Here is a 144,179-nt window from a genome sequence, read left to right as displayed (position 1 = left end):
GCAATAACTTGAGACTTGGTTTAACTTCAGTTAACCTCAATGTCCATACAGTTGCTGCACATCTGTATCCAGAAGCTGTGTTTGTGTAAGACCACAATTTGAAACCGAATTAACTTTGCAGTTAATCTCAATATCTGACCTAATTTTGATGCATGTATCCATTCAGGAACTTTATAGTTTGTTTTATGGTTTGAAAGAACAGGACTTTTGCCAGATTAAATCCCAAATTTAAACTAATCACCCTGCCATAAAGGGGGGTGAATCAAAAGTCAAATTGCAATTATTACACTTAGGAGGTGTAGCAATTTTCTTTTCCCTTTGCATTTTGGTTCCAAGACTAACTTAACTTCACTTCCAGATTCTTCAAGATAATCCTTGGGTCTCAAACATAAACATTGCATGGTAATGTTGCATCACTCTTTTTGGTCATGATTTCTAATCATCTTTAATCAACTTGTTTATATTGTACATAGTCCATTAGTCTTCATTATTCTTTAATTCTGCTTGGTAGTTTAGTTGGATTGTTTTAGCATAGTAAAGAGTTTGTTGATTGAAATATGTTTGACCTTGAGTTGACTTATTTTTGTTAATAAATTCTTGTATTTTAAGAAATTGTGTGAATTAATTCCATATATGTGCAGAGTTTATGCTGTTCAATAATGCCAGAGCTCGTCTCACACCTTTCTATTCTGTCCTAATACCATCGCCTTAATGGGGCTGGTATTCACAGGACAATCCTTAACAGACCGGAATATTATTTGGTAAAATATTAAAATATTAATATTAATATATTAATATTAAATATTAAATAGTATTCTCAGATTCATATTTCCAATAAGAGTATGAGAACAATTACGAGTAGGTATTGGACAATTCTGACTGGTGAAAAGCTTGATCTTAGTATTTCCTTTTGTGTCCATTTTGTTTATGTAATTCTTCAGTGTTTTGCTTTTGTTGACATGCTAATATAGAAGACAAAGTGCAATACAAAGTTTTGGATGAAGGTGGTCTAAAGCTCACTGCCAATAGACTTTAGAGCAGTGGAGACATGTTCTCTGGAATTAGGAATCATGCCACTCTGTCTGGCAATTCAATACACAAGTTCAGGTTCACTAGTTACCAAGATAACAGGACTTTTCTGGCTCCATTGTGTCAAGTGAAAAGCTTGATGCATAGGTGTAGGGTTTTGTTTCACAACTCGGGCTCGGCCCCTTAGTTCCAATGAAGGGAACTTTCAGTGCTTCAGCATGCAAAGACGTTTTGGACAGTTTCATGCTCCCAACTTTGTGGTAACACCGTGGGAATGGTCAAACATTATGTTTTACCAGGATGATTACATACTGTGATAGTCAAAAGAATCTATTCATCTAATTTCTATACCCACTTTTCTGTATGTTGCGAGGGAGCATGTCCCTATCTACAGCAGTCTACAGGCTGAGTACACCCTGGATAGTTTGCCATCACAGGGCAACACACAGGACAAACAAACATGCACACTCCTATTCACACCTAAGGGTGATTTAGAGAGATGAAATTTTCAAACAGTCATGTTTTTGGACTGTGGGAGGAAGCCTGAGTACCTCGAGAGAACCCATGCTTGCACAAGGAGAAAACGCATCTCCATGAAGGAAGAAAGGAAGACCCCAGGCCGGGAGTCCAACCCAGGACCTTCTTGCTGCAAGACAACAGTGCTACCAAGTGCACCCCAGAAGAATCTAAATTATCCAATTGACGACTCCTATTCCTGTTTGGTTAATTCTGATGATTTGAGAAAATATGGTGAGGAGTTATTTAGTGCATGTGACTCAATGTGACTCTTCTGAGCTGCTATGTTAATCCTAACCTGAGACTGTAAAGGAAGTTATTCCCCAAAAAAAGTTATGAAACTTTCTATTTGAGAAAAGTGAATGAGAATAATTAAGTAGTGAATGAGACTGAGCTCAGGGTAAGTTGTGCAGAAAAGGTCAATGGATGTAAATGAGTCAGTATAAACTTTTCAATAAGCCTTTATCTGACATATTTGTGAGTGAGTGAGTGAGTGAGTGAGTGAGTGAGTGAGTGAGTGAGTGAGTGAGTGAGTGAGTGAGTGAGTGAGTGAGAAGACATGCAGCAATCCACCGTAGAACTCATGTTGTTATGTGATGGACATGAGATATTTTACCTCAGCAGGTATTTAACAATCAGCACCACAAACAAAGAATTTCACAGCGCAGTGAAATGTCACACATTGAGCATCCTGTAATCCCTTGATCAATATAATCTGAGAACCAAATCCTTACCGTTTGAAAGTTGAAGCTCAAATTTAGGCTCATCAGGCCAGCCACTGTTTTTCCAATCTGTTATTGTCTAATCTTGGTGAGCCCCTGGGATTTTTAGCCTCAGTTTCCAGATCTCAGATGACAGGAGCTATAACCCGTTTTCTCCAAGATTCGAAATTAAATTGTTCAGAGACGGTTTTCTGTAAACTGGATATTTTCTCTTTTTCAGACAGTTCTGTTTAAACTTGAAAGAGGGTTTGCATTAAAATCCTAGTGGATTAGTAGTTTCCGAAATGCTTAAACTAGAAAATCATGCACCCAAAACCATGCTACATTGAAAGTCACCTACATCCCCTTTCTTCCTCATGCTCACTTTGAAACTCAGGAAGTCATCGTTACCACATCTATGTAGATGTCTAAAAGCATTGACTTGGTGCCATGTCATTGACTGATTTATTATTTGTGTTAACAAACAGTTGAACATGTGTAAGTGACCAGTTAGTGTGTATATAAATATTCACTCAGTTTTAACACAGTTTATAGAACGGTTATTTTAATAGAGATGTCCATGGTATAACTCAATCAGCAAAAAGGTCAGTGGGTGGTTGCTCAGACTGCTAAATGTATGCCAATTTAACTGCCAATGGTGATTTGAGGAAACTGTTTTAAAGACATTTTTGAGTGTGTCTGCAACTAGGCCTGTCCAGACACAACTGGCTTACTTAGTAAGGATGTTAGTGTCATCCTTCATGAATATTCTTTGAAGAAGAAAGTGGGGTACATACTGTAACTTTTTAGTGTCTTTACATTTAAGGTTATAGCTCCAGCATTGTACAAAGAAGGTGGTAGAGCTGGTTGGTTCCTAAATCCCCCAAATTAATGATTCGACTCTTTACACTGAATTGAGGACTTATTATATAAATTCTAATGCTGGCAGCTTCTAAGTATGCAAGGCAAATTAGCAGACCCACGGAAAGACAGCAGAGTAACCATAAACATGGGAGATTCAGATGGTGTGGTTGAATGTTTTTCTGGCTGGAGTTAGTGGACTAACCAGAAACTCATCAGAGTTAGCAGAGTAACTGGAAACTTATCAGAGGCATTGGGGATTCAGATGATTCAGTTTAGCTGACTTGAGTTCGCAGACTCACCAGAATCACTGCTGTTTCAGATTATTCTGTTCACTGACTTCTCCCTTATTCACTGAAGGCGTAGCAGAGGTGAGGACTCCAGTCATGTGACTTGTAATCTTAGACTCGAGTCACAATTTCATAACTTTAGACGTGGTTTGATAAAATCACAAAAAACATGGGACCTGACTTGGCCTTCCACACCAATGACTCATGAGTTCAACTGGACTTAAACTATTTCACTCAAAAATCATACATATTTAAACATATTATTAGTGTTTTTCTAGGTATTATTTTAGGTATGTTTTCAGGCAAAATGATCTGAGCAGTAGACTAAAGAATTTTCACAAGATGTGTTGAAAGTTTCAATGGAGCTTTCCATTTTATGAAAAAGACACTAGGGGAAGGCGTTTAGCTCAAGTTTGCAGCATGTATGTGGTAGCTGTGTTAGATCAGTCAGATCATGGTCAGACCATAAATAAACCACTGTAGAGTTCATTACCAAGATGACCTTCTCCAAACTGTCTCCGTACAGTTGATTTGGTTAGCACCCTAGTGCAATTGCTGTGTTCACATCTACACAAACGAACCACAAACAGGATCAACTGAAAGTCACCAGAGGTGTAATTCAGTCCTTTTCACGCAAACATCATGTGAGCTATATAGTTGTTTCATCCTAGACAAAAACTATGTCTAGATACAAATTTGTGTAAAGTAGCACACCAAATGTCCAGTGAACCTTGTCAAAAGCTCTGCATTTAATGAAATAATTAAACCACTTTTATTTTAGGTGTTATAATAATATATTAGATTGATTAGTTTTCTCATTTTATTTATTTATTATTTTAATAAACCCAGCCTGGTCAAATGTATAATATGAGGTGTTATTTTTTCAAGCGTTGTGGCTAATGCCGTGGGGATAATTTTAAGATCTGCATTTATAAGTGATATTGGACAGTAGCTAGATGGAAGTGTTGGATCTTTATCTGGTTTGAGGATAAGATTTATGTTAGCATGTTGTGCTAAAATAAAACATGGAGTGTATCAAGGTTTCCTGAATGTCTGTGACCACCTGTTGGAACCACTGTTGGGCCAGCAGTGGCCAAAATTCTTTGTAGAATTCTGCAGGGAATCCATCAGGTCCTGAAGCTTTGCCATTAGGCAGTCTACTTGCTACTAAAGGTAACTCCAGAGCCTTTTTCTGGTGCTCATTAAATTTAGGAAGATTGAGCTCATTTAAAAATGCATCTATGTCAGAGCTGGAAGGATCAATATTATTTTAGTATATATTTTCGTTTAAAAAAAAAAATCTGAAAATTTAAATTGCAGGTTCTGTATTTGGAATTGTAGTCTTGGCTCTTTTCTAAATTTACTTATTTCATTTAACACATTTTGTTCTTGGGATCTATGAGGGGTCAAAATAACAAAAATTAAATTGAAATGAACATGGTAAAATTGAGTGCTGTAAAAACCAACATGTGATTAATTTCACCTCTCTGAAAATTAGAATCCGTGAATTTGGAGGTCATTAAAATGATAACATGGTAAATGTTAATGTTATAAATATTAGGGTTATCAAATTTAACATTGCCTGTTTTCATATACTGCCTTGATTTTAGCGCCTCCATTTTTATTTCTTTAGTTTTATCGTTCAGTGTCATTTTGTTACTTCGGTAGATCGGAATATGGCAGTAGCCCCGGCACGACAGCGGAGTACTTGTAGTCCATAGCTCTTGCCTGCATTTTCAATGGTACGGCAGTGATATTGTTGGCCACGGGGTGGAGCCGCGGGGGAGTGAAGAGCGCCCAGGTTAAGTCTCCAGTGTCTCCGTCTCAGTCTTTCTTTAACACGATGAGCCGGTAATCAGGCGCCTTCTCCAGAAGAGGGAGGGAACACTGCTCGCTCAGCTGATAGCTGCCAAAGTAAGTTGGCGCTTAAATTAAGTGGAATCTTAATAAACCGAGTAGATATTTGAGTTCAACAAACCTAGATTCTCACCTAAAAATATCTTAAACATTTATTTGGGATCACAGAAAGCTTATTATTTACATTTTTATTCACAATTTTTGCCACCATCGCCTGAGCTAGACCAATCCGATTCCATCCGCAATGAATCATGGGAAATTGTGGGTGACAGACTACAAATCTCTGCTGTCGCGCTGGGGCTGCTGCCTTATTCTGTTCTATCGGAAGTAACAAAATTACACTGTGAACGCGATGAATGATAAAACTGAAGTGAAAAAATGGAGGCGTTAAAATCAAGGCAACATTAAATTTGATAACCTTAATATTCATAACATTAATATTCAAAATGTTATCATTTTAATGACCTCCAAATTCGCAGATTCTAATTTTCACAAAGGTGAAATTAATCACATTTGTTTTTACGGCATTCAATTAATTCTACCATGTTCCGTATTTCACACCTTTGATTCATTTCAAGTACATTTTTGTTACTTTGAGCCCTCATAGGGTGTAACATAAGTCGTTTCTAAGTCTTTTATTTTGTGGTCTAGTTCCACTTTAGCTGTTTTTTCATTTTTTCCTACATGATGAATAAAAAAAATTGCCATGCATGATAACCTTTGCTGCCTCCCAAAGACCGCCAGAAGAGATATTAGGTTGATCATTTATTTAAAAAAAGAAAAAAATCTATCCACTCTCTCTCAAAGTACCTGGTAAAATATTCATTTTTAAGTAATGATCGTCTGTATACTGCTTTAGTATGTTAACTGACTGCAAGTTATGAACTGCAGATGATCTGCTGAGCCTGTCTAACTCTGTGTTCAGAGTGAGTCTGAAATCTCCTCCCACCATAAGTGCTGTGCCAGTCTGAGTTGAAAGGGCAGAAAGAGGCTAAAAGTTGCAATCGTCCACATTTGGACCGTATACGCTAGTAATACACCAGTCTTTGTTATGTATATTTATGTTAATAATTAAATATCTCCCTTCTGGATTGAATATGCTGTCTTTGCATGTAAACTGTATCCTTTTATTAATTAAATTAGCTGCTTGGAATTATAGTTAACTTTTGGTGTACTTAGTATGTTCAGCTCACATTTGGATATGTGGGTTTCCTGAAGTAAGTCAATGTCTGCTTTAAGTTTTTCTAGTTGATCTTTCATTTAATGCTTTTTAATGTTATTTCCAATTCTATGTACATTCCAAGAAACAAATCGCTCATATCACTAAGAATGAGGTCTAAGCAAAGTTTGTGCTGTAAGTGTCTTCCTGTGTGTGTGTGTGTGTGTGTGTGTGTGTGTGTGTGGATGTGTGTGTGTGTGTGTGTGTGTGTGTGTGTGTGTGGAAGTAAAAGAAAACAGAAACAGGGGACCTGAGAAATGCACACATCAAAATTGCAGTCACGATATCACAGTCACAATAAGTTGCTCGTACACAACACAATTATTAAATGCCACTGAACTTTGGCAGTTATATATTCAGTCTTTACTACTTAAACTTACCTGCAGTTATATTCAGTAAAGCCCCAGCATAATCTCCCGGGCTCAAAACAGCTGTCCATTTACATTTACATTTTAGCCTGCCAACTGTAACTGCAGCATGAGCTCCCTCAGTGATGTGCACCTTTCTCACAGTAAAAAGAGCTCATTGGTGGTCCTGGATCCCCTTTGAAAACTGATTGTTCACACTGTAGTTCATACCATGCAGTTCACTACCACAGTTTTTGACTTGTTCTTTCTGTTTGAAGTATTCAAACTTTGCTACAATGGGTGTCGGCTGACGGATTTCGGGCTGATTCACTCCCGGACTATGTATTCTGGAAAAGGTGATGGTTTTTACGATGTTGCTTGGGATCTTGAGCTATTGCTGGAGGAAATCATGCAGAATGGCCTCTGGATTTTCTTCTTTGTGCTCAGGAATGCTGGAAAAAACAAGATTATCCCACATACTCCTCAACTGGACATTCAGAAGGGTTTCCTTCATCTTGTCACTGGAAAGCTACGTCATCCCTTCGGTGAGTTTTCATACACTTTCCTTCAGCATCTTATTCTCAGTGGGTAGCGACACCAAATGGTCCTAGCTATACTCAAGCAATTCTCTCAAGACTTGGAATTCCTTGTGCAGAACTTCTTTCAAGGCGAACCAAACTCCTGTTCTGCTTGTACAGAGATTGGATGGCCTCTAATAAAGAATCCCAGGCTTAATGCCCCTGGAGATCCCCCCACAGGGCACAACAAGGGACATGGTCAAATGCCTTCTCCGGATCCACAAAGCACTTGTGGGCTGGTTGTGCAAACTCCCATGAAGGACCCTGTAGAGAACGTAGAGCTGGTCTAATGTTCTAAGACTGGGGAGAAAACCACACTCGCCCGGACTCCAACACCCTGGCATAGGCTTTCCCAGCAATGCTGAATGTGAACCCCCTGTAGTTAGAGCACACCCTCAGATGAAAAAGTCCAACTCTGAGTCCTCAATCTGCTTCCGCCAGGGAAGGCATGACAGATTGAGGAGTTCCTCAAAGTACGCCCATCAATGTTCCCTGTCGAGGTCAGCAGCTCTCCATCCCCACTGTCAACAGTGTCAGCGAAGCACCGCTTCCCTCTGACAGCCAACTGACAGTTCTTCTCCATAGCCTCACCGAACTAGTCCCATGCCAGGTTTTTTGTCTGGGGCTACCATCCGGGCTTTGACAGGCTTGGCCTCATGGTACCCATCAGCTGCCTTAGGAGTCCCACACACCAGCTAGGCCCAATAGGACTCCTTCTTCAGCTTACTGCCAGTGCCCACCACCGTGTTCAGTGATTGCTACTGCAACAGGAACTGCAGACCTTACAGCCACAGCTACGGGTGGCCACATCGACAATAGAGATAAAAAAAGGTCTACTTGGTCTCTGTCTCTAGCCTCCCCTGGTATCTGGGAAAAGATCTCCCAGATGTGGGAGTTGAATATGTCGCTGACAGAGGGCTCCACCAGACGTTCCCAGCTGACCCTCAGAATACGCTTCGGCCTGCCAAGTCTCCCCAGCTTCCTCCTTTTCCAGCAGATTCAACTCACAGCTGATCTGTCCACAATCGGTAGACAGATCAGCCCCTCTCATGACACCCGAGTGTTCAAGACATGCGACTAAAGGTCAGAAGACATGACTACAAAGTCAATCATTGTCCTCCGGCCTAGAGTGTTCTGGTGCACTGATGAACACCCAATGGTGTCCGCCATGGACAATGCATGACTCACACCGACTGGCCCTGTAGGTCGAAGCAGCAGTCAGTGACCTCCCCCGTACCCAAATACGACCCTCTCATCTACTGGGGTGAACCCCAACACAAAACAACTGAGCTGGGGGGCAAGTAAACACACCACAGCTCGCCCCCTCTCACTCCAGAGTCCAGTCTCTCTCAAGGAGCTGGGTTCTAAAGCCCACGCTATGTGTGTAGGTGAGCCTTACTATTTCTAGCTGATTTCTCTTTATCTTCCGCATAAACCCGGGCTCCACCCCATCCCAGCTAGGTGACATTACAGGTCCCTAGAGCCAGTTTAAGAATCCAGGGGATCGGGTCGTCTAGATCGCCTTCAACCGCCACCCAATCTTCTGCATCGGTCCATTTTGTTTTCCACTCCAAGTGGTAGGCCCACTGAACCAAAGGTCTTGTATCTCACATTTGGGCTTGGCCCAGCCAGGTCCCGCAAGTACTTACCTGGTCACCAGGCGCTTGCCAACGAACCCCAACACCATGCCTGGCTCTAGGTTGGGGCCCCAGCTATGCCATACCGGGGGACTTCACGTGCCTTGTTGTAATTTTCCTCATGAAGACTTCTGAGCTGCTCTTTGTCTGACCCGTTACCCAGAACCTGCCATGGGAGACCCTACCAGGCACATATAAGCCCCAGACAACAGCCTCTGGGATCACCCAAGCAGTTTAGATTTTAACACCACACACAAAGCAAAACACGAGACAAACAATAATTAGACCAAGTTTTGTACAATGATGTCATGAGGATTCCAGCTGTGACTCCTCCTTCCAGGACTGTGACCCTAACCTGAAAGTATGCAAATGTGGTGCTTTCTGGGATTCAGAGTTTTATCAGTCTCTTGGCTGGGCCTAACAAATCGGATTCGATTTGATGTCTTTACTTGGGACTTGTTGCGTACTTGGTGCGAAGACAGCGACAATAAAACCCTTTGTCTAAGATGTGTGCCATTCAAACAGGACATAAATAAAATAGTCAGATCTGGATCAGGAGAAGAAAATACTCTGATGCCTGTTTTTTGTTTGTTTTAGAAACAAAGTTTGAGCAGATCTGCTTATACATGAAAAATGTATCTCCTGAGAACTTAAGAAAACAAAAGAAAACTATATTGATTTGCCAGTGAGACATCACATTATTCTTTTTAGTTATTTCCTAGTACACAATTTTCAAAGCAACACATTCAACAACATTTGATTAAGTGACTCAAGTGAACCAGATCCTTTTAGTAAGTAGCCTGAATCCATAAACTAAGCAGAATATACCACTTCTAGACCTCAGTCCAGAATGTTCCTGCTCTCTTTGCAATGTGACACTGTGGATTTATAAAGATCATTTCACAGGAGCAAATATATTTAACCAGTGTGAATCAGATTTTATTCTAAACAGCATTTTAATTCCATATCTGCTCAGGCGTTCCCATAAAGGAAATACAATTATTAGATCTTATCCATCGCCTTTAACATCCTCATTGGAAAAACGTGGTAACAAAAGAACCCAAAAATGAGACCACAAAGAAGATGGCTTACAATAAAGTTGCAAATTCACCATGTTGGCTCTTTATATCACTTATACAACAGATTCCCTTCAGGAAGCAGGGTTGTCCATTTTTAGCAAGCAAAGTCAGTCAATGCCTGTACCTAAGATGACACTTCCCACACGTCAGACATTGCTATGAATGTTTTAGAAGGAGCACTACAATATGGAAACAAAGACGATAAATACTCAACTGTCTGAAATGGGGATAAGGCCCTGAATATGTTTTGGTAACATAATCAGCACCATAGCAGCTTTGTGTATCTGTTTACATAGTGGCTGGTAACGCTCTCCCCTTTCGCAACAAACAAGAGAATGGTAGCATGGGGGGGTGAAGATATATTTTGCATGATATTTTAAGTAACTGTTCAAATTTCATTTCAGAATGGTAATCCACAAAACAAATAAGTAGCAGCATATTTTAAAAAGAGGGGCTTGGCTCGCTTCAATTTCCTACTGTGGTATTACGGCGTGTGTTTGTGCTTTGTGTCTATTTGAATTGATCTGCACAGCCTGGCAGAGTAGGGCTGAATGCTCAGACCAAGAATCCATAATTTCATATGATCTGATTGTTTTGCAGTATTACATTGATTTTCTTTTTTTCCATTCTCCCTCTCTTTGGTATTTAACAAACAAGTTGAGGCACCTGAGCTCAAGCAACCAGAGGAAGCAAAAAGAGGCCTTTTGCTAGGACTCAGGTGATAATGTGGAGACACAGACATGCTTGTTAGAGGAAGGGATATGCCACAAGGCACTAATGTCTGCAGCCAAACAAAATTCATTATTTAGGACTGAACACACTGCTTATCAGCAATTGGGCAAGTGTACTCAATGCCTATTCAGCATTTACCAGTGTTCACGGCTCACTGTAGATTAACAGATTAGATGCTGGTTGTGATGGAACTAAGACGTCTACACATGATACTGTAAGGGGGGTAAAGTAAGGCAGTCATTATGTAAAGCTCTTTGATAAATTGTTCAAGTCATTTTTCAGGGTTTGCTCCCAAAACATCCCCAAATTAGTGTGTGGTGCTGCAATGTCACAATGAACATACTCTAGTTCTTGTATTTCCAGGGGATATTATTCCCTGGTCCTTAAAAGCATTCAATCCAGCCAGGTAAATAAATCAATAAATTGTATACAATTTGTTGCAGGAGTCTGGTGTAGCTGCTCAGAGCAGCACTGCAACGGAAGGGCTCCTAGCCATTCGTTTTGATTCCAAACATTTGAAAGCTTTCACTTGCTACTTTTCAATCAAGCCAGTGCGAGTGCTTAACTGGTGGTAGTGTTTCTTTAGAACCAGTTCTCTGTGTTTCCACCACAACAGACTCAAATAGTGTAAACTAGATGTTTCTTAGCACTGGATCTGAGTTAGACAATGCGAAAGAAAATCACGATCCTGCTCACTTAGATTTATTTGTTGTTTTGTCTCAAGTTACATTCTGTATTTATTTCATCCTATGACTTGTGTTCTGTATTTTTACATATTCATGTTCTGACATACATATGCAATGTGTCTTTCCAAAAAGATGTATTACCAAATAATATGAAAACAACAAAGGTTATACCAATATTTAAACATGGAGATAAATATTGTATTAAGAACTATAGACCAGTTTCCCTTCTTCCCCAAAAATATTATAGAAATTATTTCTTAAACAATTTGATGTGTTTATTGACAAATATTGAATATTATGTGAACATCAGTATGACTTTAGAAAGACTAGAACCACTACCTATCCAGTAAAGGAGATGGTAGAGGAACTATCAAAGACAAATGAATATGAGGAACTCTCTGTTGGCATTTATATTATCTACGAAAAGCATTTGATACAACAGAATATATTATGTTACTGAAAAAATTGAGAGGTATGGCGTAAGAGGTGTGGCTAATTCTTGGCTAAAGAGTTATTTGCAAAATAGACTGCAATGTGTGGACAATAACCAGACTGTGTCACAATTTTGAAGTACCCCAGGGATATGTGATTGCTACAAAGCTCTTCCTACTTTATAATATCTGTAATGTCACTAACTTATTAATATATATTATTTTTGCAGACAATGTTAATATGTACCATTTAGGGAAAAAAAACTTTAAAGGTGCCCTTTTTTGAAAAGGAATTAGAAACCCTTAAATATTAGTTTAAGTCAATATATTATCACTTAACAAAACTGACTGATATAAATTTTTTGAGGATTGCTATAAATCAATAGCAATTCTTGATGAGTTTATATTAAATCATAAGGCTTTACATACAATTTACTGTTCACTCATACTTCCCTATGTATCATATTGCATGGCAGTGATGGGCTGCACATAGAAAACAAATTACATAGTTCTTTTGCAAAAATTAGCCATACATTTTATTAACAAGCCTGGATACTTTGAACATACTAATTCATTGTTTATAAAATCCAATATTATGAAACTTCATGATTTGATCTACTACAAAATAATGCAAATATATAGAGCAAAATTAAACTTACTCCCTGCATGTGTGCAAAGATTCATTATATTATTTGAATCCACTTATGATTTGCAAGAGGTTTGTAAATTTACAAAACAAGCCAGAAAAGAAATTAAACTGAGGTGTATTTCTGTTGTTGGAGTTAAATAATGCAATGATGCAAGCATGGATCTACAAAGGTGTAATTGTCATGTTTATGTTTAAATGCCTGACCCACATGCACAATTGCTCTCAGAAGACCAGAGGAAAAGTTTAAACAGTTTATTGTGTGAATATGAATGTGCAGGTATTCTTGATCCGGCAAGAGTCCTGAGGGAACAGGTCAGCAAAGCCACTAAGGGAGAGAGGTAAAGGTGAGCAAGAGAAATACAGGTCCTTCTCAAAATATTAGCATATTGTGATAAAGTTAATTATTTTCCATAATGTCATGATGAAAATTTAACATTCATATATTTTGGATTCATTGCACACTAACTGAAATATTTCAGGTCTTTTATTGTCTTAATACGGATAATTTTGGCATACAGCTCATGAAAACCCAAAATTCCTATCTCACAAAATTAGCATATCATTAAAAGGGTCTCTAAACGAGCTATGAACCTAATCATCTGAATCAACGAGTTAACTCTAAACACCTGCAAAAGATTCCTGAGGCCTTTAAAACTCCCAGCCTGGTTCATCACTCAAAACCCCAATCATGGGTAAGACTGCCAACCTGACTGCTGTCCAGAAGGCCACTATTGACACCCTCAAGCAAGAGGGTAAGACACAGAAAGAAATTTCTGAACGAATAGGCTGTTCCCAGAGTGCTGTATCAAGGCACCTCAGTGGGCAGAAAACGTTGCACAACGAGAAGAGGTGACCGGACCCTGAGGAAGATTGTGGAGAAGGGCCGATTTCAGACCTTGGGGGATCTGCGGAAGCAGTGGACTGAGTCTGGAGTAGAAACATCCAGAGCCACCGTGCACAGGTGTGTGCAGGAAATGGGCTACAGGTGCCGCATTCCCCAGGTCAAGCCACTTTTGAACCAGAAACAGCGGCAGAAGCGCCTGACCTGGGCTACAGAGAAGCAGCATTGGACTGTTGCTCAGTGGTCCAAAGTACTTTTTTCGGATGAAAGCAAATTCTGCATGTCATTCGGAAATCAAGGTGCCAGAGTCTGGAGGAAGACTGGGGAGAAGGAAATGCCAAAATGCCAGAAGTCCAGTGTCAAGTACCCACAGTCAGTGATGGTCTGGGGTGCCGTGTCAGCTGCTGGTTTTGGTCCACTGTGTTTTATCAATGGCAGGGTCAATGCAGCTAGCTATCAGGAGATTTTGGAGCACTTCATGCTTCCATCTGCTGAAAAGCTTTATGGAGATGAAGATTTCATTTTTCAGCACAACCTGGCACCTGCTCACAGTGCCAAAACCACTGGTAAATGGTTTACTGACCATGGTATCACTGTGCTCAATTGGCCTGCCAACTCTCCTGACCTGAACCCCATAGAGAATCTGTGGGATATTGTGAAGAGAACGTTGAGAGACTCCAGACCCAACACTCTGGATGAGCTAAAGGCCGCTATCGAAGCATCCTGGGCCTCCATAAGACCTCAGCAGTGCCACAGGCTGATGGCCTCCATGCCACGCCGCATTGAAGCAGTCATTTCTGCCAAAGGATTCCCGACCAAGTATTGAGTGCATAACTGTACATGATTATTTGAAGGTTGACGTTTTTTGTATTAAAAACACTTTTCTTTTATTGGTCGGATGAAATATGCTAATTTTGTGAGATAGGAATTTTGGGTTTTCATGAGCTGTATGCCAAAATCATCCGTATTAAGACAATAAAAGACCTGAAATATTTCAGTTAGTGTGCAATGAATCTAAAATATATGAATGTTAAATTTTAATCATTACATTATGGAAAATAATGAACTTTATCACAATATGCTAATATTTTGAGAAGGACCTGTAATACTGGGGTGAATTTTGGAGGAATTCAAGGAGGCTTACTGGTTGGAGTGGTAGATGAACACCAGGGAGAGTGAGTGGGAATCCAGGGGAGAGGTCTGTGTGGTGGTTTGTATGGAGGACTGGAGGGAGTGTAGAGAGCAGCCATAGAAGGAGGAGTTCAGGTAATGTGGAGCCTTGGGTTGCCATACTTGAAATGGAGATCAGAATTGTGCTTTTAGCTGCAGCCATTGTAGAGACTTGAGCTCCAGCATTGTACATTGAGGAAGAACTGACTTTAAAACTGGAGGTTACCTTGAGAGACGGAAGCACAAAAAAGTTTTAGCTTAAGAAACATCACAGAGATAAACACTGGATTTCAGAGGGCTTTGGTTACCACTTAGGTTAACACTGAAATGAAGAATGACTGGCAGCCAGCTCCTCATATATACCAGCGGATGGCTTGATAAGAAACACCGAGGAGGTGTGCTGGCTGCACCAGCCAGTGGGGACCTAAGGTTTCAAACACACAAAATTCCTGACAGTAATTCATTCATTGTTTATTTTCAAAAAATGATAAGTAGAAAATATCTGAACATCCATCTATCCATTTACTATACCCGTTTCTTCCGTATGGGTCACGGGGGAGCTGGTGCCTATCTCCAGCGCTGTAAAGGTGAGACGCGGGGTATACCCTGGACAGGTCGCCAGTCTGTCACAGGGTAAAAGAGAGACACAGAATAAACAACCATTTACACACCCATTTACACCTATGGGCTGTTTAGAGAGACCAAACTGAACAGTCATGTTTTTTGGACTGTGGGAGTAAGCCAGAGTACCTGCAAAGAACCCATGCATGCACGGGGGAGAAAATACAAACTCCATGCAGAAAGACCCCTGGCCCGTGGTCGAATCCAGTACCTTCTTGCTGCAAGTGTAGCACTACTTAATGTACTAAGGGACTAGACAGCATATGACATCAGAAGACTAAATTCATCTACTGTTGTCAGTAATCAATAAAAACAATGCAAAAGAATAACTGCTTTCAATACCATGTATTTTATAGAAGAGACATCATATTTAAGCTATATAAATATAGTCTATTGCTCTAAACTATATAGGTTTAGAGCAATAAACTTATATAGCGCCCTTATATAGTGAAGGCGCTATATAAGTTTGTTGCTCAAAACTTATATATCTCCAATTCACAACACATATAGTCTCAAAGCACTTTACAAAGTCAAATCAATCGAATCATACAGATTTCAAGTCAGGTACATACATTCCAATTAATCTTAACTATCAAACAGTGCAGTCGGATTCAGTTTATTATTCAATATAAGCACTGAGAAATATATACTAAAATTATGGCTGATTAATAAATGTATTAAAATTGTTGTCTGAATATTTCATGATACAGTTGCACCTGAGAAGCTCTCCAATAAGATCTCTTACAGCCCAGACAAACACTGCCTTATCAAGAAAACTGAACAGCAGGGAAAATGCATGTTGCATGATTTGATTTGAAGCGCAACAAGAATAAAACATATTTGCACTGTGCACTGAAACAAATGAGGTTTCACTCTATATCAGGAAAATCAATACAATAACAGGCTCTTTGTGCACGACGCACCCCAGGTGCATGCTTAATAAGTAACAGTCTCCCGTACTGTTACGCTGAAAATAGAGCCTGCAGAGTTAGAACCCCCTTCTTTTTTAACCCTGTACTCAAGCTTCTCATTTGGGATTTTGTCTGAAGAGTTGGGTGTTAAGCACTAAAGCCACAGTTCAGAAGAGGCTTATGTTAAAAGAGTCATCTTGAGAAACCCACCTGCCTTTAAAAAATAACTTTGATGCTATCATATCCCTTAACTCCCATAAAACCCCCTGTCCCAGTTCGCACAATCCATTTCCACCTGCAGTCAACTTGAATGTACCTGTCAGACTCGTGGAAATACTTATCTCAAGCTAGATGGGCAGGCAAACGCCTCAGAGCGAAAGTGTGGCTGGGCATGAGCACAGTGTGCCTAAAAAGACAGAGAGAAAGCGACATAGAGACAAAGTAAGAGAGCTGCTCTGAGGTAACAGAAAGTGTGTGAGTCAACGATAAAGAGAGAGATGGGGATAGAAAAAACGATTGGGTTGAAAAACTGTAATATCCTCTGAGCACTTTCCTATCAGTGTGGCGACAAAGCGGAGTGAAGCCCAGGTATTAGCCCTCTCCTTTCCTGTTTAACTTACTCTCCCTCTCATTCTCCTAGCACGTAACTCCACCACGAACTGCCGTCTATTTTAAGCCATTCCTTCAACATGCCGTGTCAAACAAGCCTGAAATCCCTGCTAATACTAGTTACCCCTGAAACACTGATCTCACTGCTTTCGTAAGACAAGTCACCCCCAATCCCTTCTTACTACACACACACAATTTCCAAAGGAAAAAAGTTCAGAAAGAAAAAAGTGTTTTGACATTGCCTTTACATTTTGAGCCTATTAAATCCTGGGATCTGTCTCTCTTCTACCTGTTTTTTTAGTCCTATAGATAAGCCAAATTAAAATGAACTCACTAGGGCTGGTTTTAAATGCTTTGTGTTATCCAAAGACCTGTGCTCCATCTCATTTGCGCTCATATCATGGGGCCCGTGATAGTCTTCAAACAAGGAAGGTGAAGAGCTTCAATTAAAACTAGCAGTGTTCCATGGGAAAAGGGCAGGGAAACAAGAAGGGTGAAGACTTCATAATTTATGATTTATTATACTACTATTGAAGAAATGGAAGAGCTACCCATTTCTTCCATAGTAGCCTGAATGATGGCCACTTTGAACAGCTGCAAAGCTTAGCATGAGACAAACAGTTACCTTGGAGTCAATTATGAAAGCCTTTTGATGCAAAGCTGCAATAATGCATGGCTGGGCAAATAAGGATTAAATAAAAGTTTTTTTCTTAGTAAATATATTTCTAATGGGCCTGCTGATATGAAATTTATAAAAGTTGTTTGTAAGAACCCTATTAATCCACACATACAAAGAGCACAGTACAACGTAGTCCATAGATTATGTGTACAGTACAGATTAAACAAGCTTTCCGGAATTTACTGAGTTCCTAGTAGAGCCTCTGTTGATAATGACTTCAAAACATTTCTGTATGAAGAAGCAGTCTCATGCATTGTTTAGGTGTGATTTTTACCCATTCTTCTACACAAACTTGCTTCAAATCTTCAAGGTTCTGAAGGTCTCTTCTATGCCGTATCTTCAGTTGTTCCATACATATCAATTGGATTCATGTCTGGATCAATGACTGGATCATTCAAGCAGATTTATTTTCTTTCTCAGAAACTAATTGTGTATTTTGGATTATTGCATGTCTTAGGAATTCACTCTAGTTTCAAAATCAACGTTAATTACTTTTTTTTTTTATTTAACACTTTTAACATTAACAAATATTGACCAAAGTGCCCCTACAGCCAAGGAAAATAATTATATATTTTCAAACAATAAATAAGTTGCAGTTTGATAAAAATATTGTTAGACAAAAATATTAAATAAAAAAAAGGACAAATGAGAAAATTACAATATTCTACATAAGCTCTATTGAGGCCCCATGCTCTGCTTAAAGCCAATGTAAAATAGATTCTGTGCAGAGTGCATATTTGAAGATAAACTATTACACGCTGATTTTAAACAAGAATGTCTCAGTAAATGTTACCAGTTATTAGTCATTCCTTGATGCGAAGTTTTCCATGCTAAAAAAAACAGCCCCACACCACATGCAACTACATCTTTAATCTCATATGACCAAACTATACTGCCCGAGTATTTCATTGGCTAGTCCAAATGTAAACATGAAGAAAGCTTCAGCATCCTTTTTCTTATGCAGTGGAGTCATGTGCATTGAGTATGCATTGAGTTCTTGGTGGTGCTTCACTTATTGTTTTCATGAAAAAAAAAACTTTTCTGCTAGTTACAGGTCTTTCTGAAGCACTTGGTGGGTGTTTTTGGCTCTTGAACAACTCTTGTTTTATTCTTTTGACTCCTGTGTCCGAAAGATTGTAAACATCTTCTGGTCGTTGTTGGTGTATGGTGAAATTATGGTCTTTATGGTCACTGAAACATTCAGAAGTTCTGGGAAATATTTCTGTAAAAACTCCATTGGTAGGTTTCGCAACAATACGGTGACAAAGACTTTCAGAGAGTGGTCAGAGGGATTTTAAGCCATTCTTCTTGCAGGATAGTGGCCAGGTCACTACGTGATACTAGTGGAGGAAAATGTTTCCTGACTCGCTCCTCCAAAACACCCCAAAGTGGCTCAATAATATTTAGATCTGGTGACTGTGCAGGCCATGGGAGATGTTCAACTTCACTTTCATGTTCATCAAACTAATCTTTCACCAGTCTTGCTGTGTGTATTGGTGCATTGTCATCCTGATACACGGCACCGCCTTCAGGATACAATGTTTGAACCATTGGATGCACATGGTCCTCAAGAATGGTTCGGTAGTCCGTGGCAGTGTCACGCCAATCTAGCACAAGTATTGGGCCAAGGGAATGCCATGATATGGCAGCCCAAACCATCACTGATCCACCCCCATGCTTCACTCTGGGCATGCAACAGTCTGGGTGGTACACTTCTTTGGGGCTTCTCCACATCGTAACTCTCCCGGATGTGGGGAAAACAGTAAAGGTGGACTCATCAGAGAACAATACATGTTTCACATTGTCCACAGCCCAAGATTTTCACTCCTTGCATCATTGAAACTGACATTTGGCATTGGCATGAGTGACCAAAGGTTTGGCTATAGCAGCCATGTATATTGACCCTGTGGAGATCCCGACGGACAGTTCTGGTGGAAACAGGAGAGTTGAGGTGCACATTTAATTCTGCCGTGATTTGGGCAGCTGTGGTTTTATGTTTTTTGGATACAATCCGGGTTAGCACCCGAACATCCCTTTCAGACAGCTTCCTCTTGCGTCCACAGTTAATCCTGTTGGATGTGGTTCGTCCTTCTTGGTGGTATGCTGATATTACCCTGGATACTGTGGTTCTTGATACATCACAAAGACTTGCTGTCTTGGTCACAGATGCGCCAGCAAGAACAATTTGTCCTCTTTTGAACTCTGGTATGTCACCCATAATGTGCGCATTTCAATATTTTGAGCAAAACTATGCTCTTACCCTGCTAATTGAACCATCACACTCTGCTCTTACTGGTGCAATGTGCAATCAATGAAGACTGGCTACCAGGCTGGTCCAATTTAGCCATGAAACCTCAGTCAGTCATTTTCTACCGCTTATTCCATAGTGGGTTGCGGAGGAGCTGGTGCCTATCTCCAGCAGTCTATGGGCAAGAGGTGGGGTACACCCTGGACAGGTTGCCAGTCCATTGCAGGGCAACACACAAACAACCATGCACACACTATCTTCAGCAGTCTATGGGCAAGAGGCACGGTGTAGAAAGAGCCCCAGCTGGGAATTGAACCTAGGACCTTCTTGCTGCAAGGCAACAGTGCTACCAACTGCGCCACTATGCAGCCCCCAGGCATGAAACCTCCCACCTCCAACCCCTGTATGCCCTTGTTCAATACTTATTTGCATAAACTCTGCACAGAATGTTATTATATAGCTGGTATCACACTTTAAGGAACTGACACAAAATACTTCTTCTCATGCTTGTTCCTAACATCAGGGAGAACCTGCTATGCAAGTCATGTAAATCAATCTGAGTTGTATTGCTCTAAACTTTGTGCAATACACCCCTGGCTTTCATTGCTTCCATAATGCACATTTACTTACAGTCTACACATACTCAGCGCTCACACAAAGTAACTCACTGGCATACATGCTCACATATAAGAAAATCTATTGAATGTATTTCTCTTTGCCAAGGCGTTTTTTTTTTTCCTGAGCCAAAGATAATACAATTCATTTTTCCCCCTATTTCCTTACAATACATCTTTCAGTTCTGCCTTTTTTCCGTGCATGAAATTCATTTTCTAATGGAAATATTTGTTTTGTAAATCAAATATGTATTATGCACAGAATGCAAAGCGCAAATTAAATTATGTTAATGAAATGAAAGAGATATGAAATGCATATTTCATGGACAAAACATAACCCTGCAGAACAGCCATTTCTTGATAAAATCTTTAAACACAATCTCATTCAGAGAAAGACATATTGCCATGGCAGATAGCACCTCATTAAAATGGTCTCCTTTAATATCAGTCCTTAGTATATATGGGATTGTAAATAACCACTGGGGAAGAGGAACCAATAATGAAATACTGTCTTTAATAGCTTGCCATTGATGTCAGCATAAAAAAATCTACTAGAGGAATATTGGAAATTGGGTGTGCACACACATAGTCAAAAGCTGTAAATGATTGCATATTTAAATAGAGCTGACTAAGGAAAAGATGATACAGATATTAGTAATAGGCAGAAAATTATGCTGACCTGACATAATTCCACAAAAAAAGCCCAGACTGTTTTAAATTTTATATTGGTTACACTTAATGAATAATAGATTCTGTAGCTGTTGTTGTGCAGTCCTGATGTTAATAAAATCCTAAGAATAGGAGCTCTGCTCTGCCCAGCCGACTAGCAAATGAACTCGATTGGCTTTTCAGCAGAAATAAATACAGCAAAAAATACAAAAGGAGGGGGTTGTGTGGTAAGTTAGAGGTGAAGGCAAAGAAAACAAGAGCAAACAGCGGATTGATAGCAGGGCAGTGAAAAAGATGGAATGTTCAGTAATTGAGAAAAGAAGATACAGAAAGACATTTGGACAGTAAGACAGAATTAAGGCTGCATTATGGATTTTGTTGAGGCATGGTGGCTGCTGGAAGTTGTGGGATCTTTAAAGTTCAGACAGTAGTATCCAGTTTATTTGTTTCATGTAAGAAAAACGGTTTTGGGGAATGTTTTGGGACAAAGAGCAATAGGATCAAAGACCACCACACATTGTACAGTATGTGATCATTGTGGCGAGAAGGAGGCATAGATACAAGCGACAGAGAGAGAGAACCTTCTGTGCGCCGGTCAACATATTTGGACTGTCAGAAATAAAAATAATAGAGGCATATCCTCTATCCACAAATGCCATTTTTGAAGATTGATTTGCAGCAGGTCACAAATAGAAGCCATGCAATATCTGCCATGGAAAAAAAAAACCTTTTAACGCAGCATGTTCTTGCATCTTGATAATCGTAGTGCACCATCACTTTTTTGCACAACACCATTGTGTGGATTCACTGGAGGAGCGCTTCTACAGTCGTATTCAATAAATTTGAATAATTGCTCCAATGAAGTTTGTTTGTCAGATTAAAAGTACCTTTAAAAAATAAAAACCTTTAAGCAGGTATTAAAAAAACTTTTCATTAAACCCACATTTTTGTATCAAAAATGTGATTTTTATTAGTCTGATGTTAAATATTCTAATCCTAAATGTCGAGTTTTTATAACTGTAAGAGGAAAATTAACATAATTAACAGAAATAAAGGCTTGAAAGCATCAGTCTGTGTGTAATTGATCTACATATGTTTCACTTAATGAATTGCAGCAGGAGTGCAGACACGGGCCAATCTGATTCAAAGCCATTTCTCATGAGCAATCTTTGGTATTTTAGTTAATTTTTTTATGCAATTAAACCAAAATGGAAAACACTATGACTGAACTTAAATATTGTGACATGTTTTTAAATTAACAAAACTAAACATAATCAGCCTCCAGAGAACATGAAACTATTATGGAGCCTTTAAGGGAAAACTATTTGAAACCTGTCTTATGTATCTGGTGCGCCACTGAAAGTTATTCTTATTTTGTATTTCCTTCAGTGTTCCTTCTGGGATTCCAGAAACACTGGCCTGTCTGCCTGTCTGTCCCGAGCGGTTCAGGAGGAAGTGCAGTGGCTGCAGCCGTTTGGCCCTGTGCTTCACACTGCATGAAGGCAAAGTGGAGTAGGAGGAGGGAGGGGCAAGGTGGGGGCTTGTGCGTGCAGTGGGTTGGTGCAGGTCCATGGCATTCAAATAACTGCAAGTCAAATATCGAAACACTTTTAGGGAGAATTGATGGCAGAGAGGCTCATTTTAATTTTTAAATATTGATGAATGAGGGAAAAAAAAATTGGCTTGAGAAGAGAGGACCCTTTTCTCATCAAGGACAAAAGGGCAGGTGTTTGAGCACCTCTAGTGGTCTATCTGCCCACGTGCCTGAATGTGTCCAAATTCTCAATAGTGATGACCAGTAGCACACGCAAAATTCTCATTTAAATGGGGCTGTCCGCACCACTTTTGCACCCATCATCAGTTGCGCACGCAATCTTAGTAGATCACCCGCAAGAGTAGTAATCAGGCCTCTTTACTTTGTTTGTGATCATCCTATGACCTTTCATGTACTTTGTGTCCTCCCTTGCAGATATAATTTCCAGTCCATGGTTCCATTCAGGACCTCAATCTACTGCCCCCTTGTCTTCATAGTTCTTTGAAAAACGCATTATGGAAATCCCTCCTTTTATCTCCTCGCCGCTCCTCTGGCTGCTTTACTGAACTCGCTGTCGGAATTCCTCCACCAAAAACACTCACATGCCTGTCCACCCACGACACTCCGCAGTCGTCTCCCTCTGGAAACAAACATAAGATCATTACCAATCTGTACCTCTCACCATCACCTCATCCCCTACTCACCTTCCTCCTGGAACTCCCCCATCTCCACTAACAGGATCTGTTTCTCCTCTTCCTCATCATCATTTCTCATACTCTCCAAAATCTTTTTAACACTTACTTCTTTCATCAGTGCCTTCCTGGATCCCGTTCCATAACCCTTACAAAACATACCCTTGTCTATCAATATACTATGTAAAAACTTCCTCAGTTGTCTGTAGTTGTTGCCTGCACACGGGTCTAACAGAATACCAACATGACAAACTGTAAGTTCATTTAGAAAATGACTTTGTTCATTTTGGTAATTCCTCAGTAGGTACTTAACCATCTTTATCCTACGTTTGTGTTTTCTGCCCATCACAGCACTGGATGTGTGAATACTTGGATGACCTTTTAATGTACACACTTCAATTTTTACATTAAATCCCTAAATGTCTCCCGTTCCATTTGGGTTAAACTACTGATGCTGCACTGTCTATATTAAAAACAAAGTTAGAGCCAGTGCCCTTTAAACCATCATGTCAGAACTACTGCAAAAACTGGGTCTAATTATGACCATTCTGAATGTCCAGTGAGAGAAACTGTAACAAAATGAGTAAAGGTGCTAAAAGAGAAACAGGCCATGGCAGTTGTCTGCATAGCATATGTGTGTATCAAAACCAATTTCACATAGAATCAAAAACAAGGCATTAATGCAGAGATGAGCTTGGGTTGGGAACCCAAAAGAGGTTGATCCTGATGCTCAAAATGGATATCTGTCAACAGCAATATACTCTGATACTGGAACTCATTTCTTGGGCCATACATATTGTAGCTGTTTTTGATTATGGTGTTTGTTGGTGACATAATTTTGAGAGGTCACATATACAACTCAAGCAATGTCAACCATCCCACTGCAGTTTTGGTGTGTACCTATAGCTGGATTTATATTTACAATTAATCTCACCTTTATCAGAAAGGACAGAAAGATCAAGTTACGCTCCTATTCACATCCTTATCAGCTGCAGAGCTGCTCGGTCCTCTCTGCCATCCTAAAACATGTCTGCTGTAATATCAAGTTTAGGTACCTGTCTATAAATCTGGAGTAAACACTGCTCTCTGATTGCTTTTGGTGCTTTGAGGTACACTACAGAAAGATGGGGGTTTGTACTAATTTTCTTGAAAACCTTGCTGGCGTCTAACTGGACAGTTTGTCTGTGAAACAGAAAAGTTTTAAGTAAAAAAGTCTGACAAGCCACTACTTTCTGAACAAAAAACATTAGTCCTAGGAGTCTTCCAGATGTGAATGGTCATTTATTCAATGTTTCTGTAAAGAATGGAGGTAATGGATGTTTTTGGACTAAACACTGAGGAGGAGCTTTACAAACTGCATGTTTTTTTTTTATCCTGCCAACAGGATACCATAAATGGTGAAACAACCAACTAGACGCCAGAATGGTTTCCTCACTTATTGAACTGACTCCACAACATTGACAGCAATGGAGGACACCAGCTGCATGTTTGCGGTTTGTCAAGGATGTAATGCTCACAGTGCTTAAAGTAATGCACCAGTAGTGACTACTCAAAGTGTATAAACCCCTGATAAAGTACCAAGAATTGTGATGTACAAAAATGAGACCATAATAAATCACTTCACTGTTCCACATAAAATGAGATTTAAGCTGTACAATTCAACTAAAGAACATATTATTTAGTTTGAAGGAAAAAAGGCACAATAACCTGGTTGCATAAATGTGCACATCCTTAAACCTGGAACACCTTTTTGATTCCATTTCAGACTTCAGTTTTCTATGTTAGGAGTCTATCAACATCCAGGATCCTGACTTATCATCAGTTGACCACTCTGGCTTCCAAACATTATTAAAATACATCAGATTGTAAGAACATACTGTATCATGTCCACAGCCCTTTGTGAAATTAGTCCTGGACTCTGGCTAGGCCATTCCAAAACTTTTATTTTCCTCCCCTGAAGTCAGCCTTTCTTGCACACACCTGAGAGTTTGGAATTACAATGGACTGGTATTTGAAATTGTTCATATTTTCATCAAACTTGATAAAACCTCAGTTCTATCTGAAGAAAAGCCCAGAGCATGATGCAGGCACCACTGTGTTTCCCTACTGTTATGGTGATGTTTGGTGGGGTTTTTTGTGCCAAAAATGCAATGTGGTATTGTGGCCAAAAGCTAAGATTTGGCTTCGTCAGACCAAAACACATTCAGCCACCAGGAGTTAGGACATTTTAGAAAGGCCCGTATGACTGATTTGGAATCAAACCCTACACATTAGTCAAAACACATGGAATACACATGAGATGATTGTTAAATGTAGAACATCAAACAGTACTTGCCAGAAGTTTCTACAGCTCATTCAGTGTTACTGCAGCCTCTATTGTTCACTTCTCTTGACTGATACCTTTGCACAATAAGTTCCTTGTGATCCTTTGTACCCTCTGCAAACTTTAGCAAAGGGAGGCAAAGAAGCAAATGTTTGGAAAATCAGGACAGCTGGACTTTATTTCTGTTTCATCACATTCACTACAATTGATTTCAGGTTTGAATTCAAGAGGACAAAATCCTGAAGATAAAGAAAAGGGTTTTTCAATATTACTTTGCTGGTTACACACTTACATAAGTGGGTAATAGCACTTTTTTTATTTATGTTTTTTTCCCTTCTAAGAGATTTCTGTGTTTTTCATTTAATTATAAAGAATACATGTTACATTGTGTGTGGAAAAGGTTTTGTAGTGATGTATCATGGTCTCATTTTCACATAACTTTAAGTAAAAATAATGCATTGGCTGGAACATAGAAGGCAGCAAATAAACAGTCTGAACTTAATGTTAGTTTTGATCTTTTTAAGGGATGTTCCATGAATTTATCATTAGTAATAGTTCCCTTACATGTAGTAGAAAGATATATGACTTTGAGCCTTTTGGAAAGTAAATATGTCCTCGGAGAGGTGGACGCTGACAGCTACTACACTGTTTTACCTGCCTTTAGCTAAAACAAAAAATGGTCATATCAATGGGATAAAATGCCATATCAGCAGATATTAACAGTCTACAATTTCACAAAAGATTGTGGTGGTGTTTGGTACCTTTTTCTCAGCCAAACAGCAACCAGCTGTTTATTTTGTGTTGAGCCTACCAACTGTATCAATCATCCAGATCAGCTGCACCCTACCAGCACTGGCTTGCTGCTCTAATAACGGAGTAAGCTTTTGCATTTAGCATCAGTAGGCTGCATTAATATTCTGTAATAGATCAGTGATGTTAGTGTTTCTGTAATTAAATGTAAATTTGAAACAGAGAAATTAGATCTAGGAGTATGGGCACAACTTTGAGTCATAAATATTTTGTGCTTGTAAATCAGACTGTAGCTGCAAGTAAAAATATGTAAACAATCGCTGGGAATTTCAACTTTGTGCATGTGTAGATAGGAATGTGTGTGTAAAACAGATTTGTACTTGTAAAAAATAATTATACAAGTTGCAAATTTTCTTTGGTAAAGTTTACAGATACAAAGTTAAAACTACATATAAACTCAAAAACTACATATAAACTCTGTGCTCCGTGTGAGTTTCAACTTGAAAGTACAAATTTTGAGAGTACCTTTCTTTCAGGCGATTGGTCATTGTCATGTCAATCATAAATTTAACAATCCAATCAGAGAACAGATGGGTTTGGCTGTAGTGGAGGCATTTTACTGAACGGCAGCTCTTGGATGGATACTACATTTAAAGATGGAGGACGATGCCAGCGCAACTGTGGCCCTTTCCCAATACTCGCACTTCCACCCTTGTGTCCCTGAATTGCACATTCCCGTTAATGGGTTCGAGGGCGTAGTGTGTCCCAATTCTCCAGAGTGGTCCTTAGCCCTGCCCCCGTTGTGCCCTCAATCCAAATCTTGGCTAAGTGCGCATTTAAGCGGACTCCGCCGAAATATATTACCCACAATTCACTACTGCAGGTAACGTTTTGAGTAAAAACCAATCAAAACCATCAATGTAATCCACCATCAAATCATAATAATAATAAGAACTGTGTAAACTTTAGACATCAATCCAACATTTTTACTGGTTTTCCAGGCTCAACATTGTAAGACGCCAGCGGCTTCAGGGTGATTCTGGGCAATCAGTAGCCCATAGCATTGAAATTACTTTTCGAACAAACACTGGCGCTATGGCGAGAGTCTGATGAATAGGCCTCCTTCGCTTCCTGCACTTTCTTCTTCTCAAATCTAAAATATATTTTTAGCAGCAAGACTGCAAAAAAAAAACAATGGGTCCCCGTTAGTAGGTAGACAGGAAAAAGGTGCGGAGAGAGAGGGTAAGACATGCGACAAATGTTGCCGAGGCCTGGACTTGAACCCGGGACGGCTGCGTCGACGACTGAAACCTCCGTATAGTAAAAGTACACAGTTCATAGAGGGGAGTAGGGTGCAGTGTGGGTATTGGGACAGGGCCTCTGGCTGAGGTAAGCATTACTTCATGGTTTAGCAGAACAACAACTATTGTTGTCGAGATCAAATATTTTTTAAACTCACGTATTCTAGAATTGCGCCGCTCAAGGAGGCAGCAGGTTGGAGTAGCTCTGTTACTTTTGATTCTGATTTATACTTTTTTGGGAACTATTCCTCTTGTGGTTGATACAGTTGATTTTTTTTTTTGGATGACTGTCCACTCCAGTGTGGGATGCTGTGCAGCTTGGAGGATTTTTCTTAATTTTCTATTTTTGGACATTTGTTATGATGCATTGCCATGGCAACAGGGTTGTTTCTTACAACTGGGAGCAGCTGATTAATATCTCAAAAGCTCAAATAATACTTCAGCTACAACCCCAAATCCCTGATGAGTTGAAAAGGAGACGCAGAGCAGGAGCTAAGAGAAGAGAGAGAAGGAGGAAGTTCAAACCATCTCTTCTGTCGATTTTGATCGGCAATGTGAGATCGTTGGGAAACAAGTTGGATGAACTCCAAGCCCAAAAAGGACCCAGCCAGAGTACCGGGCATGCAGTATCATGTGTTTTACTGGGACATGGCTGCAGGATCATATCCCCGACTCCAGCGTCTCTCTGCCGGGCTTTTTAACCATACGAGCAGACAGAGATTTAAAGAGGAGCGGCAAATGTAAAGGAGGTGGACTGGCAGTACTTGTGAACAACAGATGATGTAATCCAGGACATGTTACTGTGAAGTGTCATCTCTGCAGTCCAGATATTGAACTGTTGGCAGTAAGTTTTCGTCCATATTATTTACCCAGAGAGTTCACCAGTGTTATTTTGGTAACAGTTTACGTTCCACCTTCCACTGTTGCTGACATTGCATGTGATGCCATCAGCTCAGTTGTTGCTAAGCTACAGACACAAAACCCCAATGCTTTTGTGGCAATTTCTGGTGATTTTAACCATGCTTCACTCTCTGCTACACTTCCAACGTTTCAACAATTTGTCAGCTGCTCTACCAGAGAAAACAAAACATTGGATTTGTTTTATGCAAATGTCAAGGACTCATACATCTCTACAGCACGACCTCCTCTAGGCAAATCAGATCACAATCTTGTTTTTCTCTGCTCGAAATATAAGCCCCTTGTTCAGAGACAATCTGTAATAAAGAGGACTGTGAGAAAATGGTCACAGGAAGCTGAAGAAGCTCTGCAAGGTTGCTTTGAGGCTACAGACTGGGACACACTGTGCCAGCCACATGGAGAGGACATTAATGCCATGACTGAGTGTGTAACCGACTATATAAACTTCTGTGTGGATAACATCATCCCCACCAGAACCGTGAGATGCTTCCCGATTAACAAACCTTGGATCACCAGTGACTTGAAGGACCTGCTTAACAAGAAAAAAAGAGCCTTCAGAGAGGGAGACAGAGAATTATTGAGGATTATACAGAAGCAACTTAAAGTCAAGATAAGAGACAGCAAGGAGGTGTACAAGAAGAAGCTGGAGAGGAAGCTCCAGCAAAACAATATCAGAGATGTGTGGACAGGGATGAAGAAGATCATAGGCTTCAAGCAGAAAGAAAATCAGACCGATGGAGGTCTGGACGGAGCCAATGAACTGAACACATTCTTCAATAGGTTCAGTTCAGAAACCAGCTTCGCATCCTCCTCTCCTGCTCACAGCCAAACAGACTTTCCATCTTCCTTTGACCCACAGGACCCACAGCTGTCCAGTAACACCTCACATTTTTTATCTTCCACCTCAGCCCTTGACCCTTCTGCTTCTACATGTTTGCCTTCAACCATATCAGAAGATGCTGATGCTTCCTTTGCTTCCCCCTTCCACCTGTGTGTCTCAAGAGGTCAGGTGAAGAGACAACTGGAGAGACTGAATAGGAATAAGGCTGCAGGTCCAGATCATGTCAGCCCTACAGTCCAGAAGGCCTGTGCAGAGCAGCTCTGTGGGATTCTGCAGCACCTCTTCAACCTTAGCCTGGCCCAGAAGAAGGTTCCGGTGTTGTGGAAGACCTCCTGTCTTGTTCCGGTACCAAAGAAAACTCACCCATCAGTCCTCAATGACTATAGACCTGTTGCCCTGACATCCCACATCCTGAAGGTCCTAGAGAGACTCCTGTTGGCCCACCTGAGTAAGCAAACAGTAAACCATCAGGAACCCCTTCAGTTTGCTTATCGCTGTGGAGTTGGAGTTGAAGATGCCATCATACACCTGCTTCAACAAACCCACTGTCATCTGGACAAAGCCAGCAGCACTGTGAGGATCATGTTCTTTGATTTCTCCAGTGCATTTAATACAATCCAACCTGATTTGCTTTGTCAGAAACACCAGAAGACTCAGGTGGAGGCCTCAACAATCTCCTGGATCAAAGACTACCTGACAAACAGACCACAGTTTGTGAGACTGAAGGGTTGTGAGTCTAACCAGGTAGTCAGCAGCACAGGAGCACCACAGAGTGAAAAGGAATGGTGAGAGTACAGTCCCCTACTCTCACCATTCCTTTTCACTCTGTACACCTCAGACTTCCAGTACAAGACAGACTCTGGTCATCTGCAGAAATACTTGGATGATTCTGCAGTCGTGGGGTGGATCAGAGATGGACAAGAAGCTGAGTACAGGAAGGTGGTGGACCGCTTTCTGGCATGGTGTGGAAAAAATCATCTCATTTTGAACGTGACTAAAACAAAGGAGATGATTGTAGATTTTAAGAGAAACAGGAATAAGTCAAAAACTATTTCCATCATGGGAGAAGAAGTGGAGGTGGTGGAGGAGTATAAATACCTCGGTGTTCACCTGGACAACAGACTAGAGTGGAGATGCAACTGTGAAGCCATCTACAAGAAGGGACAGAGCAGACTGTACTTCTTGAGGAAGCTTAGGTCCTTTAGTGTTTGCAGCAAGATGCTGCATATCTTCTATAAGTCTGTTGTGGAAAGTGTGATCTCTTCTACCATCATCTCCTGGGGAAGCAGCATCAGAGCCAGGGACTTAAAAAAACTCAACAAGCTGATAAAAAAGGCTGGCTCTGTTCTGGGGACTCCTCTGGAACCTCTGGAGATCATTGTGGAAAGAAGGATTCTTCATAAAATGAAGAACATTATGGAGGACCCTGAGCATCCTCTTCATGAGACTGTCCTACAACAACAGAGTGTCTTCAGTCAGAGGCTTCTTCAGATCTGCTGTAAGACGGAGCGCTACAGGAGATCCTTCCTGCCCACAGCCATCAGCATCTACAACGGCTCTTTGAGGAAACCTTCATAATATGAGCTATAACAACATTTAATTTCCCTTTGGGATTAATAAAGTATTTTTGAATTGAATTGAATTGAATTATATGGTTACTATACTTTGTCAGTCTGCTTAAAAATCACCACCGTGGACAATAATGTCTTCTGGTATAAAATAATCTTGTAAAGATGTCATTTTGGTAACAGTTATAATTGATGCTCTGACTTTACGTCAACCCTGGTACTTTAAAGAGTGACACTTTGGAGTACTCTGTCATACCGAGACACACCTATAGAAACTGGAAACAGTACGCAAAGTCTATTGATATTTTGTTTGTCTTATGTCAAATGTGTTTTGACACTTTTTAGTTAAGTTAATTCAGTATTATGTTATTTATCTTAAAGTATGCTATGCTAAAATTGTGGATCATCTGTGTTGTCATGGGAACATTCAAGCTGTTGACAATTAGCCCCAGTCATCATCATCATTTTAATATTTATAAAGACCTTCACAAAGGTAAATATAACAGATAAACATAGAAATTAAAAACCGCAATTTTATTTTAAAAAAAACATAAGCAATAACAAAAAAGGTTAACAATATAAACAATACAATCTGCAATAAATGGTCAATGTTGTAGGTTAAAAAGATGAGTTTTTAAAAGCGATTTAAAATTATTTAAAGTTCCAGCAGACCCCACAGAAAGAAGGAGACTGTTCCAGAACCTAGGAGCTGTAGCTGAAAAAGCTCAGTCTCCCCTGGTCACAAGCCGAGTCCAGGGAACATCTAAGAGCTGTTGGTCTTAAACCTTAGAGATCTACTGGCGATGTTTAGATGTAAAAGCTTGTTGAGGCAAAGAGGTACCAGACCATTCTGATATTTAAAAACTAAAAGCTAAATCTTAAAAACAATTCTAAAAGAAACAAAGAGGTACTTCTAGAGAGAACCTTCTTAAATAGCATAGTGTGTGATACAGCCTTAGGGAAATCTGCAAATCATTTATTAATTGCCTGCTTGTTTTACTTAACATGAAACTGTAAATCAAGAGGACCTTGGTCTATTGCCCTCCAGCATGGAGAATCTAAGTCATTGCTGTGACTCTTTGGTGAGTTCATGTTTTTTTCATTATTGAAGAAAAATAGCATGCATTTTTTTAATATAGCGAGATGGCAGAGTTTAGGGCATATTTAAAATATATTTTAATGCTATTAAGTTTGTCAACTGCATTTAATAGTTATTCAACATAAAATGATCTTCATAATATTGTTATTTGGTGTTATTTATTTTTATGTAATGGGATGATTTATTGTGCTTAAAGTGCATTTCATATCAGTAACTCAAGAATTAAATAAATAACACCTTTAAAATAGGCTGGAGCAGTCTTGACAGCAACAGCCCATGGACCTGGATCATATTGAGTTCCTCTGTGTGAATGCATTGACCCTAAAGCAATTTCCTATAAAGGATTAATAAAGTTCTATTCTATTCTATTTTCTTTCTGCAGATATCAGAATCAGAATCAGAAAAGCTTTATTGCAAAGTACGTTTTTGGACATACAAGGAATTTGTTTTGGCGTAGTCGGTGCAAGACAAAACAAATTAAACAGTATAAACATATCTACAATATAATATAAATATATGTGCACAGTTTTAAGTGAATGAGAGTAAATATAGAGCAGTATTGGGTGCGAGAGCAATACAACAGTGCAGATGATCAGTGTGCAAGTATGGCAGTGCAAGTAAAGCAGGAGTCCAAGTTGAGCGTTAATGTAACGCATAGAGTTGCAGGTTACAGGTGTCCTGTCAGCAAAAAAGGGGGGGTGTGGAGGAAAGGGAGAGCGTCAGGGTGGTTTCCGGGCTTTGTTAACAAGGCTGATGGCAGATGGTAAAAAACTGTTCTTGTGGCGTGAGGTTTTGGTCCGGATGGACCACAGCCTCCTGCCAGAGGGGAGAGTTTCAAAGAGTCTGTGACCGGGGTGGGAGGGATCAGCCAGAATCTTCCCTGCCCGCTTCAGGGTTCTGGAGGTGTACAGTTCCTGGAGCGACAGTAGACTGCAGCCAATCACCTTCTCAGCAGACCGAATGACACGCTGCAGCCAATCACCTTCTCAGCAGACCGAATGACACGCTGCAGCCTGCCCTTATCCTTGGCTGTAGCAGCGGCATACCAGATGGTGATGGAGGAGGTGAGGATGGACTCAATGATGGCTGTGTAGAAGTGCACCATCATAGTCTTTGGCAGGTTGAATTTCTTCAGCTGCCGCAGGAAGAACATCCTCTGCTGGGCTTTCTTGATGAGGGAGCTGATGTTTGGCTCCCACTTGAGATCCTGGGAGATGATGGTTCCCAGGAAGCGGAAAGATTCCACAGTGTCAATTGTGGAGTCACAGAGGGTGATGGGGGCAGGTGGGGCTGGGTTCTGCCTGAAGTCCACAACCATCTCCACTGTCTTTAGAGCGTTGAGCTCAAGGTTGTTCTGGCTGCACCAGTCCAACAGATGGTCCACCTCCCACCAGTACGCGGACTTGTCACCATCAGAGATGAGTCCGATCAGGGTGATGTCGTCCGCAAACTTCAGAAGCTCGACAGACTGGTGACTGGAGGTGCAGCTGTTGGTGTACAGGGAGAAGAGCAGAGGAGAGAGAACACAGCCTTGGGGGGAACCGGTGCTGATGGTCAGGGAGTCAGAGACATGCTTCCCCAGCCTCACGCGCTGCTTCCTGTCAGACAGGAAGTCAGTGATCCACCTGCAGGTGGAGTCGGGCACACTCAGCTGGGAGAGCTTCTCCTGGAGCAGAGCTGGGATGATGGTGTTGAAGGCAGAGCTGAAATCCAAAAACAGGATCCTGGCGTAGGTTCCTGTGGAGTCCAGGTGCCGGAGGATGAAGTGAAGGGCTAGGTTGACTGCATCATCTACAGACCTGTTGGCTCTGCAGGCAAACTGCAGGGGGTCCAGGAGGGGGTCAGTGATGTCTTTTAGGTGTGAGAGCACAAGGCGCTCAAAGGACTTCATCACCACGGAGGTCAGGGCGACGGGTCTGAAGCCATTAAGCCCTGTGGTCCTTGGCCTCTTGGGAACAGGGACGATGGTGGAACACTTGAAGCAGGCTGGCACATGACATGTCTCCAGTGAGATGTTAAAAATGTCTGTGAAGACTGGAGACAGCTGATCAGCGCAGTGCTTCAGGCTGGCTGGTGAGACAGAATCCGGTCCAGCAGCTTTCCGGGGGTTTTATCTCCTGAAGAGTTTGTTGACGTCCCTCTCCTGGATGGAAAGAGCCGTCCCCAGCGTGGGTAGGAGGCTGGTGGGGGGGAACTTCAGGGTGGAGGTTGGAGGTGCCAAGGCTCCTCTTGAGGTTGGGGGTGTGGGGGTGGTGGATTGTGGCTGCAGGTGTTGGGGGTTGTCATGGGGGATGGTTGCAGGACTGTCCCTTTGACTTTCAAAGCGGCAGTAGAACTCGTTCAGGTCGTTGGCGAGGCATCGGTCGTTGATGGAGTGGGGGGCTTTCGGCTTGTTGTTGGTGATCTGCCTGAGCCCTTTCCACACAGACGCAGAGTCGTTGGCTGAGAACTGGTTTTGGAGCTTCTCAGAGTACAGTCATTTGGCCTCTTTCACTGCCTTGCCAAACTTGTACTTTGCCTCTCTGTATATGTCTTTGTCCCCACTCCTGAAGGCCTCTTCCTTATCCAGTCTTAACCTTCTGAGTTTGGCTGTGAACCAGGGTTTGTCGTTGTTGTAACTCACCCTGGTGCATGATGGTACACAGCTGTCCTCACAGAAGCTGATGTAGGAAGTCACAGTCTCTGTGTACTCGTCCAGACTGTTGGTAGTAGTCCTGAACACATCCCAGGACTATATCCCAGTCTGTGCAGCCTAAACACGCCTGGAGATTCTCTATTAATTTTCCACCGCTGGTAAGTTAATTTGTCTTTTTTCTTGGTCACCGTGTTCCAATTGTTTAATGCATTTCTTAAACATTTTACAGTTGCATGATGTAGGAATTTCTGTTTGGAATTTTCCTACAGAAATAAACTTGTCCTGCTCTGTGTTGTTAAGTCTAAGATAACATTTTGTTCTGTATCTCAAAATAAGGATTTGGGAAGAGAATAATGCTACTCAGATAAAACTGATGACACATAATCAAATTATTTTTATGCAAACATTTCCCAGGTACTTTAAGCTCTTCACCAGCTCATCTATCTTATCCATTCTGATATGGATAGAAGGTCTACCTTTATTGTTGACAGCTCAGCTGTTGACGGCCCAGGTTGAATGTTTCCAACAACCACCTCGAAGATCTAATAGAGATGAATCTCTTTGATCTCTGTATCTCCAAGCTTCTTTGAATATTACAGAAAACAATCCACCGTATAATGGAAGAGTGGGGCCTACAGCTCATCCATCCATCCATCCATCCATCCACCCAGTTTAATCCTGTAGGAGGGTTGATCCCTGTCAACAGGGGTCAATGGGCAAAAGGTTACAGAAGACCACGTGATTAAAAAAGAATATAACCCTGTCGTCTTTGTAAAGCAAATTGTGGTATCACAGTTTTTTTCTGCAAATATTTTTATTTTTAAGAAACCTTAATACAGCTCATGTTTCTATATTAGGAACCAACCCTGAGTAATGATGTAGGTGGGGGAAAGGGTAGAAGGGTTGGTCTGAGTGTCAGTAAGGAGGGAGATTTCTTGAAGAGTGGGCTGATTCTTGGCAGGAGGTCACCACACTCAGTCATTTAATATCAACCTCACTTTACGTGTCTACTTTACCTCCCTACCTCTATCCACCTCTGTTCTTCATTGGCCCTGAATGTCTGTGATTTTCTTCTTGTCTTTGCTCTTCTATTAAACTTTTTTTTTTCCTTCTGTTTTTCTACTGTTTCTCTGGATTAAATGTCCAGAAACAATATTGTTCACATCTGGTTAGAACCCTTTACACATAAAATATGTTGGATACCTGCATGGGTACCATAATTAGCTGCTCCACTCACATGACTTTCTCTCTCAGCTCATATCCAATAGGGCTTTAAGTCTAGGTGTCATATTTGATTAGTTAATTGCGAGTTTTGAGATAAGGTTTTGCTAAAATACATCTATTAACATTTAAAGCACTGATTTAAAATCCAAATCAATCGGAGTAAGTTATGTAGGTTGTGCAGTTTGTCTTGCATTGGTTTAAATAATTGGTGCTGAACGTAGAACCACTTTTACGTAAAGATAAACACACCAAGCATGAAGCAGCTGATTTAGCATCTGTGGTGTAAATCCAAATGCCGAACAAGGTTAATGTCCTGATATGAGTTAATTTCAGTCATTCAGTTATCCAATTCAAGCTCCTATGTTCCAAGGGGCTATGTATATTTAAGTGAGAATGTACAAAGTGGCAACTGTAGGCAACGTGGACACAAAGCTACGTGCATGATGAGGTGACGATGGATGGACAGACAGACGGATGGTTATCAGAATTGTTTAAACAGCTATATGAAACCTCGCTTATCCTGTCCCCAGCTGGCAAGACTAGAATTTTGATTATTGCCCTGAATTAAAAAATGATATTTTCATGTTGAGGTTAAAAGGACCAAAGTGAAGCAACAGACTGTGGCAAAACAGAGTTATTTAATGATGAACGAAAAGGTGCACTTGCAGGAGGTAATCACAGTAAGAGCAGGTAATGGAGCACAGGAAGAAAAATGTACTGACCAATGGGCATGGATATGAACAGTCTAATGGAATAATCCAGCAAGGAACAATGAAAACCCAGAAGCTTAAATACATAGATGGGTGGAAAATGACAAAAGAACCAGATTAGCTAATCAAAGGCAATGTGGAGCAGCTGTGGCTGCTGAGGGAGGGAGTTTAATTAACAAAGAGCTAAACTAAGACACAAGAAAACACTAAAGCAAGGGGAAAAGACCAACATTGATCTAAGAAAACTTAAAGGGTAACATTAAAATGCACTGAAAACATGATACCACAATAAACTAAGAAACCAAACACAAAGGAATAGACTAATGTGAAAATACCTCACTAACAATAATGAACACAGAGAAATAAACAGAATATGGAAAGACCTAAAGAACATAAATAAACAAGGCAATTATTCAAGCACAAATAAAAACCAAAACCCAAACACCCAAGGATTGTAACAGATATGTAATGTGATAATATATTACTTTTTTATGTTTTTTCTTTTTTTAAGATTTAATTTAAAAAAATCTAAACCTTTTTTGTGGTAAAAACCCTAAACTCAACCAAATCTCCATTTGGATGGTTTTGCTTCTTTTGTTCACTCTAGTTTTCCATGTTATTTTCAGCTTCCACAGTACCTGCTTATGATGTCCAATGACCGAGTTGAGGGACTTATGTTTGTAGGAGAAGTTCTGATTAACATATCATTCCTCTGGAGGATGGAAACTTTCAAACCTTCACTCGATTTAAAATTAGATCCATCCGTCCGTCCATACATCCGTCCATTCATGATGAAACACTTTTTGCATTTTCCTCCTCAGTCTGATAAAATTGCTGTTTATGAAAATACAAAGTACATTATTTTTCTGTGTTCATTTTCATAAATCCAGATATACACTGATATAAAATTAGGTGACTGTGGTAATACCAGAGGGATAAACGATTTGCTGAGGGCTCCATTTGGAGCATACTGACAGGCTGCTCCCCCTCTGGCAGGGTACCTGAGAGGTAGAGGTGTGCTAATAATGGGTGGGACAGTCATCAGGGTCACTTCTTTTCTTGCAGTAAATTTTCAAGGTACCTTGCAAGATGAAAGATTGCACAATTTAGAGGGATTCCCCTTGACTCTTTCACATAGGCTGTTTAGCATCCTGTCATTTGATATAGGAACAATCAGACTGGTCAAAATGTTCAATTTGCAGGAAATAAGACATATATACAGCTAAAAATACACAAATTTTTTTACTAATATGTTTATTACAGTTTTTTTCATCTTTCCTCTTTCACATTGTGGTATCGAACAACACAAACCTGAACATTCAAAGAAAATGTATATAAAAAAGTTCAACCAAAATTTAAATAAAACATAATACATTAAAGAAAATGGTCTTAGGGTTCTAATGTTTAAAACATTAAAGAAATCCATCAAAATCCATTTGTGATTCATGCTCCTGCTTAACACAAACCATTGTTCCCATCTGTCTTCCTATTTTCCTCCAGTCAGGCTATGAGAAACTTTGTAAATGTAGACAAAGACCATATTGTGATGAGTTGACACATTGTTTCTAAGTGAAGCACAAGAGGGAATGTTACAATGACACAATGAATTCCCATTTTCTCAAAGATTAAAAAGACCCAAGGAAAGCAAAGACGTTCAGATTCTAAAATGGGACACTGCATACAGGCAATTAACACCATTCTTCTACGTTCCCTTTGAATCCTTGAAGAAAATACTGTTGAAGAAAGGATACCAATGGTAAATTTGGTGGTAGAGAGAGGTGACCTTGTTAGGTAATTAACATTTTATTCTGAGTTTAATTAGACAAACTAAATCAATTCAGCCTAGGTAAGAAAAGATGGGCTTTCTGAATACAGGAAAAGGAGAAAAAAAATGTCTGTTTTAATTGTATGAAAGCATTAAAAATGCACCTGTTCGCCGGCAAATTGCCTCACTCATGGAAATCCACAGGGAGTTGCAGCCCCTATTCAAAATAGCATCAAGTTGTTAAGCTAGCTATTTATGTGCTTGAGTACATGGAAAGAAAAACGGGAGGAGGGACGGTTGGGGGGGGGGGTCCAAATTGTGTTCCTCGTTTACAGTCCCCTTGTTTGGGATTCTAAACAATGCTTCAGAAACTTTTTAGATTTGGTTCTTTGTGTCTCTGTTGGCTTGTCTTCACCAGCCAAACTTTGTCTTATCCCCCTTTGGTGTGTAGCAAATAGACTCAACCTCCCAGCAATAATTTCCTTGATGTTTTCATCTTCTGCTTCACATCCTTTTTCTCCCTCTCCTCTTTTCCCTTGAATCCCTGAGCTGTTGTTTTATTTGCATCTTGTTCAAATTTTAAATTAAAATCTCTGATTTCTTGTCAGGAAATGCTGAATGATATGGTGAGACTGTATAGAGATCTTAATTGTCTTTTTCTGGAACTGGGTCAGGAGTCATGAAACCGAGTATGAAAGCATTCGCTTAGCATTGACACCTTAATGGCCCTTTAATATACAGCATCTTCAAGTATTTTGATTGTACATAGTGTGCTGTAGTCCATCCATTTGTTACTTCAAGACTGGACGATTGTTATTTTTTATTATCACGATGTCCACATAATGCAGTTAAAAGCTTTCAGCAGATCCAAAATGCTGCAGCGAGAAGTCTGATGAAAATGAGAAAGAGAGCTTCTATTTTAGCTTCCCTTTAGCTGCCTGTTTAATCTGGATATTTATCATCACTGGGCTAGAGGCGGTGTACACCCTGCATGGGTCCATAGGTCAATATGGAGACAAACAGGACCAACAACCAGGAAATGAACTCACTCCTAAGGCCAATGCAGTAAAAGTAGAGGATACGCTCCATAGACCCCTGATGAAGTTGAGTCACGGCTATACATAAACAATTAGAGTACCAAACTCATAGGTCCAGAACCAAGTAACAAGGGGGACAACAAATTAGCTTGGACCATGGCCTCTATGCACAGAGACCCCGGAATGGGATTCAAACCCAAGGCCTTCTGCAGCAAGGAAACAGTGCTGAAGGCTGCATCACTGTACAGCTCCTATTTAGAATGACTGACAAGTAGTTTTTCATACCTATTTTCTCTTTTGTCCTGAAGTAATTAAAAGAAAGGTCAGAGGTTCATTGAGATTTTCATGTACATATAAAGCACTTCCCAAAAGTTTTACTACCTATTGAATGTTTTCACTTTGTCACATTACCACCAAAACATCAATATATTTATCTTTATGTGATTAACAATTACAAAGTAGAAAGTAATTGTGACGTGGAAGTAAAATATGCAGTCAGTCAGTCAGTCATTTTCCACCGCTTCTTCCGTAGTGGGTTGCGGGGAAGCTGGTGCCTGTCTCCAGCAGTCTATGGGAGCGAGGCAGGGTGCACCCTGGACAAGTTTAAATACATGGTTTTTAAACTTTCTTCTGAAACATCATTCAATTTTCTATAATCTAAAACGTGTGACACATATTTCTATTCAGCCCCCTCTACTTTAATGCAACTAAATGAAATATAGTGCAACTATTTGTCTCCAAAAGTCACAACTTGTAATTGGAGTTTATTTATGTGTAATTTATTCTCATCATACATCAGGCTGTTTTCTTCAGTAAGGAAGTTGTTAGAGGCTGTAAAAGTGTAGTTCAGTGTAAAGAGTAGTTTAGAGGTTCATTAGAGGAATAACCTAAAGCTGCAATGTAATGGCTTGGACGGGGTGTCCAAAGTGCAGCTGGGGGGCCTTTTGCGGCCCCTGGACTGATTCTGAGTGGCCCGCAACCACTTTTTAAAAATGGTACAAATTTGGTCAGCCAGCACAGGCGGTTGATGCAAGTGGAGACCTGGTTTATTGACATTAAAATCTTTAATCTTCACAAAGACATGCTTAATTTTTTATCTTTTTTATTTGATTGTAAATAGATCTAGTCACATATTTCCAATAACGTTTACTCAAAAGCAAAAACTTGGGTGTACCCAAATATTTTTTTTATACATTTATTAAACTTTGCAAAATCGAATCGTCAGAGTCACATTTTGGTTGGTGAGAATAAACCTAAAAACCTTTTGTACAAGAATATAGAAAACAGTAGATCCCTAAATTATTTGCTTTTTTAAGATTTCTCTTTTAACAAGGCAAACATTCAACCCCCTTTTTATATGTTTGATCTACAAATCATCTACACATCCCTTTCCAAAAAAATGTTATCTACTTTATTTACTTATTATATTGCTTGACTAGTTGATTATTCAAAGTATGTTAGTATGTTATAATGGCCCAGTCAAAACCCAGCCCTAAATCCAATTCAATCTGAAAACACTCACAAAGAAAAGGGATGGCAACTAGAAAAGTTTTAATGATGTGAAATTACATGGTTATTTCTTTGGCCCTCGGACCTGGCAGGAAGACATTAATCCTGAGAGTGACATGAGTTAATATGAACTTTTGTAAGGTTTAGATTTAGAGATGACTTCCCCCCAATCTGACACTGGTGTTGGACCACTTGTTTGCTGAGTATTGGACTATCTGCATGTTGTTGGACGTCACTGTGCCTCTCCAATGGCATCGGCCATTTTGGTATCCAGGACAGCCGCTCCTACATATCCCATCGAGCATTGCGACGGATATGACGAGCGTCCCAAGTCTGACGTCGCAAGACGCTATATAGGAAGGCATCCGTTTTGAACACGCCGCCTTCTGCTAGAGACCGGACTAGCAACTGAAGAGCGCTCCTTTAAGAGAAGAGCCCCTGGCGGAGTTCATTCATTCTCTCTCGTTGGCCAACGAACAATTCATAACTGAGGTTTCTGGACTAGGAAGGCCAGAAATTTCACTTTACCGATCGAAGACGTGAGCTTAACACATAACTAAGAACACGGAGTGTCGAGGAGTCGAACCGCTACCGTGCTTCATCCCAAAGTCGACTTTGGGATGACTTTTATTCCTTTATTAGAAGGCTTGGGCAGGGTCAGAGGTTGTAGTGCGATGAGAATTGCTAGTTAGAATCTCATGTGTTCTGAATGATATGTGCATGTAACCTTGCTTATTGGAACTTTGATGTGTTGTGTTGATATCTGAAGCCGTGTGCTCCTAGCTCTGTGCGTGTTTTACCACCTGAGAGTCAACGCAGGTGCGCTGTGAGACTGGACTGCTGAAATTTTTCCATATTCTCATTCCTTCTTTTTGCCATAATTGCTGGTTGATTCAATACACACCAACTGTTTGCTTTATTTTTGCTTAGTTAGATGTGTTACCCTTGTTATGTAGAATTTTGCATGTTGAGTAGGTGAAGATTAATAAATATCCACATAGATAAAAAGAGAGCGTTTTGTGTTCATTGTGTGCAAAAGTGATTCGTCAGTCAAGATAAGGTTAAAGTTCCACACGTTTCGGCAGAAATGGTCGATTAAACAGTGACATCTCCGGCAATAGTTATTAATTATTACGGAGTATTTAACGGTTGTAATTGTCAAAGGCGTTGAGCCACAATTACAACACCAGAAACATCTCTGGTCTCGATTCATAAATGACGATTTTGGTCAAGAAATTGATTTTGTCAAATTATGATTTTGAATTATAATTATTGATCAAGATTAATCAATCAATAATCATAACTCCCAACACTGGTGTGGATTGGCGGCAAGGGAGCGAGAAAGCTGGTAGGAGATGGGATGGAAGATGGTGGAGGTGGTGTGGAGGAGGGATGAGCTCAGCTGACAAGCGAGGATGAACACCACTGAAGGTCCTTTAAAAGCAAGTCGTCGGAAGGTGATTGGATGGAGAATCAGGCGGACAGGATGCTGATTGGAAGGCCGGAAGACGCACAGAAGAGTCATTGGAAAGTGGAGGCAGTGAAGGTGAGTCTTTCCTTTTGAATTTTCGTCAAAACTCCATTTGAAAATCTGTGGCAAGATTTCAAAATTGCTATTCATTGATCTTCTCCATCCAACCTGACTGTTCTTGAGCTTTTGGAAAGAAGAATGTTGTAATTGCAGCACAGGGAGTTTTAGAAATGTCAGAGATCTGCTCCTAGCTCTGTGTTTTCCCTCACATGTTTCCTGAAGCTGCAGGTTTTCCTGAGGGCGGGGCTCAGCAGCCTGTGCAGCGCAGCTGCATCTTATCAGACCTTGTCAGCTGGAGCTTAAGAGGAGCTGGTTGCTGATCAGTTGACGCCTGAGTGTCTTCCTTCATGGTACCTCTAGTCTCCATGATCAAATGTTTGCCTTTACTGCTGTGCTTCCAGCTAACTCCTTGTTACTCTTTCCTCTCGAAGGTTACCTTCCTGTCACAGCCTGACTGGATCCTCCAGCCAAGATCAGACTCTTCGATTTCTCCTAAGCTGGTCAGTTCAAACCTCCCGGCTATCCTAGGCTCCTCTCTGTTAAGTCCTGTCTGTCCTCCGACATCAAGTTACCTGAAGGCTCACGGAACCTTGGTGATCTCTGACAATTTTCCCTCCTGGTGGAGTCCTGCACCTGCACCAGCAAGCCCCTTTAAATCTCTGTTTTTGCTTCTGAAGAATTCTCTACACTCACCTACCTTCCCTTCCTTCCTCAGTGGATTCCTGTCCAAGCCCTGACATCCACCTGAACCAGAACTGCTCAATACATCTCGTTTAATTGTTCACTACGTCTCCTGTTGATTTCCTGCATGTGGGTCAGAAGTTTACCTAAAACTATGACAAGAAAGTGCTGATTCACTGGATTGAATACAAATGCACATCACTCTTTTTAGAATTTTATTAGAAATTGAGAAAACTATATTTTCCTTCCACTTCACATTTGTGCACTACTTTATCTTTGATCTATCACAATAAAACGCTTGGATGTTGCTAGGTGTAATCTGAAATAATGTGATAAACTTCACATCATTTCAAGGTGCAGTATATGTACATGGTAATCAAACTAAACCTCTGACCCTTTCTGAGATTGCCTCAAGACAAAAAGAGAAAATCAGTGGGAAAAATAACAAAACCAGAAAATTCCAAAGACATTGCTTATTCTAGCGAATCAGGAAAACCTTATAGGCTTTAAAACGTATTGGCTTACATCATGTCACAATGGTTTATATTGGGGAAAACATTACAATGAGATAACTGCATTCATGGTAACTGCCTTCAAAGTTTATTAAAGTTTTTCCACAACAAAGCTGTTTTATGATAAAGAAATTTGAACTCAGTATAACTTACTCCAGCATCAATAAATAATGTTCTATTTAGGTGTAAATGACCCCTGAATACAAGAGAAATTTTGGACATAAATTTGCAATTTACTGTTGAACATAGTCACAATAGTTCCCCTGGTATCCAGTGTGTGGCTGTGTTGTGCTTCCTATAGGTTTTGGGAGGAAAGGAAGCATTGGGCTCTTTTCAAAAGAGCCCAGAAAAGAGATTGCAAAGACAATGGGAATTAATATACAAACTGACATCTGACATCATTTATCATTCAATAATTTTTTAGAAAGCTTTATCTGGTGGAAAATTCTTTGTGTTTGGCAGTTGTGAATTTAACAGGCAGTTGTGTAAAATAAATCCTATAGATCTAGATCTACTTATGTTGAAATTGCTCAACAAAACCAAAACCTCATCTGAGGAAACTCTGGATTATATGAAATGAAATGAAGTGAAATGAATTCAATTCAATTCAATTCAAAAATACTTTATTAATCCCAAAGGGAAATTCATTTAATAATAATATAATAATAATGAACCTGGGCCCACCACAGTCAGATTTGTGCAAAGGCTGTTTTCAATGTTGGAACAACTTACAAGGGGGCCAACAACTCCTGTATAATAAATGAACAAAAATGTAAGTGCTTAATTTCCATTGGTCCAGTATCACTCATGGTGCACCCACGCAGCATTAAGATTGTTACTAATGTTTTTACAAGCTTCTTATAGTTGTTTGATTAAAATATGTCACAAATTACAGCTTGTTGTCTCTGCATGGGCGCATTATTGAGCCTCCCCTCATAAAAACTGTTTTGATTAGCTTTAAAATATGTTATGTGAAGTTCAGAGCATATGTCTAAGGTTCTTAATGTGAAGGTTTGCTGTGTCTCATGTGTGTTCATCTGCTGTATTGAAACTTTGGATAAAACAGATGGTTGTCAAACTGCTTCAGTTATCAAATCTGTTTATTATTATGGCTGTCCTGTTGCCTAAAAGCAGAACCTTGGCTACAATCCTGATAGTACAACAAATCTGAAAAGCTGGTAACAAGTCAAACAGACACACCAGATCATTGTAAAGACTGCAAATATTTAGCTAAAATTAGATGTACTAGCAGCTGTTAGGATTATGAATCTGTAAATATTATTTAATATTTAATATTAATATTTTATCAAATAATATTTCGGTCTGTTAAGGGTTGTCCTGTGAATACCAGCCCAGTAAGGCGATGGTATTAGGACAAAATAGAAAGGTGTGAGACGAGCTCTGACATTATTGAACAGCATAAACTCTGCACACACATGGAATGAATTCACACAATTTCTTAAAATAGAAGAATTTATTAACAAAAATAAGTCAACTCAAGTCAAACATATTTCAATCAACAGACTCTTTTCTATGCTAAAACAATCCAACTAAACTACCAAGCAGAATTAAAGAATGGGGAAGATTAATGGGCTATGTACAATATAAACAAGTTGATTAAAGATGATTGAGAACCATGACTGAAGGAGTGATGCAACATTACCATGCAATGTTTATGTTTGAGAACCAAGGATTATCTTGAAGAATCTGGAAGTGAAGTTAAGTTAGTCTTGGAACCAACTTGGGCAATAATCAGCATACCTGGTGACAACCATTCACAATGCAAGATCAGATAACATTATTTTAATAATATAAGGTTTTAAAGAAAGATCTGCTGAATAAAACCAACCTTCTGGATGACTAATTCTCAATGGGGTCTCATTAGCTGCCTTTATTTATTAAAATAATATTTAAAGAAATATTATTAAGAGAAATGGTAAAATATTTAAGGGAATATTTTGGAAAAGAGCCAAATCTTTCTGGAGAAATGGGGCTTAATGGTGTTTACTTAGTTATCAAATTTATTAAAATGATGTTAGGGACACATTATTTACTGGATTGAAAACTAAACCTTTCTGGGTAAATATTATTTGGCAGCAAGCACGTGTCCTTACCTGTTAGCGGTTGAAGCTAACAAAAGAGGCTGATAGCTTAGCACCAGAATCAAACACACACCTTTAAAAATACCGTCAATAAAAGGGTTAAAATGCATAAGTGCAGACAGCGCATTATAATCACTCTTCTGTGTTTAAAAATCACCCTTCAAGTAAAGTTTGTCTTAACTTTAAAAACACACAAACAAAGAACACAAAACTGAGCACGTGCTGAGCAGATAGCCTGCTAGCACGAAGATAGCCGAGTTTCAACACAAACAAAACCAAACATCATAAAATGAAAAACGTTCTAATCATTTCATCCTAAATATCTCTCTATTACTCTCTGCCCAAAACCTAACCTCATGTACCATGCTGAGGAGTTGTCCGGGCAACGACGACGTTTGAAGAGAGCTCTGTGAACAATGGATTTGCTTCCAGCTGACCTCCAGAGCAGTGGCTGGGCAGCCGCACTGTCGGGCCAACCAAACTCCACGTTACCACGGTGATGCGGCTACTTGTTGTCCTTCTCTCAGGCAGGGAAAACCGCTTCACGCGGCTTGTAGAGACAGCGTCTCTACTGGGGACTTCTCTGGAACAGTTTGCTTCTGCAGGCCTCAGAGAGAAAGTAAGCAATGCTTATACCTTAATTTACCCCTTATGAATAAAAACTGGATTCTTTCAACAGTAATTCATCAGTACTTAACTTAGTGCATATGATCGATGATCGTATGACACCCTTAGATCCAGTTTGAAGAGTTTATGTCTGTTTGACAGCAACGAGACATTAGCGTGCTGGGCCTCCCCTATCCAGTACCTCTGGAGGCCGTGTGGAAGAGATCGGACCATTGGAAAGGGGTTGCTTTTATACAGCCAGTGGCATCATGGGAAATCCGCTGCTACCTCCCTCTTCCTCAGTTACTGGAAGTCGGTTGAATGCAATTTATTTTGAAAATTCCAGAAAAGTTTGTTCCGGAGTTTTAATGTTGTTTCCATGGCTGTGGGTCCCAACACAGCTATAGCAGCTTCTGGAGGTGGAGGATTTTTTGTGACATTACTTTTATCATGCAGTGAAGACAAATAATCTTCAAAAACCTCTTTATGCAGTTATAAAACCAAAATACAGCTGGATTTAACAGGTGGTGCTTTTTGGTGACTAAAAAAATCACCCTTGACTAGTGTTGCAACTAATGATTATTTTGTTAGTCGGCTAACCTATTGATGATTTTCCCATTAGTCGACTACTCAATGCTTATTTTAATCCACCTCTCCTTTCTATGGGCCAACCTGCTCTTCTCAGTAATGGTTCATGTATTACCTCACCTTTAAAATTCCCCCCAGGTGTGCAGGGCTCTACATTACTGTATAAATTCTTATAGTGAATGAAAATATGTTTTAGAAAAAAGGTATTCAAAAATACTAATGTCTTTGATCAGCTCTAATTCAAAATGTAAAACTTGTAAGACTGAATAGATCCCAACCTCAGTTAAAACTGAACTGGATTGTGGAACATTTTTTTTATTTTTGAAAAATAGATGATTTCAGTACTTAGACCATCTTAGATACCGTCAAGCATAGAAGCTGCAGAAAGAAAAATGTTAAGATGGATCCTTTTGCACTGGACATGCACAATATGTTTACACAAATTGAATAAAATGTTTCACAAACCATAACGAAATTGAAATAACCCTTTATTAGTTTGCAACTTCAACTCCTTTGTATTAATTTATTAACTGTGGCCCCGAACACGTCTATTAAAACAACCTACACTGCCAATCAATAACCCTCCTGCATTTTTTTTTATTTTTCTCAAACACCCTGATTTTAAAAATCACACCAGCTTACCCACAGCTAAAGTTAATTTCTGTTATGTCTGACCACACTTTAACCTAAAATGCCTCACAAGTGTCAATGGCAAGAGTTGACACATGAAATGACACACCACATAATGTGGTCACTCAAGATGGGTTTCAGTTTCAGTCAAGAAATGTTATGATGGTTACCATTAAAACCAGTAAGCATTTTATGCCCTGACATGGACTGTTCTGTTTGTTGGTTTATGTCCTAATATGCTGTTTGTTTTTAGTTCCATGGAGAAACACCAAAAAACGTTTTAATCCCAACACATTTGGTACATGTACCTTAAGCACCTTTTTCAGTTCCTCATCCTTTTATCACCACTAGTAGTACTGTATTTGCTATATAGTTGACTGAATTTTGTTCAATGCAGAAAAGAACAAATCATCAACAGATGCAAGGAGAGAGCTGTCACTATGGAGTGAAAACAAGCAGCTCTGTTTTCACTCCATAGTGACAGCTCTCTCCTTGACAATCTCCTAAAATTGTGAAGGCCCGCTGATGGTTGGATCACTGCTCGTCTCCCACAGGCAAACCGCATGCGGTAGGTAGTGAGCATGCAATCGTGCAGCTATAATTGGCCACAATTAATGCTCTAATAACACAGCCATCACCTCCTGGCCCTGTCGAGGAGTACCTGTTTCTACTTTAAAACAAAAAAGAAGTACAAAGCTATGAAAGAGTAGAGCGAGAGAAACACGTGAAGACAGAATGAAATAAAGAAAGGCCAGGCCACTGTGAAGAAGACAGTCAGTGAACAAAACCACTTCACCTTGTGTGAGACAAGCTCCGATTGGCAGTGCTTCATCCGGCCTCTATTATACTGATTAATTACAGTTTTACAATTTCCTTGTTTGAAGTGTTAGAAAATGACAATGGAGGTGATGTGAAAAGCTTTAATGCAGAGCCTTATAGCGTAAAGAAAATCCAAGACCTTAATCCTGAACTACCCTGTGGTCTCTTTGATAATGGTGAAGACAGACTGTGAAGAAATAAAGACAATAGATTAAAAAAAAGTTGGAAAATATTTTGTCCTCTGCTTAACTCCTTTAATTTAGCCCATCCTTTAATACCCATTGCTCTCTTTTATTTGACAAACTTTTTTTTTATTTAATGCCATCTGGCCCTCTCATCTCACCCACCATAAAAAAAGAAAACTAATTCATGTTCCGAGTCATCAGTGTGATGAATAGTGCAGGTCCAGGTGCTACTGGTGTAAAAAAAGAAAGAGAAAAGAAAGGTGGAGAAGGGCTGTGTGTGTGTGTGTGTGTGTGTGTGTGTGTGTGTGTGTGTGTGTGTGTGTGTGTGTTTGTGTGCGTGTGTGTGTGTGAGTAAATGAGTGAGAGAGAGAGACAGTGACTGATAGAAAAAAGTAAACAGTCAAAACCTGATTTTAATGCTGAAGCCACATATAGATCTAATTTAGATTTGAGTCAACGATACATCTTTACATAGCCACAATTTAGATGTGTATGATTTGTCTAGGTTTAGACCAAGCAAAACTGCCTATTCTAAACTGAGACTTAAAATTAGAAATTTATAAGGTCCACAAAAACATCTACAAATCATGAAATAATTCTGTAAATAATAAAACAAAAGTGAAGAGAGCTTCATTTAATTTAGAATTATAAAATAATTTAATCAATTTCTCAGTTTTGATATTGCAGTATTAATATAAATGTGTGGAAAATTTCTACTTTATCTGTAGGCAAAATATTGGGAGACTTGGGTTAAGTATTAGGTAATAATTACATATTTATTGATGGAAATCTGCATTTTAATCTAAAGTATTGTTTAAACACAAAGCTCTACAGGATGTGTACTGACAGCAAAGTGTTTTTTTATATATTTATATTATATTATATTTTAGATGAAGATCAAATTGTTTCCATAATAAAAATTTAAATCCAGCAAGAATCACAATTTCCACCAGAACTATTACTACACTTGTTGGTAACACAGAGGTCGCCCAGGTTGACCAGAAATTGAGTTTAAATAAAACAATTATTATGACATAATAATAATTATAAATATATGCAAAATATATAAACGTGTGCATAAAGGGGCATCTGGATAAATATTTCAGACATTTAAGCATCAGAGATCTGGAGGTCCCGGGCCTAAGCTTGCCTTTTGTAACACTTTTTTCCACAAACATTGGCTAAAACAGGTATACATTTAGACTTCTAAAACCAATCCTAGACATAAAAAAAAAAAATCCCCCTTCTAAATCCAATTATTATGAAATTTTGCCAAGATGTCATTGAACAATTTAGACATTGCCAAGTTGTATTGAAACAAAAAAATGCTCACTGGGGGGTTGATGTGTCCCTCCGATGTTTAGATCTCCCATTAATGTCTAAAAAAATACACACTATGGAAAAGCAACTTGTTCTTAAAACATATGGTAAACATCTATTAAACAAGATTATTAATCGAATTAAAGTTAAAAAAAATTTAAAAGGGGACATATGGGGGACATATCATGCTTTTTAATCCTTCCTTTTCACAGTTAAATGATTCAGTTGTGGTTTATATAAAGTGGAACTGCAAAGCTTTGGTCTGAATTCTTTGTAATTGTTGCTCCACAGGCTCCTCTTTTAAACCTGTTCTAAGGTGCGTCTTCACACCCCACCTGCCACCAAGTTGAAGAGCTTTCCACTTCAACCTGTTCAGCCATTTTTGTAGTTTGACAACAGAGATACACTTATGTAGCTGGGCATAAACAACACAAAAACAACGCAAAACTGTTTATGTAATAATGCTATTCAAAACACAGAACGGTTCAGTCCTGAGGGAGCTAAAATGGCACACAGCGCAAACATGAGCAGAAGGCACGATGCTACTGCTATCAAAAAAAGGCCAGGACGTCATATCAACACCACTTTGCTGTGTCTGTCCTTTCCATAGACAGAAGGAACTGACTATCACTGACTATTAATCAGATGAAGTCTTTTAGCAAATCCTTTTTGATACTGGTTGAGGTTGCTTAAAGCACTTGTCTTGAAGTGCTTATGCAAATGAAGAGGATTTTCCCCACTGATGTGGAAACGTATCCATAAAATCTAAACTTTAACCAGGCACTTTGAAGAGGTTCTGATGCTGGGAAACGGTGTAATGAATTGTGTGGGTTAATACATCCAACAACCGAATATTTAGACTTATCTACTTGCAGCTTCAGCATACTTGAGAATGGACAACAAAATCACAGTGAGAAACAAAAATGGAGGATATGTCGGAAGTCAGTGACCTTGTTAAGGAGTTCCGTAGAAAATACTGTGACTTAATAGTTCAAAAAACATAATAAGGAATAGAGAAAACTGAACAGCTTGAAAAACATGACCCAAACATAATATAAAAATATCTACGCAGCACCTGGAGGGACTAAATACAACTTTTCTGCACTCCTACAGACTCCAAGTATACAAAAACATGTATTCTAGAATTGCGCCGCTCAAGGTGGCAGCAGGTTGGAGTAGCTCTGTTACTTTTGATTCTGATTTATTCTTTTTTGGGAGCTATTCCTCTTGTGGTGGATACAGATTATTTTTTTTGCCCACTGTCGGAAGCTGTGCAGCTTGGAGGATTTTTGTTAATACTTTCTATTTTTGGACATTTATTATGATGCATTGCCATGGCAACGGGGCTGTTTCTTACAACCGGGAGCAGCTGATTAATATCTTAAAAGTTCAAATAATGCTTCAACTACAACCCCAAATCCCTGATGAGTTGAAAAGGAGACGCTGTGGATGCAGAGCAGGAGCCAAGAGAAGAGAGAGAAGGAGGAAGTTTAAACCATCTCTTCCGTCGATTATGATGGGCAATGTGAGATCGTTGGGAAACAAGTTGGATGAACTCCAAGCCCAAAAAGGACCCAGCCAGAGTACCGGGCATGCAGTATTATGTGTTTCACTGAGACATGGCTGCAGTATCATATCCCCGACTCCAGCGTGTCTGTGCCGGGCTTTTTAACCATACGAGCAGACAGAGATTTAAAGAGGAGCGGCAAATGTAAAGGAGGTGGACTGGCAGTACTTGTGAACAACAGATGGTGTAATCCAGGACATGTAACTGTGAAGTGTCATCTCTACAGTCCAGATATTGAACTGTTGGCAGTAAGTTTTCGTCCATATTATTTACCCAGAGGGTTCATCAGTGTTATTTTGGCAACAGTTTACGTTCCACCTTCCGCTGTTGCTGACACTGCATGTGATGCCATCAGCTCAGTTGTTGCTAAGCTACAGACACAAAACCCCAATGCTTTTGTGGCAATTTCTGGTGATTTTAACCATGCTTCACTCTCTGCTACACTTCCAACGTTTCAACAGTTTGTCAGCTGCTCTACCAGAGAAAACAAAACATTGGATTTGTTTTATGCAAATGTCAAGGACTCATACATCTCTACGGCAATACCTCCTCTAGGCAAATCAGATCACAATCTTGTTTTTCTCTGCTCAAAATATAAGCACCTTGTTCAGAAGCAACCTGTAATAAAGAGGACTGTGAGAAAATGGTGACAGGAAGCTGAAGAAGCTCTGCAAGGTTGCTTTGAGGCTACAGACTGGGACGCACTGTGCCAGCCACATGGAGAGGATATCAATGCCATGACTGAGTGTGTAACTGACTATATAAACTTCTACGTGGATAACATCATCCCCACCAGAACCGTGAGATGCTTCCCCAATAACAAATCTTGGATCACCAGTGACTTGAAGGACCTGCTTAACAAGAAAAAAAGAGCCTTCAGAGAGGGAGACAGATAATTATTGAGGAGTATACAGAAGCAACTTAAAGTCAAGATAAGAGACAGCAAGGAGGTGTACAAGAAGAAGCTGGAGAGCAAGCTCCAGCAAAACAATATCAGAGATGTGTGGACAGGGATGAAGAAGATCACAGGCTTCAAGCAGAAGGATGATCAGACCGATGGAAGTCTGGACAGAGTGAAGACTGAATCGGAATAAGGCTGCAGGTCCAGATCATGTCAGCCCTAGAGTCCTGAAGGCCTGTGCAGAGCAGCTCTGTGGGATTCTGCAGCACCTCCTCAACCTTAGCCTGGCCCAGAAGAACGTTCCGGTGTTGTGGAAGACCTCCTGTCTTGTTCCGGTACCAAAGAAAACTCACCCATCAGTCCTCAATGACTATAGACCTGTTGCCCTGACATCCCACATCCTGAAGGTCCTAGAGAGACTCCTGTTGGCCCACCTGAGTAAGCAAACAGTAAACCATCAGGACCCCCTTCAGTTTGCTTATCGCTGTGGAGTTGGAGTTGAAGATGCCATCATACACCTGCTTCAACAAACCCACTGTCATCTGGACAAAGCCAGTAGCACTGTGATGATCATGTTCTTTGATTTCTCCAGTGCATTTAATGCAATCCAACCTGATTTGCTTTGTCAGAAACTCCAGAAGACTCAGGTGGAGGCCTCAACAATCTCCTGGATCAAAGACTACCTGACAAACAGACCACAGTTTGTGAGACTGAAGGGTTGTGAGTCTAACCAGGTAGTCAGCAGCACAGGAGCACCACAGGGGACTGTACTCTCACCATTCCTTTTCACTCTGTACACCTCAGACTTCCAGTACAGGACAGACTCCTGTCATCTGCAGAACTACTCGGATGATTCTGCAGTCGTGGGATGGATAAGAGATGGACAAGAAGCCGAGTACAGGAAGGTGGTGGACCGCTTTGTGGCATGGTGTGGAAAATATCATCTCATCTTGAATGTGAATAAAACAAAGGAGATGATTGTAGATTTTAAGAGAAACAAGAATAGGTCAAACACTATTTCTATCATGGGAGAAGAAGTGGAGGTTGTGGAGGAGTATAAATACCCCGGTGTTCACCTGGACAACAGACTAGAGTGGAGATGCAACTGTGAAGCCATCTACAAGAAGGGACAGAGCAGACTGTACTTCTTGAGGAAGCTTAGGTCCTTTGGTGTTTGCAGCAAGATGCTGCATATCTTCTATAAGTCTGTTGTGGAGAGTGTGATCTCTTCTGCCATCATCTGCTGGGGAAGCAGCATCAGAACCAGGGACTTAAAAAAGCTCAACAAGCTGATAAAAAAGGCTGGCTCTGTTCTGGAGACTCCTCTGGAACCTCTGGAGATCATTGTTGAAAGACGGATTCTTCATAAAATGAAGAACATTATGGAGAACCCTGAGAATCCTCTTCATGAGACTGTCCTACAACAACAGAGTGTCTTCAGTCAGAGGCTTCTTCAGATCTGCTGTAAGACGGAGCGCTACAGGAGATCCTTCCTGCCCACAGCCATCAGCATCTACAACGGCTCTTTGAGGAAACCTTCATAATATGAGCTACAACAACATTTAATTTCCCTTTGGGATTAATAAAGTATTTTTGAATTTGAAATTTAATTGAATTTAAGTGCTAAAAAAGAGGATTTTGCATGATATGTTCTCTTTAAGCGTACTTCTACTTCAACAATGCTTTCTTGCATTTTTTGCAAGATTGACAGATTTTTATGTGGACCTTATGAATTGAATTTGGTTTATTACACACAGTGTAGACTTATGGAGACCGGTAAAACTCTGTGTTGGAGAGCTGGTGGCATGTAAATGATTGACAGCCACGTACCTGAAGGGCACAGGTTGCCATTGTGACAACATATGTATATAATCACATGATCGTTTTTCAGTGCAAGCATACAGACACACGTTCATTTACTAGGATGCATAGTGGTGATGGATAATATGCACACACATTTGACACTGTGTGTGTGTGTGTGCGTGTGTGTGTGTGTGTGTGTGTGTGTGTGTGTGTGTGTGTGTGTGTGTGTGTGCATGTATGTGGGGGTGTGTGTGTGCGTGTTTGAGCCTGGTAGCTCATCAGTGTCAGGCCTGAAAAGGTTGTGGGATGAATGAGAGCAGAGAATCAAAGAGAGATTACACGTCTGACCATGTATCATTCTCGATATATTGAACGCAGCCTTTGTGGAGATGGGGGCCGCTTATAAAAAGTGGCATTGTGCAGTGGCTGAAAGAGCGTGTGGGCTCAACTCCATGACTAATCTGTCCCCTCGCATTATTTTATTCAATCTTCCCCGACTTTATGTCTTCGACATTTTGCTACACTCAGTAACTTTGAGTTGAATGGACAATTTTAAAGATTTTTAAAAGGCATTTGCTCAGGCCCATGTGCTGTGAGAACAAAAAAAGAGACTATCTCTTTGTTTCAGTGCATAACTTATGACTAAATGCGGGCAGGGTAAAGTCTTGAGCACATTCTTTTTTAGACTCAATATTCAAAAGAGTATTGAAATTCTAAAGGGAAGTATTTGATAAAACATAAAAGAATTTCCTTCCTTTTTCTAGCTTCTATAACCCACTTCACCCTCTGAACTCACTTAGGTAAAGCCCACCCGCACTCACTGGCACATTAATGTTCACAGAAACAATTCAGTTTGCCCATTTCCCTTCTCTTCTATGTTCACTATCCTTTCAGAAACAGCATCTCACATGTGACAGTCATGGCAAAACAAATCCATGCAAAGGCCAGTGCACAGCATGCACAGATGTTTAAACTGTTGCAAGCACGTGGGAAAATGTTGTTTCCTGAAGAAAGCTTATTTTCTTAAATGCTAATTCTTGCCTTTTTTAGTAATCACATTTTAAAATGGCAGGTATTGGAGTCCCATATTGAACTCACTTCTTTATACCTGTTGTTGGTGTACTGGTTTTGATTTTATGTTAGCCACACCATTGAGGCATGAGGCCGCAGTTGTTGTGTAACAAATGTGTGAAAATTACAGATTTTCGCCAATGTTCATTGTATTTTGCCCATATAACTTTTTCCATTCTTATTTTTTAAGCTGTGGTCAGAAATTTGCCATTTTCATTCACATAAATGCAGTTGTAAGTAAACTGGTTGGTTGTAGCAGTAGTGTCTGTTTCTTTTTGTATTTGTCTTGTTGTAATTATGAATATGAATATATTATTTAATCTTCCATATTAATATTTTAATATTTTATCAAATAATATTTCAGTCTAAGGGTTGTCCTGTGAATACCAGTACAAAAGGCGATGGTATTAGGACAAAATTGAAAGGGATGAGCCAAGCTCTGACATTATTGAACAGCAAAACTCTGCACACACTTGGAATGAATTCACACAATTTCTTAAAATACGAGAATTTATTAATAAAAATAAGTCAACTCAAAGTCAAACATATTTCAATCAACAAACTCTTTTCTATGCTAAAACAATCCAACTAAACTACCAAGCAAAATGAAAGAATAGGGAAGACTAATGGGCTATGTACAATAAAAACAAGTTGATTAAAGATGGCTGAAAACCATGACCGAAAGAGGGATGCAACATTACCATGCAATGTTTATGTTTGAGAACCACGGATTATCTTGAAGAATCTGGAAATTAAGTTAAGTTAATCTTGGAACCAACTTAGGCAATAATCAGCATACCTTTAGACAACCATTCACAATGCAAGATCAGATAAAATATTATTTTGATAAAATAATGTTTTAAAGAATGATCTGCTGAATAAAACCAACCTTCTGGATGACCAATTCCCAATGGTGTCTCATTAGCTGCCTTTATTTATTAAAATAACATTTAAAGAAATATTATTTAGGAAATAGTAAAATATTTAAGGAAATATTTTAAAAAAGAACCAAATCTTTCTGGAGAAATGGGGCTTAATGGTGTTTACTTAGTTATCAAGTTTAGTGAAACAATGTTTAGTGAAATATTTTACTGGATTGAAAACTAGCAACCTTTTTGGGTAAAAAAAGTTGTTGCTGGAAGTTGGTTAATGTGATTTATTTTGAAAGTTCCAGAAACGTTCGTACTGGCCATTCATTTTGTACCCATGACTGGGTCCCAACATCCCCCCTTTAGTTCCGAAGAGTGAGATGAAGTCCACAGTCTTTGCGGCTAATCATCAGTCCTCAGCCATGTGAAAAGAGTCACTGGGTTCCTCTAAGTAGGCAGAGTTCAACAGTTCATTTTTGGTTCAGAGGTTAGTGTTTGGACAGGAGTGAGGCTGGCTTGGGCAGAGACTAATACTAATTTAATGTTTAAAAAAAAAAAAAAAAAAGAAAAATCTTGTAATAATTTTCACACCATAATAATACTGCTTTTAAAACCTTAATAATTTCTCAAGTTCAAAACCATAAGAAAGAAAAAGATGGACTGCAACGGCTTGCCATGTATTTTAGGAACGCTGTTACCTCAGTTATAACGCACCTGCAGATCATCTCAAAATCCTCCTCTGTGATGACATCTTTGGAGTGGCTCCACTCTGTACCACCAACCTTACAGTTCGATGTTGCACTGTGAAAAGGTGTTTGTCTTTAACTGGTGGCTTGGGTTTTGGCTGGTTCTGTTGCATCACTTGGGGACTGACTCTGCACTTCTCCTTAGGCCTGTACTCAGTTTGAATGTTTAACACTCTAACTTTGCCTTTTCCTGCTCTGTCTGAATGAACACGTGTTTCCCACACAAGCTGAGCATATCTATGAATCTCCTGCATGGAGAGATTCTCTGTTATGCAATGCATGGTCACATCATACTGCACGCTAACATGGAGGTTGTGAAGAAACAAAGACTTAAAAGTGTGGTCTTCTTCAAGACCTGGAGCATAACATCCCTGAAAGTAAGCTGTTTTCAAATGGTGGAAATATTCTCTGGGAGGTTCATTCTCTTTTTGCAAAACTGTCAAAGCATCAATAGTGCCAGCAGCTTCATTTCTGTAAACATAGTATTCCTCTCTAAGAGCCTGGCAGAGAGCTGAATAGCTGTCACTAATTTCTGGAGGAAGAGTTTTTATGAACACATGAACACTCTTAGCTGTTGTTTTCCAAATAAGCCCCAGATTCTCATGAGAAGAAGGAAAACACAAGTCAAGAAGACAATGTTCAACCTCACGCAGATAAGCATCAATATTTGACTCCTGACTACCTGGACCAAAAACCTCTATGTCCTTAGCAAGGGATTCAAGCTGCTTAAAACGGACACCATGTTCCCAAGGTGGACCGTGTCCATCTGAGAAGTCATGCTGGCTAGGTTCATGAAATGGAGGAAGATCATGATCTAACCTCTGGGGATGAAAACGAGTTTTCTTTTCATCTTGGTGGTTGGTCACTGCAATGGGATTTGGCAGGACACCACTGGAGACCATCTGACTTCCAACACTTTTGTTAAGGTCTGTGGAAGTAAGTTGAACACTTTGACTGAGTTTAGGAAGGGGAGACTCTGTAGGCACTGGATGTCTGTTGTCTGAGTATGCCTCCTGCTGTGGCTGCTGCAGCTGCTGTGAGTGAAAATGCAAATCAGGTACCTGAGAGGTGGGGGCCTCTCCCCCCTTTTTGGGATGTAGCTTTCTTGAGCTCCTCTGTCTTCAGGTCCTTTAACTTTGCTTCAGCATCCTCAGTCCTCTCCTCAGCTTTTGAGAGCTCAAGCTTCACAGCATTCTCTCTTTGAAGAGCCATCTGATGGTCAGTCTGTAACTGAAAATATCTTTCAGCTTCCAGTTGTGATTTCTGTTGATACAACAAGGTAAGCCTACCAACAACATCTGAATTAGGTCAAGTAATTCTTGAATCTTTTTATCACATGCAGCAAGGTCAAACTGATTTAAAGCATCCCGCTCATCTGGAGACAAATGGATGAGATCAGCAACAACAACCTTTTGCATCTCCACATCTACTGAATTCATAATGGAGTTTGATTCCATAATTCTGGCAGACATTACAAAACAACAACAAAGTTATTTGCTAAAAGCAACAACATCTAACAAAAGTATGTCCAGCTATATATGTATCTTTGACTATACATGTACTGGAAACATTTGTTTTTAAAATGGGTGCACCAGTTGATCATTCAACCTCTGACTTGTGACAACACTATGTTCCAAGTGTTACAATGCTACTCCTTTCTCTATGGATATTTTGTGGCTTTAGCATTAATTCTTCACCTTATTTGGGAGAAACTAGTGATTAGACACTACTCTTAACCTTTAAGGGAATTTTGTTTAAAATGCAAAGGAAAAAGAAAATTGCTACACCTCCTAAGGGTAATAATTGCAATTTGGCTTTTCCCAATGGTGTCTCATTAGCTGCCTTTATTTATTAAAATAATATTTAAAGAAATATTATTTAGGAAATAGTAAAATATTTAAGGAGATATTTTGAAAACAAAAACAAATATTTCTGGGGCGGCTTGCTCTGTCCGCCGACCAAACTCCAGTTACTGCCGTAACCATGGTGATGCGTCCCTTTGTCCTTCCTTTGGGAAACTGCTTCACTCGGCTAGCAGGGAACTCTCTGGAAACAGTTTGCTTCTGTAGATCTCAGAGAGAAAGCCATGCAATTACCCCTTTCATGAATGAATACCGGATACGCAAACAGCAATTCATTCGTAATTAACTTAGTGCATATGACCGTGTGATCTTATGACACTCTTGGATCCAGTTTGAAGAGTTATGTCTGTTTGCCTGCAAAGAGACATTAGCGCGCTGTGTCCCTCCTGTCCCGGTCAAGGCGGAGGTTTTATACGGACAGTGACATCACGGGAAGTCCACTGTTACCCCCTCCCCCTCCTAAGTTGTTGTGCTGGAAGTTGGTTTATGCAATTTATTTTGAAAGTTCCAGAAATGTTCGTACTGGCCTTTCATTTTGTACCCATGGCTGGGTCCCAACACTCTTAACCTAGCAACGGAGAGAGGTACATTGGGTAAAGATCACTTTTCTTTTAGCTCCAATCCTAAGAGGTACCCTCTTACAGTTGAAGAAGTTTACCACCTGAAAGAAATGCAAATGTTTTTCAGGTAAAGTTTATTTACATATAAATTCTAAGTATTTAACTCAGTGTTATTTTTTTTCCTGTTAGAGAGGAGATTACATTGATTAGCACTTGGATCAATTATATTAATGAGAACACCTTAGTGCACAGTTCACTTACGAAGTAAAACCTGTCAGTATATCCCTGTCTCTCATCCAAACTATGAGCTGCATTGATGACATCCACTGTTAGAATCAGCTACAATGTAAAAAGCTTTTTAACATTAAGTTTCTTAATTACTAACAGCAATTATGTGAACATGTGCGTGCATTAATTGTCTGTACACAACAATAGTATGTGTGGGGCAAGCTCAGAATCATTGAGTCGTCACACTGTAGAGAGGTGTTTGGCTTAGCAGAATTTCTCTGCAACCAAGGTTGTAAACAAGCTGTTTCTCTGTGGATCGTGTGCATGTGCAAGCAACTACACACATTGAACAGCTAATGTCAGTGTATGTAAACACAAATGGCATATGCAGCTAGTAGCCGCTCTTGTCAGAGTTTGTGTAGCGGAGGACCCTGGAATGCAGACAAGCAGGCAGCATGACGGTAAGTAAAAGATTTAATCTTAGAAAAACAAAAGCTCACCACTCACTAGAGGAGGCAGGAACAAAACAATGAACAGGCAGGCAAGACAGGCATGGCATGATCCTTGTTTCCGGATAGCATGAACAGAACAGAGGTGTATATATGGGGCAAGAACCATGTGAAACGAAGAGACTGAATGCTAGGTGCAGGTGAACCAAATAAAGTTAATTGACAGACAGGAGAGAACAAAAGGTGGCTGGAGCAAAATAAAGACTCTTGAATACAAACTAATAGAAACACAACTAGTAAACCATGAAAATAAACCATAACCAGATCCAAAAAACCTACCTTGAGAAAACATGAACTAGAAGACAAAAACTAAAGCATGACCAGGAAAATAATAAACAGAAGCATGATTCAAAACCTATCAAGAATATTAATAATAAGAAGAACCCAAAAACACCCACAAATCATGACAGCTCTTCTAAGATCGCGTCTGTGCCACATGCAACACCACAAAGCAAAATGAAAAAACAACATTCACTCTTTTTCCAGTAAAAAAACATGGTTATTAATGTTGAAACTTATGAGAATGAAAGTTTTTAATGATTTAACTTTGACACTCAATGCCAGTTGGAAACTATTGCTAGCTTAACTACAGACAGCTAACTACCAACTATTGGGTTCGCTACGAAGTTAAAAATTATACACAACGTTTCTTAAAAAAATAAAATCTGATATTTAACAAAGCAAATGTAAATAGCTACACAGTAGAGACATCTTTGGCTTATAGTTTGGAAATGCTAATGGAAATTACTAAAAGAAAGTCTTGCGTTTTCACTGGTGGTTATGATGCCTTTTTCATGAGTTAGAACACATACAGGGTGACCACTGTCCTCTGGGTTCTAGCTGTGGCTCTGTAACAAACCAGAAGATGCACTGAGCGTTACTCCACACACAGAGGCAGCAGTGCTGTACTGCCCAAAGATTTGAAAATCAGCGACTGATTGTAGATACTTTAAAAATAGGCAAATATTGTCCAATTTATTATCAAGCCGAAGAAATCGGACAACCTATACACATTGTTAACTAGAACGGAAATTTAATTTGTTATGAGCCAGACTGCTGTTCAATGCTTCACAAATATCAGCAGCTGTCCAGAAAAACCTGAAGCATTCAAAACATCACTGGTGAGTAGAATACTTATTCAATGTCAAGTTATTTTTTATTTTATTACACTTCAAAGCTAAAATGTGTACAGTGCTATTGAAAAGTATATGTTTCTTTACACATTGTGTACTTTTTGTCGCATGTCAGATTATCAAACAAATTTTGATTTTAGACAAAGTTAACATGCGTAAATACCAAATTCTTTTTTTCAAATGATAATCTCATTTATAAAAGGAAAATAAACATACCTGTGTCAATGTGACAAAGTACTCTCAAACCCCTCTTAACTCCATTTAACTGTGATTAACCACATTTTTGGAAAGCTGAGTTAGTTCCACTAATCACCCCCAGGCCTGATTACTGCCTGGGCTATAAAAAGAAAAAGAAAATCAGTTAAATAAAATCCATCTGACAACATGAAGTAGGCTTAAAGATCTCAACTTATTATGCCTCAATCTACACAAACAAAAGAATAGCTAAAAAAGTCAATGGAAAAGGTTTTGAAGTAATTTCTAAGGCTTTGGGACTCTAGTGAGCCACAGTTAAGAGTTGGTATCCACAAATAGAGAAAACACAGAACAGCGGTGCATCTTCCCAGAAGTGGCTGGCTTACCATAATTGCTTCAAAAGCCCAGCCACGACTCATCCAGGAGGTCATGGAAAGACCCAGTGCAACATCAGAAGTACTCAGGCCTAAGTTCCTTCAGCTAAGATCAATGTATATACAGGTCCTTCTCAAACTATTAGCATATTGTGATAAAGTTCATTATTTTCCATAATGTCATGATGAAAATTTAACATTTATATATTTTAGATTCATTGCACACTAACTGAAATATTTCAGGTCTTTTATTGTCTTAATACGGATCATTTTGGCATACAGCTCATGAAAACCCAAAATTCCTATCTCACAAAATTAGCATATCATTAAAAGGGTCTCTAAACGAGCTATGAACCTAATCATCTGAATCAACGAGTTAACTCTAAACACCTGCAAAAGATTCCTGAGGCCTTTAAAACTCCCAGCCTGGTTCATCACTCAAAACCCCAATCATGGGTAAGACTGCCAACCTGACTGCTGTCCAGAAGGCTACTATTGACACCCTCAAGCAAGAGGGTAAGACACAGAAAGAAATTTCTGAACGAATAGGCTGTTCCCAGAGTGTTGTATCAAGGCACCTCAGTGGGAAGTCTGTGGGAAGGAAAAAGTGTGGCAGAAAACGCTGCACAACAAGAAGAGGTGACCGGACCCTGAGGAAGATTGTGGAGAAGGGCCGATTCCAGACCTTGGGGGACCTGCGGAAGCAGTGGACTGAGTCTGGAGTAGAAACATCCAGAGCCACCGTGCACAGGCGTGTGCAGGAAATGGGCTACAGGTGCCGCATTCCCCAGGTCAAGCCACTTTTGAACCAGAAACAGCGGCAGAAGCGCCTGACCTGGGCTACAGAGAAGCAGCACTGGACTGTTGCTCAGTGGTCCACAGTACTTTTTTCGGATGAAAGCAAATTCTGCATGTCATTCGGAAATCAAGGTGCCAGAGTCTGGAGGAAGACTGGGGAGAAGGAAATGCCAAAATGCCAGAAGTCCAGTGTCAAGTACCCACAGTCAGTGATGATCTGGGGTGCCGTGTCAGCTGCTGTTGTTGGTCCACTGTGTTTTATCAAGGGCAGGGTCAATGCAGCTAGCTATCAGGAGATTTTGGAGCAATTCATGCTTCCATCTGCTGAAAAGCTTTATGGAGATGAAGATTTCATTTTTCAGCACGACCTGGCACCTGCTCACAGTGTCAAAACCACTGGTAAATGGTTTACTGACCATGGTATCACTGTGCTCAATTGGCCTGCCAACTCTCCTGACCTGAACCCCATAGAGATTCTGTGGGATATTGTGAAGAGAACGTTGAGAGACTCAAGACCCAACACTCTGGATGAGCTAAAGGCCACTATCAAAGCATCCTGGGCCTCCATAAGACCTCAGCAGTGCCACAGGCTGATTGCCTCCATGCCACGCCGCATTGAAGCAGTCATTTCTGCCAAAGGATTCCCGACCAAGTATTGAGTGCATAACTGTACATGATTATTTGAAGGTTGACGTTTTTTGTATTAAAAACACTTTTCTTTTATTGGTCGGATGAAATATGCTAATATTGTGAGATAGGAATTTTGGGTTTTCATGAGCTGTATGCCACAATCATCCATATTAAGACAATAAAAGACCTGAAATATTTCAGTTAGTGTGCAATGAATCTAAAATATATGAATGTTAAATTTTCATCATTACATTATGGAAAATAAGGAACTTTATCACAATATGCTAATATTTTGAGAAGGACCTGTAATTCAACAATAAGAAAGAGAGTGGGCAAGGAACTGGCGAAAAGGGAACACAAAGGCCCATCTAACATTTGCAAAAAAAAAGAAAAGGAAAAAACATCTTGAAGACATCCAAGACCTTTGGAAAAATATTCTGTGAACTAAGGAGGCAAAAGTGGATTTTATTTTTAAGATTTGTATCCCATTGCATCTGACATGAAACTAACACAGCATTTCAGAAAAAGAATACCATACTGATACCCATTGTGGTAGTAATGTAATGGTCTGGGGCTGCTATGCTGCTTCGGTACCTGGATGTCTTACCCTAATTGATGGAACCATACATTTTGCTCTGTACCAGAAAATCCAACAGGTTCCTGAATGTTTTAAAGTGGCCTGGTCAAAGGTCAGACTTAAATCTTAGGGAGATGCTGTGATATAGGCTATTCATATTATGATTTGTTCCTTTTCTGTTTTCTCTACTTCTGTTGCTGTTATTTCAGTTTAATCATGTTGATTAGAATCATCATTCATGTGTTCTTGTGTTTAGATTTCTTTCTTAGATTCCTGTGTTAGATGTTATAGTTTGTATTTCCTTGTAGATCTGGTTCCTCATTTATGTTCTTAGTTAGTTTAATTGTTTACTTACAGGGGTTGGACAATGAAACTGAAACTTCTGGTTTTAGACCACAATAATTTATTAGTATGGTGAAGGGCCTCCTTTTGCGGCCAATACAGCGTCAATTCGTCTTGGGAATTACATATACAAGTCCTGCACAGTAGTCAGAGGGATTTTAAGCCATTCTTCTTGCAGGATAGTGGCCGGGTCGCTACGTGATACTGGTGGAGGAAAACGTTTCCTCACTCGCTCCTCCAAAACACCCCAATGTGGCTCAATAATATTTAGATCTGGTGACTGTGCAGGCCATGGGAGATGTTCAACTTCACTTTCATGTTCATCAAACCAATCTTTCACCAGTCTTGCTGTGTGTATTGGTGCATTGTCATCCGGATACACGGCACCGCCTTCAGGATACAATGTTTGAACCATTGGATGCACATGGTCCTCAAGAATGGTTCGGTAGTCCTTGGCAGTGACACGCCCTTCTAGTACAAGTATTGGGCCAAGGGAATGCCATTATATGGCAGCCCAAACCATCACTGATCCACCCCCATGCTTCACTCTGGGCATGCAACAGTCTGGGTGATACACTTCTTTGGGGCTTCTCCACACCGTAACTCTCCCGGATGTGGGGAAAACAGTAAAGGTGGACTCATCAGAGAACAATACATGTTTCACATTGTCCACAGCCCAAGATTTGCGCTCCTTGCACTATTAAAACCGACGTTTGGCATTGGCATGAGTGACCAAAGGTTTGGCTATAGCAGCCCAGCCATGTATATTGACCTTGTGGAGCTCCCGACGGACAGTTCTGGTGGAAACAGGAGAGTTGAGGTGCACATTTAATTCGGCTGTGATTTGGGCAGCCGTGGTTTTATGTTTTTTGGATACCATCCAGGTTAGCACCCGAACATCCCTTTCAAACAGCCTTCTCTTGCGTCGACAGTTAATCCTGTTGGATGTGGTTCATCCTTCTTGGTGGTATGCTGACATTACCCTGGATACCGTGGCTCTTGATACATTACAAAGACTTGCTGTCTTGGTCACAGATGCGCCAGCAAGACGTGCACCAACAATTTGTCCTCTTTTGAACTCTGGTATGTCACCCATAATGTTGTGTGCATTTCAATATTTTGAGCAAAACTGTGCTCTTACCCTGCTAATTGAACCTTCACACTCTGCTCTTACTGGTGCAATGTGCAATCAATGAAGACTGGCTACCAGGCTGGTCCAATTTAGCCATGAAACCTCCCACACTAAAATGACAGGTGTTTCAGTTTCATTGTCCAACCCCTGTATTTCTGTTCACTTAGATGTTTTTCAACCATAGGCAAATGTTTGTCAGGGACCAGAATGGGTGACATCAAATCCTTCTTGAAACTGCTGGCTAAGGATAAGCATAAATACAGTAAGATTGTTTTTCATGCTGGCGGTAATGACCCCCTGTTACGCCAATTGGAGGTCACCAAAGTTAGTGTGCTTCAGTGTGTAAGTTTGCCAAACCAATGTCGGATTCCATAATCTTCTCTGGTCCGTGCCCTGATCTGACCAGCGATGGCATGTTTAGCCGCATGCTGTCATTCAACCGCTGGCTGCATAGATGGTGTCCTGAAAACGATGTGGGCTACATTGATAATTGACAAACACTTTGGGGAAAACCTGGTCTGATCCGGAGAGATGGCATCCATCCTGCATTGGTTGCAGTAGCTATTCTTTCTAGGAATCTGGCTGAATTTCTTAGTTCTACAAAACTCTGACAACCCCAGGGTTCAGACCAGGAAGTAGGGTCATAGTTTATCACTCCTCTCTGCACCTTCTGTACTGTTACCCACCCTTTACCCTTTTAAGGCAGTGTCTTGCCCAGGGCCAAAAATGAATAGATTAAAAAATTATCTAAAAGGAGGAAACCATGAAAATCTCATAAAAATAAACAACTCAGAATGAAAAGAAAAATAAAATAATTAAATGTAGCTTATTGAACATAAGATCTCTCTCTTCAAAGACTGTTAGTTAATGACTTAATTTGTGACAATCAAATTGATTTATTTTGTCCCAGAGAACCCCGGCTGCAGCAAGAGTATTATTTTCACATATCTCAAAATAATGGGCGAGGAGCAGGAGTAGCAACCATCTTTGAGTCAAATTTATTGATTAGTCAAACACTAATTAATAGCCACAACTCTTTTGAATGTTTAATCCTTAGTATTCCTCATCCAAATTGTAAAGCATTAAAACCACTCCTGTTTTTTGTCTTGTATCGTCCACCAGGCCCTTATTCTCAATTTTTAGATCAGTTTTCAGACTTCTTACCTGATTTGGTGTTCAATATACATAAGGTTATTATGGTGGGGGATTTTAACATTCATGTTGACACTGAAAGTGAAAGCCTAAATATAGCTTTTAATGCTATCTTAGACTCAATTGGCTTTGCTCAAAACATTAACAAACCTACCCACCTTTGTCTTCATTCTCTAAACCTTGCGCTGACATATGACATCGAGGGTAAAAAAATAACAAGATTTCCTTATAACCCTGCACTGCCCTGTCAGTATACTAGATCATCATCAGACAATGCTGTAACGACCTTCAAAGAATCTGTTCCATTTTTAATTTCAAGAAAACACAGTGGAGGGCAGTAATTTAGTTTCCTCCCCATCACAAACTGATTCTCTTGTTCATAGTGTTACTTTCTCATTGCGAGGTGCATTAGATAATGTAGCCCCTTGAAAAAGTAGGTAATCATTCATAGGAGGCTGGTTCCCTGGTTTAATTCAGAGCTATGTACTTTAAAGCACAATGTTAGAAAATCGGAGGGACAATGGCATTCTACAAACCTAGAGGACTCCTGCTTAATCTAAAAAAAAGGCTACTGTTGTATAAATAGACACTTCACCAAGCTAGAACACCTTATTTCTCATCATTAATAGAAGAGAACAGGAATAATCCCAGGTTTCTCTTTAGTACAGTTGCTAAACTTACACTGAGCCATCCTTTCTCTAAGCGCTCAGCAGTAATGACTTTGTGGGATTCTTTTAAAATAAAACTGATTCTGGTAAAAATAAAATCATTGGCATACTCCAGAATATAATTACTTCATCCTCACTAAATATGACAGCATTGGAGGTAACGGTAAAAGCTGATCTGTGTTTGGACTGTTTTGATACAGTGGAGCTTCCTGAGTTATCAAAAATATTACCCTCATCTAAACCTTCAACTTGTATGTTAGACCCAATCCCAACCAAATTTTTTAAGGAAGTGTTCTCTTTAATTACCAGCCCCATTCTAGATTTGATTAATCTAGCCTTTGTAAGCATATATCTACACAGGCTTTTAAAATGGCTGTAAGTAAACCTTTACTTAAGAAACCTCCACTTGATAAAGATGATTTACTAAATTACAAACTTATATCCAATCTTCCGTTCTTCTCTAAAAGGCTTGAGAAAATAGTTGCTAATCAAGTGTGTGAGCATTTCCACAGCAATGATCTGTCAGGTTTCAGAGCTCATTATAGGACTGAAACAGCACTGGCGAACGTCACTAATTATATTCTCCTAGCCTCAGATAATGGACTTGTGTCTGTGTCTGTACCTGTTCAGTTAGATCTCAGTCCTGCATTTGATAAAGTTGATCCCAATATTCTCTTAGAAATATTCTCTTAGAAAGGCTGGAACATGCTTTAGGGATCAGGGGAACAGCACTAGGCTGGTTTAAATCTTATTTATCTGACAGATTCAAGTATGTTCATGTAAATGATAAATCATCTTCAAACTCCAGGTTTAACTGTGGAGTACCACAGGGTTCAGTGCTTGGGCCAATTCTCTTCACTTTATATATGCTTCCAATAGGTTAAATTATCAGACAGCATGGGATAAATTTCCACTGTTATGCTGATGATTCTCAGCTTTATTTATCCATAAATCATGATAAGCCCAGCCAGTTACATAGACTACAGGCATGTCTTGAAGACATAAAAACTTGGATGAATGACGTAGGGGTGACGAAATTTTCTGCTTATAAATTCAAACGAGACAGAAGTTGCCATCTTTGGACCGGAGTCTTTGTAAAAGAAACTGCTTAGTCAATCAATTAATGTGGATGGCATTAAATTACCCTCTGGTAATAAAGTCAAAACCTTGGTGTTATTTTTGACCAGGACATGTAATTTAATTGCCATTTTAAACAGGTTTCTAGGATTTCCTTCTTTCACCTCCGGAATATTGGCAAATTTAGAAATATCCTGTACAGAAGAGATGCTTAAAAACTAGTCCATGCATTTGTTACTTCAAGGCTGGACTATTGTAATTCTTTATTATCAAAATTTCCACAAAATGCAGGTATAAGCCTCCAACTGATCCAAAATGCTACAGCAAGAGAAAAAAGAGATATAATATTTCTCCCATTTTAGCTTCCCTTCATTGGCTCCTTGTTAAATCCAGAATAGAATTTAAAATTCTCCTTCTCACATATAAAGCCCTTAATGGTCTAGCTCCATTATACATTACAGTTTTGATTGTTCCATATATCCCTAACAGAACACTTCATTCTCAGACTGCAGGTGTGCTGGTGGTTCCTAGAGTCTCTAGAACTACGATGGGAGTCAGATTCTTTCGTTATCAGGCTCCTCCCAGTTTTAGCCTATGAGGCAGACACCCTGTCTACTTTTAAGGCTAGGCTTAAAACTTTTACTTTTTGACAAAGCTTTTAATTAGAGTGGCTTAGGTTATCCTGAGCTATCTATGTAGTTATGCTGCTATAGGCTTAGACTGCTGGAGGACATAATGACCACTTTCACTCTGTGCTACATTCTTATACTACTCTCCTTTAACTTTATGTTCTCTCTCTCTGTTTTTTCTCTTTCTAGAAGCTACACCTGGCCTGGCTCTGTGTTTAGCCGTGGCACTTTCCTAAAGGAGGACATAGGCCAAGCTGCTGCCAACAACTTAATGCTCACCTTTTACAGATAATACACTTGGCCCTGTCTTTCAGTGTTTAACCGTGTCTCCCCTAGACGTAGCTACTGACTCTACTGACTGACCTTCTACAGGTCCTTCTCAAAAAATTAGCATATTGTGATAAAGTTCATTATTTTCCATAATGTCATGATGAAAAGTTAACATTCATATATTTTAGATTCATTGCACACTAACTGAAATATTTCAGGTCTTTTATTGTCTTAATACGGATCATTTTGGCATACAGCTCATGAAAACCCAAAATTCCTATCTCACAAAATTAGCATATCATTAAAAGGGTCTCTAAACGAGCTATGAACCTAATCATCTGAATCAACGAGTTAACTCTAAACACCTGCAAAAGATTCCTGAGGCCTTTAAAACTCCCAGCCTGGTTCATCACTCAAAACGCCAATCATGGGTAAGACTGCCGACCTGACTGCTGTCCAGAAGGCCACTATTGACACCCTCAAGCAAGAGGATAAGACACAGAAAGAAATTTCTGAACGAATAGGCTGTTCCCAGAGTGCTGTATCAAGGCACCTCAGTGGGAAGTCTGTGGGAAGAAAAAAGTGTGGCAGAAAACGCTGCACAACGAGAAGAGGTGACCGGACCCTGAGGAAGATTGTGGAGAAGGGTCGATTCCAGACCTTGGGGGACCTGCGGAAGCAGTGGACGGAGTCTGGAGTAGAAACATCCAGAGCCACCGTGCACAGGCGTGTGCAGGAAATGGGCTACAGGTGCCGCATTCCCCAGACCTGGGCTACAGAGAAGCAGCACTGGACTGTTGCTCAGTGGTCCAAAGTACTTTTTTCGGATGAAAGCAAATTCTGCATGTCATTCGGAAATCAAGGTGCCAGAGTCTGGAGGAAGACTGGGGAGAAGGAAATGCCAAAATGCCAGAAGTCCAGTGTCAAGTACCCACAGTCAGTGATGGACCGGGGTGCCGTGTCAGCTGCTGGTGTTGGTCCACTGTGTTTTATCAAGGGCAGGGTCAATGCAGCTAGCTATCAGGAGATTTTGGAGCACTTCATGCTTCCATCTGCTGAAAAGCTTTATGGAGATGAAGATTTCATTTTTCAGCACGATCTGGCACCTGCTCACAGTGCCAAAACCACTGGTAAATGGTTTACTGACCATGGTATCACTGTGCTCAATTGGCCTGCCAACTCTCCTGACCTGAACCCCATAGAGAATCTGTGGGATATTGTGAAGAGAACGTTGAGAGACTCAAGACCCAACACTCTGGATGAGCTAAAGGCCGCTATCGAAGCATCCTGGGCCTCCATAAGACCTCAGCAGTGCCACAGGCTGATTGCCTCCATGCCACGCCGCATTGAAGCAGTCATTTCTGCAAAAGGATTCCCGACCAAGTATTGAGTGCATAACTGTACATGATTATTTGAAGGTTGACGTTTTTTGTATTAAAAACACTTTTCTTTTATTGGTCGGATGAAATATGCTAATTTTGTGAGATAGGAATTCTGGGTTTTCATGAGCTGTATGCCAAAATCATCCGTATTAAGACAATAAAAGACCTGAAATATTTCAGTTAGTGTGCAATGAATCTAAAATATATGAATGTTAAATTTTCATCATTACATTATAGAAAATAATGAACTTTATCACAATATGCTAATTTTTTGAGAAGGACCTGTATATGTGCTCTATTTTATACTCTTGACTTGAAAAGTGGCTCAGAGTTCATCTGCTTAGCTGTCTGTCTCTCCTAGATGAAAAAGGTGAAGTGGTAGGGCCAGATGGTCACAGCAGAGAATTTGGATCTTCCTTGATACAAGTGTTAAAAATGTAAGTGGTGGTAAGTGGTAAATAAGCCTTGGTCACCAGAAACCCATGAGCCTAAACAAAAAATAGAGATTACATAAGTAGAATGAAGAGACAAAATACAAATGTTCTACAAACATTTTGTTAAACAAAGTAGAATGTTTTTCTTTTTAGATCATTTTAATGTATTAGACATTTTTCCTGATATTTCAGCAAAATGCAAAAAAAAAAAAAAGCTTCACAGTACTTCTGTTTTTTTCATCAAACGTCTTTATTTTGCCCTCTCTTTTACTTATTTGAAGAGACAGTCACATCCAAACTGATACACACACAGACACACTCTTAAAAACACTTATTTTTACCGTCAAGAAGCCTGGCCAATGCAGTCTGCATAAATACATGGTTTAAATGCTTATATTTCTGTTACTGCTAACAAGACCTGTTTCTCAGTCAATAAGGTACTTCGGCATTCATGAGGATCACTGACTGTCACTTTGTATTCAACGCCAATCACCAACTGCAGAAGAAAAAAGAAGAAAAAAACATAACACACATAGAGAAATCTGATTACCAGCGGTTTTCTGTGATGCTTCAACATTCCCAGTCAGCCCGTCAAGCACTGACATAATTTAGAACTGCAAACAGGTAAAAATTATTAATCTCCAAGATCCAGAGATTTGGATATTTGATGAAATGTTGTTTTACATTAATTATAGTGGTACACATGCAAGTGATGATAACAATCCAATGTGGCAGTATAATATTGACCTAAAGGGTTTAAAAAGTGCTGTATTAGAAGAACTCAGATCCTGGAATGACATCATTCAGCTTAGGTTACAACTTCAAGTCAGTAAACAAAACCACTAATATCTGATAATTGTTGTGCTCAGTGAGCATTAGTCATAGCAGTTGACAACAATGTCTGTATCAAGATTTTATTTATTCAGTCACTATAAATACATGTTTAGAAAGAGACATGCAGTAATATATGTGTAACTGACTTCATGGCATATAAATCAGTTGTGCTAAGAAATGTTTTATTATTACATACATCTTCATCTTATATGTCCATAAGTCACACTGGATATTGGGTTCAGGGTTGGTGATACACCTGATTTCCCAACTCAGTCTTCAGTGAGAATATTAATGGATTTTTTTTACATGTTACATAAATTTCTAAATTTCAGAATTTAAATGTACCCCAGCTAAGTCTGCCTTGAGCCACAGTATCTAATCTGTATCACTGTAAGTAAGAGATGGCTGTTGAGGTTCATATATCCAGGTGTTTTCAAAAGTGGCCATTTGGAGATTTGGAGTCTCAAAATTAAATGAAATCTCATTTAATGCATTTTACTGCCATTTTTAGGAGTTTTGGGGGAATGTTTTTTCAAGTTTTTATTTGACAGAAATTTTTAAAGTATCAAACTGGGACATGGTGTTGGCCAGTGCCTAATCCTAAATGACTCCGATAGGGATCTGGAACAGAAATTAATGATTGTGACATTTAACAGCATTATTTTTGATCATAGGTAAGGTAAACACCCTATACCTTATGTAAGGTTTACAACTACTTTATTTTGTCTATGGCAACCACCATTCATTGTCCATGATAGTTTCTATACTTGCTTTATCCACACATGGACACTGTGATGTTGGTGCTTATCTCCATCAGTCACTTAACAAGAGCCAAGGTACACTCAGTGTATCACAGGTCGGTATTGAGACACACAGGAAGACAATCATGTACTCACCCCTACGCGCAATTTAGAGTGGCCATTTGATATAAAATGCATGTTTTTGGATTGTGGGAGGAAACCCAGGTAACCCAGAGATGACCCGCCCATGCACTAGAGGGTGACCCGGGAGTGGATTTTCTCTCCTGTCCCATCCCACTCCCACAGAAAAATGTGTTGTCCCATCCCAATCCCAGGCTAGCATCCCATCCCACTCCTGGTAAATTGACTCCCCCTCCCATCCCGCTCCTATTTAGAACGAATACCACTCCTGTGCCACTCCCATTTTTGTTTTCTTCATTTAGTATTTTGGCAATTTCTTTGTTTGAAGGACCAGTTAGGTCCCTATTTTTAGCTGTAGAAAAGGCCAGTTAAAGTAAAAAGAATAATAATGAAGAAATAATAAAATATCAAACAAGGAAGCAGACCATGCCTATCTTAGTTGAATAAACAAAATGTACATAGTTGTATTTTATTAATTTATTAAGTGATTGTTTCCTTTGAACAATGACATTACTTTTATGTTTCAAGTTGCTGAAACAAAAGAAAAATCCACCTAGCAAGAGAACTGTACTCGGTAAACAACAGGGCAAAAAGGCATTACCTTCACAATTTAGAAACTGTACCTCAATGGTTCACAGCCCTGGTCCTCAGGGACCCCTTCCCTATAAGTTTTAGATGTGTGTCTGCTCCGGCTCACCTGATACAAATTCTGACATGACCTCCTAAACAGGCATCAAGAATGGAGGGTCAAACTAGACAAAATTAATACAAAAAAATCATCATTAAATAAATAAATGTTGTGAATGTCCCATAAGTGAAGTAAATGTAACATGAAAGAAATGTAACATTAAATGTGCCATTAAATTATAGGTACCATTTATTTATTTAATACATCATTAGAAACAATACATGTACCATTATATCATGAAATGGACTATTATGCAATTAAATGTGCCACTGAATAATTAAGTATAATTTTAAAAACGACATGACGTAATTAGTGGTACACTTAATATTTAATGATGTATTAAAATAAATTGTACATTTAATGGTACATTTAATTTTTTTCTATTTCACAACGTATTTATTTAATATCTTCCCTTGAGGAAGCCTTTCTACGGAGCCCGCGAGGGGACAAGGGGGAATCTTTTTTCTTATGCGTTCCCACGCAATACTTCTGCATTCGCTCGCAATACTTTTTGCTTTCCCACGCAATACTTTTTGCGTTCTCACACAATAGTCTTTGCGTTATCTCGTAATACTTAATGGGATCATTTCCAAACCAGATAACTGCAAAAATGGAACAAACACCACACCCGTTTTTGAGATTTATTGAGTTTTATTTTGAAATTGGCCTTAAATAAAATGATCTTCAATCAGACTTAAAGACAGTTATCGTCCACAAGCTGTCAAACTATTGAACTCTGGACCATAATACTGCAGGAAACCACAGTTAATCGCATTGTTGACTGCGTGTTAACCTGCATATGACAAATAAACCATATCAATGCCATATCAGTGGTTTGTTTTGTGAGCAATTTGTCATCTGTGCTGCTGTTCCAAAATGCACAGCCTTCTCAAGGTGATTAACAACTTTTGCAAGCAAACGCAAAAGTATTGCATGTCCCCTCGCGGGCTCCGTACCTTTCCCCTCTACTGTGGCAAAGGCTCTTAAATCTTTAGTGCACATGCGAGCAATTTTGTTGGTCAGATGAGACTTGACACGTGATGGTACTTTTCGTTTGACGAATGAAGAGATGCAGGGCTGATTCAATCCAGAATTTGCCTTACAAGTGTCCCTTAATCACTGGTGTACTTAATTACGACTAAACATGTTTTACAAGCAGCATACTGCGTGTTAACACCGCTACATTCAACTCTCCTGAACTTAGTTAATAATTGCGACTTTCCTGTCAGCTCTAATAGATAAGTCCTTACTTCTGACTTCACGTTGCAAATCCAATTTTACCACGTCCAGTTCTCCACCTAGCGTTTGCTCCCTCCATTCTGAACGCAGGTGGAAAACATCGATCAGAAGCACTGTTGGCTTATGGGTCGTGTAGTTCGTTTGACTAGCATTATAGTATAGGCTTCTTGGAAAAAAACTACACAATGGTGGCGCCGATCCAAGATTTTTTCGTAAAGTTTATAACAAAGTTTCAGTTTTACAGTTCCAAAGACAATTGATCCTAGTTTATTTTACCCCCTATTGGTTAGTTCCCGCTCCCGTTCATTTTTTATCCTGTATCCTTACCTGTCCCAATCACGTGATCTTTACTAATGCTGTCTCTCATCCCGCGGGATTCCCGAAAAAATGTCAGCCTCTACCATGCACAGGGGGAGTGTGCAAACCTTATACAGAAAAGCAAACCAAGGACCCTCTTGCTGCAGGGCAACAACTTTTACCAACAGTGCCATCAAAGGTAATCTTTCAGAATTTTAGAGACAAACCTAATGTCAGGATCTGCCTGTGTTAGGTTTTGAGTTTTGGTTCTTTGTTGGTTTCTCTTCACTTCCCTATCTGTGTTCTTCAAGTTATATTTCATTTTGGATTGGGTTCATGATTTAATCTTGTGCTTAGATTACTTTCTTGGATTCCTGAGTTAGTTTATATTTTCCTTATTGATCTGGTTCATCCATGTTCTTTAGCTAGTATTGTTTACTTGCTCCAGTGCATTTAGATGTTTTTCTGTCACTACCCTGCACCCCTGCTCACTTGTGTCGAATAGTCACTCATCATTAGTATTCTTTAGGCTCCCTTTCAACCAGCTGCTTCTGATTGTCTCCCTGATTAGCTTCCTGTGTTCATTGGTTCATTCTTCATCCTGCCCCTGTACTTATACCCTCTGATTTTCTGATTATTCTTCACCAGACCTCTCAGGTCATCTCGCTCAAATCTACTCTGCGTACCCAAAACCAGAACCAAACATGGAGAAGCAGCTTTTAGTTCTTATGCTCCACTAATCTGGAATAAACTGCCAGAAAACTGTAAAAGCACCGAAACCCTAAGTTGCTTTAAATCAAGATTCAAAACTTATTTGTTTAGAGTGGCCTTTGACTGTACCATCTAGGCATGATTAGTTGCGTTTTCAATCCAATTTTCCTTTACTTTTCTTGTCCATCATTCTATTCTCTTTATTTTATTTTACTTTTTTAAATGACCTCTGTTGTTTGATTTTAGCATTTGATTTGTTTTTCTGTATGTATCTGTGTTTATTTGCTTTGTGATTGTATTGTAATTGTATGTACAGCGCTTTGAGAGTCTCGTTGCTGAAAAGCGCTATATAAATAAACTTACCTTACCGGATCCTCTACTGACATCCTTGTTTCAATGTCTCTGTGTTCTCGTCTTTTACCCTGGCTTTGTTTCCTTACTGTTTATTACATAGACTTTCTACTAACCATGCAGCTCCCATCCTCTTGTTTGCGCTCTGGTCCTGCTCCACCTCACTCCATGACACCTAATCAGTTGGAATAGGTCGTTTTGTCAAAAAGGAAAAAGGGTGTGCAAGGTTTGTGTCTGTATTAGAATTCTTGTCTAATGCCATTAGGTTTCCCTTATGCCATTATGCCTTATGCCATTTATAACAGGTTTTTACTACATAGTTTAGCTGCCTGCAAGTTTATCTCATTTGGCCCATACAGTAAGAAATATTAAAAGAATCACATGCAATCAGATGCAGGAGCAAGTTGTAACAAAGTTCAGATGGAGTTTATTACTGCAGAGCCTTAGCCAATCAGAGCATTTGTGAGCAGCACTGTGCAACAGTGGTGGAACTACAAATATGAGAGCCCTTGTTAAAATTGCTGCCCCCGGCAGGTGTTAGGCTAATCTAACGGGTTTAATGAGAAGCATGAACCTTTCACACTTATCAGTGGGTTGAGTGGTGGTTGGTTATAGAATTATGTGATGTTTTAAGGTTTGCTTTTGATTTTTGGGGAGTTGAGATGTGCAAGGTCAACTGTATTTGTTCCTAATGCATTTGTCCACAAGAGAAGGACAATCTTTTAGGTATTGCATATTGTCCTGTTGGCAATGCAGTGTTGTGGTCATCAAAAAGTGTCTAGTAATTTTATACACTCCTTACTTGTGTTTTAAATGGATGTACATTGATTCCTGATCTATGTCACAATCAGAAATGATCAGTCGAAAACAAAACTTGTGGAAGCTTTCATATGATATGCTCTTTTAAAATAAGGGAGCAAACCATCTCTTTGTGTCCACTGAAACATAAAAAAAACATAGGTGAAGGGCTGAATACATACAATATTTGATCCTTGAGTTTTTTTTTCTTTCCTCTGTCACCCGATAAAGATCAGAAAGCCATTGTTGAAAAAGAGTCCTGTTTGCCACAAGACAAGCAGGGGATGCAGCATCGTGCTGTGTGTATAGTTACTTAAGGGGACAGGGAAGGTGGTCAAACTTGATGAGAAGATGATGGTGCAAAATACAAGGCAAACCTGGAACAAAACCAGTTAAAGGCTTGTTACGACCCCTCTCGGTCTAGGGGTAGGGGGAAGTAAACATTTGAACCAGATGGTAATGGTTTTGTGAATGAAAGAGTAATTTATTGCTTGTCAGTTCAGTTCCTATTAGTTTTAACAAAAGGAGGGTCCTTAAAGTACAAACCGTATAAAAAAAAAAGGGGTAAAACCCACAATACACAACCATTAATTAAACAAAATATACAACAACCAGTAATTTAACTGAAAACAATCCAACAAAAGGAGGGACAAGAACTAGTTTAACAGTTTCTTAAAGCACAGAGTCCTAGCTAACAATAAGCAAACAAACAATCCAAGATAAAGCTTAACAAGCTTTAAACAAACTCCTCAGAGTCAAGTAGGAAAAGGATTCCAACAAAGCAAACAAGCTGACCAGCAAACAGGTAAGCACACACACAAAACAAGCAAGTTCATGTTTGAAGACACCCAGGTCAAAAGTGGCGAGCTGTTCACTCTAAATCACAGCTGCCCTTAGTGCCAGGTGCAGAGAGTTTATATAGAGCGATCTCTTCAATGATTGGTGGCGAATTTGGAAGAACCAGGAAATGAATAGTCCAACATGAACTCCCGGAGACGTCCAGCAGGAGGAGTGCAGAGCGCGCGGGAGATTCGAGTCCGTCAGGAACAATGAAGAAGAGTCTATCCATCGAAGACTAGAGTATCCAATGAAGAAGAGAGTAACCAGCGAAGAAGAGATTAATCAGCGAAGGTCCAGTAGGAGGGTAGAAGAAGAAATCCGATCCCATCAGAAACAGCGGTACCAATAGCATGGAGGAAAACGGCGCTTTGCAGCGACATCAGTCTGTTGATGACGGTACAAAACAAAAACCACACACATCCTATCTTACTTTACCTAAATGTGTGATTTCATTACTTTTCATAGATTTTCAGATTTCTCAGAAGGATTACCAGCAAAAGCCAATTATTATTAGTATTTCATTACTTTTTCATTGATTTTTAGTTTTATCTGAAGGAAATTCAGTGGAATGATGAGACTATCAATATTATCATTTTATTTTAGCATAATATGCTTTGGTATTAAGAGTGGCTTGGAACCAATTTCTACCAGTAAACTTGGAAGGATTATTAATTATTATTACTCCCAAGGATTATAAGTGTCATTTCATTTGTTTTTCTGTGTTTATTTTCTTTGTGATTGTATTGTAATTGTTCTTCCTCATGTACAGCGCTTTGAATGTCTTGTTACTGAAAAGCGCTATATAAATAAGCTTACCTTACCTTACCTTACCTAGGCAACCGAGCCCCCCCCAGCCCAGCCACATAGGCCAAGCCCAGGAACCAGTCCCCCCGGTGACTCAGGGCCCACAGCAAGACCACCTGACATCAATACTAACCAAAGCCTCCATTACGCCAGACAGGCACCAGCTCATCGCAGCAGTCGGAACCGGGAGGGACCAAGGTATGAGGGGCATATTGAATTTCAGCCTGGGTGCCCATTTCCCGAGAGGGCTAGAAGGAGGGATGCCCTCAACCATCTCAATACACCTTAGGCCACAGGCCACCAGATGTGTGCCCACCACTTCAGAATGAGGCCCAAGCACCCACACAAACAACACCCCACCAAGGAAGGCAGTCCCCTGCTGCGATGATGTTTCGTTGTGATGAATGCAGATATGCATGTCAAACCCACTCTTGTCCTGCCAGCAACCACACCAGTCCAGCGCTGACCAAGGCCACAGCAGTCATTCACACCTCGACAGTCACTTCTATTAACGGCTGCTCATTCCCTAATTTACAACTGGCTCTTGGTATATGGTCTAGGTTAATTTTAGTAACTCTGCATGAGCCCCAAGGGCGCTGTTTTAACAAACTTGGCTAAGGCAACCTATAAAAACCTCCTAAAGTTTCTTAGAACCAGGCAACAAGACTTTTTACCACCAATGAAAAACCAAAAATAAGGTGACTCAATTAATTAAATGTCCACGATTTAACTAGAATTTTGTATGCTTTCTTTAATTAGTAAGGCTTATGCAGGGACAGCTTAAATTTGGCAACACATAATAATTTCAATAATAGTACTGAATCAATCAACTCAACCTGTCTTTCTGATGCTGACACTAATGAGATTGGAGAGGCGTTGAAGACGGAGGCTCATCCATGCACCTGATGGAGATGTTTCTTCTGGTAACAACGAGTGGTTTCTTGAAGGAAATATGACTTAACCTTCAGTTTTCTTCCTCTAAGTGGCAGGCACTGATGCTCAAGGTTTTGATGGTTAAACAGGAACTTTGTTGTCATATGTCTCAGAAGACAGTAGTTTCCAGAGGCTGAAGAGTTGAAGGAAACCCCAGGGACATAAATGAGGTTGATTCAGGACTTCCAGAAGCCTGAAACTTAGAGCAATCAGCTGTTCACCGATCAAGTTCACTTCTGTTGTCTGGATAAAAAGGCTTTAGATGAAATCAGATTCTTACTTTTGAGGCACAGTCCTTCCAGGGCACACGGGTTGATCCTCTTTTTAATGCAGTCGATCAGCTGGGCTGTGTCTCTGGTACTTTTTCATCTGAGCGTCTTTTCTCCGTCCGATCTTGTTCACTGGTGTTCTGCGAGGAAACAACCAACTAGTTCCTCTATTCTTGCCCATTTTATAGAGCAATTCCACCAAACTCTTTGTGCTCATTTGTCCCATGTGATATTTTTTCTGGAATTTCCCGAGTCGTGTCCATATCAGACATGCCATCATCACCTCAGTCCTTAGCTGTCTGCTGGCCTCTTCTTTGACCTGCGGCCCTGCCTGAGTCATCAGCCTTGTGCCGTAAGCTACAGCTCTCACTTCCCCAATTCCTGAACATCTGCTCTATTCCTGTCTCACTCAACATTACGATTCCTCTTAAACAGAGGCTTTAATTCTTACATCGGTGCTGCTCAAACTTTTAGTTACAGCGTTTACTTCATTTACAGTTTAAAACCATTACTTAAACTTCATCCTTCTTATTCATACACCACACAACATTATCTCTTTCATATATAGCTGATTGAGAATTTCTAAACCTTAATGTTTTTTTATTTTAATTATCAGTTCTCAATCATATGTACTTGAAAATCAAAGATTACTCATTTCATTTAATACTTGTAGAAAATGGAAAATTATCATACATTATTCCTTTGATTACACTTCTTGGTTATACTTCTGCAAATGATAAGACATTTAATATGTGACGGCACATAGGCCTCTCCAGTCTCTCAGTTCTAGAATATGAGAATATGCTTGTTTCGCTCTCTGCAGCGTCAACTGTGTATTATAATAATTATTGCATGGATTACACAAAAGGATATTTATTGTAATTGTTATGGATTTAACTGTGAGCAGTTAATAAATGTTGCATGGATTACATGGAAAGATCTCACCTTATTTTGACACTAGTTCACCAACTATTGCTATTTTTGGTTTTGGCTGTAAATTGTTTAAAATGCCTATTTTGTAAATACAAATAGGTTATATCTAATGCCTGGGTTTTATTAAAAGATACAATTTCCTGTGTGTTTTAACAAGTCATGCTTTAAAATAAGTACTTAGATTATTTAATTGGCTGTAAATTGCTAAACATCTTGCTCCTCCACCCCAATATTCCCCTGAAATTGAGTCTCCATAGCAAACAGTGACTTTTTTTCTCTTTGCAGTGGTGTTTCTTTATGTTTAGCAAAAAGAGTTATTTTGTGTTTTCCATTTTTCAAAGTAAACACAGCAAAAACATATTCAGATCATTTCTTTGTTATTTTATAACAGCGTAAAAAAGATGGGAGTTTGTGACGTAGTTTTCTTGTAACAAGGGCTAAACATGTTCACCTACATTTGCCACAGCACATTGTCAAAACAAGTGCTGCTATATCTGTCAGCAGCTTGAGATCTCAGTTAAAACCCAGGAGGAGGCCGGGAGGAAACATGCTGAAAATACCCGGAGTTTAAAGTGCTACATTGAAGAGTAAAACACAGATTTATTCAACAGAAGCCAAAGACCAAGGGAGAGTTTTAACACATTTACACCAGAGAGCTCTCTGAGGAGAGATGCACCAGTGGGTGGTTGTGCGAGAGCTTATTTGAGTATGTAGTGTATTACTCCCGGTGTGTGTGCTGACACGTGTGCTGTGTGTGTGTGCATGCTTTCTCCCATCGGTGTGTTGATCGCTCTTATCCGTACTCCCACCTTTTTCTTGGTTTTGAGACAATCTCCCAGGATGCCTATTCTACATTAAACAGTGCTTTGAAGACAATTGAGCTGAGACCCAGGCTGATCAAGGCTCCCTTATCCTTCCCAGCACATCTATTATCAAAGCCTCCGTACCATTACCGTCATTATACACTATGTATTATTATTATTATTTTGAAATGCAGCGCTGAGAGCAGGCGAGAGATGAGAGCCGCCGTAAACAAATCTATTATTGGTGATGAATTGCATAATAACACAGGCATAATGCCATTCTCTCACAAAACTGGTGAAGGTGCTGAACTGGAAAAAGTACCCCATCTGTAAAATTTGAATAAACAATGGGAAAGAGGGGGGGGGGGCAGAGAGACAAAGATGGAGTGGTCGTTAGATGGTGTGTTTTTACTTGAAAGTTAGACTGCCGTTTTCTTTGTGAATGGTTCTGTGCAGCAGTCTGTCTATTAGCCACCATTACTTACAAGTCAACCGTAATATTAGGAGAAGCGTCATTTAAGAACAGAAAGCTTGAAAACATGAAAGATTTTATTTTCATAAAATAATATTTAAATAACCCTTGAGGGCAATTCCAAAATAAAGAATATGCAAATACCTTTACCAAAATGCTGTCCCTTTCTTATCTGTTAGATTTATCTGATGAGTCTCTTAGGCCTTCATATGCAGAGCTAAGTCTGTGGAGTAAAGCTCCCATACAGCAGTTGGAGGCTAGCAAATGTCTATCACCAACATATAATGTTTTCTTCCCAAATTCCAAAAAAAAGAAAACAATCCAAAAGTGAACCAACTGTTGAGAGACTGTTATGACCATAAAAGATTTAAGCGGTGTAATAAAATGAAATAATGCACTTCAAAAAACAGCCAGAGGGACAGAGAAAGAGTTTACAGCTTCTGTTTAGAAATTATTTAGACTGTTTTGTAAGGGGTGAGGTGTTAGTGAACTTACTGTGTCTTTCAAAAGTATAAACACACCTTTAATGTTTAAATTTTTTGCCATGCTACAGCCAAATATTTCAATAAAATATGTTAGGGTTTGGGAAATATGACGACACAACATAGCGCTCAACTGATCGTAGAAAATGATACGGAGTTTTCCTTTTTTTTTTTTTCTTTTACAAGTAAATGTTGTGCTATGCATTTCTATTCCGCTCCCCATAGTCAATACTTTGTAGAACCACTGCTGCAATTGAAGCCGCAGGGCTTTTGGGGTATCTCTCTACCAGCTATTCATATCTACAGGCTGAAATTTTTGTCTAGTTTTTGCAAAATAGTATCAGTTCTGTCAGGTTGGAGGGAGAGCATCTCTGACTTTCAAGTCTTGTCAAAGATTTTCAAAAGGATTTAGGTCTAGACTTTGACTGGACCATTTGACACGATTGTGCTTTGATCTAAACAGTTCCACTGGCCCCATGTTTAATATTGATGTTCTTTTGGAAGGGGAATTTTCCTTGTCCTGTTGTTAGTTGTTGGCAATCTTCCCATCAGCTCTATCTTCCTTGTGGATAGCCATGTCTCAGTAGGTTTTGTTGGACCACTTGTTTGCTGAATATTGGACAATTTGCACGTTGCTGGATGCCACTATGCCTTTCCAACGTCATCGGCCATTTTGTACCTCAGGATAGTCTGCTCCTACAATTCCCAGTGGGCACCGCGGCTGATAAGATGGGGGCATCCCAGTTCCGATGTTACAGTCAACTATATAACAGAGGATGAGACGGCCCACCATTGCTTTTCAGTTCTGGTTCAGTTCATCTCTGGTTTCGATTCATAAATGAGGATTTTTGGTTAAGAAATTAATTTTCTCAAATTATGATTTTTAATTATAATTCTTGATAAATATTAATTAATCAATAATCATAATCCCTACAGTTTTCGGTTTCGCTACACTCTTTTCATTTTCGGATGATGGATCAAATAGTAAGTAAAGTAAGTAAAGTTTATTTATATAGCACCTTTCACAGACATTAAAGGTCACAAGGTGCTTTACAGAAGTGCACAATTATACATTAAGATAAAACAATAAAATGTAATAAAAACCATAACTACATCCAATGCACTGGAACTGTTAAAAAGATTTGCAAAAGAGATAGGTTTTAAGTTTGCTCTTAATAGTATTCCATGTAGTAACCTAGATCTGCTTTAAACTTCTCCACTACTTTGCCACTGACCTGTCTGCAGTGTGTCTTGATCTTCATTGTGATGTTTGTTCACTGATGTTCTCTAACAAACCCCTGAGGCTCTCAAAGAACTGTGTGATTAAATTCACAGTCCCTAGCCCCTATTTCACTGAAAGTCCTGGGTACCTCGGTTAAAAGAAATTCTGGGTAATTTATGTGCTTTCTGTTTCCATTGCTTTGAAAGGCCGCAGAACATTTATTTAAACCAGCCTAAAGACATATGGTGAAATGTGAAGATAACTGCATTACACCTCCAGTCCAGTGGGTGGCGGTAATAAAAAAGCCAAAGGCCAAACAGACAACCCGAAAAGCCCATATCTTTTTCTTTTTGAACTTTATCAAGAACAACAAAACAGAACATGACACACATGACATCAAGCTGACAAAAAGAACACAGTAAGTAATACGAAGAAAAAACATTTATTGTCAGTTATTTAGCTCTGTTTTATCCTCCTTTGTTTGAGACTCTGGAAAAAGCTGCTACAGTTGATCTAATTCCTTCCATTATTCATTATGTTTGCACTGGATCTGGGAGCAGGAAAAGTAAAAAAATATAAATTTTGCTTAAACTTTTTTAACAACCCACATCTGGCCAGAGTTGTTGCTTTACAACTGCAAGATTCATTAACAAATAATTACTAAATATTGATCAACAAACCTATTTTTCTTTTATTATTACCACCAGGTTAACTCATTTCAGATATGTACAGCACAAACTAAGACAAAATGGGCCTGATCTTCAACGAGCGAACATGTACAAAACCACAAGCAAACCTGTTTGCTTCTTAAAAGCCCATCTACAACCCAGGTGCTAATCGGACTGCATGTGTAAAATCAAGTTAACAGTGGGCGCAGTTATTTTAGCGTGTCTGCCTTCATGAATATGCAAAATATATAATAATGACCCAAATGCACAAATAATGAGAGGAGGATATGCAAATGTCATCCCTTACCACACGTAATGCAATTTATCAAATTTGAAATGGATTGCAGTGCTGTTTTTGCAGGTTTGAAATGGAGGTACTAACTGGCATGCAAAAATATCTGCTGTCACTTTGGCAAGAAGGAGGCATAGATAGAATGACAGACAAAGGAGAGGGAGAACCTTCTGTACATGTGTCAACATGGTGCTTGGAGCCAATCAAAAAAAGAAGCCATGATATTTCTCATATGATAAAACACCTTGCAACACTTTTTTTCTTGCACCTGGATCATTCCAGTGCACCATTGCTGTTAGTGAGATCATCTGCTGCTGAAGCCCAGACCTGATCATGCAGAGGTGTGCACATAACTGATCATCTGGCAGAGAACCGCACGCATCTTGTGTAACTGTAATTGCACATCATGCCAAGGACCCACTGTGCTGAGATGTTGATTAAATAATTAATCGGAAATAAAAGTCATTATAAGGCAGATTAAATCCTTCATTTGCAAACTAGATGCTAAAATGAAATTTTAGCTGGTGAAAAACCATGGTGGCTTTTTTGTGTAGTGTTGGATCATCCATTTTGGTCGGATGGACCGACTGGGCTGCACAGTTCAACATGCACAGCTCAGCATTTGTCGCAGCGATGGATATCGAACCTGACATCATCGGAGCAATAAAAAGCTGAGGAAACAAACTTTTAGCTGCCATATCCCAGCTGTAGGGAACCATTATGACGTAAGGGGGCAATCTCTGGAGAACAGAAGCTTGCAGGCGGGTTTACTTTTCCTCCACACTGGCCATTCCTAGAAAAGCTTGAAAGCTGGAAATCTGTTGGATACAAGAAGATCAAAAGATTTATATCCCGATCGAAGACTGTTAGGCGCAGCCCACGCGCAGGTGAAAGCCCACAGAGGTTTTGTTTCCAAGAAGACGACTGCAAAGCTCATGTTTCCCCCAGTTTGGATGGATGAGAAGTTTATCGATTTTGAGTTGATCACACACGCATGACACTCTGGCCCCGTCCCATTTTTATTTTTCTTCAGAAATACGACCCATCCTCAAGCCAGTGAATAGCTTGGGGGTACTGTATTTGTTATACACATACTTCACAATGTAATAGGTCAAATGTAAAGAAACAGTTATACTGACCTACATGTGATTTTTTTTTTTTTTCCTATGGCAGCGTGGAGTTTTATTGACTGTCAGAAAACACACACAACTGAAGGGTGGTCCAGTTTAGGAAAGTATTCCGGTGTGGGTGTAAAATGTCATTGGGTAATACGTTATAATATATATATATATATGTCATCCTTCTCTCTACCAGAAATGATGATAGCAGCATAATCTTGGCTTCTGTTATATCTTCTTATTTATTTCATTTCTGGGTCACAGAGGAACAAGTGAGTGAACAAATGTGTCCACGTTCCTCTGCACACACTCAGCCACTGTTTAGTTATGCTAATTGGAATATTTTTGGGTCAATTGTAAGCCTACCACAGATGGCTGCCACGCCTACCCTTTGCAGAGCCACTTAAATTTTTAATATTTCATTTAATTTATATGGGCCACCACTAAGTCGATCTGACAATGCCAAAATAGCACCTTTATTTCAGTTATAGAAATTTCATTGGCCTTTATTTTTGGTCTTTTTTTACCCAACTCCCTGTTCTTATTTCTCCTAAAACCATTCCTCCCTAAGAAATAATCAATACAAACAATTATGAGATCCAACTATAGCATCACTGTGTTCTCCCTCGTTTCTCCTTTTTCCCTTTTTTTTTTGTTTTCCCTCTGCTTCCTTTCTGTGCTTGTATCCTTGTGTCTCAAACCATCCTTTCTCCTTGGTGATTCAGTGGGTATAATATTTAATTATACTCTATAATTTATGCAGGTTATCAAAGTCTCAGAGCATTGTTTTATGTACATTGTGTAAATTGCTTTTTCTCTTTCGTCTCTTTCAGTCTTTGCTATTCCAGCCTTTTTTACTCTTGGATGGAAGGAGAGTAGACATAGAAGAGCAGGCATAGAAAGAGACATTGAAACGTGGGTGCAAATGTAAAATGAATAAACAGCCTGTATCTCTTTTTCAACGGACTAAATGAGATCTGCGCAAAATAATTTAAACTTCGCCCATTCATCAAGCCCAACCAGGGAATGTGTGTGGCAGTGGCCTGTGTATGTTGTCCATACAGTTTGTGTGTGTGTGTGTCTGTGTGTGTGTGTGTGTGTTTGTGTGTGGGAATAATGGCGGTAGTATCTTTATGTAGCGAGACAAAATGACAAAGATTAAGAGTGATAAATAAGATAATAAATACTAATATATTTTTCATAGAAAAGTTCACAAACATCTACAGAAGCAGAAAAATCACTGTCAACATTTTTACCAACAAAAGAGAGAAAATGATATATGTAAATGAAAACTCTATTTATATTCTAATTTGTGCAAACAATATGCTGTGAATATAAGTGAAGGATTTAATATTATTGCCTCTCATTGCTTCAGGTGACCACGCTTGAAATGCCCCTCAATATTGTTAAAAACACATGAGAAAACTATGGCCTACTTAAATAAATCGGGTGTTATTAACATCCGGTTGATGCAAGCACATTGTTTCAGGCACACTTTGATTTTCGGTCTTAATATCTTTTTTCTGATTACTCACAGGAGGATTCCTAAACAGCACAGCCATACATTTGTTCACAGTTTCATTATTTGTATGTATTTTTTTAATGCACAAATGTTAGAATGAAGATCTGCAGAACTGCTCAAATGTTAATATTAATTACAGAGAGAATATTAACAGAGCGAACACACTCTTAAGTCATTTATATTTGGCAAAAAAGCTGTTGTCTAGCTATGACTAATGCCAAAATAAATGAGTTAATGAAAAGTTAATACCACAAATTGGACAGAGGTAATCCAGTACTCTGCAAATGTGGCTATTTAAACCAACAGCATCATAAACTGACTGAAAGACAATCAAGTATTAATTATGAGCATTTACACATTAAATTATCTGCTTAAAGTATTGGAAACACCAATATTTGTGTGATTACAGCTGTTGATTTTTTCCTTAAGTGTAACTTCGGTTTCATGTGAACTATTACTAATCTTTCTGAATGTTTCTAAAAGAGCTTTTGTTAAAAGCCAATATCAGCTCTCAACTGTTAAATAACAGGGTTTTGTAACACCAAGATTAACATTTTTTTATTTTAATGTGAAATATGTGCAATTTCTCTAATAAAACTAACACCAGTTATGAGACAAAAAAAATAAAACAAATAAAACAAATGCAGCAACCTGGTTGTATACATTTGAACACACCTTAAACTATCAACTTTCAGGCCCTTTTTATGTTAGCATTTAATCTTCTTGGATAAACACCTAACATCTGTTACGGTAAATCAAGAAATAGAGTCAAATTAAGTTCAGCTGTTCTAGTTTGAGTTTTCCTCTCAGTTAGCTCATTTGCATCCACAGTTTGCTGAAAAAGTCTGAAAATTATGCCATTTTAGAAATGTATAAGAGAAGACCACAAACAAAATATCAATATGCAAAATAGACCGGACATTACAGAAACAGGATATTTTTTCCAGAATTAATCAAAAGGCAAGATGAAATTTGGGCATGTAGGCTGACCGCAACACTGAAAGAGCTGCACGAAGTTCTGTCAAGTGCTGGCTATGTTCTACATGTAAAAGAAATTTCCTATTTTCAGAATCCTTCATTCTAAAGAAATTATTTAGGCCTGGATAAAAAACCTTGTCTGAAAATGTGTTATGGTCTGATAAACCTAGGCCTAACCTTCTGATTCGAAAAGATCTGTTTGTCACAGGTAACCTGTGGATCACCAAATAAACATCATACCAACAGTTTAACACAGTGGTGACAGCATTATGCTCTGTAGTTACTTTTCTTTAGATGAATGTTGACCAAAAATACAGAACAATCAGTTTAGACCCCCACCCTTCAAGTACCTGCTAGAATGATGAATATAGACAAATTTAATTTTTCTTACTAAAGAAGATGTCAAAAGAAGCATCAAAGTATTAGTTTAAATCATAGATTCTGAAGCTTTGTGAAGTTTTGTAATGTTATTTTTGGTAAAGGTTCCCTTGCCTGTACAAGAAAGATATTATTTCACCAGTAGCTTGTTGGAAACGTAAGTACATCCTCATAGTGGTGGAACATAACTAGCTCAGCAGATATACAAATCTGCTTTATCAGCAAATGTGGAGAATCAGCTGACTGTAAATCTGCTGGGATAATTCACAAGCAACCTCAAGACCTGGAAAACACAGGATCATACCATCTTCAGAGCTGCTGTACATATGGCAAGTCCCACTGATTTGGCAGACTGAAAGCTTGCATGGAACACGGACATTGTTCAGGTGGACATTTTGGTTCTTTCCGCTTACATAGCATTATATCCCACTGATATGAACATTTTCTGTTTGATTTGTTTGTTTGACTTTATTTTGTCTTCACACATTTCGTCCTCCAGACAGATGCTTCTACTGCATAATACTCACCTGTCTGGCCACCTGCATCGCTAGCTCCATCACCTCAGAACTTGTCTCTGAAAGCTTGGAAAAAATACAAACTTGCTTAAAAGGACAACCTCAACACCATTTTCTCTATTTTCTTGTCTGCTCCTTTCTGTTCCATTTACTTCCTGTTTTCTTTCACTCCTGTTTGAGTTTCCATGTCTCCTGTTGATTTGGTGCTTTGAATCTATTAGTGATGAGTTGTGTTCTGTTCTGTTTGACTGCTGTTCTCTTGTTCCTGGTTTTTGTGTATAGTAACTATTCTGCCATTTGTTCCATTAGATCCCTCTGTCTCTGCTCTTCTCAAATGCTCTCCCTCCAGTTAGATAGTCTTCACCTGTGTCTTGAGACTGGGGACTTGGACTTGTTCATCACCCAGACTGAAGTCACCGAGATGGTTAAAAAGCTCCACGGTGACAAGGCTTCAGGGGTGGATGAGATTTGCCCTGAGTACCTCAAGTCTCTGAATCTTTTGGGTCTGTCATTTAAGACACAACTTTCTGGTGCTCTTCATCTGCTGTCCTTTACTTGTACACTTTTCTTCTTAATAAAAGCACATACTGCAGCAAAAGTCATTAAAAAGATGCAGGAAAGGGTCAGAAAAAGAGTAAAAACAAATCTTAAATCCAGAGAAAAACCTTCAGACTGCCTCAAAAATGAATAATCATGACCAGTTAAAATGATTGCATGAAAGTCTTAGAGTTTCTATACAATCCAGAGAAGTCTGTAAAGTCTGCAATGTATTTCTATCATTAAAAAAGAAAGAAGTAAAAGAAGTTAAATTCTCCAACATTTTTACTACTTACATTTTATAATGGAACAAATCTTTAATACTGCTTAATAAAGAAAGATGATTTCAAAACTGATTAATGTTTGAATGGCATGCTTTTTCTTTAATTTGTCACATCACAACTTAATTTTATCATTTTACCCATCTGTATTTTGTACGCTTGGTTAAAATGTTTGTAAAAGTAAAAAAGGTTTCAAAAAGATCATTAACTGTTTTTGAAAGAATCTGCTTTTTTTGTTGGATAATCCAGTCTTTATTTCCGGGAATTATAGTTACTGAAATAAAGTAGTTTCTTTTTTTGTCCAGACGAAAGCACCAAAATGGGTATATACCACAAATCAGAAGGCAGTTTCAGCATTGTGTTGTTTTGTGATATTTGAAACCTACAATTAATAAGACATGTCTAGTGAGGGATTCTTATGGGGGAAATTTACTGCCAAAAATCAAGAGCACATATTTTCAATTTGAGAACAGGATTTCATTCTGCTCAAACTTAGTAATGCTTGCACTTAAAACTTCTGCTTTCTTTCAGATATTCTCTGTTCTCTCTCCAATATTTGTTTCTGCTCTCTGATCTAATGCTTCTTGCATAGATAATTTCTCCTCCATGCGCGCAAACTTGCTCTCTGCTCGGATCAAAACTGCCCTCTCTCAAGATGCTTCCCGGCTCGCAAATACTTTTTGCTCTCTCTCAGATTAAAGTCATGTCATCTCCAAGAAACCATATCAGCCAATAAAATGACAGTATGGAACTGCTAGGTCACAGGCTTAGTTGGGGTGCGCTTGTTTCCTCCTACTGAGCGTACCTGTGTTGATGTTGGCACATGATGATGCATAGTTTATCAGCCGGTTTAGATTGCCCACGCCAATTATTTCGGAGCTCTGCATGGAGCTGGCCTCAGCGTTATAGAGGGAATCCAGGAGAAACTGTGCGTCACTGGTGCCAGTTCAAGCTCTCCCTGCCCTGCGGTCCTTTCAACCGGAGCTTTTTAGAGGGAGCTGACTGAAAGGTCGGGTATTTAACAGTATATAAACAGTATTTAAAGTTCTCTAACTGTGGCTGTTATTTGCAGTGAGGAGCCAATTTTTGAATGTAATCAGAGCTATGACTGCACTTATACTGCAATAAGGGCACCAGCTGTAAGTCAATATATAGAAAGCATTTTCATTCAGTATATGTGCAACCTATTTGTGATGTGCAAATGTGTCTTACTAATGTAATGCCATGATGGCCTCCTCAACTTATGATTCCTTTATACTATGAAAATAATTATAATTAATCTAATAATTGTTGCATTGGGACCAGATCTCTGTGCGTGATGGCTAGGTAGTAGGTAATTTTAAAACTTTTTATTTGACATCCTGAATGGTTGTAAACATTTAAAGTATTTCAAATAGTGTGTGTGGTGATGGTCTTGCCAATAGAAATGTGGGGGGGCATATTCACGTCATTATGATGATCAGCATTGAGCTATGATTGAGCTCAATGCAACAGCTAGACAGTGCCGTTTTGTTTAGATACACACATTGTAGAACTAAACAGGTACGAGCCAACAAACGTTTTATTTTCAGTCAGGTTTGAGTCACTGATGTCATAAAAGTAGTTGTTGGTTTGCTGTAATTGACTACAAATTGCACTCATGGTGTGTAGAAACAGACTCTCTTAGCATTGTTCGGCCCTAAGGAACCGGTTCTGACTGTCACAGCACAGTTGTCATAGTTATTTGGACATGTGGTGGGTGTCCTCTAGTTATTTATACTACTTTGCATATGAATTTATGGGCAGAGACTGGGTGGTTCAAGCGCCATGTGCAGCTATGCAAAATTCATCACAAATTGGGATGTCTGAAGGCTATGTGTGCGGTGAAATGTCTACGCACAGTTCCGTACATCTGAAATTTTTTGTGCGCTGAAAATTTCTCCATAGCGCCAACTTTTAGTATGAAAGCTGCAGACTCTTTCATACATGAAGTCCCTGGTGTGTGTGCACCCGCCGATGGAGGACAATCAAAGCCAAGTAATGATCTGCTGTTCGTGAATCCAGCGTTCATGCAGGTTAAGGCAGTCTGTCTTAACCTGTTAAGCCCTGAGGGGTTTTAGAACAATTTCCACCTGGAATTACATAAATGAAATAAATCAAATTAGCCCCAGAGTTATAAAGTCCAAATGCACTTTTGTATATAAGTAAGACATCCTCGCCAAAATCTTTTTCTAAATGAACATTGTGAAACACCATGAAAATCCTTTTGAAATCCTAGGAGAAGCCTCAGATTGTACTCGTCAACATATTGACTATAACTGCAGCAAATTTGGACTGAATCAGTTGAATCATATTTGTTCCACAAACATTTTAATGGGCACTGTGCCAGGCAAGCTGGTATTTTGGCACAATTTACCCAAATGTGCCAAATGTGTTTTTCAACTCATAAAAGGGAATCTGGTCAAATAAAAGTCGTGATTTTTATTGTATGGCTCCTTTTCCATATGACATCATGACATTTACCCTGTGTATCATCAAAATGTGCCATTGTACACAGCATAAAATCAATATAATGAAAAGAAATCAAACTAAATTGTGTATTTTTGTCTCAAACTGGAGGAAATGTATAGAAAAAAAATAATCCATAATAAACTATGTAAACCAATGTGCATTAAAGAACATTACGTGAAAAACTTATGTATTCAAATGCACCAAAATTATCAATGAAAAACTGTGCAGAATCAGAATCAGAATCAGAAAAGCTTTATTGCCAAGTACGTTTTTGGACATACAAGGAATTTGTTTTGGCGTAGTCGGTGCAATACAGTACAAATTAAACAGTATAAACATATCTACAATATAATATAAATATATGTGCACAGTTTTAAGTGAGTGTGTGTGTATATACATATATATATATATATATATATATATATATATATATAATGTATATATATATATATATATAAAAATGTGTGTAGAAGGATTGTTGTTTACTGATTTCTAACATAATCACAAATGTAAAATAAGAAACACATCGTTAAAATAGCAGATATGTAACATAAATCTGCTGGAAATAAGAAGTAACAGCATAACTTAATAATGAACTGTGCCTCTCCGCCGAAGAGAATCTTCATCATCCCCTTCCTCATCCTAATTGATGCAGCTGTCCCAAGAATATTTAATTTCGATGTCAGTGACCCGCAAAACCTTCAATCTGGTAATTTTCCTCCTGTGCCATCAGATAACTTTTCTACACATAACACACCACTGGAAGCTAATGGAGCAGAGTGCTAGCTAGCTGCAGATGCCTGTGATTTTGCGCAGCCGTAGCGCATCTGATACGCATGAAAATTACGCCACTGGAGAAGGCTATACCTTGTTGAAAAGACGGAGGTTTTCTAGTTTCCTAATTATAATGGACATGGGGGGTTGCTTCAATAAGAAAGGTGTTTTCTGTAGCGTTTTTTCACAGAGTAAGCCATGTCTGAAGGACCTTTAAATGTCATTGTGTTAGACCCCTAAACATAGGGGAGAAAGAAATAATCACGAGAGTTATTGTTAGTTGCGTCTCTCATTCGGTAGTTTAATGCGAATCCAGAAATTAACATAGTGTTTTTATATTTACTGCTCAGTGTCACACAGTGGATGAAAGAGCTCATTAATAAACCAAAATCACAATAAACTGCTTACTGTTTGCCTTTTAACATGTTTCCTCACAGAATTACCATAGGCACGTTCCTAGCTCCTGCCGCTAGCTTAACGGCCATTTTCTAGTACACAACTGAGACACAGAAATGTTATGTCTGACCTCTCCTAAAAATCAAATAAAATCTTTCTAAATCTCACACAACAACAAAGGGTTACTTATAAAAGGTCTTAACCAATGTAAAGATACGCCAAATATGACATATTTGGGTCACCATTACCTGAACACAGGGAAGAAAGAATCACAAGTGATTATTAGTTGCTTCTCTCATGCAGTAGTTTAATGCAATGAGGAGAAAGCGCTAAACAGTGTTGCTAGATGAGAAATGTAGGATTATCGTACTAGAGACATACAATTATCGTATTTTGAGAGAAATTATTGTACACTCGTCATAACCAAAATAACAGGTCTGTTGATGTGTTGAATAGCGTCTAACAGGCACTCGCATCTTTGTGGCATCAGAACGGAATGGATTCATCAACAGATGCAGCCCCAGCGCCGGGCTCTGCTTCTTCTTTTCTTTTCCTCAATCGTTGGGCGGGCGCAGTGGACTATTCAGCCAATCATGGCCGTTGTTCTGACGGAAATGTATACACGTCACTCATAGGTCACAATTGGTTGGAATTTCCGAATCCGGACACAGATGCCTTCAGGGTTCACAAAAAAACTCCGACAGACAGGTGCGACAGGCTGATGACAACTGTTTACAACCACACATTCACGGAATGGTCAAATTATTGTACATTTGGCCTTTTTTGAGAATATTGATCGTACATCGTACGGAGAGCAAAATTGTCGTACAAATACGATAATTATTGTACACCTGGCAACACTGGCGCTAAAGCACCCTAGTGGAGTATGGAGACACTACCAATCGATCCCAGAAAAGGCTTACTAGCTGATTACTGATGTACGCATCGCCATTTCCTTGAACGAAATTACATTAAGTCAACATGAAAAATAACTTTTTAACACTTTGTTCTACTTAATTACATTGCTGTTTAGGCTTATGTCTACTAATATAAATTAATATTTATTGTAACCCTTTTTACTGTCAACTCTTATAATATGAAATCAACTTATGAGCAATAGCTATATAGAATCTTTCAGTACTGCTTTGGGAGTACAGTAGTAGTCTTTCCAACCTATCACAATTGCGTGTAAATTGCTGTAAAAGTATTTGTGCAAAACTCATTTGGGAAATTGTTTTGTAAACATTAAAGTCTTTTCTTGTGCAATATTTTAGAAAAGAAAATCTGGATCTAGTTTTAGAGACAGGGAAAAATGGCAGTGGGTCTGCATTGCTCCACTCATACGGTGGCTGTATGCTCTGGCTTAAAAGGTTAAACTTTTTTTCTGAGTTTCTGCAGAAAAATAATCTAAGCCAGAAATTTCTCCAGAAGAGACATTGTCTCTTATTGAAGCCGTTTTTCCCACTGCCTGAAGAAGAAGGCATCGAAACTCATCTGGACGCCTGATGAGTGATGATCCAGCATAAGCCACTCCACCTGCTACTGTAAGCAGCTGCCACGGCTTCAATTCAATTTAATATTCTTTAGGTCTTTCTCATTCAGAACTGTTCACGTAAGAGGTGGTCTCTGGGCAGAATTATTTTTTTTAGGAGGAGACAATCTAAATATTGTTTATTTTATAGTGTTTTGCTTTGTTTGTAGTGGTAAACCAGCTACCTGATGAAACCAATGCAAATAGGCCTTTAAGCCTTGAGGCTAGTTTATGTTCTGTGTTGTGTTTTGAAATGGATATACATTTTATTTTCAATCAAATGTTTTAAACACTGATGGCCCACAAATGTTAGTTTGCTCCATTGTATCTGTGTTGTTCCTTAATCTTCTTGAACTGAACTGCTCAAAATAGGTTTGAATATTGTTTAAAGCAAGCCACATGACTCCGCAAGCAGCTATCATGCTAATAGCACTGCTTTATACCACATGGTAAACAGCATTGTTTAAAACAGAGCTAGCTTTTACTCCATAATCCACAGATAATGCGTTGTCAGCACTCGTATACAAATGAATATTTGTATAATGGTATTTCAAGCACATGTGAAACTAAATGGTTGCTAGAAAAGCCCTTTTTCCTTTGTTAGCCCAAACAGCTAGTGCTAGCACCAGGAAGGTAAAATATTTACAAACAAATTGTTGCCAAACAGCTAGTGCTAGCACCAGGAAGGTAAAATATTTACAAACAAATTGTTGCCATCTTGTGAGAGCCCACAGACGTTGCTCCCCTCCATTTCAGTAATTTCATGTGATGGCTAGGTAAAATAAAATTAAGATCAATTGTCCAAAAGATTATTAATTAATAACTGCGCAAATATTATTTTGTTAAATAGGAGAATCAGGTTTCTGCAAGAGTCCACGGTTCCTTGTGTGCAGTGATTGAGCTGCATAACACTTTGGGTTCAGCTCCAAAGCTTGATCCAAGGATTTTCTGAAAAGGTGGTGGAAACAAGAGGAGAACCAGTAGGTGAGGAGATGCCCAGAACAGTGAGAGGAACAGTATCAGCTATATTGCTGGAACAGGTAGAAGTGGCTTGTTGTCTACCAACAATAAAGGTACCTCTCATCCTGAATTTTGTAAAGAGTTCAGATCCTCTGTTTGAGATCTTTAATTGTATGACTCAAAACAAGGCAGCCTTGGCAGGCAGCTAATGGAGTAGTTAGTGGACCCATGTCAGGTATCATTGTGTTAGCCAGATCTAGTTCTAGTTCTAGCTATAAATCTATTTTTAGCTCTAGAAAAAAACATTAAGAAAAAATAAAAAGGCAAGAAGAGAAGAAACAAAAATCAGTTATCTAAAAAGGTTATTGAATTCTAATTTGGCAAATCACTCTTTAAAATAATATTTTTATTAAAATGAGGTTTTACTTCTGATTTTACATTGTAATTGGTTGCTTTTTTGTTGCCTAGTTTTGCTTGGTAGTTTAGTTCAATTGTTGTAGCCTAGTTAAATAATTTTTTAACTAAAATACTTGGAGTTGAGTTGTTTTTTATTAATAAATTCTTACTAATTCAAGAGAAATGGTTGTGAATGTATTCCATATGTGGGTAAAGTTTGCTGTTTTGGCTAAAAATAGTAAACTCTGCCCATGAAATCTTTTATTTATTGTTTTAATACCACCGCCATATCTACGACTACACCCACCCTTGCCTTCAATCCAGCTGGCAAATGTGTGTTCCCTGGTCAAAAAGATTGATGAACTGCTTTTCATCACCTGTAAAATCTCGGACCTCTGTAGAACTGCCACCCTCTGCTTTACCAAAACCTGGGTGAGTGAGAACACCCTAGACTGCGCACTTCTGATACCAGGCTTTCAGCTGTTTAGAGCGGACCGCAACGTGGACTTATTAAGGAAAGAGCGAGGAGGTGGAATCTGCTTTTATGCAAACGAAGATTGGTGCAGTGACATCAAAGTGTTGAAGAAGACATGTAGTCCTGACCTGGAGTCATTTCTCATAAACTGTAAACTGTTTTATTCACCGAGGGAGTTCTCCTCGTCCATATTGGTTGGCGCTTACATATCTCCTCCAGGCTCCATCTGAGATACTGAAAAACAACTGGCTGAGCTGATAACAGACGTGGAAGAAAAACATCCAGGCTCTCATCATTGTTCTTGGGGATTTTAACAGTGCAAACCTCCCCAATGAACTTCCCAAATACAGACAGCCCATTAAGTGTCCCGCCAGGGATAAAAACACTCTGGAACACTGCTACACAACTTTAAAGAATGCATATCATGCTGTCACCAGGGCTGCTTTGGGACTTTCTGACCACTCTCTGGTCCACCTCATCTCAACCTACAGGCAGAAATTAAAACCTTTACCAGAAGCTCACCCAGCTCAAAGTCCTGGCCTCCATCTCTCAGTAGATCACCAGCTTCCCGAAGGACCGGCAGCAGTAGGTGAGGCTGGGGAGCATCTTCTCCCACACAAGAACCATCAGTACCGGCACCCGCCTGGTGTGTGTTTTCTCCCCATTCCTCTTCTCCCTCTACACAAATGACTGCACCTCAGCGGACACATCTGTGAAACTCCTGAAGTTTGCAGATGACACCACCGGTCTGATCCAGGACAGTGATGAGTTTGCATACAGACAGGACGTGGATCAGCTGGTACCCTGGTGTGGTTAGAACCACCTTGAACTTAACCCACTCGTTCTCGTCTGGGATTGTAAAGTTTTACATTCTGCATGCTCCAGTGTGTGGTACTGGTTAAGGTGGTAAAACAGATTGTTGAAATTCCCTGACTTGTCGGAACATGCGCTCGATGTAATTTGCATTGGACGATACTTTGTTTTCTAGTCCAACTTTAAATAGCCAAAATATCTCCACACGACTAAACTGCTCGGACCCTAATTGTCAGCAATGTCGTTCACTGGATCTTACGTGGGAACAAATTTTTTTCTCGTTTTCCAGTGATGTCCTACCTGTTACCTGAAGTAAGAGGCTACAGCTGCACAAACATTAGCTGTTAGTGCGTCAGGCTGCTACTGTGCTGTCTGTGTCAACGTAACTTTGCATGGCTCTTTTCCAGCTACATGATTGGTCCAGCGAGGAGCAACTCTTATAATTATTGGCTATTTATCTTATCTGTGTATAAAAGGTCTGTATCGACCCTTTCTCATATGTCTATCGAGGAAAAATTATATTGCAATATATATTGCTATCGTTTTATCGTCCAGCTCTACTACAGATCCCACACCCCTTGCACACACACTGTTTAGACTGTTACCTTGAGGTTGGTGTGCCACAGTGCTGTCTGCTAAAACCAGCCACCACAGAGACAGTTTTTTTAACCAAGGCTGTTTCTCTGATGAACACTTGACAGTCAAAATTTCATAACAGCACAATGCATACTTGGACTGATCTCACATTATATTCTATTGCAAAATCAATTGTGTATATATGTGCATTAGATATTTTCCATTTCCATTATTATATATATGTATATTTAAAAACAAAACCTTCACTGAGAGCAAAGAGTACCAGAGTCAAATTCCTTGTTTGTCTATACAGCAATAAACTGATTGTAGGCTGGTATTTACAGGACCATTTTTAACAGGGAGGAAGTTATTTAATAAATATTAAATAACTTAAGCATATTATTGCACAATAATCTTTTCCTCTTAAATGTCCACAATATAAAAAAACTTTTGAAAAAATTTAGAAATTTGAGTCTAGAAATGTAGAGAATTATGAAATGTTGAAATATTTTGGAACTCTGAATTCTGGATTGTTCTGGAGGCAATGTATAAAGAAGTCAGGGTTGGTAAACCATCTGTACAGCTCATAGTGCTGTATATGTGCATGAAAAAGATCAGACCATATTTTTGTCGACAAAAAGTTAAAAGCTCAAAAGTTAAACTAATATTAATAGTAAAGAATACCACAAAGTGCTGTACATTACTACTTTTTGATGCGCACACACACACGTACACATAGTGATTTACACAAATTTAGTCACACACCCTCCCTTCAGCAGGGTGGCAGCACTTCACAAAGGAATCATTGAAGGGGTTCCTTCAGTTTAAAAGTTGAAAAGTATGTCTAATTTTGGTCAGAGTTCATTAGGCAGCACAAAAGTGGGAGCCTGCTGAGAACATGAGGACAGTGGCAGAGGCGAGGGCTTCATGCCAGGACCGATAAGAGCAGACAGATCCTACAAAGGCGCTTCTTCTTTAGAAAGGAAAGGATGAAGGAAAAGAGGCAGGAGAGCAACACAAGTTTGAAAGAATGACACCAAACTGCACGCAAATGTCTTAGTGCAGAATATTCTTGACATTCTACATCCATGTCAGAGTTTGTTAATGTGACCCTGCGAGTGTGCAGGATACTAATATTTTACTCAAAAATTCAGCTGCCTTAGAAAGAGAAGCACAAATGAAATAGGGGGAGGAGGTGGTGGGGACTAAGTAGGTCTATTATACTGACAGCATTAAATTGTCATCCTATCTAAGTCAAGGCTTTGTCAAACGGAGAACTTTACGTCAAATGCAAATCCACACTCAAGCTAAATTCCATTCCCCTCAATATGAGGAAGAAATTAAGAGCTTCTAAATTTAAAAACACTGAAGTATCAAAAGTAAAAGCAGAAGTGCATGGTCTTAGAATAGCTAATATGGTCCCAAAGATGTAAGTGGGATGCAGTGTTGCTGCTGTGTGGCCCTGAGCTGTAAATGGATATTGGAGATTAGATCTTTAATCTGGCGAGAGCCATGTCATTTTCCTATTTCTCTCTCTTATTGATTCTGGTCATTTTCAGCTCTGCGTGAACAAAACCTCTCAGAAATGAAAAGGCCAATCTATATGAAAACAAACTAGGTTAAAAATATTGAAACAGTATATGACTACATATGATGGTAAAGGAATGTTAGGTGTAAAAACATATCTTACAAAGAAATATCTTAGTACATCTTTTGAATTAGTTGTTTAGATTAGTATGAGAACCCAACATAAATGCAACTTTATGTGAAAGACAAAACTGTACATTTGAAACGTTTAAAACCTCTACAGATGCATTTAGACACTTGAATTAAGTTAATATTCAGACATCAAAATGGTTGAGATTCATCTGTTGCATTTGTGTGCAGTTATTTCAACTAATAACTCTTTATAGGCTTACCTGTGTAGCCTAACCGAGGCAGGGGCGGTTGTTCTACATCTAATAGAATCCACTTCATCTAAAAAAGATGGAATCTGATTTTTCTAAATACACTTATATTCTTACTATGCGGAGTAATTGTCCATCCCAGATGTAACATAGAGAGGTTAACACTTCCTTTGGACTCAGTTAATGTAGGGCCCTCTATTTGAACTGTAAACCTTAATATGACGTGTAAATCTTCCTCTCTCTCTGTGCTTCACAGTATCCACTGACTCTTCACAAACCAGCTAAAGACATATTTATACAGGCTTTTACTTATTTGTTTTTATCATTTCTTTTATTCTAATCGCTTTGTGGCTTTTATCTGTGAAATGTGCTATATGAATAAGAATTACTTATCTATTTACTTACTTAAATCGCATTCTGCATTCTTAGCAAAGGTTTTCCATAATCCCTTGTCTTTGTGGTTTAATCAGCTAATCATATGGCAAACAGTGGTTCTTAATTGAGTTCAGTTTAGGCTTGATTCATTGTAATGCTAGAGTAGCCTGGCAGGAGCTGCAGGAAAATTTGTTAAGGGTCAGTTGAGATCTAGGTTTTTATTCAAATCAGAAAAAAAAAAAAAAAAAAAACAATCTTCCAATTAGAAGACAAACGCCTTACCACTCAACCACAGCCATCAAGCTGCTGTGTTAGTATTGATTGTGAGAGCACACATACCGCACAGAACATTAGCAACAGGGAAATACGGGTTACTATTAAATGTCGCTCATTTCTAACTACCTGGACGTCTGCACTGCTGATATGAGATTAATTTATTTAGTTGGCAAGGTCTGTTCCAGAATACCAGTGCTCAACAGAAGTTTCAACCAACATTCTCTGTCCCCATTGTAGACTTACCCAAGCACTGTGATCTAATGAAAACAAATGGCTTTCCAATGGGCAGGCAAAATTGTTTTAGACATTCATCATCAGCCTCATAGATTTCTGAAATCCCATCAAGTGTGTCCCTGGCCTACACCTCACTATGTCTTTGGCTATCTCTCTTTGTTCATCTGTCTTTTTGTGCCGCTAAATTCCACTAATAGACCGGAATCACAAACCATGTAACTTCTCAGCATCATTTATACACACTCCTTATAGAATAACCTACTTGACAGTTATTCACTAGTCAAACCTCTGTTGACAAAAACATACAGCCTATCCAGTGTGGAGAGGTCAGGATGAATGGGAGCTTACTGGTTATTTCACTGAGGGTTTACACTTCTTTCACAAAACTTTCACATTTTCCACAGCAAATAAAAACAAATGTGATTAGATAAGATCAGACTTCAAGGATCTATGTGAGAAAATTGGATTGTTGCCGGAGCACAGAGAATAATTTTAAAAAAACATCAAGACTGATATTACAGGGAGAAAATACAACAAATGATAATACTGAGTAATAAAATTAGTAATGCCAAGAAATGACTTTAGGGTAATAGAGTAAATACAGTATTATACAATGAAAAAGGCCTATAGAGATACAGAACAGGTTATGAGCATGACAGAAGTTTAAGCAGAAGGGGAGACTATTGCTGAGCACGGATGAATGGAAAGACGGATGGGCAGACAGACACTTTCTTCTTCAGCCATTTAGTTATAGATTTACTGCTGTGTTTGGAAACATTGATGAACCTTTTTGGGTCAAAGGTTAGCTATCAGACAGACAGACATCAGATGTTGGCAACAACCCAGGTAGTCAACACATACAAAGGAATCAAAGCAAAGTGGTATATGGATTAATTTATTGGTAAAAAACAGCATTGTTTTTTACCAATGACAAAATTGAAATAAAAAAAAGACAGTATTTCTAAGAGGAACCACTTCATTATTTTCTCTAGGCTTTAAATTTGGTAGTAAAATATTACAAAATGATGGTGGAACATTAACTCATTTTGTATATTTAGGAAACATTTTCATTTTTGCAGGTGTAGTTCAATAGTTCTGCACAATAGGGACTGGCCTTTACACTATTTTTGGACCTCATCAAGTGTTGGAAATGGGACTATGCTGGTACTTTGGAATATGGGTTACTGAAACTTTCAAAATAAAAGCCTCAACCCCCCATAGTTACTATGGATTTTGAGAGCTGAAAAGAGCATAGAAAATGATTTTTAAATAGCAAACAGGTTCTATATAACTAATGGAACGAACCCAGACCTGAAAGTACAACCATGCTGGATTTCAAAATAAGACCAAACATGCTCTACAAAATAAAAGCCTTTGCATGTTAAACAATAGATCATTTCAGGACTGGGCTTCACACTAATGTTGGAGCTCACCCAGTGTTGGCCTTTTAAAATAAGGCTTACTGAAAATTTCAAAATAAAAGCATCAGTCTTCCAGAGTTACTAGTAATATTTTAAGCTGATAATAGCATAGACAATGAATTTCAATAAAAATAGCAAGCTCCGGTCCCAGAAGCACGCACCAAGAGGCAGGCCCCGTCTAAATTTCTTCCGAAATTTTCTAGTTTTATTTAACCTTTATTTAACATCCCGTAGAAATTAAGAAAATATTTGTTGTTATATAAATATAGCCAATGCATAAAAACTTTCAAATAATGAATCTGAATAGATGGGAAATTATGGATTTCAAATTTTCTTTACAAAGGTGGTGAAGAAAGCGGTGTCAGTACAGTGAGCAGCACTAGTGCTGCAAGACCGAGATAGAGAAAGAGAGAGAGAGATGGGGAAAGACAAGTACAGTGAAAGTCATGAAAGTCAAAAGAAGACATTAGATTATTTTTCTGCTCCATTCCAAGGATTTGGATTTCTTTTTCTGTCCCACCCAAATAAGACAAGTCAAAGAATAATTCCAAATCACTTGTTGTATGCTACTATGATTGATTGTTATATTAATGAGGTTAAAAGGGTTTATACATAGCATAATGTAGGTGAACATAATTTCAGTTTATGTGATTTGAGTACATAATATTGCACCACAGCAGAAACATGTATTTTGTAGTTATTCAGTTGGTGACGTGTGCAGACATTGTGCATTCAAACTGTGCTCAATTTAACTCAGACATGCTGGTTTGCCTTAATACGCTGGTGGTGGCCTGCTGGGATGGTATCAAATTCTTGGCCTGGATTATTGTCCCAGTCCGCCCCTGCCCGAGCAGATCAATGTGTTTTTCCCCCTGCTTTCAGCACCAGCCTGGAATGTGAGAAGCGGTGGTACCTGCTGCATTCTTGCAGCACAGAAGCAAACTTCTTCACAGACGGAGCGTTGTAGATGACCATTTACGCTTAGGCTATTGACATCATCATGTACAATACAGCAAATACTTCAGTCATACCTAATTTATATCTACCTTCTATGTATATAGTGTTTAGATTATTGTACTTGTATCCTGTCTAGAGTTTGTATTTATGAGTATGTAAATAATTTTATATATTATATATAATTTTTGCCAGATGTTTATTGTTGAAAACATTTTACATTCTGTAAATATTAAAATATTTTTGTACTATGTTGTTTGTATTGTTTTGTTCACTTTTTATTAATGGTTATTCATTATTGTTTCTATTACTTATTTATCCTTCCTAATATTACCTTTCTAGGGATTCACCTTTACCCTGTCCTGCTAAAAACATTTAATTTCCAACTAAAGAGATGAGAAAGTTTATCATATCTCTATATTAATGTTTGTATGATTAATACAAATATGCTATATCAGTTTATCTGTTCATTTATACGACTTTTTAGGGGGTGGATATCCGTGCAATCGGGCCAGTAGTGTTTTAATTCTGTTATTCATTGAATGGAGAATATCTTTCCGTTCTCTCAGTCCTTCAACCATTTTCTCTGCTTAAGACACTCTTAGGCTCATGTCCTCAAGTCTTCCTCAATACTTAACATTTGTTCACCTTAGGAGCTCTCTTAAGGCCTAAGGTGCTATGTGAATAACTTAACTAAGTAACTAATATTAACGAGGGACAATTCTATAAATAATCTTAGAATTTGAGAAATTCTAAGATTTTTCTTAGAATGACGTCACTAGGAGCTACTTTTTGTCTTATGCCTGGTTCACACAGCAGGATTTTCATATTGTCAGCCGACTTTCAAACCTGAGACCCCAAACGTGATGATAAAAAAATCGTAGGTAAAACAGATTTGATCCAGCCACACGGCAAGCACAACCCACCACATACGTACCGATTTCACTCTCGAACATTCAGATTTTAGCAATCTCACAAACTCTCTCGAGATCAAACGTGAGTTTAGAATAATTGCCTTGCATGTTTCTGTCACCTCGCTTTCTGATTGGCTATAGATCACGTTCAACATGCTGTCCTTGGGGAACACCCCACACGCTAGGATATCGGGCAAAGACAATCCAACATGTTGAATATCTCCTAATGGAGGTCGGAGCCAGCCCGACGTCCTTCCATGCAGACTAGATCACTCTTAACACAACGCACATCAGGAATATCTCATAAGCTTATGTTAAGAGCCATCACGATAATTGGGGCATCTCTGAAGGAGAATATTAGGGCAAAAATCTGCATAAAAATCCTGCTGTATGAATCAGGCAATATGATACTTTGTGAATACAGGCCCTGATCATTTTTATCATGCCTTTATACATAAAGCTTTAGCAAAAGAAGTAGAACATTCCTACAGGTAACATTAGATTTATGAACAGGATTTCCTATGTTGGGAAGTCTATGTAGTCAAGGTAGATAGGCTAGGTAATATTTGAAATATTTCTCAATATTTACAAGATATTTCTCAAGCAGGCTTCAACAATTTTTGGACTTGGGCCAGAGTTTTATACAGAAACTTATTTCTGCGTCCAATTGCCCTCTTCTTCCAAACGAACTAAAGCATCAAATTCTAATGATGTATGAACTCCTCTTAGCTGCTTTTGTCAGTGACAAAATGATCCAAATAAGTTCCTACTGCTGTTGAAAGACTGGATTCGAACCACCTATACTCACTGGCCACTTTATTAGGTACACCTGTCCAATTGCTCATTAACGCAAATTTGTAATCAGCCAATCACATGGCAGCAACTCAATGCTTTTAGGCATGTAGACATGATCAAGACGATCTGCTGCAGTTCAAACCGAGCATCTAAATGGGGAAGAAAGGTAATTTAAGTGATTTTTAACATGGCATGGTTGTTGGTGCCGGACGGACTGGTCTGAATATTTCAGAAACTGCTGATCTACTGAGATTTTCACGCACTTCCATCTCTAGGGTTTACAGAGAATGGTCCGAAAAAGAGAAAATATACAGTGAGCGGCAGTTCTGTGGGCGCAAATGCCTTGCTGATGCCAGAGGTCAGAGGAGAATGGCCAGACTGGTTGGAGGTGAAAGAAAGGCAACAGTAACTCAAATATCTCTGAATGCACAACACGTCGAACCTTGAGGTGGATGGGCTAAAGCAGCAGAAGACCACACCGGGTGCCACTCCTGTCATCTAAGAAAAGTAAACTTAGGCGACAGTTCGCACAGGTTCACCAAATTGGACAATAGAAGATTGGAAAAACGTTTCCTGGTTGATGAGTCTCGATTTCTGCTGCAACATTCGGATGGTAGGGTCAGAATTTGGCGTCAACAACATGAACGCATCGATCCATCCTGCCTTGTATCAACGGTTCAGGCTGGTGGTGGTGGCCCCTTAGTACCAATTGAGCATCGTGTCAACGACACAGCCTACCTGAGTATTGTTGCTGACCATGTCCATCCCTTTATGACCACAGTGTACAGCATGAATCATCTCAGACTGGTTTCTTGAACATGACCGAACGTGTACCTAAAAGAGTGGCCGGTGAGCGACCCCCGAAAACACTTTGGTTCCTCAAAAAGTTGTTTTGTAGTCAAAAGACCCCTTTGGTGAAAAAAACATATGACAAACTGTGAAAAAGCCATTTCACTGATTAACATCTATACAAGATGCTCTGCTTCAGTTTGAATACAAGTCTAGCATCTCAGGAGTCTATCATACACAAGCCTCAGCACAGTATTGGTGGTGTTCTGTTCTATTAAATGCAAACCCGTTGAAAAGTTTAGTAGAGCACAACAAAAGATTAGCTTAAAAGAATAAAGGAATAATGAACCCAGTTATCTACAAGGAAATTTATTTTATAAAATAGTTGCATATTCATTACATTGCAATGAGATAGTAGTATAGATTGAATATTAAGAATATTAGTGTGGAAATTGTACAGGGATAAGATGCAACAGAGCAATTGAGTTTTGAGCTGTGGATCGGTGGATGAATGTTTAAAAGGTTTTTTAATTGGTGGCTGTGGATGCCTGACAAGGTGCAACTCTCAATGAGTTAGATGCAAACACCTAAAACATTGCTCTCAGTTTATATTTCCTGTTTGCAATATAGTCATTTCATGTGAATCTACAGATGAAACATTCAGTACATTCAAGATATCGCCCATGTTTTGTCAATCTGCCTGTGTTTGGGGTTTTGAGTTTGTGTTCTGTGTACTCTCTGCAATGCCATGTCCTTGACTTGATTTATTACTTTTCATTTGGGTTTATTAGATTGATTCTGCTGTTAAGCATTTGTTACTTCCCTGGACTGCTGTGTTAAATGTGTTAGTTTATATTTCCTTAAAGATCGTGTTCCTCCCAGTTTGTTTAGTCTCTTTATTTACTTGCTTCAGTTAATTTAGATGGGTTTTTTCTGTTACCTCCCTGCTTATTTGTGTTAGCCACTCTCCCTCAGTATTCTTTAGACTCCCTTCCACCAGTGGCTCCTGATTCTCTCCCTGATTGGCCTCCTCAGCTGATTGGCCCATACTACACTTCCCTCAGTATTAAAAACACTGGTTTCCATTGTTTGCCACAGCTTCCTCCTGGAAACTACCCCTGCACGTTACTCTATTTACTGCCTGATTCCATGTGGTGTAACACTTCTGGAGTAGTTGCAGTACCCTAGGACCAGTTAGCTTCAACTTCTAGAGCGCGGAGAAGTGTAACATGCATTGACCACAGACCACAAAAAAAAAAAAATGTAATTGCTGGCTTTTTATTTTTTGGAAAGACAGAAAAATAAACAAATGACATAAAATGTTCAATATCACTTCAAGAAAAAATAAATATTTTCCCCCTTGGATTCAGTTATTTTCGTTTATCATTCCTTTTTAGTTTAAAACCTATTATTTGGCTTTAAAAGGAAATTATTTTCAACCTAGGTTAAGTTCAAGTTTTCAGTTCAAGTGTATCCTTTAATCTATTTGAGTTAACACTGTTACTTTAAATTAAGGTTAGTTCTTTAGTTTCAGGGTTTAGTTCAATTTTGTTTTAGTTCACCTTTAAGACTCACCCATTTCTTGTTTTGTTGTTTTAAAGAAATACAAATTATTTACATTTTAAATAACACCATTACAACATTAAATTGTATGGTTGACCAAAATACTCGTCGTCTTCCGCTTCATCTGGGACCAGGCTGTGGGGGCAGTAGACTCAGTAGAGACACCCAAACGTCCCTCTCCCCAGACTCCTCCTCCAGCTCCTCCGGGGGGAGCCCAAGGCGTTCCCAGGCCAGCCTAGAGGCATAGTCCCTCCAGCGTGTCCTGGACCATCCCCTCGGCCTCCTCCCAGTGGGATATGCCTGGAACACCTCCCGGAGAAGGCGTCCAGGAGGCATCCGGTATCGATACCCGAGCCACCTCAACTGGCTCCATTCGATGTGGAGGATCAGCGGCTCTACTCCAGGCCCTTCCCGGAGAGCTGAGCTCGTCAACCTAACTTCCACTCTGGAAGTTAATTTCAGCCACTTGTATTCGGGATCTTGTGCATGCTGTAGGTCTTCGATAGAAGGGGTCCGTCATCTGCAAAAAGAAGACACGAAATCCACTGGTCCCCAAACCAGACCCCCTCCAGCCCTTTGTTTGGCCTAGAAATCCTGTCCATAAAAGTTATGAACAGGACCGGTGACAAAGGGAAGCCCTGCCGGAGTCCAACATGCACTGGGAATACCTCCGACTTAGTGCCGGCAATGCGGACCAAACTCCTGCTCCACTTGTACAGAGACTGGATGGCCCCTAATAAAGGACCCCGACTACATACTCCTGGAGCACCCCCCCACAGAGCACCACGAGGGACACAGTCAAATGCCTTCTCCAGGTCCACAAAACACATGTGGACCGGTTGGGCAAACTCCCATGAACACTCGAGTACCCTGCAAAGGGTGTAGAGCTGGTCCAGTGTTCCACAGTCGGCACGATAACCACACTGCTCCTCCTGAAGGTTCGACTAACGGCCAGACTCTCCTGTCTAACCCTGGCGTAGGCCTTACCAGGGATTCTGAGGAGTGTGATCCCCTATAGTTGGAACACATCGTCCGGTTACCCTTCCAGTCCAGAGGCAATGTCCCCAACCACCACGCAATGTACAAGAGGCGTGTCAACCATGACAGCCCCACAACATCCAGAGACTTGAGGTACTCAGGGAAGATCTCATCCATCCCAGAAGCCCTGCCATTGTGGAGCTTTTAAACCACTTCAGTGACTTCAGCCTGGGTGATGAAAGAGTCCAACTCCGAGGCCCCGCAGCCAATGCTTCCACCAGGGAATGCGTGACGGCAGGATTGAGGAGATCCTCAAAGTACTCCTTCCATCACCCAGTAATGTCCCCAGTCGAAGTCAGCAGCTCCCTACCCCCACTGTAAACAGTGTCGGTGAAGCACTGCTACCCCCTCCTGAGGCGCTGGACGGTTTTTCAGAATCGCTTCGAGGCCAACCGGTAGTCCTTCTCCATGGCCTCGTTGAACTCCTCCCAGGCCCGGATTTTTGCCTCTGCCACAGCTCGGGCCATGGCACGCTCGGCCACACAGTACCTGTCAGCCGCCTCAGGAGTCCCACAAGCCAACCACAGCCGATAGGACTCCTTCTTCAGCTTGACAGCATCCCTTACTGCCGGTGTCCACCACCGGGTTCTGGGATTGCCGCCGCGACAGGCCCCGCAGACCTTACGGCCAAGCTACAGGCAGCAGCATCAACAATAGATGCTTAGAACATGGTCCACTCGGACTCTATGTCTCCAACATCCCCCGGAATCTGGTCAAAACTCTCCCAGAGGTGGGAGTTGAATCCATCCCTGGCCGAGGGCTCTGCCAGACGTTCCCAGCAGACCCTCACTATGCGCTTGGGCCTGCCAAATCTGTCCGGCTTTCTCCTCTTCCAGCGGATCCAACTCACCACCAGGTGGTGATCAGTGGACAGCGCAGCCCCTTTCATTGCTGATGTTTTATTGAACCATTATGATGTATTTATTGTCTATTTATCACTTGCATTGTATTCCTTATGACTGCTTTTTCATTAACACGCAATTCTTTTAGTGAGGGCTATGTTAACAAGGGTTACACTCTGATCCCATGCTCCTGTTATCATCCTGCTCATGTCACTCACCTCCTTGTGTTCCCGTACCTAGTCAAATTGTCCATTTATTTACTATTAAATCTTTCTCATCTACTCCACTACGCTCTGCATTTGGGTCCTACCTCAACACTCATCATGACATGTTTACTTGCAAGCTACATTAGTTACATACAATATTGAAACAAAAGACATGATGTCTGGTTACATAAAAGTAATTATTGACATGGTATCAGTGTCTAATATAAACAAATCTCAAGGAACTGTAGAGATGTAGAAACAGAATTAGTCAACGCAGTCATACAAAACTCAAGGAAAATGACTTGAATTATTTGGTGAATTTGTTTTTTAAATATAGGTTTGCCATGTTTGCTTATTTAATTAATATTGACAGTGTGAAATCTCCTTTTAGTTTTTGGAAATGTGAGCAGTGGTTGTGTTGTCTAAAATGTGTTATTATTGTCAGAAGAGAATTTAAGTGCACCCTTTCATCAAACATTTTGACAGGTGGGCGGGACTTCCGGTGAGGGCGGGACTTCCGGTGGGGGCCATGTGGGCAGGAGGTCACGTGGTCAAGCAGGGGGGTGTGTCCAAGGGGGCGTAACAGTGGATGCTGATTGGTTGTCGTCATTAGGGGCGATACCTTAAATGAGTCAATTAAAACACAGAGGTGTGTTTAAGGGTGTTACGAGGAAGGCCTTAAATGAGCCAATTAAAACACAGGGGTGTGTTTAAGGGTGTTATTAATAATCTGTATGTTTTTTCAGGCGTTAATACATCTAAAAAACAAAAAACAGACATGCATCCTTTTATATTTTAAAGGTATAATCAACTTAATGTTGACCTATCACATGAAATCCTAATAAATGAACTGTGTAACCTGACAGAATTGTAAGTTAATTTTGCTTTACAGCAGGACCTATTTGTTGAATATATGAGCCGGTCTAAATCCGTTCAAAATAGAAAAGACCTAAAAAAGTAAATAAAAAAATTGTGCTTCACTACATCGATGGAACGAGAAAAACCTTCAGCTTCTGCGTCAACATACTGGAAAAGCAGCTGAAAGAGGTAAGACGAATATGAGATTAACAGAAAAAAAAAAGAACTTCAGTATACTGTTTCCAAGTTACAAATTGACTCTAGCAATGATGTGTTTGTTTTTGAATCATGAGAGACTCCATTTTAGGAAAAAAGGAATGATAATTTTAGTTACCTGTAGCTTTTCTAAAACATTTACTTTTTCATCTTAGAGTAAAAGGTTATTCAGGGGAGTTACAATTATACTATATCCAACTGTTAGGGGCGATGTCAGGAAGGGGCAGTTACGTCTGTTCATTAGATAACCATATCACCTTTGAACTCAAGAAGGGTTTTGGTCTTAAAAACATAGTCTTTGCAGTTGAGATAACACTGTCATGTTCTGGTATAAATACTGTGAGTAAAATGTTGTTCGGGGGCTGTTTTATTGGTTAACCTCAGTGTCAGGGTCTTCAAATGCTGAATGTCTTTGAACCATAACACTTGTTACATTGAAAAATACCAGTACTGACAAGAGAAAATGTCGGTAAATATTTCAGGAAACCCGGAAATTGTGGCTTCTACTTCTGATAATTCACAAAAGCACAATGACATCTTTAAACGTAAGTAAGTAAGTAAGTATTCATTTTTAAGAAATCATTAAATGCATGTGAATGTTCTCTAATTTTGTTTATATATATTGTTTATATATACAGGTCCTTCTCAAAATATTAGCATATTGTGATAAAGTTAATTATTTTCCATAATGTCATGATGAAAATTTAACATTCATATATTTTAGATTTATTGCACACTAACTGAAATATTTCAGGTCTTTTATTGTCTTAATACGGATGATTTTGGCATACAGCTCATGAAAACCCAAAATTCCTATCCCACAAAATTAGCATATCATTAAAAGGGTCTCTAAACGAGCTATGAACCTAATCATCTGAATCAACGAGTTAACTCTAAACACCTGCAAAAGATTCCTGAGGCCTTTAAAACTCCCAGCCTGGTTCATCACTCAAAACCCCAATCATGGGTAAGACTGCCAACCTGACTGCTGTCCAGAAGGACACTATTGACACCCTCAAGCAAGAGGGTAAGACACAGAAAGAAATTTCTGAACGAATAGGCTGTTCCCAGAGTGTTGTATCAAGGCACCTCAGTGGGAAGTCTGTGGGAAGGAAAAAGTGTGGCAGAAAACTGGGGAGAAGGAAATGCCAAAATGCCAGAAGTCCAGTGTCAAGTACCCACAGTCAGTGATGATCTGGGGTGCCGTGTCAGCTGCTGTTGTTGGTCCACTGTGTTTTATCAAGGGCAGGGTCAATGCAGCTAGCTATCAGGAGATTTTGGAGCAATTCATGCTTCCATCTGCTGAAAAGCTTTATGGAGATGAAGATTTCATTTTTCAGCACGACCTGGCACCTGCTCACAGTGCCAAAACCACTGGTAAATGGTTTACTGACCATGGTATCACTCTCCTGACCTGAACCCCATAGAGAATCTGTGGGATATTGTGAAGAGAACGTTGAGAGACTCAAGACCCAACACTCTGGATGAGCTAAAGGCCGCTATCGAAGCATCCTGGGCCTCCATAAGACCTCAGCAGTGCCACAGGCTGATTGCCTCCATGCCACGCCGCATTGAAGCAGTCATTTCTGCAAAAGGATTCCCGACCAAGTATTGAGTGCATAACTGTACATGATTATTTGAAGGTTGACGTTTTTTGTATTAAAAACACTTTTCTTTTATTGGTCGAATGAAATATGCTAATTTTGTGAGATAGGAATTTTGGGTTTTCATGAGCTGTATGCCAAAATCATCCGTATTAAGACAATAAAAGACCTGAAATATTTCAGTTAGTGTGCAATGAATCTAAAATATATGAATGTTAAATTTTCATCATTACATTATGGAAAATAATGAACTTTATCACAATATGCTAATATTTTGAGAAGGACCTGTATATATATATATATATATATATATATATTTGTTTCTTTGTCATAGAACCCACCGCTGATGACCTTGATGATTTCATCTTGACACAATCAGATTATGGTAAGTAAATGTTAAATGCAATAAAATATATATATATAAATATATATATATTATAGTTAACCCTTGACAATGTTTCAATTTATAGATTTGATGAGAGAGGTAAACCCGAATGATCAAGTTGGAGGGTTCAGTGGCTGGAATCGACAGTCAAAATTGAGATGGCGAATTATTTCCAAACAAGAGAAACCCCCAACAACAACTGAACTTTCTTTTAACACAGAAATTAAAACTGATTCTTTGAATACTCCCCCGTCAATTATCATCATTTCCCCTGAAGACACACCGGATAAGTTACCAGCACCACCAGAAAGTAAGTAAGTCCTAAGAACTATCTATTTTTCTTTGAGAGTGAATGTATTTTAAACCTCAGATAAAAACTGTTTACAGATTCGACTGAGAGCTCTGTGGAAGACACAGCTGTCGAGCAGCAGCAGCAGCAGGGTAGAAAAAATAAATAAAAATTAAATAAAAACAATATATATGTATTTTAAGCATAGTTCAATAAAATGTCATATAAACCTGTTTACAGATACATCCAAAGATGCCACATTGAATCCGCCCACCAGAAGGTCGCTTTTCAAAGATCAAGACAGCTTTCAGCAGAGAGGCACCGTTTCAGTTCAACAAGAAGTGAAATCTGGAGGTTTTACCGCAAAGAATCGGAGTAAGATAAAAAAAAAAAAAAAAACTTGTGTATTTTAAAAACTATTTTTCGTTTTATTTATGAACGCTGTGCTGCGCAGCGTAAGATAACTTTTATTGTCTTATTTTATATTCATATTTTTATTTTTATTTTATTCATTCTCCTTACAGAGGTAACGTTGATGGTAGGACAGATTGGATACAGAAACGGACAACGCAGGAAGACAGTCTCTACAGCCTCACGGGATCTTCGTAATAAGGCCTCATCGTTAACGCTTCTGGCAGCATGTCAGATTCTGTTAAAGAAGCATTTTTGGTGACATCAAGGTGATTTTAAACTGAACTGATCACTGTGTTTTGTTTTTGTTTTTTCTGTAGGTTAGTTTTATTTTATTTTTTTTTCTTATGTTCATAGAAATGGATAACCGAATCAGACTTGCCCTGGATGAAATAAGAAATTTAGTTAATGAACTTAACAAAATTCCCGTTAATGCAGAAGTAGCAGATAACATCGTTTTAAATGCATCTCCTGCTAACAGTGAAAATGTAATAAATGAACATCAGCACGGTGACGTTTTAAACGTAATCAATCAGGCTCTTGAAGATTTAAATAGAGCACTGTATCCACTCAGCATTGAGCAAAATGATCCACCTGACACTCATCAGAATCCTTCTACGTCACACGCCGCAGATCGGCACGGTGACGTTTTAAATGTAATCAATCAGGCTCTTGAAGATTTAAATAGAGCACCATCTCCACACAGCAGCATTGAGGAAAATGATTCACCTGACAGTCATCAGAATCCTTCTACGTCACACGCCGCAGATCAGCACGGGGGTCATTTCAATACGGACGTAGCAGTTAGTTCTGATCAAATAGAGCGAGATCCTCCAGCTGTGGTTGAACGTGAACATTTTAATAACCATGAAATAAGGAGACCTTTTACCATACCGCCGCCCTGTCCAAGTAACGTTCCAGATTTAGCAGCATTCTATACAGACATCATGCGTATTATAATTGAATTAGCCCACACTGCGAGATCGTTAACCAGACGTAACGACGTTGTGCAGCTGGAATTAGTGGGTGAAAATCTCAATCGTCACATCACATTTACTGTTACAGATGATGGAAATATGATCCTGCCTGCTTTCGAAAACTTCCTCGACGATTTAGTACAATCGAATGCAAATATACCTGTAGATAATAACATGGAATTTGTTCTTCAGGTTGTTAATGACCCAGCAGGAGGTTCTAAGCGTAAAGCTGCAGGAACGTTAGACTGTGAACTGTTTAATAAGAAAATGCGTCATTTGTATATTATAAACAATACCGGTAATCAGTTATGTTTTGCAATCAGCCTCGCACACGTCTGATCCTGAGCTCACGGATCACCGTGCTGTAGAACTGGGGAGGAGATGGCAGCATCAGGCAGGCCTCGACGAGCAAACAGCAGTTACTTTTAGTGATATTGGTAAATTTGAAACCATTCTGAAGAGAAAAATTGTAGTGTTTCACAGAACCACGGGCTCTACCTCTCTGTGTAAATTTGAGACCAGTTTCCCTGATCGTTCAAACCCTCTGTTTTTGCTGTTATTTCAAGGTCATTACTATGGGATAAAAAATCTCAAAGGTTTTATGGGGTGCAGATATATTTGTAATTACTCTTACACCAGCTATGATAATGCAAATACACACCATTGTGAAGGTTATTGTCCAGTGTGTCGAACATATAAATGTATGCAAGAGATTAGCAATCCTGTAAGCTGTGCAGGCTGTCAAAGAATCTGTCGTAATTCTTCATGTTTCAGCAGACACAGGGAACCGCGCATCAGAAATAGTGCTGAAAGGCCTATGAGTGACTGTGAGTTGGTAAAACTGTGTAAAGTATGCAAACGGATATACGTTATTCCAATCAGTAAACCGAATAAACCACACGTGTGTAATGTAAAATGCAGTATTTGCGGTGAAAATGTACCCCCCAGCCTAGACATTACATGCGATGATCATAAGTGTTACATTCTGCCTTGCAGTGCAATTAATCAGCTTGATGATAAACTGATTTTTTATGATTTCGAATGCCTCGTCAATGAGAGCGGCATGCATACACCCTTTCTGGTCTGTGCTACAACGTTGAAAGGTGATGAATGGTACGCTTATGGACTGAATTGCACCCAAAAATTTCTCCTGCATGTCAGGAGGCCAAAGTACAGAGGTTACACCTTAATAGCGCACAATGCGTGGGGGTACGATGGTTACCTGATTCTCACAGCAATGCTGCAGTTAGGGATTAAACCTCATATAGTCATGGTAGGGAGTAAACTTCTCTGTTTAACCGACCCTGATAACAGGTTAAAATACATTGATAGCCTGTCCTTCATGTGCATGAAGCTTAGTGCCATGCCGAAAGCGTTAGGCTTTACCGATCAAAGCAAGGGTTTTTTTCCCCACCTATTTTCCTCTGAACAACATCTCCAGTATGTGGGGGCTTTTCCTCCTCCATCCTGCTACGCTGTAGAACGCATGAGTCTTCAAGAACAACAGGTGTTTAACAGCTGGTACAGAGAAGCGAGCAAAGAGGTCTTTGACTTTAAGAAAGAAGCTATTCGTTATTGTAAAAATGACGTTGAAATTCTTTTTCAAGGATGCTTAAAATTCAGAGACGAGACAAGTGTGGATCCGTTTAAAAGTATCACAATAGCATCAGCCTGCATGAAGGTTTTTGTAACCAATTTCCTTCCTCCTCAAACCTTAGCCATTCCATCACCTCTGGACTACAGACGTAGCAGTAAAACGTTCTCCAGCGCGTCCATTCAATGGCTCGGCTGGATTGCAGACAGCAGAGCCATATTTATCGAGCATGCATTAAATAGGGGTGAAAAGAAAATCGGGCCATATTCAGTGGATGGGTATGCAGAGATTAACGGTGTCAAAGTTGCATTTGAATTTTACGGCTGTTTTTTCCACGGCTGTAAAAAGTGTTACATGCCTCATGACAAGTGTCCGTTGAGAGGGGTCGCATTTGAACAGTTTTACGCAGCCACTGTTGAGAGAAGCAAGGTGTTACAAACTGTGTACGGCCTTCGTCTCGAAGTCATATGGGAGCATGAGTGGATTGAAATGAAAAAATCAGACCCAGGGGTGATCAGCTTTCTTGAGAAAGTTAATGCACCCGAACCGCTATCCCCCCGGGATGCGCTGTATGGTGGACACACCTGTCCTATGAAGTTGAGGTACACAGCGGAACCGGATGAAACTGTACACTATGTGGATTACACATCTCTGTACCCTTATGTAAACGCCAACTGCGTTTTTCCCCTCGGACACCCCACCATCATTTACAAAGATTTTGATGACCCCAGCAGCTACTTCGGTATAATCAAAGCTGTGGTCTACCCACCACGTAACCTGTTGTTCCCTGTTTTACCTTACAGAACATCCCAAGGTAAACTTGTGTTCACTCTCTGCCGCACATGCGCTGAATTAAATTACCAGTCAGGTCCTTGCACGCATAATGATCAGGACAGAGCTCTGACGGGAGTTTGGGCGAGTGTAGAACTCTGTAAAGCGTTGGAGTGTAGTTATCGTCTTGCTAAAATCACAGAGGTGTGGCATTTTGAAAAGAGAAGTGATACAATTTTTAAAGGTTACATTCATTGCTTTTTAAAGGGTAAGCAGGAGGCTTCAGGCTATCCGTCTGAAGCAGTGGATCAGGAGAGTAAGTCAAAGTATATAAGCGACTACAAACAGCATCAGGGCATCCAATTAGACCCTGAGAAAATCGAGATGAATCCTGCCAAAAGGCAGGTTGCAAAATTGTGTTTAAACAGTTTTTGGGGGAAATTTGCGCAAAGAAGTGATCTGTCTCAGACCACAGTCATCACTAACCCTGAAGACTTTTTCAGCTTCATGTTCTCGAGTAAATACAGGGTTAACTATTTTCATTTTTTCAACCCTGAAATGTGTGTAGTGCAGTGGAATTTCAGTAAACGTGTCATATATCCACCAAGTAAGACAAATAATGTGTTTATAGCAGCATTCACCACCGCTTATGCACGTTTAAAACTTCTCAGCAGCATGGAGAAGTTACAGGACAGATTGATTTATATTGACACGGACAGTTTGATTTATGTGACAAAAAGTGGTGAAACTCCTCTGGAATTGGGGAATTATCTGGGTGATCTTACTGACGAGTTAGATGGTGACAGCATTTCGGAGTTTGCATCGACAGGACCCAAGAGTTATGCATACCAAACTAAAAACCGTAAAAAAGTAGTGATACATGCTAAAGCCATCACTCAGACGCATGAATGCAGCGAGAGGGTCAATTTTGACAGCATCAAAGGGCTGGTCGAGGGCTACTTACAGGGGTCAAGTGAGGGTGTCATTGAAATCCCTCAGCACACGATCAGGAGGGATAAAAAGAGATTCCGTTTGACAAACGCGACATTTCTTAAAAAGTTTCGACTGGTGTATGATAAGAGACGTCTTTTTTCTGACGGGACAACTCTGCCTTTCGGTTATTAGAGTTGAAGAAGAAATAAAATAAAAAGTCACATGGATTTACAGGAGATTGATTTTGATCCTAGATTTAGAGCACCTTTCTCATGTATGATAGTTGGACCCAGCGGCTGCGGGAAAACTTTCTTTGTAAAAAGTATTTTACAAAACTGTAATCATGTCATGGATATTGTTCCAGAAAATATTGTATGGATTTACACATCTTTTCAACCCATGTATGCTGAATTGCAGAAGATGAATAAAAATATTACCTTTGTGGAAGGATTGCCTCATTCTTTTGAAGATGAAAACCTGTTTCCTCCTGATCAGAATCATCTGATTATTCTAGACGATGTTATTGCTCAAGCCTCAGATGATGAAAACGTGATGAAGGTCTTTACCCAGTTTCGTCACCATCGTAATATGAGTGTTATGATGTTGACTCAGAATGTTTTTCATCAGGGAAAGTTCAGTCGCACTATTAGTTTGAACTGTAATTATATGGTGTTGTTTAAGAACCCGAGAGATAAACTCCAGCTGAATATACTGGCCCGCCAAATGTTTCCATCTCAAAAGGGTCTCTTCTTGGAGAGTTTTGAAGACACAACGAGAGAAGCTCATGGATATTTAATCATCGATTTTACGCCTACCTGCCCAGAACATTTCAGACTGAGAACGGGGATACTTCCTCAGCAGTGGCCTGCTGTATACGTACCCAGAACAAAGTAAGTCATCATGTCTGCGCGTATAAAAAGGAATTTACCATTATTCAGAGCTTTGTACCAGGCCTGTCCACAGAAACGTAAAGATATTCTCGCACACTGCTCTCCCGACTTTATTCAGGCTCTGTGCGAGATTGCACTGAATATCCTAAAAGGTAACATTAAACTATCACCCTCTCAACACCGACAATTGAAGAAACAAAGAAATATCATCAGATTGTTGGGTGATAAAAGAACCGGGATAAAAACTAAACAGTTGGCTCTCAAAAAGCAACGAGGTGGTTTTATTCTCCCCATCTTAACGGCTCTTGCACCCTTGATCGGTGATCTAGTGGGTGGAATCATCAGGAGATAATGTCTCTCAGAACATCGCAGAAGATGTTTCTCATTTCACCTCATCAATTCAAGCGTCTGACCCAGTCAGACACGTCCATCAGACAGACGGCGGAGGAGAATTTGGATGCTGAAATGAGAGCGATATTAAACGAGCCGGGTTTGACTTCTTATGAAAAAATCAAGAGATACGATGCTCTTCCCCAGAGGTATCTGACTTTACTTAAGCAAGGTGTCAAAGAAGAAAAACAGCGGGTCAGTTTAACGCTGCAGCGTGACACAGAGGTTCCTGAACATGAGCGGTCCCAAGAAAAACAAGGCCCAGGGCAGGACGAGGCCCCTAAGGATCAGGTTCTTACGGAAGTACTGAAAAGCCTTCCTAAACACAATCGTAAAAATGCCGAGTACATTTTGAAGAAATTATCCGAAAGAAGTGAGAGTTGGACTTCGCGAGGTGAATTTGGATTTAACGGAAATGTTATAAAAGGGTCCCACATGATTGATTTGTTGAAAAATCTCATGCTTCCGTTTAAAAAATCTGGAGCATCACAAACCCGAGGATGGTCTGATTTTCTACACTCCATGTCAGAAGTAAACATCCCTATATCTTCAGTCATTAACCCTTATGCTCGTGAAGAATATAGACGTTTCAAAACAGAGGGTACATCGATTGAAAATGGGGGTACACCCCCCAGCGTTAAGCAGAGAAGAAAAAGAAGAAGAAGGCAGATAACTCATTCTCCCTACTGGTCGAGATCTGAGCTGGAAGATCCAAAAAATGCTGATGGGAGATCAAAAAGGTCTCTTCGTAAGACGACACTACCACCCCGATGGATTACATTTTCACCATAAACCGTTATAAGAAAATGAAACATGTAGTCTATTTCTTTTATTCAATAAAATATTTATTGATTATATTTTTCAAGTCTAACTTCGTTCTCTACTTCACACACTAACATATGATATCATTACACAAATATTAAATCATAAGAAGAAAAAAACAAACAATGAAAAAAAAAATAAGACATTTTAAATTCCATAACAATCCAGAAACATCTCCAAAGAGCATGTTCCGTGAGTATAAAATGTACAACTTTGATTAATGACACATTTCTGATATTTTTTCACAAAGTTAGATACCATTAAATCATTCTTAATCACATCTCCGGTGTATTTCGACAACACTTGCTGCATTGATAATCCGCACGCTCTATGACATAGATAAAAAATGCAATGGTGACCGCACACAGTGGACAGAGTGTTTTGAAGCTGATTATTATGATACAATATTTTTGAGGATCTGTCTTCTAAAAATGTTACGATGCTTGACGGGTAGAACTCGAAATCCGGAGAGAATCCATAAGAGTCAAAAAAGCTGGATTGACCATTCTCATCCAATGTCAGAGCTAGCCAGTGTTCCCCCGGCATGTGTGAAGGATGTGTATTCACAATAAAGTAGGCCGGCCCTGGGAATTTGTCAGCTAGCAGCGGCAGCTGGTCGCACGGCCACACACCGCAAAACAAATCTCCCAGCAGATGACGCATCAGGCTCTCAATTTCATGATTATTCATGCCTGATTAGATTAATAATAATCCACCAGCACACGCCTCTTTGAATCAATCTCTAAAATAGAATCATAACAAGCGTAGATGATCAGCGTGGTGGTATGAGGCAACGGGTTTCTGAAGCGCATTTCCAATCTTAAATTCCCACTGGAAACTGGAGATAGAGCATCTGTGTCCTCGCCCAGGTTAAGATTAAATGTGAATAGAGAGTATCCTTGATTAAATTCCTGACGTGTTATACTCAGTGGAAGATATTTTAGATGTCGTCCTGTAGCTGTAAACAAGTTGTAATACTCTCTCTCTGAATGACCTTGGTTAAAATTTGGCTAGAAGGCTTTAGCAGGAATTTGTCTGCCAACCTTACACAAAGCTAAATATTCCATATCAAAATGATTAAAGTCAAACGGATTGAGATTGCGTGTTCCTGTAAAAGCGTCATGATCCAGTAATGCAATCACCACATACTTGGGAAAGACGCCTAAGAAAAGATTCTCTTGGTTGCATACCCTTGAATTTTCAGGGATGGAATATGTTTTTACATTCACACGTGAAAGTGGATACACAGCATTTGCTTTCATTAAAGCTGAAGCGTGCCCCAGTCGTACAGCTGGAGAGACAGTAACTTTTTTGATAAAAAGAGATGCTCCTAATATCCTGAGTTTGTAAGTGGAGTCTCTTGCGGCCATGAGACAAAAGGCATCGTTGGCTCTTGTAAGTTTAATTTTAAGGTCAACAGAGTTTAAAAGAAGTCTCTCGCAGAAAAATATGTCTGCATGCAGGGGGCCTAGGAGATGTACCTCCCTGGAATTTGCCGTAAAGCCTGCTCTGCTGTTAAGACCTTGGTTAGGGCCGTTAGTTGTAACAATAGAGTTCAGAGCACCTGCAGTGTCTTTATAAAAAAGACCGGAGCTAAACTGGGTTTTTAAAGAATCCTCAGAAAAGTTTAACAATGTCTCAATCATGGCTCTATATGGATGTGTAGCGCTGGATTGTGAAATCATTCGATCTCCGAGAGTGACGTCACACTGACTGAAGATGGTGTTTAACGGGTAGTTGATGAGCCCTACAGGTGCATCATCTGGCAGGTTTGTTCCATTCTCGTTAGTAATTTTCACTCTGAGATGCAACAGCGTATCGTTGAGATCCAGATACTTTTCTCCGTCTCCCGGAATGAAAAACTCGATCGGCCCTCCATCAGTGATTGCTGATAAAGGCTGGATCTCGGTGTAAATTTTATCTTCGATCGATAGCTGCGTCATCGGGGCAGAAAATAAGTCCAACTCTGCCAGCGTGCACTCTGATGATTTGTTATGTAAAAGAGCCATTATTTAAATATATCAAAACTTGCGGATGACTTCCTTCCTCTTCGTTTGTCAGCTGCGACTGATCTCCTTTTTCGCGTTTGTCGTTGTTTTTTAACCGTCCTTAAACGATCACCAGGGGGTCTTGTTCTGGGTCTTTTGGATAAAACCATAATTCCTGAACCTTCTTGACCGTCGGTGTGTGTAGAACCACTCATTTTACTCACGGCTCTACCGATGACATCCGAAGCGATATTTGATGCAGCCGTTTTAAGATGGGGTTTTGCAATTGCAAATCCTTTTTTAACCAGAGGGGATACGAAGCGGAATAATTTTGAAAATAATGATCCAATTCCGCGTCCGTACATGACCGGGGCCCCATAAAACCCTGGCAGATTACCGCCTGATTGACTTACATAGTAATTTACAAAGCGATTTGGATCACGTCTCAGACTTAGCTGTGCCATGTTCTCTCTTGCCTGCTTGATGCAGTGTTGAATGACCAGCGTAATATGAATGATAACCAATCAATCTTAGAGGTTATATACATATCTATGGAATAGTTTATACAAATAAAATTTATCTCAGGCTACGTTGTGATATCACCGGTCTGAAGTGTAGTCTTATGACGGTCTTTCCATAGACGAAATTTACAGGAACGTTTTGGTCCGATTTAATTTCTATATTGATATTTTCAATATGTCTTCTGGAGACTGGAAGGTAGTGGGCGGGGTTAAACGTCTGAGTAATCATATCACTGAATGTGCCTTGTACTTTGACGGTCCGCAGTAAAGGTGCAAAAGTGTCGCCTACTATTTGAGGGCTGACCACGTCGCTGTAACAGTATAGGTGATAGAAACCAGCCTTTATATCCGCCGGAAAAGGAGCCAGTTTTGGTTCAGAAACATGAATCCATTCCCCTGGTTTCACGCCCATCATATAAGCTAGAGTGTTGAAGCGTATTTCATACGGACTGTTTGCTTGAAATGCAAATCTCTTTTGAACTTTGCTGAATTGAATGCGTAAACCCGATTTCAATTTTTTGAAAAACATTTCCATCTCTGTCTCGAGTTGAATAACGCTGTTATAGTAGCCACTTCTGATCCTTTGCGTATTGATCTCCACATCACCAACCTTCCTCCATTCAAAGTAGGCATCATAATCCGGTAAATTATGCCATGTATGAGGATATGAAATCTCGGCTAATGCAACCATCCATTGGCCTTCTAAATCAATATGTTGAGCTAAATTTACACGGAAACTTGAACTGGTATTATTTTTAAAAACTTCCATGCTAGCATTAGATGGAAGAGTAACGTAAAAGCCATCATCCTCTACCTGACGGTTCATGATGCTGTCAACTGTGAGGTTTAGTGCAAACCTTTTTTATACGTTTCGAAGTTCATCAAACTTGATCCAACTGTTGATCCAACTCCCTTGACCGTACGTCGTTTTAATATTTTTTCCACTTGATACATCTTGTCGTTAAATATTTTTACTTTTTGAAGTTCCTCAGCGTAAAAGGAACCCTCGATAGGTTCTCCATCCAAATCGTTGAGTTTGTATACAGGAGGAGAACGGGGTATCCGGTCATACACTGTAAACACTTCATCCGTAAAACTCTGTTCGTATTTTTTGTCAAACACTCCACGGACCTTGGATATTCTGACAAGATCCCCTTGTTTAAACGTTGTCACTGAGTCCTTGCAATATCTGTTGGACTTGACATCATACAGATTCTGAAACACTTGAAAGGCATTTTCTGGGGTCACTTCCATAGGGCTCATTTTAATGCTGGAGTGGTAGGAATGGTTGTAGCTTCTAGCTAGGTTTTGCAGTACATCGACGTACCGCCGGGTATTGTTAGCTGTAAAATATCTCCACATCCTTGTTTTTAATGTGCGGTTAAATCTCTCGACCACTGAAGCTTTTGCTTCACTCGCTGTGGCAAAATGTTCAATACCGTGTTTCTCCATTAAAACCTTAAATTTCTTGTTAAAAAATTCTTTACCGGCATCAGTCTGAAGTTTTTTGGGGATCTGACTTTCTGTAAAAACTGATTCAAATGCCTTTACCACCTCAGCAGCTGTTTTCCTCTTCAAAACTCGTACATACGCCCTTTTTGAAAAGATGTCAATGACTGTTAATAAATAATTATAACCATCATTTTCCATGGCCAGAGCTTGCATGTCACAGAGATCAGCCTGGAACTGCCTCAATGGTCTGGTGACAAAAACTCTGTTTCTCGGGAACTTTATTCTTGCAGGTTTATGTAGAGTATAGGTATCTTCTCCTGATAAAAAATCTTTAACTTTTTCAACCGCAACCTTCTTTCCCGTTTCATCTTGCATAACCCTCCTCAGCCTATCTACACCCCCAAAACTTCCCGGATTTGAAGGGCTATAATATACTTTCTTCATCAGCCGTCTTCCTGCCATCTCTGCCTTATGCTCACTCTGCCGATTACTTGTTAAATAATGAGAAAAAACACACAGGAGGGTAGATTTATCCTTATTTTTTTTATTTATTTAATATAAACAAAAAACAACCAGAAAACAAAATCAGATAAAATGCAGATGAATTCAAACACTACTAGCTTTTAAACAACACTTTTGGGAAAGGTTACTATGTTCCTACTTTAATTGTATTTAATAGTAAAAAGAAAAAAGAAGAAAAATCATATAATGCAGATTAACTAAAGTACTGGAATACTAAAAAAAAAAATGATACAACAAGTCATCAAACATGTGAGATCAGTTTGTCAGTCCATAGCACTCTGAAACAGAGTTAAGTTGTTTGAGATGTTTCTCATCGATCATGCGATCATAAACGTGCGCTATTGCACTGTGGATGCCTTGTACCGATTTCAGTTCATATAAAACCGTCTTGGCAATCGTCTTCACTCTGAAGTCATCCGCTTGTATGCTTCGAAGTACCAGAAGATTCTGAATAGCAGGAACGAGTTTGGGGGTTACGAGTCGTCGTACGATGCGTTGAAAGTTGACTTGGTAATAATCCTCCCCCAGTACCTCCAGGCAATGGTGTTGACGCTGGCTTGGGTGGTTCGTTATACACCCATAGCAGGTTTCTCTGAGATAGTTCAAAGAGGTTATGTTGAATAAATGAAGTATTGCTGTTTTCACCGTATTGATGAGGGTGGTTGAGAACCAACCGTCATTTCGTCCTCCTGGTTACTCTCATCCTCTGCTGAAGGCTGAGGGTCCTCCATCGGTCCCAGGGTTTGTGTAGGGGCTTCGGTAGAGGGTGAGTAGCCGGTGGCTACCTCCTCCTCCACGACCACCTTCATGTCTTCAGGCAGGACATTCGCGTCTACAGACTCAGCCATGAATAGCGGTGATGGTGAGCAGAGGTCTGGAGAAAGCGGTAGATATTTCATGTTGTATCCTGTAGGTGATGCAGGACTGAAGTGGTTCTCTGAGAATGAGGATGTTGAGGTGGATGGTGAGAAGAGGTCAGGGGAAGGCGGATGATATGGTCCAATGTTGAAGCTTTCATCGTGCTCAGGAGAGAAGTGGATCTCTGCTCGGTGGTTGTAGAGATCCCTGTATGGTGTCGGTCCACTCATTCTCATGATACGATTCTCAGTGTCTGTGAGCTTGCAGTTATCCCCCCGTATATATATCACAGGAAGGGGCGTGTCCTCAGAAGAGGGTTCGTTCTAAACGTAAAACAGGAAACGTCAGCGTTTTTTTCACTGACATGACATCAATCCAACTTCGTTACTTTTGGAAAAGGTCGGAAAGACGATGTCCAATTTCACTCATCTTCTCTGCCCAAGCTTCAAACGGCAGAGCCAGCATTGTCTTGAATACGCCGCAGTCTTGATTGAAAGCCTCCAACACAAACAGATCTGAGGGACTCGTCCGGTTGTTCCTGCGTCTGCTTGCCCGAAAAGACCAGCGGCCATTTGCTGTGGTTTTTGACCCCCACACTGCGCTAAAGAGAGGTTCTCTCTCAGCTATTTCAACATCGGATGGTATATGAAACATTCTCGCCCGTTTTACAGGTCGAGGAGACAGTTCATTTTCTTCTTCTTCTTCCTCCCTCTCCTGCCTTGAGACTGTTTCAGGGCTATCATTAAGGTGCGGGATTGCAAGCTTTAACACAGCCCAGTCGCTGTGGGTGAGTGTACACAGAGCCAGTGATCCATTAAATACCTCATCTTGATCCAATTGATACAGGCAAAGCTCTCCTATTTCATACATGAAAATATAACCCCAGCTGCCAACCAGGCCATATGGCTCCAAAGACCATTCTTCCTGCAGAGTGTCGAACGGGGGTCTTTGTACCCTGCAGATGTAGTGTGTTGATTTCTTAGGAGCATTCAATTCACGGGATGAATACTGGTAGACGGTCACTGGGGTTTCGCACAGAACTGACATACCTCTTGGCCGACCCGAGGTCTGATTTTCAACCATGGTTGTTGAAGTTGATGTTGGGTCCTCATCATCGGTAGAGTATGTCATGACGGGAATTCCGATAGGTATCTCCGTTGAGGAAGTATATGATGCAGTTGCTTGTTCATCATCGATAGGTATCTCCGTTGAGGAAGTATATGATGCAGTTGCTTGTTCATCATCATCATCTTGGCACGTGTTGCGTTTCTCCTCCGCTTGACGATAAACTCTCTTAACTCTAGCCATTGTTGAACGGGTGTTCTTTTTTCCAACGAATGCTGCATGTAAAGTGCAGAGTTTTATCTCTGTATTTAAAGTAAACACTAAGGCACGCCCTATTGTTTTCATTGGGTTATTCAAGGTTTAACGATGCTTACAAACACACCCCCTCTATTTTTAATTGGTGCTGATGCCAAACAGTTTCCGATAATACCATATTTGTCTTGTTCTATTTATAACAAACACACCCCTGTGTTTTAATTGACTCATTTAAGGTATTGCCCCTAATGACGACAACCAATCAGCAACCACGGTTACGCCCCCTTGGACACACCACCTGCTTGATCACGTGACCTCCTGCCCACATGGCAACCACATGGCGCCCACATGGCGCCAACCTGAAATCCCGCCCTCACCGGAAGTCCCACCCACCTGTCAAAAAGTTTGATGAAAGGGTGTACTTAAATTCTCTGTCAGAGGTCAGATGTAAATGGTAAAATGGTTCAAGATCACAGAAAGGCAACAGTAGCTCAAATAACCACTTATCAAGATTAAGCTCTGCAGAATACCATGTCTGAAAGCACAACATGTGGAACCTTGAAGCAGATGGGTTAAATCAGTATAAGACCACACCAGTGTCAAGACGTTTGTGGAGTCAGACAGACAGGCAAGCAGGAGCAGCACGGTGAATAAAAACTTCAATAAAATAAACAAAAAAACTTACATGGCAGACATGAAGAGAACGAGGCATGGAGCATGATAAAAACAAGTATGGACAGGCAAGGCATGGACAGAAACAGGAGACATGAAACATGGAGCAGAAACAATATGAACCAATGAGGAGCAAATAGAAATGATGAGTATATATATATATTGGCACTCGCAGGTGCGACTCAGAGACTGATTGGCATGATGCAGGTGGACTGAATAAAGCTCAGTAGTGTAAGGAGCAGTTCCATGAAAACAGGGCATGAACATTAACCTGATCTAACAGAGATAACTCAAAACATACAGAAAAAATGCAATAAAATAAACCTAGTAAAGACACAGAAAAGGGTTAAAAGAAAGTAATCAAAATATCAACACAAATGAAAAGCAGGGCCAAGCTATTAGAGAATTGTGACAGACCCCCCCCACACATTTTGCAATCTCCATTGTGACTGCTGCTGCAAGCAGCATCTGATTTTTGTCTTCTTTTGCCAAGAAGCAAAGCAAAAAACTGAATTTAGGAGGACAGCCTGGAGAAGAGCTCTGAAGACTGGTGGAGGAACAATTGGAGCCCTGGAGAACGGCAGTTAAACTGCTGAAACCATGGAGAACAGCGGTGGAACCGCTGGAATCCTGAATAACGGCCTTGAATCCACTGGAACCCTGGAGAATGGCAGTGAACCTGTTGAAACAAATCCTCAGAGGAACATTGGAGAATGGCAGTAAAGCCATTTGAGTAACCCTGGAAAATGGTGATGCACCTACTTGAAACCTTGGAGGAACCCTGGAGAACAGCAGTGGAACCAATAGAACCCTTAGCAGAGCTATAGAGAACGGTGTTCAAGCCTGGAGAACCCTTGACAGAGATCTGGAGAGCGCCATAAAAGCCAGGAGATAATTTAATCACTAAGTGAAGCACAGACTGATGTTTTCAAGCCTTTATTTTTGTTAATTAATATAGGAATAAAAGTGTAATGAAAAGTAGGTTTAATACCTGCTTAAAGGTTATTTATATATATATATATATATATATACAGGTCCTTCTCAAAATATTAGCATATTGTGATAAAGTTCATTATTTTCCATAATGTCATGATGAAAATTTAACATTCATATATTTTAGATTCATTGCACACTAACTGAAATATTTCAGGTCTTTTATTGTCTTAATACGGATGATTTTGGCATACAGCTCATGAAAACCCAAAATTCCTATCTCACAAAATTAGCATATCATTAAAAGGGTCTCTAAACGAGCTATGAACCTAATCATCTGAATCAACGAGTTAACTCTAAACACCTGCAAAAGATTCCTGAGGCCTTTAAAACTCCCAGCCTGGTTCATCACTCAAAACCCCAATCATGGGTAAGACTGCCGACCTGACTGCTGTCCAGAAGGCCACTATTGACACCCTCAAGCAAGAGGGTAAGACACAGAAAGAAATTTCTGAACAAATAGGCTGTTCCCAGAGTGCTGTATCAAGGCACCTCAGTGGGAAGTCTGTGGGAAGGAAAAAGTGTGGCAGAAAACGCTGCACAACGAGAAGAGGTGACCGGACCCTGAGGAAGATTGTGGAGAAGGGCCGATTCCAGACCTTGGGGGACCTGCGGAAGCAGTGGACTGAGTCTGGAGTAGAAACATCCAGAGCCACCGTGCACAGGCGTGTGCAGGAAATGGGCTACAGGTGCCGCATTCCCCAGGTCAAGCCACTTTTGAACCAGAAACAGCGGCAGAAGCGCCTGACCTGGGCTACAGAGAAGCAGCACTGGACTGTTGCTCAGTGGTCCAAAGTACTTTTTTCAGATGAAAGCAAATTCTGCGTGTCATTCGGAAATCAAGGTGCCAGAGTCTGGAGGAAGACTGGGGAGAAGGAAATGCCAAAATGCCAGAAGTCCAGTGTCAAGTACCCACAGTCAGTGATGGTCTGGGGTGCCGTGTCAGCTGCTGGTGTTGGTCCACTGTGTTTTATCAAGGGCAGGGTCAATGCAGCTAGCTATCAGGAGATTTTGGAGCACTTCATGCTTCCATCTGCTGAAAAGCTTTATGGAGATGAAGATTTCATTTTTCAGCAAGACCTGGCACCTGCTCACAGTGCCAAAACCACTGGTAAATGGTTTACTGACCATGGTATCACTGTGCTCAATTGGCCTGCCAACTCTCCTGACCTGAACCCCATAGAGAATCTGTGGGATATTGTGAAGAGAACGTTGAGAGACTCAAGACCCAACACTCTGGATGAGCTAAAGGCCGCTATCGAAGCATCCTGGGCCTCCATAAGACCTCAGCAGTGCCACAGGCTAATTGCCTCCATGCCACGCCGCATTGAAGCAGTCATTTCTGCAAAAGGATTCCCGACCAAGTATTGAGTGCATAACTGTACATGATTATTTGAAGGTTGACGTTTTTTGTATTAAAAACACTTTTCTTTTATTGGTCGGATGAAATATGCAAATTTTGTGAGATAGGAATTTTGGGTTTTCATGAGCTGTATGCCAAAATCATCCGTATTAAGACAATAAAAGACCTGAAATATTTCAGTTAGTGTGCAATGAATCTAAAATATATGAATGTTAAATTTTCATCATGACATTATGGAAAATAATGAACTTTATCACAATATGCTAATATTTTGAGAAGGACCTGTGTATATATATATATATATATATATATATATATATATATATATATATATATATATGCGTGTGTATGTATGTACAGGAATGATGGATGATGGATGTATGGTTGGATGTGTTTTGTTCCTATGTTGTCTCTCTTTCCTACTGACAAGGTAAGGGCTCTCAGCAGCTGAAGCAGGAGTGGTGAACGGTTAATAGAGGCACTGCAATAACAATAAAATGTCATCAATCTGTAAACGCCTCCTGCCTCTGTCACACTGAGTTTGTACAGAGTAATGACATTAGACCCAGAGTAGCAGGCACACTGCTCTCTTAAAGACACTACACCACTGAAACAAACAAATATTACATCCAGAGAAAAATGTTGGGGGTTGGAATAAAGCGGAGAAGCACAGAGAGAAATGAGGGAGCAGGGAACAATGCCAATGAGGATACAAAATCGCAGTAGCCATGTTGAGTTTTGTTTATCATGCTACTTTAGATGCTAGATCTAGGTCAGTAAATTACCTTTGCATTAAAAAACACCTTTCTTTGTAGGTCGCCCAGCCATAAGAACCATAGACCAGTCCATGGACTACCCTGTTTGTAAACATCTTATCTCACTGTCAAATAAAGATGCCTCAAAATAAAACACGTTTTTATGCTATTTTCCAATTTCTTAAACAGGTTCTGCCAAATGTGTTCATGCGCAATCACACAGTCCATGTTTCCTTAGGACCTATATATTATCATCTTACATCTGTTTTTGCATAAAATCCAGTCTTCGTTGAGTTCACATAAATTTGTATAAGCCCTGTCATATAACAAATAGTAAAAAAATGGTTCTGTTTTTACAGATTTTTCTCTCTGCATTTGGGACATCCATCCATCAGCTTTAACACCTGTCAACTTGTACATGAAAGAATTTACCTCTGAACAGATTACACACTTTTTTGTTGTGTGTATATTTGCCTGCGTAGTTACTCTATCGTATTGGAATCTGGTGAGCTTTAAGGTCACATAAAACCTTTTGTGTTCTACACCATCTCTAACCAGGTTTTTGCTTGACCCACTGTGGAGAAGCAGTTAGTCAAGAGACAAGACATTAAGTGTTCAATAAACAGTGATGTGAATGCTAAGATGCACTTTGCCAGAACACTGAGCTGTAACAAGGTTAGTGTTAGTCAGTAAATCTGTTAATGGTCATAATGTTCCGCTGTTGTCATGCTGTTTTCCTATCTTTCCATATATGCAGAATGTTTGAAAATCATGTGTTCCTTGGATCTAAACTTCAGAAAATAAAGGAATTTGGTCCCGTGATATTTTGACAGGTGTACTGCTTTTGATGTGCTCCTGTTCAGGAAAGTGCATGTATATTGAGAACAATAGCATGGAATTCACAGTGTGCAGCTATGTAATGACCAGGTTCATTGCTTTTGCATTATTTTTTTCTCCATATTAAGGGGTCAATTAACCATCCGTGAATGAATTTCAATGTTCTATGAGGTTCCCCCTAGTGGTCAGTTGATTATTAGATGAAGTAATTAGGCAGTGAGGGAGTAAGTTTCACTTCCAGTTTGTAAGTTGTAAGGGAGTATTTTTCACTTTCCATGAACCTGTTATATATGTTTCATATGCGGGCTTTAGCATCATAATTATCATATTTAACTACAAGCACCTTTATTTACATTGACCATTATTGTACTTGTGTGTGCATGTTTTTGCACTGTTTCATTTGTACATGGGAGCCAACACGCTCTCATTGGGGTGTGTTGACTAGCTTCCATCTGCATGCCTGCTGGTAACACATCAACTAAGAGTCTCTGTCAGTGTCACACACACATGGGAAGGGGGCTGGACCAGGACCGAGTGTGAAGGGGAGACAAAAGTGAGTGTGTGTGTGTTATTGAAAGAGAAAAAAGGGAAGCAGAAGGAAGGAAAGAGAAAAGGGAGAGTCTGGCCAGGCAGCCTTAACCCTGCCTTGTCTGAGGCCAAAATGTGCCATTGATCCCGTTTCTAATTCACCCCTGCTGGCAGTGCTTATGCCAGCCAGTACCAGTTACCACACAATCTGCTCAGGGGACTGCCCAGCTCTACTCGGCCCTGCACCCACCTATACACATACCCATTATTCATATTATGATGATTAGGACACCAACCATACAATGTAACTCCAAATCCACAATATAAATGGGAGGGGAGATTGTAAAAATATATTTTCTTGAAGAGCTCTATAGTTTGTTGTCTGTGCTTCTGAGTTGATGTTTGAAGCATTAAATGTCAAGTCAGTTTTTCAATTTGTTTTGCATTTTTGTTTTGTAACTAGGTAAAAATTCACCCATACAACAAACCAACTTCCACATTCTGTGCATGTGACTCAGACCCCTTCCGAATAGGTTTGAGTCTCCAGAATAGAACAGTGTTACCTAATTCTGCTAATGCTTTCAAAGTATGGTAATTTAGGACCTTATCTGTATTTCTGAGTTCAGATTTGTTCTTCAGAAAGGTTAACTCATATTCTGTATGGCAACAAAAACCCCAGAGCCATATGTTGACAACCCTACTAGGTGTAATCTGCATTAAACAAAAACCCAGTGGAAGCAGTTCAAGAAGACAACCAAAATGTACTGAAATAGACATATAATTTTCAAGTGCATACTCCCTTTACACCTAAGATTATTCATACCCTTTAAAATATTTTCAGTTAAGAAGAGTTTGAATGCTTAAATACCAATTAAACATTTACGTGGACTTATTTGCAGTCCTCTGTAATGGAAAATTCTTTTAAAGTGCTCTGACATTCCCTTCACCTCTCACATTTGAGTCTGTGTTTTATCACCCACAGGTGATTTTCCATCTACCCCTCACCTCTGACCTCTGTGTTTTGTTAAGTGTTCTGTTTTTAGAGCAGATGGACTCTAAATTCCAATGCTGGAGAGTTTAATGGTTAAGACCCATTATTTAGGATGATGTCAGGAAGGGCAGTTAGGTCTGTTCCTAGATAACCTTGTCACCTTTGAACTCAAGAAGGGTTTGGGTCATAAAGCACAGACTCTTGGAAGTTGAGATAACACAGTCATGTTCTGGTATAAATACTGTGTGTAAATGTTGATCGGGGCTCTGTTTCACTGACTAACCTCAGTGTCAGGGTCTTCAAACGCTGAATGCCTTTGAATAAAACTTATAAGACAAAGTCCGGATTTTCTCTTGTTGTGAGTAAACTTCTACCCACTTTGATAAGAAAATTCCACAACAATTTTGGCGTCACGAACAGGATCTAACGTGCCAGAGGAGACCGCAGGATGGGACACGGACGCCTGGCCAGCCTGGAGACGTTGTCCTCAGTCCACTTCCATATTACGGTAGTGGAGTCCTCATGTCCGCCTGCGGCTTCTGGCTGATTAGATCCGAACAATTTGTCTTCAAATATATCTGGGTGAGAAGTTGCTCTGAATGATATAATGTATATTATTATTTTTATTACACATTAACCATCATCTCCTAACTAATTAATTAGGTTCCAGAGTTGCGAGAGGGAGGACATCAGCTGAGGGCCCGGTTACCCTGCAAAAGGAATTGCAGGGAGGTTCTTATTGGTAACAATAAGATAAAGCAAAACACAGGGTTTTGCGGGTGGTTTTTAGCAATTTTCTACACCTCATAAAGGAGAAAAGCCAGTGGGCAGACGTGCCGCTGAACGGGTAAAAAAAAATGGTTCCGGAACCTTGAGGCATCAGGGGTGTCTCCTTCTTCAGACTCTGATTTATAAAATAATGAAAGGAAAAAGTGGGGATGATTGTGTTAAATGTGCTTTAATTTGGAAGATAAGTTTGGTTTTTCACAGCGTGGAAGTTTGAGTGTAAATAAGTAAAATAGTTTAAAAAGTTTCAAGTAAAACAGTTGATGGAAAAATAAATAAAAAAACATAAGAAAAGATTAAAAAGCACAGAGTGCATCAATTAAGGGGTTAAAGAGTTAAAACTTTCCTGAAGGAAGTTTCGGTTGTCTTAAATATTGCGATCAGTCGGAAAAGAAGGTAAAATTGAAAAGGGACATTAGAGATGCGAAAAGAAAGTTGTTTTAGAAAGGATTATAGTTCATGTTGTGGAAGGAAGTGACAGGCAGGGGGACAATTGACTGACTGACTGATAATATTTCTTTGTACAAAATTTGAACCTATACTAAACTTTTCTTCAGTCTCTCTCACACACAAATACACACATATATGGGATTTAAGTTCAACATCTGCGTTTTTGAGTCTGGACCTTAGAAACCTGCCCTTCTCCAAGGCTACTCCGCCAGAGACGCTTCTCCAGCACGGCCTGAAAGAGAGAGATCTGCCTTCCTGCATGTTGAAAATCGCAGTGTGACTTTCTACAAAAAACAAAAACAAAACTCAGAAGAAGTCTGGACCCTCTGAGATGGACAACAATCCATGCTGTTTGCAAGAGCCAGAAGAGCGATACACTGGATTTATATTGAAAGCATCTTATGCGGGCAGAAGAGAAACCGGAGCAAAGTTTCTTCTTTCTCCCTCCTGGAGAAGTTAAAGTGGACAAAGAATGATTGAATGTCTCACCAACAGACCTGGGAAGGGCCTGGTTGTTTTTTTTGGACTGATAGAGAACTGTGTGCCATGACAGTCTGACTCTGGAGCGATTTAGAAACTGATGGGGGTAATGTACAAACACACACACATTTGCATAAATCTTTTCCTATTTTCTGCAATGAAGAACGCTTATTAACCGCTGCTCATGTGACACGCTTGCTTGACGTTGACAGATATAGCGGGTTAAAATATTATTTTAGGGTTAGAAAAGTATCTTTAAAAAGGTGATAACTTAACTCATTTGATACTTCCCAGTTAATTATTTTAGAGAAGCAAGTTCTCTTTCGTTGTGGAATATTCAGGGTCAATTATTCTAGTTATTAAAAGTTATTAAAAGCAGAGGAAGTTACAACATCTCCAAAACTCAGCAGTAACCATGTGTTTCTATGTTATTCTCAGGACAGATCTCATGAAGGAGCATTTTTAAAACCCAGCGCATGCGTAAAACCTAATGGGCTTCTCCTTCAGGTATTATTTTCTGTTGTCAGAGTTTGTATCCCATAAATCTAATGGGTAGAGACCTCATTAAAACAGGCTTAGTTCTACTGCAGATGGTCTTCATACAGTTTCTGACACAGTATTTACAGTTTGGTGCAGTTTTTGTCCGCAAGTGTTAACTGACGCTTATGGAAAGTACAAATTCATTGTTTTTCACAGCAGCTGCTGGGAAGAGGTTATATTAGGTTTTTTTCTTCCCTCTTCTGATTCATGCAGCGTGTTGATTTACACTGTACCTTATATCAGGTCCTGACAAAAACCTATGAAAGGTTTGGTTCTGCAGGTTCTTTTTTCTCCCTTTGGAGAAGGAAAGGACACCTGATCAGTTCTGTGCTGCACAGAAATATTAAAACACTTGTTGTTTTATAAGATATCAGCAGCTAAAAACTTTTAAAACGTTTGAGAGTAATTGGTTTTGTTAAACACATTTTCCTTGGTAAAACAAACCTTTAAAATGAGTATGAAAAAATTGGGTTATTTAGAAAGAATCTGATTGGACAGTGGTACCACACAAAAATTAAACTAATTCCTAAAAGACTCTGCATGAAAAGGCCTTCAGAACCGTGGAGTTATTTTCCACCACAGTATTAAGTTTTTAAGCATGCTTTTTCTTTATTTTAAAACAGATCTGGTTTTTGTTTTGTTTTTGGCTTTTTAGCATAATGTTTGTCTGAAGCTTCTTATGAACTGGGATAGGAGCAAATATGATCTGAGGTAAATTAGGAGCTGTGAACTAGTGATTTTTAAATCTGATTATTGTCCAAGCAGAAATAATATATTTAGCCAATCCTTCAATCTCTGCAGAAGGTTAACACCATTGTTCAATGCAGTAGTACTCAACTTGTGGTTCCTGGACTCCTGAAGCCTGTAAGCCATAGATTTTGGGTCCATGAAATTATAAGACTTAATTAAAGGTAGACCGATTACCTATTAGAATAGATCTAAGTCAATGATGAGTTCCAGTCATTTTGGTGACTTTGAAATGCAATAATACTCAAAAATTCTACTCTGGGGACACAGATTGGGGTTGAAGAGTTTAGTTTTGGAACCAAGGTTAGGATTTTTATAACAGAATCAAGACAAGTAAAATTCTTTATTTTAGGAAAATAAAAGAAATAAAGGCCCTCTTAACAGTAAGAGGATGGTCGGCTCAAACTCAAGTCTCCTTGTTTGATTTCTTAGGGTTTAAAGATTAAAGGAATACATAGGAGTACAAAGGTACACAAGGTGATTTCAGATTACTAAGAGATAAAATATTGGAACATTTATCACCATTTGGATTGTAAAAGAGGGGTTCTAGTAATAAGTTTCTCCCCAACTCTCAAAATTTAAATAGCCAAATTAAAGAAAATGATGTTTGTTCTTTTTTGAAACATTATGTGGGGAAAAGTCCAGTTTGGAGACAAGCTTCTTATCTTAATTTCTGATTAAGTCAAACACTGCAGTTTTGTTTAGTTTGGGTATACCATAAAAATGTCAATGCTGACTTTTCTAATTTCCCCTCGGGGATCAATAAAGTATCTTTGAATTTGAATTGAATTAAATAAAAAATACTTATTTGCATTTAACTTGAAATTCTGCAATGCAGCTGCGATCAAATTGAGCCAAACAAAAAGAGAATTGTAACAATAACTCTCAGGATTGTAGTTATTATTACAGAGTTCCAGTACAAAGAATTAGCAAAAGGTTTCAGCATCAGTAAATTTGGATTAATTTAAGAGAAAACTGTTGCTGTGCTTCTAAATACTTTGAGATTTTCTGGACTATGTGCACTGATTTTAAAAAAAACAATCCTGAAGATTGTCATAACAACATTGATCAATTATAGCATTAAAAGATATGGTTGAGAAAACATATTCTGAAAAGAGATTGTTAAAAATTTCTTTGAATTCTTGAAGCTTCAAATTTGGCCATTTGTCTGTCTCTGATGTTTTGTCTTTGTTTTGTTGGTATGAATGTTTGATTATATGTTGCATGAAACAATAATCCATGTTTAGAATAATGTTTCTAAATCCCAGATTGATTAAAACTTTGAGTTTTCAGGAGAGTTAATAAGCAGCTTGTTTCTGAGGTAGGTGCATGTTAATAGCTTTGCAGTTTAAGTTACACTAATGTGGGATGGGATGAAGAAACTGTGGGTCCCGCCCATAGGCTGTCAATCAGAGGTTAGTTCTGCCTGACTCCGCCCACCTACTAGGTTGGTTCATGCCTTTGTTGTCATGGTAACGCTCAGCACCTCCCTTCCTGAGTTTTAACACTGTTTAAGAGACAATAGAATCAACATGTTTGTAGTGATTGTTGCCTTAATAACATGTTTTTTTTTGTATAATAATTAAGGATGTAGCATGACTTTTAGATTTATGTGTTTTATTATTAAAAGGTTAATGAAATAGTTTAAACTAGTTTGAAGAATTAGTTTTGCATGCAGAATCATTGGTGATTTATTAGATTGAAAGTTTCCCTGGTTCCATTAAGCTAGCTGACAGTTCAAGATATGCAAAAGTAAGGAATATATTTTTGATAAAGAATCAGAGTCATGCCTTTATACTTGGGAATTATTTATTTGATTCAATTTGTAGGGTTTATGCATCTGAATTTCATTAAATGTCCATTAATCTAATACTCATCTTTGTACAAGACAAATTAGGATGATGTGTGACTAATTTCTAAGTGAGACATTGATGACGTGAATAACTAAAGTTTGTGTTTAGTTGTTGATGGAACTGAGTTGCAGTTAAAAACATCTGGATTTTCTTTATGTTGCTTTTCTTAAATTCATAGTGACACATAGTTATGTCAGAATTCATTTCTTTGGTTCTAGGTTATGTGATCTTGGTTACTAGAACATTTTTGTACAAACTTTTTGCTGAATTGTCGCATGGGTTGGACCCTGCGCCAGAAGAGGGGAATGTCAGAATAAAGCAACATGGGGTTCCAAAAGTTTTAGCACTCATGGAAAAAGGGTAGCTCAGACCTCCAGTGAGGACTTAGTGACAATGCGAGAGAGACGTTGTACTTTGTTATATAAATGGTGCATAGCTCCCTAAGACCACATTATGAAAACCTCTCTGAAATTATGGTGTTGATTCTTTTGTGAAATTTTACATCTCCATAGATTAGACCATTTTTGAAATTCTTTTTGGGTATTCTGAAACTATGAAATGTTGACCTGTAATCAGACCTTCCTCAAACATTATGTCACATATTTGATATTCAGAATATTTAGCTGATGGTTACTGCTAGTATATCAGGTGAAGTCAGAAGATCAATTATTTGGATTTTGTTGGATGTTTTGATGAAGTTCATGTAGTTAAGCACTTAGGTTTGAGAATGGGACTTTGAATTGAAAATTAGCCAAGTGTTGTCAAGGTTCTACCTATTGTTCTCACTTATATGAGATTGAGACAAAGGACACAGGCAAATCTCAGTCCTTTTGAAGTGCTGTGTGGCAGGTCTCCTAATTTGGACATGGGGATATTGCCAAGATAATTTTCTTCCACATCTTTGTGTGAAGATAGGATGTTGTTTTACTGTCAAAACCTGTCCACTGTGTTTTCTCAAGTTTCACAGACGGTGAAGGCTGCATTACCAGAAACAGCCACTTCCACCCTCCAGTCTTTATTCCTGGCGACTGGATTCTGGTCAGAGAATCTAGGAGAAAACACAGGAAGTCCAGGTGCTGGAATGGCCCATATCAGATCCTACTAGACACCCAGGAAAGCTGCAGGAAAGCTCCAGCTCCTCCAGCTTCATCTGGCTTCCAGGACGCAAGTCATCTTCCAACTGGATCATCCACAGCCTGAAAGGTGTGAGGACAGCGGACCACCACAAGATAAAGAACTGTAAGCTGATCACTGGCGAGTGATTGAACAGGTGGTTGAAGAACACTGTTCTTACAAGGGCACAATAATCCCTTGGGCAGTGCAACGTTATTTCAGAATCTACTTAAGGCCATCGCATTGCCTGAAAGTTAGAAGTCATAAGGTCATTTGCCTCACTGCACACACACCACAGTGAGAGACACATAGGAAACATACAGGGAAGACCTCTACACATTTGCACATAACCTTTCTCTGGATGAACTGGTGACGCCTGCAACAGAGAGACAGTCAAATATGCGCCACGATGCTTATTCTCCTTAATTTCTTAAGCAGGTTAGAGTTCCTGTTTCTAAACATATTTCTAGAGGAGCTTCCTACGACCGCCCACCTGTACCAGACTGGTAACAGGGCAGCTTGAAGCCACTCAGGAGAGACAGCAGGATTTTTGTTTTTTTTAAAGTTGTTTATAATTTGTTTTCTTTGAGAAAAAACTGTTTGCTTTCAGTACCAGAAGAAAGGACATTCCACTTCAAGGTCACGATGCAGTTAAATGGAAGATGGTCTGTTCTGATGCTAATGATTGGTATTTCAAGTATTTTTATAACTCTTGTGTTCATTTGGGAAAAGGTACAGCAAAGACAATGTAGGGCTAATTTGAGGAATTGTGCTAATAATACTCATCAGCGGATTCGAAGAGAGATCCATCACTTTTCTGACTACTATGATCATACTGATAATGTCTGGTGGCAACTGATGCATCAAACCGTGAGGAAGATAAGAAATGATAGTTGCTATGTTTGTTGTTTGATTCCACATGCTATTAATGATCAACCATTTTTGGTACCAGTTCCTATTGATACTGCTTATACTCTAGCTACTTTCTTTCCAGATAACCGGTTGGTGGAGGTCATTTTTCCTTGGGTGAGGAATTATGCTGTACAGACAAGCAGAAATGTTAGTAAATTTTCTAGTGAGACTAATTTAACGTGTGCGTCTACAGGAACTCTTTCTAGATTTCGGGGTAATAGAAATCCAATTAAAGATCCAGATATTTGTATTGCTCAGGAGGAAAGCACACCTTATTTCCTTGGATTATAAGCTTTGGGTGATGCTTTTGTAGAATTTTCTTTTAGTTTTGTGATTATCTTGTAATCAGAAGAAAGGAGTGTAATGGAAAATTCTTTTAAAGTGCTCTGACATTCCCTTCACCTCTCACATTTGAGTCTGTGTTTTATCACCCACAGGTGATTTTCCATCTACCCCTCACCTCTGACCTCTGTGTTTTGTTAAGTGTTCTGTTTTTAGAGCAGATGGACTCTAAATTCCAATGCTGGAGAGTTTAATGGTTAAGACCCATTATTTAGGATGATGTCAGGAAGGGCAGTTAGGTCTGTTCCTAGATAACCTTGTCACCTTTGAACTCAAGAAGGGTTTGGGTCATAAAGCACAGACTCTTGGAAGTTGAGATAACACAGTCATGTTCTGGTATAAATACTGTGTGTAAATGTTGATCGGGGCTCTGTTTCACTGACTAACCTCAGTGTCAGGGTCTTCAAACGCTGAATGCCTTTGAATAAAACTTATAAGACAAAGTCCGGATTTTCTCTTGTTGTGAGTCAACTTCTACCCACTTTGATAAGAAAATTCCACAACACCTCAAGGATTCCTGTTTTCTGAATCAATATTCTCACTCTGGCTTTTTCAGGTGACGATGTTCCTCTTTAGATAACAATCCTCATCGTGTAAAAAAAACATACTACTTCAGATGCAGTTTATCAAGTTTATAGTGTCATTTACCTGTTTAGAGGCTTTCCTGAGGAAAAAAACGTTCATCCTCGCTTCATCACAATTCTGTGAAGAAAATAAAATATGCATAATATGGGAGACATTTACTGCCAAAAAACAAGAGCACATATTTTCAATTTGAGAGCAGCATTTCATTCTGCTCATACTCAAACTTAGTAATGCTTGCACTCAGAACTTCTGCTTTCTTTCAGATATTCTCTGTTCTCTCTCAAATCTTTGTTTCTGCGCTCTGATCTAATGCTTCTTGCATAGATAATTTATCTTCCTGCTTACTTCATCCTCCATGCGGCAAACTTGCTCTCTGCTCGGATCAAAACTGCTCTCTCAAGTTTCTTCCCTGCTCTCAAATTCTTTATTAGAAGTAAATTGTTTGCATATAAACACTAACTTCCTTCACTAACATATACTACACGTATATACCTTTTGGTCTGATGAATGCCATTACTTCAATGAGAACACACCTGCAGATCATCTCCAACTCTTCCCTTGTGATGATTTCTGTGGAGTGGTGCCACTCTTTACCAACAACCTTATGCTTTGGTTTTGCATTGTGATAAGGTTGTGTTTTATCTGCCGGCCTGCGTTTTGGCCGGCGTCACCTACCTCCCCCCTGGTTCTGTTGCATCACTGGAGAACGGAATTTACACCTTTTCTTAGGCCTGTTCTCAGTTTAAATGTTTAACACAAACTTTGCCTTTTCCCCCTGTCTGAACGGATACTCGTTTCTCACACAAGCTAAGCATACCTACAAACCTCCTGCATGAAGAGGTTCTTTGTCCTGCAATGCATGGTTACATCATATCGCACAGTCTCATAGAGGTTATAAAGACACAAGTACTTGAAAGACCTAGATTGTAACATCCCTAAAAATAAGCATCTTTATATTCTCTGGGATGTTTATCTTCTTTTTGCAAAACTGCAAAAGTGTCAGAAGTGACAGAGGCTTCATCTCTGTATACTGAGTCCTCTTCTATTATGGTGCGTTCAGACCGAACGTGAATGACGCAGCTGGAGCGAGTGATTTTATACCTATGTAGAGGCGCGTTCAGGAGTGAAGCAATGCGAGCATCGCGATTAGAGCGAAGCAAGAGAGAAGCAAAATCTGCGATGGACGGGAAGCGAATTTTGCTGGAGTTGAAAAAACTGAACTTATCTGTCAATTCGCGTTGTGTCTTTTCAGCACAAACGTTGTCATACAAGTATGAAACTCACAGCAGTTGCTCAGGGTACACCTATGTTCGTGTTGGAAATTATATTTTTTATTCATAAGTATTTAATTTTTAGATGCATATGTCATCAAGCCTGGTGTATTTTGGCGGTCCTCGTCCATATGTTTGGGCACAAAAATGTTTATTATATTTAGAAGATTTGGACAGTACAATTTGGCTGTTTTTCCATTGAGCTAAGATTTATTTGCTCACTGGAGACAGATGACCAGGCGTTCTGCAGCGGGGATACAGCACCTGTAGTTGATGTCCCTGAGGCTGATTCGTCCCGCAATGCAAGGCAGCAGGCCCGCAAACTGGGTCCTGGATAGATGGAAGTACCGCTGAAAGCAACCGTCATCCAGACGCAGCTCCTGAAGTAGGTGGTGGTACTTTCCAAGCTTGTTCCGTCTCTGGGGAATCTGGTGAACCCAGGGAGGTCGACAGCATTATTTGGCTTTCCATAAATAAAACACCGTCATTCGCTTCATATTGAGTTAAACCGTCAAGCGGCAGATAGAAGCTCCTCCTATTTGATGACGTGGTGAAGTGAGTGGAGCGTTGTCGCCCGTTGAACACGCGAACTGTTGGCGAAATGTCAGGCCGACTGCATGCAAATGAGGCAAAACATTCGCTGGCATCGTGTTCGGTGTGAAAGCACCATTAGAGCCTGACAAACAGCTGAATAGCTGTCACTAATCTCTGGGAGAAGAGTTTTTATGAACATATGAACACTCCTTCCTGGTCTGAGCTAGAAGTAGATTAGTGTGATTTAAAGATCCAGAGAGGTTCATACCAGCCTTTGATTGTGTACAGCGCAGTCTATGGTTTGTCCACATTTTAAACGATGGCTGGGGGCCCAACACTGGGTTGCGTGTGCTGATCTACAAACCAGGTGCAAATCAAATTGTTTGTGTAAAATCTACAGAACAGCGGTTCTAAATGCAAAACCTTGTGGGAGGAGGATATGCAGATATAATTCCTTACCACCTGCAATGCGCTTCATCAAACCTGAAACGGATTGTGGGTGCTGTTTTTGCATCTATGTTTAGCACATTTGAAAGGCAGATGCTAACTGTGATGCAAAAATGTCTGCTGTCACTGTGGGAAAAGGAGGCATGGCAAGAATGACAGACGATGTAGAGAGATTCTTCTATTTGTGGGTGAACAGATTTGGATTGTCAAAAATAAGAATAATAAATGTAGCACCTCTAGCCATTTTATGCGAGAAAACTAAAATGAATGGTGCTTGGGTTCGATATCAATCCGGTACCCCAATCGGTGTGCGGCACCGATGACCTAGTTCTAGTTCATGACAAATACCACCCAGAGAAACATTAGAATTTTAGGCAAAATAATTCAGCCTAACTTTATTAAACTGAATTGACAGAGAACCTATTATTTTGGCACCAATGTAACTCTAAAGTTGAACGACCCTTCAATAAGATTTAAACAACATAAACCTCTTTGCATAAGCCCGGTTAAATAAAATATTAATGGCCACCTTTTCCTTTCACCAAACCAGAACAAAACAAGGAATGTCCAATTATGTCAATATACAGTCCTAAGAAAATGTAACCCAGTCAGTTTGTTACTCACGGCCTCCAGGAGAGTGTGAAAACGTTGCAGGCCTGTTAGATGAATAGGAGTTGAAACCCCATAGGAAAACATTGAGAGCCTTGTAATTCACTCGTCCACTCCCCGACCTCCATTAAACGCAGCCGAACCCGTGAGCCCGAAGCGGCTAGCTCACTTAGCTCAGCTCAGAACTCGTCATGACTACTTGCGTCTGTCTCCTCTGGTCCCGCCCCTCTCGCGGCAACCAAGTTCCTCTAACTTCTTCCGAACTTTGTCCTCTCCCGTGCTTTTGTCTCGTCTTCTCTTCCTCGAGTCTGTTTTTTTCCCTCCCTTCCTGTCCGCTCGTCTTCCTCTCCGTTTTCTTTCTCGAGCCCTCTTCTTCTTCTTCCAATCTTGAGTCACGCCCTTGACGGACTGTCTCAGTGACCAATAAAAGGGCAAAACCAAATAAAATACCCAGGACATCTTACATCACACCAATACTTTTCAATTGCACTATTTACATAAAACAATGCTCTTAGTTGATTTACCAATAATACAGTCTTAATTACTAAGTAAGACAATTACTTAATAGCTTACCTTTACCCTTTATATTATTTAAATATTAAAGTAAAGGAAAATACTGGTGTATCTCTTTCAGAAACAAGAATATGAAATCCAAAGTTATCACCAATGTTATGCATTAGTAAATGAACATTTACTTTTAATATATTTGAGTCTTGTCTTGACTTATGTAAGATTTCTATTATAACCTCAACATAGTCATTACAGTAACCTCGGTGTAACACTGGGCTACATAAAAATAGATCAGAATGCATGATTATCTAAGGTCTTATTTGGAGCCAATCATAATAAAAGACATGATATATCTCCTATGACAAAACTCTTTGCAACACTTTTTTCTTGCTTCTGGGCCATTTCAGCGCACCTAATTATGCAGTGGTGCGCACATAACCTCCATCAGAGTGGCGCACAGCCTGTATAAATGTAATTACACATCATGCTTTGATGTTGATAATATAACAAATAGGAAAGAAATTAAGACGTTATGAGGCAGATTCAATCATTTATTTACAAACTGGATGCTACAATCATGTTTTAGCAGGTGAAAAGTTTTGAGCAGAATGTGAAAGAATCTAGAAAAAAAAATGACTGGAGTAGAACTGGATTTTGAACTATGACAGTGACCAAAAGCATACCTGTACCAGTAGTTATTTTGAGGGCATAATAGATTTACACATA

The 144,179-nt window shown here is 39.5% G+C and overlaps 1 long non-coding RNA gene across 1 annotated transcript; it reads right to left on the bottom strand.

Moving 5' to 3' along the window:
- Nucleotides 1-71,055: 71,055 nt before the first annotated feature.
- On the bottom strand, nucleotides 71,056-143,215 carry LOC124867459. Its single transcript, XR_007038065.1, has 3 exons — nucleotides 142,959-143,215; nucleotides 140,146-140,199; nucleotides 71,056-71,259 (listed from the first exon to the last, which is right to left on the bottom strand). It is a non-coding gene; the product is annotated as an uncharacterized LOC124867459 (long non-coding RNA).
- Between the last annotated feature and the right edge of the window lie 964 nt (nucleotides 143,216-144,179).

This window comes from Girardinichthys multiradiatus, chromosome 4, assembly GCF_021462225.1.
Source record: "Girardinichthys multiradiatus isolate DD_20200921_A chromosome 4, DD_fGirMul_XY1, whole genome shotgun sequence".
NCBI classification, from domain to species: Eukaryota; Metazoa; Chordata; class Actinopteri; order Cyprinodontiformes; family Goodeidae; genus Girardinichthys; species Girardinichthys multiradiatus.
This window is presented reverse-complemented; position numbering and strand designations above follow the sequence as displayed.